The 118,020-nt window shown below is 35.5% G+C and overlaps 15 protein-coding genes across 27 annotated transcripts; 7 read left to right on the top strand and 8 right to left on the bottom strand.

Moving 5' to 3' along the window:
- Positions 1-229: 229 nt before the first annotated feature.
- Positions 230-3,106, bottom strand: LOC143305301 (ubiquitin-conjugating enzyme E2 N). Its single transcript, XM_076688259.1, has 3 exons — positions 2,771-3,106; positions 1,542-1,802; positions 230-1,385 (listed from the first exon to the last, which is right to left on the bottom strand). Exons 2-3 carry the CDS (start codon positions 1,784-1,786, stop codon positions 1,175-1,177), a joined length of 456 nt encoding a protein of 151 aa, XP_076544374.1. The 5' UTR covers positions 1,787-1,802; positions 2,771-3,106; the 3' UTR covers positions 230-1,174.
- A 665-nt stretch (positions 3,107-3,771) lies between these two features.
- Positions 3,772-8,115, top strand: LOC117607863 (MAP kinase kinase 4). Its single transcript, XM_076688258.1, has 10 exons — positions 3,772-3,999; positions 4,100-4,281; positions 4,520-4,591; positions 4,676-4,790; positions 4,871-4,960; positions 5,170-5,347; positions 5,412-5,531; positions 5,594-5,893; positions 5,971-6,197; positions 6,270-8,115. Exons 2-10 carry the CDS (start codon positions 4,239-4,241, stop codon positions 6,433-6,435), a joined length of 1,311 nt encoding a protein of 436 aa, XP_076544373.1. The 5' UTR covers positions 3,772-3,999; positions 4,100-4,238; the 3' UTR covers positions 6,436-8,115.
- Positions 8,116-12,150: 4,035 nt separating this feature from the next.
- LOC117607835 (forkhead box protein J1-B) lies at positions 12,151-13,211 on the top strand. The gene is made up of 3 exons (XM_034331998.2): positions 12,151-12,388; positions 12,536-12,714; positions 12,789-13,211. Exons 1-3 carry the CDS (start codon positions 12,151-12,153, stop codon positions 13,209-13,211), a joined length of 840 nt encoding a protein of 279 aa, XP_034187889.1.
- wun (wunen) lies at positions 13,144-37,266 on the bottom strand. Of its 5 annotated transcripts, none has more exons than XM_034331994.2 (8): positions 36,912-37,266; positions 28,951-29,102; positions 24,372-24,476; positions 23,978-24,177; positions 21,404-21,461; positions 19,598-19,774; positions 19,317-19,412; positions 13,144-13,276 (listed from the first exon to the last, which is right to left on the bottom strand). In XM_034331994.2, exons 1-8 carry the CDS (start codon positions 36,973-36,975, stop codon positions 13,208-13,210), a joined length of 921 nt encoding a protein of 306 aa, XP_034187885.2. In that variant the 5' UTR covers positions 36,976-37,266; the 3' UTR covers positions 13,144-13,207. The 5 variants fall into 5 exon arrangements, with proteins under 5 accessions (XP_034187885.2, XP_034187884.1, XP_034187888.1 ...); XM_034331993.2 differs by lacking the exon at positions 13,144-13,276 and adding an exon at positions 14,782-14,938; XM_034331997.2 differs by lacking the exon at positions 13,144-13,276 and adding an exon at positions 15,283-16,368.
- A 1,889-nt stretch (positions 37,267-39,155) lies between these two features.
- Setx (probable helicase senataxin) lies at positions 39,156-45,232 on the top strand. Of its 3 annotated transcripts, XM_034332162.2 has the most exons (8): positions 39,157-39,436; positions 39,516-39,752; positions 39,914-40,027; positions 40,110-40,256; positions 40,335-40,536; positions 40,622-44,741; positions 44,814-45,024; positions 45,101-45,232. In XM_034332162.2, exons 2-8 carry the CDS (start codon positions 39,669-39,671, stop codon positions 45,224-45,226), a joined length of 5,004 nt encoding a protein of 1,667 aa, XP_034188053.2. In that variant the 5' UTR covers positions 39,157-39,436; positions 39,516-39,668; the 3' UTR covers positions 45,227-45,232. The 3 variants fall into 3 exon arrangements, with proteins under 3 accessions (XP_034188054.2, XP_034188053.2, XP_076544486.1); XM_034332163.2 differs by lacking the exon at positions 45,101-45,232 and having other exon boundaries at positions 39,156-39,436; positions 44,795-44,887; XM_076688371.1 differs by lacking the exon at positions 39,157-39,436 and having other exon boundaries at positions 39,443-39,752.
- A 485-nt stretch (positions 45,233-45,717) lies between these two features.
- Positions 45,718-46,694, top strand: agt (O-6-alkylguanine-DNA alkyltransferase). The gene is made up of 2 exons (XM_034332168.2): positions 45,718-45,857; positions 45,924-46,694. The coding sequence occupies exon 2, from the start codon at positions 45,960-45,962 to the stop codon at positions 46,521-46,523; it is 564 nt and encodes a 187-aa protein (XP_034188059.1). The 5' UTR covers positions 45,718-45,857; positions 45,924-45,959; the 3' UTR covers positions 46,524-46,694.
- Positions 46,695-47,204: 510 nt separating this feature from the next.
- LOC117607914 (uncharacterized) lies at positions 47,205-71,019 on the bottom strand. 2 transcript variants are annotated; one of them, XM_034332165.2, is made up of 15 exons: positions 70,762-71,019; positions 70,399-70,690; positions 69,034-70,013; positions 50,979-51,213; positions 50,446-50,600; positions 50,169-50,363; positions 49,980-50,092; positions 49,747-49,913; positions 49,522-49,677; positions 49,371-49,438; positions 49,202-49,282; positions 48,967-49,128; positions 48,687-48,884; positions 48,512-48,616; positions 47,205-48,436 (listed from the first exon to the last, which is right to left on the bottom strand). In XM_034332165.2, exons 3-15 carry the CDS (start codon positions 69,089-69,091, stop codon positions 48,312-48,314), a joined length of 1,818 nt encoding a protein of 605 aa, XP_034188056.2. In that variant the 5' UTR covers positions 69,092-70,013; positions 70,399-70,690; positions 70,762-71,019; the 3' UTR covers positions 47,205-48,311. The 2 variants fall into 2 exon arrangements, with proteins under 2 accessions (XP_034188056.2, XP_076544487.1); XM_076688372.1 differs by having other exon boundaries at positions 70,787-71,019.
- A 1,800-nt stretch (positions 71,020-72,819) lies between these two features.
- Positions 72,820-74,993, bottom strand: LOC117607916 (uncharacterized). The gene is made up of 4 exons (XM_034332167.2): positions 74,884-74,993; positions 74,540-74,737; positions 73,767-74,092; positions 72,820-73,070 (listed from the first exon to the last, which is right to left on the bottom strand). Exons 1-4 carry the CDS (start codon positions 74,910-74,912, stop codon positions 73,030-73,032), a joined length of 594 nt encoding a protein of 197 aa, XP_034188058.2. The 5' UTR covers positions 74,913-74,993; the 3' UTR covers positions 72,820-73,029.
- Positions 74,994-75,556: 563 nt separating this feature from the next.
- Positions 75,557-92,874, top strand: HUWE1 (HECT, UBA and WWE domain containing E3 ubiquitin protein ligase 1). Of its 2 annotated transcripts, none has more exons than XM_076688370.1 (20): positions 75,557-76,391; positions 77,650-77,730; positions 77,816-78,034; positions 78,121-78,914; positions 78,991-79,267; positions 79,353-81,763; positions 82,230-85,484; positions 85,597-88,248; positions 88,327-88,503; positions 88,578-89,545; positions 89,618-89,677; positions 89,758-89,879; positions 89,956-90,193; positions 90,273-90,548; positions 90,976-91,164; positions 91,249-91,436; positions 91,515-91,648; positions 91,720-91,885; positions 91,977-92,167; positions 92,250-92,874. In XM_076688370.1, exons 2-20 carry the CDS (start codon positions 77,686-77,688, stop codon positions 92,350-92,352), a joined length of 12,465 nt encoding a protein of 4,154 aa, XP_076544485.1. In that variant the 5' UTR covers positions 75,557-76,391; positions 77,650-77,685; the 3' UTR covers positions 92,353-92,874. The 2 variants fall into 2 exon arrangements, with proteins under 2 accessions (XP_076544485.1, XP_034188052.2); XM_034332161.2 differs by having other exon boundaries at positions 85,582-88,248.
- Positions 92,875-94,227: 1,353 nt separating this feature from the next.
- Positions 94,228-96,309, bottom strand: Rae1 (ribonucleic acid export 1). The gene is made up of 6 exons (XM_034332166.2): positions 95,721-96,309; positions 95,462-95,635; positions 95,318-95,389; positions 94,962-95,243; positions 94,677-94,871; positions 94,228-94,444 (listed from the first exon to the last, which is right to left on the bottom strand). The coding sequence occupies exons 1-6, from the start codon at positions 95,976-95,978 to the stop codon at positions 94,358-94,360; spliced, it is 1,068 nt and encodes a 355-aa protein (XP_034188057.1). The 5' UTR covers positions 95,979-96,309; the 3' UTR covers positions 94,228-94,357.
- A 596-nt stretch (positions 96,310-96,905) lies between these two features.
- Positions 96,906-98,489, bottom strand: LOC117607839 (uncharacterized). The gene is made up of 3 exons (XM_076688250.1): positions 98,348-98,489; positions 98,070-98,209; positions 96,906-98,012 (listed from the first exon to the last, which is right to left on the bottom strand). Exons 2-3 carry the CDS (start codon positions 98,110-98,112, stop codon positions 97,522-97,524), a joined length of 534 nt encoding a protein of 177 aa, XP_076544365.1. The 5' UTR covers positions 98,113-98,209; positions 98,348-98,489; the 3' UTR covers positions 96,906-97,521.
- A 3,409-nt stretch (positions 98,490-101,898) lies between these two features.
- On the top strand, positions 101,899-103,893 carry LOC117607838 (uncharacterized). The gene is made up of 3 exons (XM_034332005.2): positions 101,899-101,984; positions 102,443-102,497; positions 102,692-103,893. The coding sequence occupies exons 1-3, from the start codon at positions 101,964-101,966 to the stop codon at positions 103,891-103,893; spliced, it is 1,278 nt and encodes a 425-aa protein (XP_034187896.1). The 5' UTR covers positions 101,899-101,963.
- Positions 103,894-103,973: 80 nt separating this feature from the next.
- On the bottom strand, positions 103,974-108,847 carry LOC117607836 (lisH domain-containing protein ARMC9). Of its 5 annotated transcripts, none has more exons than XM_034332003.2 (18): positions 108,709-108,847; positions 108,435-108,598; positions 108,246-108,375; positions 108,116-108,177; positions 107,750-107,980; positions 107,473-107,681; positions 107,072-107,402; positions 106,820-106,993; positions 106,506-106,754; positions 106,085-106,396; positions 105,876-106,003; positions 105,720-105,804; positions 105,391-105,659; positions 105,126-105,243; positions 104,830-105,056; positions 104,697-104,764; positions 104,363-104,393; positions 103,974-104,180 (listed from the first exon to the last, which is right to left on the bottom strand). In XM_034332003.2, the coding sequence occupies exons 2-18, from the start codon at positions 108,564-108,566 to the stop codon at positions 104,063-104,065; spliced, it is 2,874 nt and encodes a 957-aa protein (XP_034187894.2). In that variant the 5' UTR covers positions 108,567-108,598; positions 108,709-108,847; the 3' UTR covers positions 103,974-104,062. The 5 variants fall into 5 exon arrangements, with proteins under 5 accessions (XP_034187894.2, XP_034187891.2, XP_034187892.2 ...); XM_034332000.2 differs by having other exon boundaries at positions 108,435-108,608; positions 108,709-108,845; XM_034332001.2 differs by having other exon boundaries at positions 105,126-105,240; positions 108,435-108,608; positions 108,709-108,845.
- A 388-nt stretch (positions 108,848-109,235) lies between these two features.
- On the top strand, positions 109,236-110,334 carry LOC117607840 (putative RNA/DNA demethylase ALKBH6). Its single transcript, XM_034332010.2, has 5 exons — positions 109,236-109,375; positions 109,461-109,637; positions 109,722-109,829; positions 109,908-110,006; positions 110,077-110,334. Exons 1-5 carry the CDS (start codon positions 109,331-109,333, stop codon positions 110,332-110,334), a joined length of 687 nt encoding a protein of 228 aa, XP_034187901.1. The 5' UTR covers positions 109,236-109,330.
- A 95-nt stretch (positions 110,335-110,429) lies between these two features.
- thoc7 (THO complex subunit 7) lies at positions 110,430-111,371 on the bottom strand. The gene is made up of 3 exons (XM_034332011.2): positions 111,230-111,371; positions 110,698-111,122; positions 110,430-110,612 (listed from the first exon to the last, which is right to left on the bottom strand). Exons 1-3 carry the CDS (start codon positions 111,237-111,239, stop codon positions 110,430-110,432), a joined length of 618 nt encoding a protein of 205 aa, XP_034187902.1. The 5' UTR covers positions 111,240-111,371.
- Between the last annotated feature and the right edge of the window lie 6,649 nt (positions 111,372-118,020).

The following is a 118,020-nucleotide window of genomic DNA, read 5'->3' as shown; positions in this document are numbered from 1 at the left end:
AACAACAATTAAAAAGAAATATTTAAATATAAAAAATATTTAAATATATATGTCATTACGAAACATATATTTATTTGTGATTTAAAATCTGTTTTCTTTTTCAAAATATATAAGTACATGCTCGAGAATTTTGCAGTTTTATCCTACAGATATTACTACAAATTACGCGAAAAGCAGGAATACTTTAAATTTTCGCTTTTCATATTCCGGAAGCAATTTTATATTAGAGAAAAAAAAAAAGAAAAAAAATGGAAGCAGTAGATAGGAAACTTTTTCTCTCAATTGTATGTATTTACACAGTAAAAATGTAAATAAACATAATCATGAGTAAAATGAGTTTTGTTGTGATGAGAAACAATTGAAATTTTCTGTAAATGAGAAAAATCTTTTGTCTTACAACAATATACTAATAAATAAATTCCAGCGATATTATAAATGGTATTACATTAACTATACACCTTAAAAAATGGAACATTGCATTTGCGAATGGTATCGATACTTTTTATACGCAGGATCAAGTATAAATAAATGCCATCGCGAATTGAAATACCATTATTTCATCAAACTCGCGTAAATCATAAATACATAAAGATTATCAGACAACCAGTTAGTAGACATTATGAAATACAGAAAATATAATTATATTAGTATAATATTATAATGAACGACCCGGTACTGTTTCTGTCTTTAGGGATACATTAAAGGTACCGAAATAAAGGCTATAAGTTACTGATTGCACAAGCCATTCTGTAATCATATATAAAAAAAAAAAAAGAAAAACGTTTACGCAATATACTACATTCACTTACTTTTACTACAAAGGTAATGTTTTGTTTTTTTGTTTTTTTTTTTTTTAAGTAAAAACTAGTAATTCATTAAAATTATACCTTCTTGCTGAAATGCAAATCTTCATACAATTGATAATTTTCTCAATTTCAGAAGATTCTTTACAAATCTGCTTGATAAATCGTTGAAGAAATCTAAACACGACATCTTTGTATTCCCCGCAATATAGAAAATACAGTTTCATTCTGTTTTACTCTTACAAAACTTTTATTATTTTTATAGCAAAATTGTGGACACAGGTGCAGGGTACGCAGCTGGTGCGGGTAAAGTGATCGGTAAACTCGGAAAGATAGGGGTAACGTCACTTTTCATCATGGATGATCTGAGATCAGTTGTCCATAGCATATCTTCGAGTCCACTCTTTGGCATTACGTATTGCTTCACTTTCATTTACTTTCCAAAGTTCGGCTACATCATTTGCCAGAGGATCATCTGGATTTGGCGCACTTAATAATGCTTGTATTGACAATAAAACTGTTCTGATTTGAAGAGCAGGACTCCATTTATCTTTGAGTATATCCAAGCAAATCCTGCCCAATCTATGTAACAAACAATTAATATCATGCAAATAAAGTACATGTTTCATGCATTGCTTAAACTTAAATTTTGCATATAATATCGCATTAAAATGTAAGAATATAAGCACAAAGTATTTATCTTATTATAAATAACGTATGTATAGATTTGTATATCACCTGTCTATATTTGGATGATAAATTTTTGTAATGAATCTAACTTTAGGAGCAGACATTGGATAATCTTCGGGTAGGAACAATTCGAGTTTAAAAAGTCCACCTTCAAATGGTGAATCTTCAGGTCCAGTTACAATTACATGAAAATACCTAGCATTTGTATCATCTGGCACAGCACTTATACCAGGAACTGGTTCTTGCATTAATCTTTGTGTTTCTTTGATAATCCTCCGTGGTAGAGCAGCCATACTTGCTGAAGCACCCCTAAAAAAAATTATCCATGCACCTTCTGTTCTCAATTTAAAAATCATAATGATACAATGAACGAAACACACATAATAAAATATACAAATATTGTACCAAACTGATTACATTTGCAAACTATTTTTATTTTAACAAGTAACTACAAGCGTTTTACCTTAATTTCTTAAATATCATGCTAAATGTTTATCACTTATGAATATATACCTTTTTAAAACTAATGGCAAATAATGTAAACTCATAATAATCAACTTTATCACCTTTCATCTAAGTAAATATGTATACTAAATAACAGAATAAAACTTCTTATTTCTTACATATCTTTTACGCAGATACATTAATACATTGAACATGTACCTACTACTAAAGTTCTAACAAAATCAGATGACAAACATAAAAGTATAAAATCAAATAAACATGTTACTCTTAATAATTCTATCATAAAATATCAATTGCATACAAAGATACATACAACACAGTACAATTTAGAAATAACCAACAAAAGAAAATTTAGGTTATCAAAGAATGCTTTCTTTTATTTTTTTATAGGCATAATGTACGCTGTACAAATTTGCAAAATATTGAGATTACAAAGATTCTTCGTAGTTTTAATAGTTAAAGCCGATTCACCGCTAAATGACAGTTTATCACGCTATGTGTATTGAAGTGAAATAAATATTTCTACTATCATACACAACCAACAAAAGGTTTGATAGAAATTTTTACAACGCTTCTTATCAACAATGATACTAAACAAATCGTCGAGAGAACAAATGGTACGGTAATATTCCAATCTTTTTCCTCAACATCTCCGCCAACCTCCAAAGCTGTTGGAAACTTCTGCATACGCGTAAACAAAGAATGCGTGCACCAGGTCACGTAATGTACAAAAACTAAACCTTACAGAATGTCTTGATCGTGTAAGAACGTCTGAAATATGAGTGGTTCGTGTATAACCGTAATATACGTACGATTATCTGAAAATATCCCCGCGTCGGCCCGGAAAGTCTGGCAGATCGTCCGCCTCTCGGATGGCCTTTTCTTCTAGAAACCTCGAAATTGATTTTTAATTTTATTTTCGTAGCACTTCTGCGTCTCGTGACTATCGGCTTCACAGCCGATTTCAAAAATCTGTCTGGGATCTATGGTGCAACCCCAAAGCGATACTTCGGCGAAGTGTTAATTAAATTTCCACACATAAATGTGTATTACAGCCCTCACAACCGCTTCTCACGATTCATCTTATCACGCGTTGATGGCGCTGCACACAAATCCACTGCGTAAACCAATTTAACAATTTCTCAGAGAAATGTTAGTTCCCGTTGTTACCTGAAATATATGACGATTTGTTAATTTAATTACTTTATATATAATCCTTAAATCGATGCATTCTTATATCTATATACAATAGACTGTTGAGACCACAGTTTTTCATCTTAATATCTTTTACTTATATAGCCAATGAACGAATGATTTGCGAATTTTAAAAATAAAAACAATTTGCTGTTGCTATAACGTACATTTTTTGAATTATAAAAATTTGTTTCAACCTTAACATTTTTATGAATTGAATACATTAATAATTGCATGCTTTATTTTTAAAATGTTTTGAAAAAACTCTATATGAACGTTTGGAGATTGTAAAAGCATATGAAGGATTTATAATTATTAAATTCATTAATGTGATTTAGTAATAAAAAATGAAATGACTCATTGTGTAAACAATTGTAATCCAAAAAGGATAACTGTTAATAAAGTCAGAGACGTCGTATAAAATAGAACCTACCATGCAATGTAAATTTCTCGTTCATACCCCATACCATTTTCGTGCCACATCCTACTATATCAACTGCATGCGATCACTAAAATCCGCAAGATATTCACAAAAATTGAAAGGCAGTCACTGCTAATACTGGCTACTAGCGCCTTCAGCGATTAAAGCAAAGAACCATCATAGTTCGTAGATTTCATCATAGAGTTCCCAATGTTCAGGAACCATGTATATAAAACGAAAATAAATGAATAACCAGAAGTAATTCAACACAGAAGTTTTTTACCTAAATTGTTAAAGTTCTGGTAGAGATTAATGTAAACTTACAATTATCATCTTCGCTTTTTATTTACGTATACATATAATAGTGAGTGGTATGTATATCATAGCAGTTACGTTCGTCAAATAAGTGATCGTAATAAGCTTATGGTAAGATGTAGTTTTGTATGAAAAATTGAAATTGCAATTAAAATCGAGTATTTGAGAAAGGATAATTGAAATAAAATTGTCTATCTGCTCATTTATAAAGGAACAAAACCGCACAAATGGTGCGTTCGCTGGAGAATACGTATGCTAGATTGTTAAAATCTTGCGGAAAGGTCTCCTAAAAGGAGTGCCTTTAACAAGGGGTTTTTTGTTGTACTGATCAGATATCGAGAATCTTAAAAATGACGGAAAATCGGGGAAATTTTTCAGCTTCAACCAATCAAAGTAAGTCCCACGTGTTTGGAAGTTTACTAATAAATGTAACAATATTGTTTCAGCTACATAACCTAGGTGCTGTTATCTCTGTTGATAGAAATTCATAATTTAATTGTATACATGCATACACCTACGCGTATATGGAATACATATAAGTGTGTGTGTGCATGCGTGTTTATACATAAATATATATAAACATGGATTATAATAAATCCATATGTTAAATAATTATATCCTGAATGTTTAGGTTCTAGCAGATCATTCAGTTTTCAGCATATGGATTTTGGACCTATTAATGATGTTCAGAATGAAATTTCAGGTATTGTGTGTACATCTATGCATGTATACGTATCACATTAACATTTACTAGAAACTTATAATAATTACACTCATTTTGTAACAGAAAAAAGAAGACAATTCAAACTTAACTTTCAAACACAAGGAAGTAACATGTCATTTAGTAATTCAACTAATTCATCTCATTCTAATTCAAGTGGAACTGCAGCATGCGTGCCAGTGTAAGAAGAGTACGAAAGTAGTTTAATTATAGTTTTCATAGAATATCTATTAATGTAGTTGTATTTGTATTTAATAACAGATCCTCTCGTCCAAATTTACCTTTATCTTTGCCCAAACTACCAGCAAGAGCATGTACTAAGGTTACGCAAGAACTCCCTGACAAAACAAGGTATTCAAAATGAATTACATTAAACTCTTGTTATATTGTCGGTTATTGTGCTATAAAAGCAAAAAATTCCTGAAATTGGCAATATAGAAAGAGTTCCTTCCATGCAGTATCTGACTTTCGAACTCGCGTAACCGGCAATGTAGCGGGAGTTTACTATACGATAGTAATATTCAATAATATTGTTTGCGTTACAACGAATTCTTTTCTAGAGATAAATTGCGAATGTGTCAGTCAATGCAAAGTACTGGAAAATTACAGTTACCACCGGATGGAGTATATGATTTTACAAGCGAAGATCTTCAAGATTTAGGAGAAATAGGGAGAGGAGGATTTGGCACTGTAAATAAGATGATTCATAGGCTAAGTAATACTGTTATGGCTGTGAAGGTACATGATTTAATATTATTATTTAAATCATTTGAAATGTTCATAACGCTACGTTTAATTATAGAGAATTCGTTCTACAGTGGATGAAAGGGAGCAAAAGCAACTATTAATGGATTTAGAGGTTGTAATGAAGTCTAATGAATGTCCGTGTATTGTGCAATTTTATGGAGCTTTATTTAAGGAAGTAAGTCTCGAAAATACGTTTGAAGATTCAGATGTTTTAATTATCTTCCGTATTTCGGTTAGGGTGACTGTTGGATTTGCATGGAGCTCATGGACACCTCATTAGATATATTTTATAAGTTTATTCATGAGGTATTAAAGGAAAGAATACCGGAACGTATTTTAGGAAAAATTACTGTCGCCACAGTAAAGGCATTGAATTACCTCAAGGAAAAATTAAGAATAATTCATAGAGATGTAAAACCTAGTAATATCTTATTAGATCGACATGGTAATATAAAACTTTGCGATTTTGGTATATCAGGGCAGTTGGTAGATTCAATTGCCCGAACTCGGGATGCCGGATGCAGACCGTACATGGCTGTATGTAAAACACTAAATAAAATGATAGCATAATTTTATAGATGAATTAAAGTGCTTCATTTATCATAATCTTTCAGCCAGAAAGGATAGACCCTCAGCGTGCAAAGGGTTATGATGTCAGAAGTGATGTATGGTCACTAGGGATTACATTAATGGAAATTGCAACAGGATATTTTCCATATCCAAAATGGAATTCAGTTTTTGAACAGCTTTATCAAGTGGTTCAAGGTGATCCACCGCGATTGTCTCCTAACGAAAATGGAAATCATTTTACCATGGATTTCGTGAATTTTGTGAATACATGGTAAATTAATTTTGATAATAACTTTGAAATTGTTTTATTTGTTTAATAATGTTTATACCGTTGTCTTTGCAGTTTAATCAAAGAAGAGACTCAGAGGCCGAAGTATAACAAATTGTTAGAACATCCTTTTATTAGAAAAGCGGAAGAAGATACGGTCGATGTTTCGACGTACATAAGCGGCGTTCTTGACAACATGACTCTCAGGGGATTAACGCCTTTTACTACTAATCGGCATTAAACCGAAAATATAAAAATAATACACATTTGTACCTTAATTTCTATAATTTTTCAAATCTTAAGATTGATTATTGTAAATGAGTAGGTTATTTGCACAATTTAGTGTAGATAGTGAAATCAATCAACATCGATCATTGTCGATAATAAACCATTTTGTGTAGAATCATATTATCGTGGTACAGAGTTCTTATATACATAGCAATTAGAAGTGTTCTAATGACAAGTTGACATTTATTAAATAGTATGTAGAATGAAAGAAATTCTAAATCAGCTTTCTTATTGAAATAATTATACGATTTCAATGAAACACATTTATAAAATTATACAACAATTAGATGTTTCACGTTTATGATTTATTTACACGTTACATTATTGGTTGATTCCTATCATTTGTGACGATAATTTGTAGTAATAAAATCGCGGTATCTTTTCAATAGTTAAATGGTTTAATTATATGTATTGATGATGAATGTTACACATGGTCAGGTTAGATACTGTGTTTCAACTTTTTGCAATTTTATGAATCGTATATCTATTGTGTATTAATTTAATCTATTTTGTATAAGTGAGGAAGAAGGAAAAAACTATGATTATTATTCTCGTTGAATTAAGCAAAATGGGATATAAATTAAAACTTTAGTATTGTCATGATATGCTTCCTTGTTGCCGAAAACATGTTTAGTAACAAGAAAATTACATGCGATTGAATTACAATATGAATACTACATTATCCTTTAATTGTTCTTATTTCTTTATGTCAAGACCTTTTACGACATGAAATAATAAATTCCTTTTTTTTTATTTACACGTTGATATTAGAAAAATCAAGTCTTTAATTATATTTGGCATTTTCTTTTTATTTTAATAAAAATATTTATAGAGGCCCCAAAATATACGCAATATATAATGTATAGAACAAATAACGTATAATTAATGCTTGTAAATACGTATATATAATTTATATGCATTCTGTATAGAACGTTATATACACAGGACGCTAAAATTAATGTTTAACCTTTGCAAATGTTGCAAAAAGAATTTAAGAAAAGATACAAGAGGCGTTTAAAAAATTTGACACTTTATAAGGGAACAAAACAAGTTACAAAGGATGATAAGTACTAGCACAGATGAATTATGAATTATGAATGAATGAAAATAATAATGTATAAGTTAATTTAATATTTTTTTCATAGAAAATAATAATACCTTTACACATACTTTTAGGATTTTTTGAGGTATTGAAATACTAAAAAAGGAATGTAAAAGTATGATAGTATTAATTCCAGAAAAATTTGAAAATTACATAAAGAGACTAATGTTTTATAGTTTTTTAATATTAACAAAGACATCTGTTTCGTTTCGAATAAATTATCATCCCTAAACTATTTGCTTAGTAAACATACATGGTTGAAAATAAATTTTCATTATAATTGACCATTTTTACAAGCCCATTTGTATTATCAATGTTTATGTATTTATGTTGTATATCTGTGATAGTGATGATATCATTCATACGAGTAAGAAGATGGCGGTAGAATGGTGTCAATGGTGGTTGGTGGCTGTAATGGCAGTTTCAAACTAGCATTGGATCTTAATTTAAATTACTTGCCAAATCTTTTTTAATTCGTTGCTAAATAACATGTATCTGATGTAAAAGATTAAAGACAATGAGTAATCATTAATTACGTACATTTCTGTGAATATCAATATAATATAGTGTATAATAATATTTAAATTATCAAAATTTGTTTAAAAGAGAGTCCAAGTAGAAAAATAATAAATCTACTGATTCTTTTTTTATTTTACTAATCTCAAATTGAATATAAAAATTTTAAAAAATCTCGTTTTTGGTGAATTAGTGTGTGATATGATTTAAGTAAGTATTATACTTATTGTGGTTACATTGAATATTAAAATTCATTATAGTTTTATTAATTTTCAGTGAGTCCGTATGTATAATAGTTTCTTTCTTTGTTCAGATTTTTAATTATCATCGCCTTAGAATCGTTACTATAGCCGGCGATGGTTGTCGTCGGGATCAATTTCTTTGAATATTTGATGAGATCTCCATCATTCTCTCGAAATCTATACTCACATTCGTGTCTATATTCGTAACTTCTCGGGGTGGTATCTGGTCTTTTAAGTTAACCATTGAAATACGTCCACATCATGTTTCGTGCGATGACCTATAAACATTTCTTAAGGGGATGCATTTAAACCCTATTATCGATCTCTCATCGATCAGCACTTTTCAAGGAAACATTAAATTTTTCTTAGTACAGGTTTGCTGTAAGTTCTTCAATATACTTCTGACATTCTTACTTTTCAACTGAAATATTCTAAAGGTTGTAATAATCTAAAGAAAATACTTGAAATGTTGGTCCATAACTCTAATATGATTATTGCAGGGTTGAAATCATGGGTTTTGATTATTTCGTTTGATTTAAAGAACGTGGTACTAATAATAAAGGTAGTAAACCTCATACGAAATTACAAACCTACTTTTTTAAAAGAAAAGTCAAGAATTGTGTTATTCTCAAGCATATCATTGTGGGCTCTACCCTTCTCATATTCCTACCACCTGCTCAATGCATAAAGGATATTTTCAACCTAATAATATTTATTCTTTTATTTGTTACCCTTAAAAATCTTTTTTTCTATTTGAAGTTCATGAAATATAAGCATTTAGAAGGTGAAAATGAAAGGGGTAAAGAACCCAGAGAAACTGAGAATAAATCATGAGAGTTTGTTTTCTACGATCAAATAAAATAATAGAATAACAGTTATGAAGGTATTGTTGTGGCGATTGGCAATGGTGGATGGTGGTAAGGCGGAAAATAGTCATGAGTCACAACCTGACACGGTATAGGGAGGGTAGCAGGTGCTGCTACCGTTGGTGCTGGTGCTGCTGGTGCTGCTGGTGCTACCATTATCATTACTGCAGGGGTGACCAGCTGGATAGGCTAGCAGGGGAACGGATGTTCCCAGGAGATTATTGATCGGGCTCGTAGATACTTCCACTATGCACATGACACGGAACTTTGCTGGAACGTATTGAATCCGTATTTTTTCTCGGAAATTCCCTGAAAAACGAAATCTAACGTCGACACGTTGGTGTATCTGTACCTTACAAGGGGCATTACTCAATGGTAATGGAATTCTGAAAATTTATGGTATTCTATCCGGGGACCAGGGTGGTTCCCCAAAAATGTGGACTAACTTCCGTATCATTCTAGGATTCTAAGCTTCTAAGATTTCAAAATTTCCAAAAAATTAAGATTCTAATCTCCTAAAATTTAAAATCTCTAAGATTCTAAGCTCTTAAAATTCTATGATTCTAAGCTTCTAAAATTCTAAGATTCTAAGCTCCTAAAATTCTAATGTTCTAAGATTGTAGGCTCTTAAAATTCTAAAATTTTACGATTCTAAGCTCCTAAAATTCTAAAATTCTAAGGTCCTAAGATTGTATAGATATTCTTTAAAATTATCAATAGGATTTTTGTTTAGAGTGGGCCAAGTCCGGATAACAATTTTTTTTATTTATTCCAATAAACTCTGTTCGGAGGGTCATTTCGTCCAGCTCTCTACCCAATTATGCAGACTAATAATATATAAAATTAAGGGTAAAACTCGAGAATTCCATTAGGATCTAATGATCAGGTGGACAGAAGCTTTGGTCCTAATAACGCCCACACGTCCGCGCTTCAGGTGAATTTGTCAGGTAAATTTTCTCCTAACGATCTCAACGGACGTTAGCCAATAATATGCGGGCTTCGGAAATCTAACGCGCCATTCTGTACGCGGTCGAATAGCAGCGCTTCTTTCCCCTCCCTTTCGCGACTGGGATATCGTAAGTGACGGTCACTGCCTTCCTGATTCGATCAATGAAAGTGCCTGTACCAGAACGTCTAGGTTACGCGACCACCCCCATTTTGGCCTATGACCAACTAAATGATCTCCGGCCGCTATTTTTTTTCTAATTCTTCGCACCTAAAGGGTTCGCACCTATAAATGTACCAAAACGTGTCAGTTTGAAATCGATAACAGAGAAGACACCGATTAAAAAGGAAAGAAACGAGGGGTTTTTCATTAATTTTTCATTTAAGGAATATTAGAATCAATCGATTACAATACCATGCCTCCATTATCGATCAGACTGTCGCCACTGTTCACCTATAAATGGCGAGGCAGGGTCTATTAGACCCCAGATATTTTTATATCTTTCTATGACTTGTTTTTAAAGAAACCTTTTTTAGTTTCTTCATTTCTGAATATTTCTTTAGGGTTTTGTGCGAATAAATAAAATTAAAGATATTTGATTCGTGCGGAAAATGTACCGAAAGAATGTAAATGTTGATGACATAAATAGAAATGTGAATGATTCATAAACGATAAATAAAGTAAAATGCGCATCAGAATCGTTATTCTATTCGTTCGTTTTACGTCGATAACAATGAGTAATATCTATTCAAAGAATAATACGTCATATTATTCTACTTCCGAGAACTTTACGTTTATTTTATTACAGCCTCGAGATAAATATCTTGTCAGTTATATATGACAAGTTACTCAAAAATTTCAAAATATTCCAATTATGGAACAATATGTGTAGAAGCATAAGCTGTAAAGAGCAGGTGCCAGATAAGCAGGCAAACGTTGCATTATAATGCAGAAAATATTGTCTAACTGTAACTGTAAACCTTCAGAGAACTCTTCCTTGTAATATTGATTAAGCTTTTATTTTTACCACATTATTTGAAAGATCACATTTATATTTTGTCTACGCAACAGGGTTACTTAAAATAAAAATGACGATTTAAAAGGGGGAATGTCGAGAATTTCTATTTATATTTAGTAGTATCCAAACCAGGATAACATAATGTACAATAAATTAAAGAGAAAAATTGAAATATTTCATATTACATAGTAATTGAAAGAATACCTCCTTTCTTTATAAGAACATTGCGAAAATGAATGCAACAAGGATTGTTCGACATAAAAATAGAAATTTCATGGCAAAAATGATTTCGCTGTCATAGGAATGAAGAGAAAAGGAAAAAGGTTTTGCACGCAGGTTCGAATGGAAGGTAGGTGGGTACACATGGTCCACCTGCAGAGGAGAGCCAACACCTGTCACGCACACTAGCCAGGGCGAATGCTTTACGGCGAACAAGTAGATTCAAAGTGGGGGTCTATCAGGCTTTTCACTACCCCTTAGTACTAGTTTCATTCGAACGATCATGCGGTTTAGATGTTTTTATTCCACATGTCAGTGAATATGATTAAACGTGATGTAAATAAATCGCAATAGTGTTAATCATCCGATGCTTTTATCAAATTTTCAAAGGTGTGTTTGAACGATTTCGTGTAAGGTAACGATATCAATTCAAATTTCCTCCTTATTTCTATTTCTACCGAGCATCACTGTGAATTAAAGTGACTTTGTAATTAATTTTTGCAAAAATAGTCAAAATTTGAGTTATAGTTATTAGATAATATCAATATCAGCAGAACTAAGCAAAGAATTGAAATACACTCCTTTGTTTTAAATAATTAAATTAATTTATATTATTAAGTTTTGGAATTTACCTGGGAGACGATCTCCTCGATTGAAAAATATAAATATGAAATGATATAATAGGAGAATATATGAATTTGCGTTTTTCATATTTCTATGCAGGTTCTTGGCACGCGGTCGATATTTATGCGATGAAACATGGTCAAAATGAAAGCGGAAACGATCGACAGTGATACACAAATTGATTGTGATAGCAAAGAGAATATGCATAGTGAGGATTACGGTGTCGAAGCGGAATTAACGAGCCTTACGTGGTTACAATCGCTCGACATTACAAGTGCCTCTAGTTTGCCAACGCCACCCTGTTCTCCATCTCCTCCGCCAGTTACGCGACAACCGAAAAAGAAGCTTTCACCGTTAATCAAAGCTGAATTAGGTAAAAGAAATTAGCGTAAGAATTATTTTCGAATTATCGTAAACTAAGGGAGCAGTGCCTGAAAAGGGCACCCTATTCCCCAAACTCCCCTAATTATAATACTAATCTTACTAAATTAAAACGTTCTCTATATTCTACTTTAAACAGATCTCGCTGCGAATGCTGAAAAGTACCGAACCGACCCCGATGCAAAACCACCCTTCTCCTACGCCACGATTATCTGTTTAGCAATGCGAGCAAATAACAATAAAGTGTCCCTTTCGAACATATACGCGTGGATCCGAGAGAATTTCTTATTTTACAAGTACGCCGATCCAGCCTGGCAGGTATTAAACCACCCTCGCCCTTCTTTTTATCTACCCTTCCTACCTGGTATTAAATCACCATTGATGTTCTACAGAATTCCATTCGGCACAATTTGTCATTGAACAAATGTTTCGTGAAATTACCACGATCGAAGGACGAGCCAGGCAAGGGTGGCTTCTGGAAGCTGGACCTGGAGAGGATGGAAGAGGGCAGGAAGTCGAAACGTCGCGCAACGATGTCCCAGCGGATCCGTGGCTCCAAGAACTTCGCTCCAGCTAAAACAACGGTAACGAATAGTACGCAAAGCAATGGTGCATCCTCGGTCAACAATTTGTCAACATTGTACGAGACACCTCCGAGTAGCGTGTCCCCTCCGATTCCGGACTGTCTCTCGGAGATACCGGAGTCCACCCAAGTCAGTTTGAGCGAAGATGATTTAACTGGTTTATTAATAGCCACCGCGGGGTGGGACGAGAATCAATTAGATCTCTTAGATTCCCTTCTGGATACTCTTTAAAATGAATGTTTTTTCTTTCTTCTTAACACGTTGAATGCACTGGTGGTCCTTTTGCATTTGAATACCTGAAATAAAAAAATATCCTTGTTAGTTTAGAAGAAAATTGTTCATTTTATTTGTTTACCATTTTGAGGCCTTCAGGTTGGTTCAAATTGTTCCAATGAATATTGAATTTTAAATACTTTCAATAATTTTAAATAATTATTTTCACCGTGACACTCAACGTGTTAATTTTCCTTAAGCTTTCATTGTTTTTTGAAAAGTGAAGCAAATCTTAATTTGATATTAAAAGTTGAGAAATGAAAGAACCATTTGAAGTTTGATCAAGAAGCGTGTATGTACATAAGATGTTAATTTGAAATTAATTTATGTTTATTTAATCAGTATTGTTGATAGTATTTGTTAATATAAAGACATGATTCTCGCTTATTATTCGACTGAACGAATTAGATTCATTTCGCAATAAATTTGCTAATCGATAAGATATAATTATGATACTTGTGAAACAATAATTTACAGTGTGCCTTTGAATGATTAAATAGATATTTACAGTTAACAAAATTAATGTTTGCCAAGTCGATTAATTCGTAAAGAGTACCATTTATATTTCAGCTATGACACAAAGTGCCTTATTAAATTGTCATCAGCAAATATTTATACTTTGATCATTCAACATTTCAGTACGATAGTCTTTAATCGTTCCAAGGTCAGAAATTATAATTCCTAAATGAAGTAAAAAAAGATTAATTGTAATGGCGAATAAGGATAATTGTGTAATGATAAATAAATTGAAAAAAAAAACGAGAATTGTTTAATCTAATAATTGTGCAAAATTATACGTATATTATTACTGTATTATCGAAAGATTTCTTTTTTTCGTTTTTGCAAAATAAAATATTTTTATGCGCACTGTATATTCTTCTGTTCTTCGTATTTTTACAAACGTTCTTTTTTGTTCTGTTAATTATTGTACCAGCAATTAGTACTATAACCCAGCAACTCTGCACCACGTTAGATATAAGTTCGTAAGGGTTAAGGATTATTACTTTGTATGAAATCATAGAAATAAATACACCATAGAATTGCAAATACTATACATAAGGAATATTTCGTAAAAAATGAAGTTAATTATTGAGAAAGCTTAGTTCAGTTGCAGTAACATTTCATTCCTTTCATTTTAAGCAATTTCTACAGGGTGTTTTGGATCTGGTACCATCAGATCTGGTAAAGAGGATAAATCTACATAAAAAATGTAGAGTGACATTTTCTCATAAGAGGCTTCATTTTTAAATAAATTAATGTTGAATATTCATCGAAATTATTCTATTTCAAAAAACCTTCTAGAAACAAGTATCGCCATCTACGGTTTGGTGTTAAAAATGAGCTTTTTAGTTTTGTCGATAAGGAGAGCAAAAAATATTCCTATCTATAGTTCTATTTTTTAATACCAGATGGCGCTACTGTAGAAAAGCCCCTTCGCTAGGGAACCCGCTGTTTTTAAAGAAAGAGAATATGAACAGACGAAGGGGCTGATGGAATTCTTTTCTTTATAAGTTTTCTACGAAAGGAAACCTTATTTTCCACTACACAAAATTGAATTCATTTTTATTAAAAAAGAATGATTTCACATATTTTGTAACTACTATCAGTCTTTCTTAAATGACGTTTTCATTTCTTTCAATTCCATTGTAAGATGTTACTGCACTTCGAAGTCCTGTTAATTCGTTCTGAAACGTAAACAAGATTTTTTACATTAAGATAAATTTTTGCTTATAATTATTGTAAGTGGTTAGATAAAATTTGGTTAGATAAAATAATGATAAGGAAATACGAGCAACATTTAAGCAAGAAATTAAAGCTATCAAGCTTACAAATAAGCTTGAGAATGAGTACAGAATTCTATTGAGTTTGATTAAACTAGAATACGGTATAATATTCACTTACCGAATTTACAGTACGTGTACAGAAATTTTATTTCAAGATTTCATACAGAAAACAATTTTATAGTAAATATACATAAGATTAACTTCTCAGTTTTATATAATTATAAATTAAATACCACCATGTAATTCATGGTATTTTTATTTGTATAAGATAATAGGTAATTCGTTATTTATAAGAATAAGTTTTATCTACAATATTTTATTAACTGGAAGTTTAGAAGTATTAAAGAAATTATACAAAGTTAACTTAATTATATTCTTTTCCTTAACACGGAAGACACCATTCCCGGACCTCAAACCATAATACCCCCATAAGTAGATCATATATTTATTTTTAAAACACCCTGTACTGTCGAAAGGAAGAAGTTTCGAAAAGTGTTTTTTTATTATTGTTAAATCGTCTCATAGGTATACATTAATATCTATCGAGAATTTTATAAATATACGTATACAGTTTATTGCTAACTACTACTTTCAATTTAAAATATAGTCAAAAGACATTTTTCTAGTTTATCAATCTAGCCTACACCTAATTCGACTTTCATTTAATTAACAATTCAAGTACTTTTCAAACTTCTGCAATGACCTTTTACTCTAAATAGAAACAATTTTAATTTACTCAACAATTCCAAATATAATTCTAAGATACTCATTTATTACTATTATTATTGAAAAATTACATTTTAATAATACAAGGTATATAGGAAATTTAAAATTATCAGTACCTTTATATCACAATAATTAATTCCTTTATAGGCTATCAGCAATAATTTGAAAAATACTGATTCACAATAATAATTATTTAAACATAAGGTGTACCAGTCACCATTTCAAATTCTTACAAAACTGAAAAATCAAATTTAATAAAGTTATAGTGGTTTCAACAGTTCAAACTTTGCCTATGGTTTGAGCTGTAGGTCTGACAGACCTACATTGTGGCATTCTGTACATTATGATGGATAATTGAGCAAGGACTTGCGAGAAAGTAGCTGTTACGGGTGATCCCTCAGATGACAAGTATAGAAAATACTGCCATAGTACAGTCGACATTTTTCTAAGTAATACTTGGCCGTTTATTTATGTTACTTTTTCATAAATTGTAAGAAAAGTAGTACCTAGGTACATAGGTTTTCCAATGCCTTCAAGAAGTGCTTCAATGAAGAATACTAACAGGAAATGCCATATAATTGGGCCAAGCTCTAAATTGAACAAAGCTAAAAAAAAATGTCATTAGGAAAAACTGAATTGTGTTAAATGGAACATAGTGGGATGCATCAGCTTTTGAAGTAGAAGCGCTGCAAAGATTTCAAGGCCAACTTAATTTGTTTTAATTGAATTGTGTACTTTGTCATACGTCAATCGAAGCGTATTTTTATTCTCTGTTAAAAATTATTATGGCACTTGGGTCGAAAATTGAATAGTTAAAAAGATATCTTAGGGAGAGACTGGGAGAGGTTGGCGGTCTCTCCCTGGGATAACTTTTTAATTAATGAATTTTTGACCCAAGTACTTTAGTACTTTTTTGTAAAAAATAACGAGACGGAAAATTTGACATCAAGAAAAGTATAAAATTCCAAAAAAATTTGCACCTTGTCACCTTGTTAAAGCTATTATATAAAAATAGCAATTAATATTATTCGCAGAGTAAATTTGCAAAATTTAGTAGCCAATGAAATCAAGCAGATTTACTTATTGTTAAACAAAAGTAAGTAGAAGATTGCATTAAAGATTAACATGATTTTTATGATTATTATTGAAAGAAACGAGAAAATCGTTGACTGGTCGTTTTCAAACATCTACGAGTCGAATCTTTGAAAAATAAATAAGGATCTTTATCTTAACATATATAAACGTACACAGTTTCGTCTATTAACAGTGTACAGGTACACAATACTTCCACTTAATAATACAGCACTGCCGTATTTCAGAACATTTTTGTTCTACGTGTAAAACCATACGAGCACCATACATACGTACTTAAGTATGTATACAGAACGTCTCAAAATTGTAGGACCAATAGAAATATGCAAGTCTATCGGGACACATAAATGAAAGAAAAAAAATCTTTACAAATTCTTTAATTTCTGCTGCGATAAACTTGCATAGGTCTTACAATTTTGAAGCACTAAATATCCTATCATATAGGTATATTCACACTGCCTCAAAAATTTGGAATTACTGTACAAAAAAAAAGAAGAAAAACAATGAACTAAAATTTGTTTATGGATTATTGAAAAAAAAATTGACAAGTGATTCCAAAATTTCAGCTGGCAATGTGTACTATCGAATGTGCTATCAGAATTATGTAAAAAGTTTAATAGAAAAGAAAAAAAAAAAAGAAGAATCAATTACAGAAGAATAATCCTGTGTTCTAGATATTAGAATCTATACCCCCGTAATCTAAAAGTGTATACACTTCAAAATGGTATTATAATATAGCATTACATTGTTTCGCAATGTTCACTAATTACTTTTTATCCCTTAATAAAAGTCGATATTATTAATACTTTAAATTATACGTCCTTTCGGACTATCAAGTGATTATTGCATATAGGCTTGTTATTAATTGCGTTCCATTGCTCGATGAGATGAGATTGAATTAATTAGAAATTTCGAACATTCTTTTAAGTGCTAACAAAATCGTGGATCTAAACATACGTACACTTGAATTATATTCGTTCTGTACGTATAATGTAAGAAGCAATCAATACTGAAAATTTTGCTACAATTGCCAAAGAACAATTGTACTTTTTAAATTCAACAAAACAAAAAGAGTTTCATTTCTTATGTAATAGTTCATAACTCTAAATAACATTAGCACAACGTTCTCCAAAGCACCAAATACGAGCAAGGTAATTTATCATAACAATAAGTAATTTACTAAAAACATAGTGTAGCTGTGCCAAGAAAGAATGAAGTTCTAAATGCTTATTCTTAAATTTTATCTTAGTTCTTCTTCTAAACCCTGAACTTCTAATTGTAAGCTCTAAATTATCCCTTTGACACATTATGCTTGGGAGGATTTTTCAAAGTATACCATGGGTGACAGAGGCTTTAAGGTCGAAGATCTACGCTGTCAAAACCTATGTCTCTTCTCATAGATCTAAGGTCATAACGTTTTAAGTATAATATTAGTTTCTAAAGATATGGAGATCTCCAAGCCTAAGCAGAGCCTAACTAGAACCTCGTGAGTCAAAACCTCGATTAATCATCATATTTTTACTTCTGCTAACGACTTTTGTCCCTATCTACCCCATCAATCCTGCCCTGCTTCCAACCTCCACTCTCACTTGGCAGAACTAAACTAAGAATAAAATTGAATAGCAATATTCTCTAGCAAGGGCAACGAAAGATACTTGCTCGTTGCTTTCTACCTATAAATAAATAACGCTCAACAAGAAATAAATACATCTTCGTTAATGTTACAAACATATCTCTCACCTATCCGTTTCTTTAAAATAATTCATCTCTATACGATACCTATCGTACGATTAACTAAATATGTTTTCATAAAAACATTAATAAAATAAGCGTAGATCCGGCGTGGATCTATCGAAATGATAATTTGGACGAAATAAAAGAATACCAAGATATTGTTTACAGAAACTGTCCATCGATGCAACGTAAAAGCTAAGGACAACGACATCACAATTTTCGCTCTTCAACGTGTAACGTATCTTTCCACAAAATATATTGGACAAACTTGAAAACTGACCACTCAAGGCTCGAAATTCATGGACAATCGATGACAGTCTCGTTTTGAACGATCACGAAAAGGATTAACGATAAGACCTTTTTCTCGCAAAGCTTTTTTACAAAAAGAGTGGGAGAATTTTGATGAATGAAACCACTCGATGATGATGATGATGATGATGATGATGCTAAGGATGGTGGATCAGCAACGTATATAGAAGGCTCGTTGAAGAAGGTGGTACGTGATGAGCGGTCCCAGCGTAAGGCAGTTGCTGTTGGATTGAAAAGGTACGCGAGCGCGTTGATGGTAGGCCGTGATGTTCGATATCCAGGCACCCATAGTATTGTTCCCTGAGACCCGATTAGCTTCCCAGAGATAGCTAGAAGACAGTCACGGCCTTGTTGTGGTCAGCAAACGAAGAGCTAGCTCGTTAAATCAACAGTTGTGATTACTAGTGCCATTATTCACCTGTGTACCGCCTTCTGTTTCGTAATCAGCCGCGCGGTGCTTCTCTTCTGTCAGAAAACGTCTTCGTTCCTTGAACAGATCCGCTACACAGTTAGCCTGAAAGAAACGATTACGAGTCATTTATGTTCTGTTCAAAATTATTCAATTTTTCAAGCTACGATTTATAATGTAAATATTTGAAATATAATGGCAATTATTAACTTCAGCATACCCTACTCTTTGCATCTAATACACCTTATTATAGCACAATGGAATAGTTAAGAATGATTAATTAAGCTCACCACAACTAGAGCCACGATGGTACCAATGATCGAACCGGCCAGAACGTCGCTCCAGTGATGTTTGTAGTCGGAAATTCGTGACATTGCAGTGAACCAGGCCATTAGCAGGCACCCAATTTGAAAGAAATGTTTTAATAATTTGCTACCTTTCCACGTCATCCTTAATTGCAAGTACAACTACAAAAGAAATATTATAGCGATACAATTGGAGGACAGTTCTTCATATGTAGTACAACTAGGGGGACCTCGTGTAAATGGACCAAGTTATAATTCTAAAATGGTAGAAGATAGAGAAGAATGTCATTAGGAAAAATTAAATTACGTCGAATGGAATATTATATGATGTATATATCTGCCTTGGAAGTGGAGGCGTTTCAAAGATTTCAAAGTCAATCTTATTTTTCTAAATGGATATCAGGGAGACTTTTCGAATTTGGAAATTTTTTTGGAATTCTGTACTTTGCTTAATGCCAAATTCTGCGTCTCGTTATTCTTTATAACAAATTATTAAAGTACTTCGGTCGAAAATTAATTATTTCAAAAGTTATCGCAGGGAGAGACTTAGGATTTTCGAATTTGGAAATTTTTTTGGAATTCTGTACTTTGCTTGATGCCAAATTCTGCGTCTCGTTATTCTTTATAACAAATTACTAAAGTACTTCGGTCGAAAATTAATTATTTCAAAAGTTATCGCAGGGAGAGACAGGATTTTCGAATTTGGAAATTTTTTTTTGGAATTCTATACTTTCCTTGGAGTCAAATTCTGAGTTTTGTTATTCTTTACAAAAAATTGCTAAGGTACTTGGTTCGAAAATTGATTATTTCAGAAGATATCTTAGGGAGAGACTGGAAGAGCCAAGTGGTCTCTCCCTAAGATATCTTTTGAAATAATCAATTTTCGAACTAAGTACCTTAATACTTTTTTATAGAGAATAAAAAGACACGGCAAACAACGTTGGAAGAAGTACAAAATTCCAAAAAAAAGTTTCAAATTGAAAGAGCTTAAGTCTCTCCCTAAAATATCTTCTCAACCAATCAATTTTCAACCGAAGTACCTTGATGCTTTTTATAGAATATAAAAACACGCTTTGATTGATATATAACATGGTACACAATTCCAATAATATTTTGTTTACGCGAAATTGCATTAACCAATTTTAACTGATGACGTGATAATGAGGAAGAGATGACAGTTTCCTGATTAATTTTCGTTTCCTCTATTTGAACATCGGGATTATTTTCGTAACAAATGAAGGCGATACATATTGATACAGAGCGGTATATCTTTCATGACATATGACGTTCGTCGTATTTTGCTGTCTGTAAGAAGCAGCACGTGGTCCATGTTTTTTTATTGGAACGATCCCAGAGATGTAAATCAGCTGTTCATAACAAACGATCGGTCCAGGCAATAAAATAACAACCCCATCTTACCATCGAATTCTTCAGCTGTAAATATTACCATTTAAAAAATAATCTTTTTATTTCAATGAAATTTCAACTCCAACTTGATTTAATTAATCAGCTACGAACCAGCTACTGTTTTAATTGCCTGTTTGTACACTCTGTTTATAAAAGACACTTGTATTACGCGTTCCTATCAGGGTATCTTGTTTACTGGTCTAAAACTGGTGCTTTTTAATGGGAGGTGAAACCCCCATAAAGATCCAGGAGCTCGAAATGGTGTTAACTTTCTGGATAAGCACTCTTGGTGGGTTAAAATAAAAGAGATGAGAAGGTGATTAGAAAATTGAAGTTAAGTAAGCGTAGAATCATAAATTGACGTGGAGAAAAACGGGGACTTACCGCAAGATAGATCATGGTGTAGGCCGAGAACGACGAGTGTCCCGAGGGAAAGGATAATCTGAAATGATCAACGTTATAAATTGTACGGTGTCAAATAAATCTCGTTCAACGACCGTTCATACAAAAATTCTTTTCTTCTACCGTGTACCAAGCTCGCACCGTCCTCATCTCTTGCACACATGTCCCATAATGGGACCCTATTAATTTTATCACGATTAATTCCAGGGGCGTGTTCCTGCCGATTACAATCGACGGATGCATGCCCCGAAGCGTGGATCGTAAAGATTCGGCGGGAAGATTCTTCGACAAGGAAAAAATAAAAGACTGGTCGAGTGGGCTAAGCTTCCATCTCGGAGAGTAATTGACCATCGAAAGAAAAAGACTACACCTTTGATCAAACATTATCTCCTCCCCCCCCTTTCCTTTATTTAATCACGGAACAATGTTTCAACATTTTCTTTCTCTCGTTTCGATGCATTTGGTAAAGCTGTGATTAATCATCGAACAGGGGTGCCTGGGTCAATTGTGACCCAAAGAATATTAATTTAAAGTTAGATGAATAATTCTTGAACAAGAGTTTCATATATCTACTGGAGGAATAATTAGAAGACTGAATTAAAATTGCGACTCTCTCCATGGTCCGCCATCCAAGAGTTACCAGGTTGATTGATAATTATTAAATTTTTAATTTCAAACTTTCTATCAGCTATCTTGCATTTTTAGTAGAATAATAATAAATCATTATTTTCTTTTAATTATTCCAGTATATGTAATTTGCGGTGCTGATGATCGATCACTACCCAGTAATTAACGTGTTACAAAGTTTATTGAGAATTTCTGGAAGCTCCGATGGATGAACAGTAGATAAACATAACTGGACAGTATTTAGAGCACGATTACCGAAAATCACTGGCTGAACTAATTTCGAAATAACCGGTTCACGGAACAGACAATTAGCAGCTAGCAAGAATGAGATACAGAAGATTGGGAAACGCTGCTCTATAGGCTTCTTTTTAACGAACCAGAGAAATCAGAGGGTGAAGAACGTATGAATGAATTCTCTGTCAGCTTTTATCGCTAATTCTTCAAATCTTTCTATACATAAAACTGTCCCTGCTCGTACGAAGGGCGGCCGACCTGTGGAGATACGCCCGAGCGCGTGTACACTATGGTTCATAAATATCAGGACACTTTCTTAGCCAGGAAGAAACCTCATTCTTATCGTAGACGTTTCATTCTGTACTACTTTTAGTGTTCGTTTATCTATAAAAATTAGTTGTAATTTTAGAAATTTTTCAGAGGTGTAAGTAGAAATAGGTAGGGTGGTTTTGCCCCCATAACAAAGGGTGGAGTGGACTTTTACCATTTTTTTCAATTCTAGAGTTATAAAATTCCAAGATTCTAAGATTCCTAGATTCAAAAATTCTAAGATTTCAAAATTCCAAAATTCCAAGATTCCAAAATTCTAAAATTCCAAGATTCCTAAATTCTAAGGTTTCAAAATTCCAAGATTCTAAGATTTTAAAATTCTAAGATTCCAAAATTCTTAAGATTCTAAAATTCCAAAATTCCAAAAATCTAAGATTTCTCTTAAGCAAAATTTCTCTTAAACAATTAACACCGTTACTGAAGCTAAGGGAGCTAATCCACCCCTATCCAAAAATCCTAATCACGCCAATATTTAAAGGGGGTTAATATCAGAAAATTCTAAAGAAGAGATTCACAATTTTAATCCAGCCCTGCGATACCGTTTCCGTTATTGAACCAAGCAAGTTGGGATTCGAATCCAGTTCATGCGAATAGCAGGGCTGCACAAAGCCTCTCATCATTGTCATTTGCTGCTACCGGCGTTCCCTTCTTTTTTTGTTGCTCGTATCCGTTGGAACCGGCCCCAGGGTACTGGCACGGCAAAAAATCGACGAAATTCCGTTGCGAATAAGGCACGGGTGCATGGTAAATAATGCCTTGCTGATCGACTGGACCGTGGATCAAAGTGATTATTTCAGGCCACACTGGACCTCGAGCAAATAATAGGGAACGACTTTTCGAAAGGGGTTCTTTAGCGAAATACCCTGCGGTAATAATAGCGTAATATTTTTGTACGAATAGGAAAATGGTAACTTGTAACTTGTTCACCGATTTGTAGGTCATTTTTCTTGATTCGAATGGTAATTTACATATTTTTCAATTTTACAAAATTAAAATTACACCTTAAGCAACACTTGTGAAATTTATGGAATTGATTCTGAAGGATTTATTATTATTATTTTCCAGCTATTTGGATCAGTGACGCGAAAAGAAAAAAATTGTGAAAGCGATCGTTCCTCTTCATCAACTTTAATTCTACCGTTCATTCTCATGGTTCTACAACGATGCTCACAATTGTTACCGTCACGCGATTCAACGATTTGCGATCTCATTGCCAGATATCAAAAGGGTATTGCTCTGAACCTTCAAGACCCTTGAAACTGGAAATTTCAATGGCTCTGCCTTGGAAATTTTATTTATAAAAAAAGTTCGCAAAATTATATCTCTTTTCAATCATTGAATAAAAGAATATTTAAAAATGTTTACCTGATTTCTTTCAATAGGCTCCTCGTGAGGTTGTTGGTACAGGTAAAATTCTCAATATATTTATGCTGATTTTCAATTAGGCTGCAATTCACGTTAGGCATGCACAGAGTAATAAAATGGGGTCTCAATCGGCCTATTGTATATTTGGCCACGTCGGTGATTAAAACGTTTGTGGCTGCACCGAAACCGAAAATCCCAATCTGAAACATTCCGATTATAGATTGTAAGAAATCTTAAGTATACTGTTAACAATCAATTCTTAATACATGTATAGGACAATAAAATAAAGGGAAGAGATTCTGTCTATAAGCTTACACGATTTTCTACTTCCACGATATTTTTTTAGGACCATGATTCGAATCATAAAGGAATGGAAATATTCTTGAACACCTACCTTTTCGTAGGCACTCCAGGCCCATGGAGGTATATTGTAGCCAAAAAATATCTTTGAAGAATCCATCTTGCAGTTCCTTGTGTATAGATATTCACTTATTAACATCTGTAACAGAATTTTTTAATATTTAAAGAAATATGTTTAAAGTCTCTTATATCTGTTTCACTCTCGAATGGCGGACCATGAAGAGAGCCCCAATTTTATTCTTTTAGTTTTACACTGTTCCTCTAGTAATTATTTTTCTAATATAATATGAAACTCTTATCAAATTAATTTTATAAGTTCCTTATATTAGTTAGTTTAACCCTCGAATGGCGGACCATGGAGAGAGCCCCAATTTTATTCTTTTAATTTTACACTGTTCCTCTAATAATTATTTTTCTAATCTAATATGAAACTCTTAACAAACGAATTTTATTATCAAAGGTAATACTCTTTTTATTTTGTATTTTATCAAATTCTTTTTTACTGGTCTTAAATCTGACCAGGGAGTATCTGGCGAAGGTTATTAGCCTGATAGCCGGGGTTTTAATGAAACGCCGTCTCCTTTGAGATTAATCAAAGATAAATGTTTAGTGGACAAAGGCCAGCGAGAGGAAAGGCAACGACTCCAAAATTCTCAAGAGGCTCAAAGCCAGTAATCTCTCCTTCAGGTTTTACCGATCTGTCACGGCTTCAACAAAAGTGGGTTAACCGGCCAGATTCCAGATAAAGGTCGCCAGGTGATACAAGCGAGTGGTACGAATGAATGAAATACAACAGCAGGTTCAGACGTTTTTACCTGCTTCGACATTCTTTTCTTCTACCCCGATGGAAACGAAGAATATATCATGGCCACGAGAAAGGGACGAGTCCTGTATCTTTGAACGATTCATTTATTTACGATCCCCTTAGTTCCATTACGATAGCTTGATATATAGTGGGTAGAAAAAGTATTGGTATACAGGCTGATTAATTTAAATGAAAATTTTTTAAGGTAGAAAGTAGGAAGTTAAAATCGAAAAATTTATGTTTAACAAATTCTGAAATAATTTTTAATAATGTACAGAGTGTTTCAAAACAGGTGGCACAGATGTGAAAGGATTGATTCTACGTAGAAAAAGAAATATAAGTTATAGTGTGAACTGGTATGGTTTTTGTTTTATAGGTAGCTCCTTTTTCGAGGAAAACGACTTTGAAGATCGTGTAATACATCTCCACACTTGCTTACGATGACAGAGTTAATTCGAACATCGTGTGGCTGAGGGATAAGAGAAAAGAAAAGCAGAATAGGAAGTGACGTTTGAAGAGCCTGCTCGCAGGGCTTGATTTGAAACCAGAAATTCATTTGGTTTTATACATTCCAGTTTCCATACATTATTCAGAAAAGGATTTGAATTTCAAAAGTTTGCTTTTTCAAACCATCTATTACAATTAGATGAATTTAAAAAAATAAATAATTCAAATAAATTATGATACATGTGAAGTTTGAAATTTGTCAAAGAATTTTAATACTTATTGTTTGAAAATTAGAGTGGCCAAAGGGTTCAAATGTTTCAAATTTTATATTTATAGGGTAACGTATACAATTATTGGCCCCTATGCCATGATTAAACCTTATAAAATTAAGAAATATAATATATTTATTAACACATGGAGGGCGGATCATAGAGAAAGCCCCAAGAGGGCGGACCTTGGAGAGAGCCACAATTCTAATTTTCTAAATTTGACACTGTCCCCTTAAGAATTCTTCTTCTAATTTTTATTATTCTTTATTTTCTTTCAAATTGAATTATAGAAAATAGAAAAATAGACACGTTATCCTATCTATTTATTTGTAAATTGCAAAAGATTATTAAAAAATCGTGTGTATTTAATTTGAAACAGCCTATATAGAAGTACAATTCTCCTTCAGCGGCTGACAACCCTTTGATCCGAGCCTGAGCTGCGTGCAGTTTCCAAGGATGCAAATAGAGGATGTGGTCTCTTCTGCCTTCACGCTCGGCAAAAATACTTTGGCGTACACGTGCACCGCTTCCAGATACTGTAAATCGATTCCCACGACCACCGAAAGTTAACGAATGCTCTTTTTTCCCCTTTGCATCCCATATGTGCATACATCCATCCATAACCTATACAGCCCTTCCAAGCCAAGCAGATCCAAATCAATCCAAATTTCCACTTAATGAAGATTTATGCGAACCACCTTCCATAAAATAATTTTTCGAGAAACGATACCAGTCCAATATTTCATAATTATGGGATCATGTACATGTACAGGGTGCCCCGAGCTATAGCCCTAAGACAACATGAAAATTGATGATACTCAAAAAAATAAATAGCAAAGAAATTAATTAGCTGAAATTTGAAAAATTCGAAAAGGAGACCTAATCACTTTGGGCCATGAATGGGTCAGTTGCGTTGAATTTTAGGTAACAAAAATACTATTCTGTACATATACAGGGTGTCCCAAACTATAGCCCCAAAATAATATAAATATTAATTAATCTTCCAAAAAAATATAGTAAAGAAACTAATTAGATAAAATTTAAGAAAATTAAAAAAATCGACTTGATTACTTTGGCCCATGAATAAGTCAGTAGTGTTGAATTTTAGATAAAAAAAAAAACTATTCTGTATATATAGGGTGTCCCAAATTAGAATCCTTAAATTTTATGAAAATGAATTAATCCCTCAAAAAATAAAAAGTACATAAATTAATTAGATAAAATTTGAAAAAATTAAAAAAGCCAACTTAATCACTTTAGCCCATGAATGAGTCACTTGTATTGAATGTTAAGTAAAAAAACTATTACTCTGTATGTATTGGGTGTCCCAAACAATAGTCCTTAAATTTTATGAAAATGAATTAATCCCTCAAAAAATAAAAAGTACATAAATTAATTAGATAAAATTTGAAAAAATTAAAAAAGCCAACTTAATCACTTTAGCCCATGAATGAGTCACTTGTATTGAATGTTAAGTAAAAAAAATACTACTCTGTATGTATTAGGTGTCCCAAACAATAGTCCTTAAATTTTATGAAAATGAATTAATCCCTCAAAAAATAAAAAGTACATAAATTAATTAGATAAAATTTGAAAAAATTAAAAAAGCCAACTTAATCACTTTAGCCCATGAATGAGTCACTTGTATTGAATGTTAAGTAAAAAAGATACTACTCTGTATGTATTAGGTGTCCCAAACAATAGTCCTTAAATTTTATGAAAATGAATTAATCCCTCAAAAAATAAAAAGTACATAAATTAATTAGATAAAATTTGAAAAAATTAAAAAAGCCAACTTAATCACTTTAGCCCATGAATGAGTCAGTTGTGTTGAATCTTAGGTAAATAGTATACTACCCTGTGTAATTTAGAAAGAAGAGTGATTTAAATGGGCTTTACGTGAAATAAAAGAGTACTGCTTCATTTCTATGGCATGTGTTAACATCGCGAGGTCATATTTCACGTGGCATCAGCTAATATCAACAGCGTGAAAACGGGGATTCTTCATTCGGGACGGGAGCCCCGTTTCGAAGGGACCGGCTTAAAAATACCTAGCATTATACACGTTGGATCGGTTGCGAGGATTCTATCTACTCGAGCAAGCAAAAAGTAGATAAAGAACAGCTGCGCACCGTGTCGTCAGAAATTAGATAAAACATGAAAGGTATTTTTTTTATCACCCAGCCACTTGTCAACGTTACAACAGTCGACTCTGTACTAAGTTCGATGAGTCATTACAAATTAAACAGTTATAATTTGCATTTATATGGAAATGAAGCAATCGTGTTGTGTAACGCAGGTCATTGTATATCAAATGTCGGATATCGATATGTCTGACACAATTTAATCACACTTGTGGCATATCAATACGAATGATAAAATTTGATAATGATGACTACGTAAATGATTCATTAGTATTCTAAAGAGGAAATAACTGGTTGTCAGTTAGAGTGATCGATGATCGATTACAAAATCTATCATGATTAGATGGTATGAAAGTATTGCAAAATTGCGCTTATGTCATATCGATTTAAAGCTTAAATTTTAATAAAAATGACTATTGAATATTTTTAATACAAATTAAGTGATTCTCAGAATATTTCTTACGAGAATGTGGAACGTGACATCATACGACCCACGCTTTTAACGAAGCTTAGTCATACACAGTTATTAGATCAAATCACGCTAAAAAAGGATATTAACTAAATTAAACTTGTTACGTTATGTATAAGCAAACTTTTGAAGATCACAATGTAAATTTTGTAAATTTTTTTCAACAAAAAATCGAAGTTTCTTCCATCAGTGAGCTAAGTTGTACTAACACTTGAACAGTAGAATCTGGGTCAATAAAGACCCAAATTTACAAGACATATATAAAGATAATAATCTAAAGTAAAATATATAATTTTTAAACGAAAAAGTTTCGTAGAAAATTAAAATAATATGAAATAGAAAATTAAATTAAAATTGGGCCTCTCTCCATGGTCCGCCGTCCAAAATTTGGATTAATTACTAATTACGTTAGATTTGTTTATACGTTGCGAGTCAAATTTAATCTGATAAATGTTTTCCGTCATGCAAAGATAACTCACCGTACATATAGGAAGGAAAAGTCCAATTATGTAAAGCATCGCACTAGTCACCGTAGATGGGAGAAATGGGTGAGTCAACGATTCATCGTTGCAAAAGAATCCACGTTTGTACGGTTTCCCGTAAAGGAAAAATAGTAGCACAGCGATGCTCACTGAAACAATAGAAATATCAGAAATTATTAGTTAATGATCCAATGTAGGTGCCTCTTAATTAAGGGGAAGGAGAAAGGGAGGAAAACACTTTCGAATCCTCGAAGTTTTAAATTCTTCTAATCCTAGAAATTTAGAATTGAAAAATTCTTCGAATCCTAGAATTTTAGAATTAAAAATCTTTCGAATCCTAGAATTTAAAAATTGAAAAGACCTTCGAATCCTAGAATTTTAGAATTGAAAATACCTTCTAATCCTAGAATTGAAAACGCCTTCAAGCCCCAGAATTTTCGAATTAAATAAACCTTCGAATTCAATAATTAAAAAATTGAAAACACCTTCAAATCCTAGAATTAAAAAATTTAAAAAACCTTCAAATTATAGAATTTTAGAATAGAAAACACTTTCGAATTCTAGGATTTTAGAATTGAGAACCCTTTCAAATTCTAAAATTTTGAAATTATAAAATTCTGGAGTGTGGAAATTTCAGAACCTTGAAACTTTGAAAGTTTTTAATCTTTTAGACAACAATAACAAGTGATAAATTACAGAATTACAAAGTTACTGACAACGAAAGTGGTAATTGAATTAATCCAGTGACGTTGATACAATAATAGCTGAAATTTATACGTTCAATGTTTGTTGTAAGAAGTGATATATTGTTGATACACGATACGAATATCGTGGTAGGTAACATATCAAATGGGATAACTGTACGATGGTAAACAAACTTGTCACTTGTATCCACGTAACAGTGGCATGATTTATAAGGATAGGTGTTCCTCGCATAGCAACATCATGACAAACTATAAAATAAACAGGTACCTCATATAGAATATACATCATCGGTCTAATTCTAGCCATTACCCAGATATCTATAAAGAAAGATGAAAACCCGAGATATCCCGATTTTACCTGGCGAAGCTTGATTTATTTAACAATTAATTAAAAATAAGTCTAAATTGGAAGATAATTGGACGAACCAATTAAACTGTACCACCTTGTAGAAACGCTAGTACATTACGTTATATCATTTCTCAGCGTGATTACAGCGTGTCAACTATTTTTTTCGTCCGCCAGTTTCGCCATAAACCTGCGATAATTTGAAAATTGAATACCACTTTATTATCAGCCATGAGCGAACCGTTATCATAACAAGTTTCCGTAACTCCCTAACCATCGACCGTCGAGGTTTCACGAGTTTACCGGCAAGAGTAACTAAAACAGAGAATAGCCGGAGGTGAAAAAGTTAGCAAATAACAGAGGAAAATTATGGCCGTACCGTGGAACGCGTTGCATACGTATCCCTCGAGTTTGCTATGAAAACCCTTGCCTCGGTTACGTAGAAATCGTTCGAGCGAGTCAGCTATTAAGATAATTGTGACTTTGCTTTTGAGTGAAACGAGCCAATACGGTGAACAGGTTGGTAACAACTCGTGAGATCACAGATGATTATACCAGGCATTATTTATGTAGCTGACCACGGTTGATTTTACTACCTTGCATACAGAGTGCACCGAAATTTCTTGGGCAAACATATATTAGCATAAGTAATCAAAGATAGGCAGAAACTTTATAAGATGATATTAAATATTGTGGAATGGTTCCATGTGTTTGTTTCACAAGTGGAGGTGTTTGAAAAGCTATCGATAATCAATAGATTATTTTAATAATTAAAATTGCTGGAGGTGTATAATAATTATAGAGTTGTCCCACAATTATTAGATTTATTAGAATTTTATTAGAAAATTTATTAGAAAATTTATTAGAAAATTAAGAAATGAATCTAACAATGTTAAACGCACGATTGTTTATTGTTAATTGCACGTTTGAAGAGCTAAAAATTGAATAATTATAAAGTTGTCCCACAATTATAAATCTATAAATAGATTTATTAGAAAATTTATTAGAAAATTAAGAAATGAATCTAACAATGTTAAACGCACGATTGTTTATTGTTAATTGCACGTTTGAAGAGCTAAGAATTGAAATACAAGTTTTACCATTTCAGTCAATAATACATCTCGTGTATCGACACGTTTCTCTCCTATCTCCCAACTAATAAACGCAATCGATCCATACGCGAAAACAATTTACTGTAACAGTGTCCGTGTTACTAATCTACTTGGGGTAATCATTACGTTCGAATGCATTTAGCGAACGCGTGTTATGCAAGGACTGATAACGAATACAATATGTGTGTACTGTTTGTGAATACGAGCAAAGTCTCGGGTTTGTACAGTTTAACCAGGAGAAGTATAATCGAGCTTATGCATAGACCAGTCAGCATTGAAATATGTAACAAAGTTTTTAATCGAATTTTCTACTTCTCTCAATATCAATCACTGCGTTTTATTATATTCTACAAAAAATTACTGCGATTCTTGGGTCGAAAATTGATTAGTTCAATAGATTTCTTATGGAGAGACTTTAGTTTTTCCAATCTGGAAGAATTTTTTTGCAATTTTTTATTTCCCTTGACGTCAAATTCTAAGTCTTGATATTCTGTACTTAAAATTACTAAGGTATTGGGTCGAAAATTGATTAGCTCAAAAATTATCTTAGGGAGAGACTTAAGCTCTTCAAATTTGGAAAATTTTTTTCGGAATTTTCGACTTCGCTTAATGCCAAATTCTGCGTCTTGATATTCTCTACAAAATATTACTAAGGTACCTGGGTCAAAAATTGATTAGATCAAAAGTTATCGCAGGGAGAGACAGGTTCTTCAAATTTGGAAAATTTTTTTCCGAATTTTGTACTTCCCCTGACGTCAAATTCTGCGTATTGTTATTCTATATAAAAAATTACTAAGAAAATTGATTAGTTCAAAAAATATCCCAGGGAGAGACCACTAATCTTTTTCGGTCTCTCCCTGAGATATCTTTCAAACTAATCAATTTCTGGCTTAAGTACCTTAATACTTTTTATTGAGAATAACAAGGCGTAGCAAATAGCATTAGAAGAAGTATAAAATTCCGAAAAAAATTTTTTAAATTAAAAAAGCCTGTCTCTCCCTAAGATATCTTCTGAATTAATCAATTTTCGACTCAAGTACCTTAATACTCTTTTATAGAGAATAAAAATACGCTTCGATTGATGTATAACACAGTACACAATTCTATTTTTTTTTTTTTAATTTTATTAAAATCGCGTTCTGATATCCTATTCAAAATAAATTAGATTTTTGCTAATTCATCAACAAATAAATGCTGCAGAAGATTATATCATAGATAGATTAAAATGAGATTTTAATTAATATCAAATGAATATTACTCATTCGATCCTATTTGTTTTTTCCAACGCCCTAACATGCCACTAGATATTATCATCGATCAAATATCGATCTATTGAAAGCACGATAACAGGAGATAGATATCGAACAGGTAATGAGTCAGGTTTTTAATCCAACGGAACTCAACTGATTTATATAATAATATTTCTCTGCTAACATGCCTATTCACGCTTATTCTAATCAACCAACTGACAGATATGCAGTTTATGCAAGACTTCGTGATGAAAGATTTCTAACCAGAAGAAATCCAGATAGTGTGGGTTAAATCTGGGTTATTCGCCAGCGTTTACGAGAACACGGTTCATTGAAACTGAACACGAACGCTGATGGAGAATTGAGAATATAACTTTAACAGAATCGATAGGAGAACTATGAAATATAGAGAAAACATTTATCTTGCGATTTTTTATCATTTTCTTCCTTTATCTTCCAAATTATTCCAATTGAATTAGATTACTGACAAAACCAAATTGCTTCATCAATGTTTTCCATAAACATCCCTAGTCCAGTTACATCATAGAAAAGGGAAGAAAAGAATCGAACGTCTGTCGAAAGAGCAAGTGGGCGAATACTTCTGGCAAACCACTGCACATATTCATCCTAACGGGTTTCGATGCAGCGAGCTTCACATTGCATCGCATTATTCTGCGAACCGTAACCCTTTCGCTTCAACATTTCACCATTTGCACGCTAACGCTTCTTATTACTCAACGCTCATCCTTTTGTCCCGCCTTGGCGTTCATGCATCACTGCCAATAAGGTGTGTCACATGCAAATAACCTGCGCATACGTGATCGAAAGTGATCGGACCATGTTTATCAATCCTTCTCTATGTTACATTTCTTCCGGTGAAAATAAACGATTTCGAGATATTTTGGACAGTCATAGAAACGATTAATTTCAAAAACGATAAAGTACGATACGAATTAATGAGAAAGTAGGACTTATTGATTGGTTAAGCGTTAAATTAATTGAATTAAATTAATAAAAGTTAACAGAATAAATAATTTAATTTAATTTAATTCAATTAATTGAATTAAATAATTAATTAATTAATTTCGAAACGTTAAAGTATCGTAAAATAACGCTTATTCTGTATCTATTTGAAAGTTAAAGTGAAAGTTAAATGAATCGCCGAAAATAGGGATAATGTGATTGAGAAAGTGTAAAATCATTTGTCAAACACGCGTTTAACAACGCATTCCTTTCGAGGAAAATCGATGAAATTATGGAAGAATATCGTAAATACTTTCTCTGCTAATTATTCTCTAAAACATCTTTCATTAAATCAAACGATTTTCTAATGATACACTTGTCATTTTTAACTGCGAGTAATAGATACTATTGTTTCAACAAGAGTATTGTCAAATAACGGTACACGCATTTCTCTTATTCAAATGTGAACCTGATTTTAAATTATAATAGAGCTCCATTCCTTTGAATGTTTCGAAGGCAACAGGAAACATTTTTTCCAACTGGTTGGAGTAGTATCAAGAAATTAATATCAATCATATGAAATTCCACATTTATTATTCAACCAGTCAAATGGCAAATAATTTTCTTTTATTTTATATAAATATTAATTGCCTGCTATTCATTTTTATAATAAATTTTATAGCAAATAATGCAAAATAATGATTTTTTAAGTATTTAGATATCATCTTCGAATGACGGACCATGGAGAGAGCTCCAATTTTAATTTAATATCCTTCTATAAGTATTATAAATTTAGCTCACGATTGACCCAATGATATTTCATTTATCAATAATGATATTTTAAGTTTTTTAAGTATTAACCCTCGGACGGCGGACCATGGAGAGAGCCCCAATTTTAATTTAATATCCTTGCAATATGTATTGTAAATTCGGCTAACGATTGATCCAGGCTCCTCTGTTCAAGGGTTAAAACATTTATTCATTAACGATGGTATTTCGAAAAACTTTCCATATATAGAAATGACCCGTCAATTGGTACAATTATCCATTGTAAGGTCTAGTGTAACAGGTTCCGACGAAATTCGCCGCAATGCTATACACTGAATTGAACCTATTTGTGTGGCGTAACGAAGTTTGAAAGGGTCCGGTTATTAGGGAGAATGGTGAAGGGCATGTTTCACACCATTTACTAACTGAAAGAGCAAATAATAGTAGGCTAAATGAACAACCAGCCGTCGAAAGGCACCGACTAAGTAATTGAATGCCAGAAGGGAAAAAGAATTATTTTCATTCTATGATTATTTATTCGAGTAATTATTAACTCTGAACCCATTTAAGTTGTAGTTATATAATGTATAAATACTTATTTATACACTTAATACTGTCAGTTGGTCGATAGGCTAATAATAAATCAATTGAATGAACTATAATTAATAAACTACGATATTAAAATTTTTAACACTTTTATAATCTTTCCTAACTTATACACTTATTATTATTATTAGACATTAGATAATCAATATATTAATAATAAATCAATTAACTGGTCTATAATTAATAAACTACGATATTAAAATTTTTGCAATTTCAAACTTTTTATATCTAACAAGAATTATTAACAGAAAATTATTTTTGAGGGTTTCATTCAGTATGCAAATTGCAATTTGCATTTAACAGAGTTGATAGAAATAAAACGAAGAATAGTAGTGTAAAAAGTTGAATATTAAAATCACAAATATTTGACAGTGGTCATTAAAGTGTTAATATCGAAACTTTTTTTTGTTTTAATGAATACTACACACATTTGAACATTGAATTCTAGTCTTTAATAAATACTGAAAGATAACGAGAGGTATAGGTGTCCTTTTGGAATATTTCTGACGTAATAATTAAACATCGACGCGCCTTCTATGATAATCATTTAAATTAAAACAGTAGTCATGGTTCATTAACTGTGAAGCATAGAATCAATTATTTTCTATTAACTAATTTGTCTATTCAACTCTGCTTAATTAAAATATATTATCTATTATTTTTCACTGGATTTTTTTTTTTGATATTCTCCTTTATTCATTTAATAAACAAATTAATGAGTAATATAACATTTTAAAATTGAAAGAACTGGCTTGACAATATTATAAACGAAATCAGCCATTAAATGAAATAATCTAAATAACTTCATGCTTGAAAGGCAAATGTTGTCGCGTTTCAGCGATAAACATATGTACTATATAAGAAAAGCTACAAATGGATAATCCAGTTCGTGCGTTGAACTTGAAAATAAACGTGACAAAGATTGACCAGGAATAAATAGACACATTTGCGAGCAACTTTTGACGTAATCATACGTCCTCGACCTACTTTACGGTATGTACGAATAACACTGATTCTTGCGTTATCTGTTCCTCATCTACGTTTACAGTGTACCATTCTCTTTAGAAACGTTTCTCTTTTAGCATTTATACCGTCAGAAATTATATTGAGAATTGGCCTGATAATGAAAATAAATGCAATAACTAATTTTTTTCTAATTAATTGTTTTTCTAAATATTTTGATCATTTGTTTTGGTCCTTTTCAAGTGTAACAAATATTATAAATATAACGTGTAAAATAATTATTAAATTAATTACAAAAATATTAAATTAATTATAAAAATAGCTTACCATGAAAAATGTATAAAAAGATAAATATAATTTTATGAATAAATTAATGCTAATTGATTTTCATAATTTACATTTTATTGCGCGTTGTCGCTCATTTGCAATGAAAGCAAATTTACAGTTCATTAAGTGATTAAAAATTAACTCATAAACGACCTATCAATCAATTAACGTTAATTGATAAAAACTAATCTTTATTTATCACCAGAATGATTTTACTGCTTCCTTTAATGTCGATCTGATTATTTCGTCATACGTAATTTCATTAAGTAACATTTATTCATGAAATAGGAAGAGTATCGAATAACTGCAACGCACCAGATGGCCCGTTAAACGAAACTATGTCACCACTGCTCATTGTCCGAATTAATCGATCGAGCCAAAGGGTGTTTTATTATCAAACATCGCGATAGCCGAACGCTAATTCAATGAATTCAATGAATCTTTAGTCATTTCAAATAAAAAGAATCGATTTTACAAGCGCAAGGTTTGAATCGAAGGTTCGATCGATAATCTCGATTCTCGAATGGGTATCGATAAAGACTCACCTAGCTATGCATAGGTATGAGTAACGCATCGATGACAGGGAATCTATTTTACGGTTAAACGAAATATTTGTTTAACCGAATTAATTACAGGAATACACAAGTGTACATGCGCAATAACAGAGCACCAAGGCGTTATGTTATCCTGTACGAACCAAGCGGTTGCTAATTTAAAGGTTAGTTCGCTTAAACATCAAACGTACCGCGTGCGGCGCCTCGACTGTCAATCTGACAGCCGCTCGATATAACATAATCATCGTTCATCGTACCCTTCTACCGTGAATACAAAGGAATATCTCGAGCCATTCCTATATACCACTTGCTGCAAATCACGGGTAAATCATGGACTATTGGTGATACAAGTATCGTTCACTTACCGATAAACAAACACGTGAAATCTATGATGATCTTTCGTAGAATTATTTTCGTCGACCGATCCATGGCGATTCGAATCACACTGCTTTTTCTCAATCTGTCTATTTATCTATCTCTCCCCCTTCGTCGAACTTGCGTTAAACAGAGGAACGATCGACGATACGCGAAAGCACATGAACGGAGGTACACAGTAAAGATGCGTAAACGTCGTTGTCATGTAGAATAACCAGGACAAAGGCTGTCCTAACCACTAGTTCGAAATAGATCGAACGAGGTAGAACCGATGCTCGCGAATCTATAAAAGCGGTACGCAACCAACTCGCTCGAGATCCGAGCGACGACTGCGGCTGCGCCTCGTTCCGTTGCCCCATCCACGCACACGACGCACGTGCCTTGACCGGCCTGAATCACAGTCCGTAGTTTAATAATGGGTGCTCATTCTAACGTGAAATAAACATGAAATCATGTCTCCTGTATTCACTATCCATCAATGAACCTTCATTCCTTCGATTACGTTGTATTACACTTGATGATGAAAACACTATTTATATAAACTCCTCAGACCTGACCTTGGTACATTACCGACACAAATTTTTCTGATTCACAGGCACCGATTTAGAAAATTATCTTGATTTTTATCGTATGGGATATAAAAAAATATTGTAAATATCTTGAAATGGAATATGTTGTATTTAATAAAATTTTTATTGGACATGGGGACCATAGGGTTAAGAGGTTATATACTGATGAACGTAAACTATATTTCTATTTTATACACTTATTGGTTAATTCTGAATACCGTTTCATCAAAATTGGCGCAGGATAGAGAATTTCAAATGTCACGAAATAAGGTCATTACCCTAAGCTATTCTTATCTGACAACACTGTGCACTAATGCGTGTAACAGGTCATGGAAATAGTCGGGATGCGAGGTGAAAAAAAGATAAGATTACGAAAGAAAAAAAAATATAGAAGTAAGGGTAAATATTGTTTAAAGGGCGCGCGCACGTATTATAGCTTTCCTTTAGTGCCAACGTAAAGTAAACTGCAGATACCTGAGTGCACCTTTCAAATATTTGCACGGGGAAACCCGTCTGATCATCGTTCAGAATTGCACAATGCCAATTAATAGAACGCACTTTGATTGCAGCCCAAGGAAATTAAAAAAATAAAAAATAATTGAGAAATGAAAACATTTTTTATTTACACATAACTATTTCTACTATTTCACTTATGTCGATATGTCGATGATTAAAATACCAATAATGAACTAATGACAGCTATAATAGATTAAATCATAATTTGCACCTTACTAGTCAGTAGATATCGTTAGATACCATTATTAGAAACAACATCACTTCATGGAGTTCACCACTGACACCACAAGTTTAATATGATCGAATATTCAATAAAAGGAAAGAATTTATGAGTAACATTATCTCCTTATTATATCTGCATCACGTCCCCCAGGTGTTACTACGTTCAGTGACTACAGACCCACTGTTACGTTTTACAAGTCAATAACATGAAGCACGTGTCTCACATGTAGCCCCCCAAATAATGTAATTTAAATTGATCGTAGATTTTAGTTGATCTTATATTTTTGTAATAATTTAAGTTGCAATAAAATTTTAATTGAAAAAGGAAAGTTTGAACTTTTTTCTTTAAAGGAAACAATAGAACTGTGCCAAGTGAGAGTGAAGCTCCATATGCGCATGCACTACCAGAACAAGAGAAACAAAAAAGGAACTTCATCCTACTTTATCCCCTGGGAGTTATTCGAATGAATTTTTATTCAAAAAGTCTGTTTGTTATATTATTAGTGGTGTATAAACGTTAATTACAATGTAATTGCAAAATTAAATTCCACTAAAAAGGAGTTTTTAAAATTCGACCGTAGCGCCATCTATACAAAAAGGGCTGAAACTACTCAACGACTTACCGGTGGCGGCCGGCGTCGAAGTCGGTAAAGAAGAAAATGTTTGGTAAAGGCGGCGTTAAGAATTTCTCCTGAATGAACATTTTCTTCTTTATGGACTTCGACGCTAGCCGCCACATACTAAACGAATGAACTACGCCCTAAAGAAAAAATGAGGAACTAAATTTGTGGTCTATTTTACCTTTTCGACGTCTTTTTACCGACCGAAAGATCGGTCGATAAGTCGGTAAGTTATTGAGTAGTTTCAGCCGCTATTGTATAGATGGCGCTGCGGTCTAATTTAAAATTACTCTACAGGCGACATAATTTTACAATTAAATTGTAATTATCGTTTTATCATACAATGTAAAAATAAACGATCGCTTCTTCGATATTCAAAGACAGACTGACACCCCATAGCGGAAAACAGATAATTATATCAATGATAAAGCCTTAGGCGGACGCGATTTAGTACGAGGAATTCCCTCATGGTGTGTAAAAGTCGTATTAGTTTGCACACGTTCGTAATGTTGAGTAATAATTCATTATGAAGCCTTGATCTGGCAATGGTGATACGTAATTACAATCAATTTTCAATCTTGTATGGCGGTAAATGTCAATGCATGTGTTTGATTCGATACAAAAATAAATGTTTTCATATGAAACATATAGAAATTGTTTATTTCAGAATAATATCGTTTAAAGATATGTTGATTAATTTCTGTAAAATTTACGGGTACCAGAACTTGATGAAAGCAATTTCGGCGAAATGTTTTTGGCCTAACGAACCGGTTAACAAAAAACGCGGTTACCTACAAACAGAGTAATTATTTTTAAAAAGATGGAGTCAGATAATATCTCTCACTTCATATTAAAACGAATTAATGTTCCGGGTATAATTGTTCTTGATAAACCAGAACATTCAGTATGTACCTAACACTTATTATCATTTTTATGTAATTAGTAAAATTAAATTTTTAATAATAAAAGAGTACTTTAAATTAATACTCTTAGATATCGATAAATCAAAAGTAATTAATGTGGAATTAATTATGAATACATGTAACTCTATTTACTTTGTTTTAGTATACTTGTGGCAGAGCCAAAGATAATCAAATAGTATGTCTTGGTTTAACAGTATCTCGTCGTCATTGCATATTTTTTCGTAAAAAAGATGAATTATACGTTACAGATTTAAAGGTATGTCCATATCAGAAGCTGTAATAAAAATTTAATGTGTAACAGCAATATTTTTGTATTGCTAACACCTTATTATTTTTAGAGTGTTAACGGTTTATTCCTAAATGGAGTCGCTCAACCACCATATCAGATGACTAAATTACAACCAAATGACATTATTGGCATAGGTTGTCCTGATCATGATGTTACAGATAACACTATGTTTGCATATAGATTACATATAGTTACGGTAAGGTGTTATATCAATATTATTTCAGCATCTATAATTTAATACTCATTAAGTCTTTACCTGTTGTACCAATTTTAGACGTCAGATATCTTGGAAAACAATCACAATCCTACCGTTGTTTTAGAAACTATATCAAATTTTAAAAATACGGCTACCAGTAAGCCTGACACTTTAATTAAGCGTAAAAGAGAGGAACAAAAACATGATATAAAAATTTTGCCAAATAAAATTCCGAAACTGGAGATTAAAAATTGTCTTGTAGATAAAAATTCTTTCGAAGGTTGTGTAATTTTTATTCATATTGTTTGACCAACTAGAAACATAATAATTTCACTCATTAAATATAAATGTTGCTCAAATTTCAGACAAATGTAAAAGAAACGATGAAAATGATATTGAAGTAATTCATATTTCATTGAATAACAGTACACTTAACGAAAGTAAAAATGATCATAGTTTAATAAATGACATTCAATCAAATGTAAATAAACAGAATACAAAACAGTCTGAGTCATCGTTACGCTCTACGATGGAGAATAGAATTCAGGAAAAAGAAAATTCTGTCACTATGTTTAAAGATCAGGAACAATCAAGTAAAAGTGTACAGAATGCTAAAAATAATCATGTTATTCCTAATACAGAGTCTAAAAGTATCGAGGAAAAATATAATAATATAGATTCTAATATAAAAGAGAATAAGCAAAATAATATAAATGAAAGTGAAGCATTAAGTACGAGTGACATTATAAAGACCGAAGATAATGTCTGCAAGAGTTCAGCAGCACCAATTCCAAATTTTATAACTAATGGAAATACCGTAATAAAACTAGAAGATGAATTACAGTTAACGGACACTGACGAAGACGTTTACAAGTCTTTGCAGAAAAATATTCCAGTTGTATCACCGATAAAATTGAAGAAGGTACAACAAGAACCAAAAACACAATTCTCCGAAGTCGATGTTGTAAATTTAAGCGACAGCGAGGATGATATATTTCCATGTTCCCAGTTGTTTGATATTAACTTTGGTATGGATACTACGATTAAAGATGAAATTAAAGAAGAACCTACAGAAATAGAGAACGAAAGATTTAGTATGCTTGATGATACAGAGTTAATCTTACTATCGGATAGTGAAGATGAGGACAATAATTGGTTGCATAAATTATCTAGGAGTCAGTTGCTCAGTGAAGACGATGATATTGATGGAAAAATGAAAGATCTAAATATGAAAACAGAGGATGCAAGAGGTGTTGATACTTCAAATGACATTGCAACAAACGCAATAACAGAACAAAATAAAGAACTGGAGAAAAGTATCGATGAAGAAAAATTGCAAGATACAAGTAATACAACTGAAAGAATGAATCTTGATTTCGAAGATTATGATAAAGAATTAGTCAAATCTCCTAGTAATACTACAAACAATAGTAGTAAGAAAGTTCCTGAATCTTCAAGCAATCAGAGTTCGCATTTAAAACAGAATAAAACAGAAGGTCTTACAGAGACCACAAGTGCTACCACATCAAAGATGAAATCCAAAAAAAGGATGATATCACTTGAAAGGAAAGTGCCTCAAATTGAACCACCTCATTTAGCCACGAATAGACGTCGCAATAGTTCCAATACAGTACAAGAAAGTGAGAAATCTACGAAACAAAAATTGACTGCTAAAGAGAAGAAAGAGCAGCAAGAAAAATTAAAAATAGACGAATATTTGCGTAAGAAAGAGCAAAAGAATCGCAAAGTGATTCACAAATGGGCTGATTGTCTACCTCATAGTAAAAACATAGTAAGCTCATTTACCAAAGAGGAGAAGAAAGATTTAGCGGATCGTAGAAAAATTATGCTGCAAAAGATTGCAATGGAGAAAAAACAAGCGTCTCTAGAGAGCAACGAAGACAAGAGACGTGTTGTTTCAAAACCAAAAGCTAAAGTAACTATGAAAACGCGAACTGATTTTCTGGTTGAAGAAACAATTTCTGCATCTAAATCGGTAGATACAATAAAAAAACCTAAGGCTTCGTCTAGTCGTTCCTCCTCGGGAAGCTCAAAAACGAACAGGTCTCCAAAAGGTAAAGATGTTGCAAAAGACATAACAGTATGTCTTCAACGTTCATTGACGCTCAGTGATATTCCTAATATAGGTAGAATACCAAAGAAAAAGACAACTAAAGCAAAATCATTGCAAGCAGCACAGAAAAAAGATTCATTGGAAAACAATGTGGAAAAGGTAAAAGATGTTAATAGAAAAGAAATTGAGATAGGAGAGAAATCAAAGACAGAGTTATCTGCTCAAGTTCCTAAATCTTGTATAAGAATGTCATCTCGGAAACAGAAGAAATGTGTATCTTTTTCTACAAACATTAAAACTGTATGCGAATATCAGATAGATGAATCAAATATTTTGAAAAAATTAATAGGAAAAGATGCACCCATACCCTCTGAAAAAGTTCCGACAAAGAAGCCTGTAAACGTAATGGAATTTAATGCGAAATTAAATGAATTTTTAGCCCGCATCTTTTCGTGGAATCCAATTTGGCTGGAGGAACAGCAGTATTTAAATATCTCTGCACCAGTTGTAAGAAAAGATGAGATTCACCCAATGGTAACACATTACAAATCATACGATGATTACTATAGAATTATTTCACCCCTTCTGTTACTTGAAACTTGGTACTCGATAACTAAAGAATTTCAAAATATCGAGCAAAGCTCCAAACGACCAACATTAATGTGCTCTATAGTTGAAAACTCCATTCAAAGGAGTGCAGTTTCAACGAATGTAGTTTTAACTACTTTGATGCTAGAAGTTTTGGCCACGAAAGAAGATATACATAGACAAACCTGTCCGCTTTTCGGAGATCTAGTATTCTTTGAATACGTTAAGAATCATGAAAAAGGGCAGAAAACGTTTCATAAAATATTTGCCTACGTTACAAATATACATGAAACAATATTAACGCCCCAGACTCGTTATAATAAGGATCTAGGTATTTATGTAAAAAATCCTCATTCACTGTTAACATACACGATGAAAACAAAACCGCTAGATAACAATATTCCAGTGAATCGCGTTCAACGATTAAGAACCGTGACTTATTTACGTCCTAGTTTAAGACTGGTGCAAGCTTTACAGTATCTCCCTTATTCGCCGTTACTAAAATTAATATTAAATCCAAAAATTGAACTGTATCAGCTACCAGCCTTATCTGGACTGGAGACATTGATCACTGAAGATCAATTAAATAAAAAGCAACTGGAAGCTGTTCACAAAGTAACTGAGGCTGTGGTACAAAAAAACGCGAAATTGTGCTTTATTCAAGGACCACCGGGTACTGGAAAATCAAAAGTTATTGTAAATATTGTTACTCAGGTACTGTATGGTAATAATAGATATGTAAATAACAAAAGTTCATTGAAAATCTTAGTTTGCGCACCGTCCAATGCTGCAATCGACGAGATCGTCCTAAGATTATTAGAAATTAGATCCAACATCAAGCATAAAGCAAAAATAAAACCGTTTAAAATGGTTCGTATTGGTCGTGCAGAGACAATGAATGCAACTGTAAAAGATATTTCTGTAACCGAACTCGCGAGGCGAGACATTGAGAAACAAATGGCTAGTTCAAACAATATTACACCTGACAGTGTTGAGAACGAAAAGTTACATCTGGAATCTAAAATGAATGCTCTGAAAAGCCAACTTACAACCTCTCGTAACATGGATCAAACTCACAGGGAGTATATTAAAATGAAATTGGGGGATATGGCCGCAAAGTATGAATTACTGAAAAATTGTAGACCATTGAATAACAGAAATGAAAGAGAATACATAAGGTTACAGCGTGCAGCGGAAAATAGAATTCTTGAACACGCGGACATAATAACATGTACTCTTTCATCGTGTTATACTAATCAAATGGAATCTATTTTTGGTGGTAATAAAAAAAAGATATCAGTATGTATAGTTGACGAAGCTACTCAAAGTTGTGAAGCAGAGACTCTGATACCATTAATGCTAGGTATAAATGTATTGGTTCTAGTTGGCGATCCAAATCAATTACCAGCTACTGTATTAAGTCCAGAAGCAAAGAAATATGGTTTAGACCAGTCTCTATTTTCACGAGTTCAGAATGCATTTGATTTACTTCCAGATAATCCAATAATAATGTTAGATACTCAATATAGAATGCAGCACAGTATTTCCTATTGGCCAAATAAATTTTTTTATGGTGGACTATTACAAACCGCAGTCAAATGGCACCCCGAATTTCCATTCTATCCGTATCGAATTTTAAATCTCAATACTAATCAAAACAACGATAATTTTTCAAATAACGATGAAGCAGAATTTGTTGCCAATGTAATTTATTGTATGATAACATCTTCTAATTTAAACACCTGGGAATCATGTATTTCATATGGTATTCTTACACCGTATAATAATCAGAAATCTGTGATATTGGCAAAAATTAATGAAAAGTAAGTTAGAATATTTTACACAAGCATCATTATATAATTGTTTATTTTAAAAGTTCATTTTAATGATTGTAGAATAGGTCCACTGTCAGAGAATGTTAAAAGAAAAATGAAGTTTGATGTAAATACTGTTGATGGTTTTCAAGGACAAGAACGTGATGTAATTATCATGTCCTGTGTACGAAGTCATAGGATTGGTTTTTTGTCAGATAAACAACGACTTTGTGTTGCTCTTACAAGGGCAAAACACACATTGATAATATGTGGTAATTTTAATATCTTTATGGTAAGTTATAATAATGAAATAGAAAAATAACAATACAGATAATAAGAAACACTGATGTATAAAAATTGAATTACAGAGGGATTTAATGTGGAATTCGTTATTATCAGATGCCAAAGCACGCAAGGTATATTTTAATGTTAATGCTGATGCGAGACCTGATAAAATAAAACCATATATTATCAATGGCAAAGCATTAAAGTGATTGTCTATATGATGATTTCATTGTTAATATCATTCTTGTATATTTGTAAATCGTACATTATCATCGTCGTTTTTCATAACGTGCAGATACATACAATGTATTGTAGATTTTTAGTTATTTTTTTATAATATTCGTTTTATAAATAATAAATTTTTTACAATAATGATATTGTGGGTAGGAAACAATAAAGAGTATCCCTACTTCAAGCTTATGTAATGTATGTACTATTTTGACCATGATTTGGAATTTAAGTTTTATATACATTACTAATGTATCTTATGGCTATTTGTACTCTTTGTTTCATTTAATTTAGAATTGCAGTTGTAACTTTTTTTTCTTTTAAATTGAGTATGAGACTGAATCCATAAATACCAACCCCTTAAGAATGGTTCACATTTTAACTTAACCTTTCACATAGGGTTGAATCAATTGCATATATATGTATGTACCCTATACAAAAGCAAGGTCACGCAAGGTTTGAAAAATGGTTTCGTCTATTACGCGTTGATATATTATTACGTTAAGTTAGGTTTCAAAAGCACAGAAGTTAAACGTATTATTAAATTCAGACGTCTTTACAGCAGTTTAAGTAGAAACTTCACGTTTGAAGTTGGAAGAACGTACAAGAACAGTAAGAATAATAAATAATATTTAAACATAATTTTTCTTTATAATTTTACTTATCTTATTTCCGCAGTACTAAAAATATATCGAGAAAGATTTCATTATCACTATGGTGCGTTATCGAACTATGACACCACAGGAATATAAGGAAAATTCTAATAAATTCAAAATAAATTATGGCATCCAATCGACACCCTTTGGAAATTGTTTAATCGGTATAACTAATACCGATAAAGCTATAGTATACTTAGGGTTTGTCGATAAAAGTACTGAAGAATCATTATTGGGCTTACAAAACACCTGGAATTTTTCTGAATTAATAGAAGACAATGAAAATGAAACAGAAGAAATCGTACAAAAGATCTTCAATCAACGCGTGTTTAATGATGATTCCATCGTGGTTGTGTTAAAGGGAACGGAGTTTCAAATCAAAGTCTGGGAGGCCTTGCTAAAAATTCCAGAGGGTACAATAATTACGTATGAACAAATTGCGAAAAATATAGGGAAACCAACAGCTAGTCGCGCAGTTGGAAATGCCGTGATGAAAAACAGTATTGCATATTTGGTGCCATGTCATAGAGTAGTAGGAAAATCCGGCAGTAACAAATATACATGGGGAACAAATCGTAAAGAAAGTATTTTAATGCATGAGCGAAAATTTTTGAATACTTAAGTTTGTTACTGCGGTATTATGCATCAAGTATATAATTTTTTGTTTTATTTAAATGTAAGCAATGGTATTAATGTTAAGCAGAGTGAAATATTATGTATAATTATGATTTATACAGTATTTTTTTGTTACCTTAAGTACTTACACAAATTAAAGTACCTACTACAGATGTTTAATTATGCAACATATATTTTTGTAAGATTTTATGAAAAGGAAAATATATTTTTATAAATTAGGATAAATTGTTTTATTTAAAATACCTAATTCGCTTCATTTAAGTTTTGCATATTACAACAGGAATACTATGATACACATTATGGTGAACTTCAACACTTCTGTTATAAATGTTATAAGATGGAAATATAAATTACATATATATAAAATAACATATTTTTGTATTGACCTTCACATAATGTTTAATGTAACAAGTTAATTTTATATTTCATCACATATTTTTATAATAAAACAGTCAAATTGGAAAACTAACACAAGCGAAGTTTGGCATCTGAGCAATCTGTAATAATTTTATTCACAGTATAACTCAAAAATCTATCTACATTACAAATATCACTATGTAATTGATATTATACATTACTAAATAAGAATAGGAAGGTATAAATACATATGTATATACATTTACATATAAATATAAAAACAAGTTACAAAAGTATTTTATAAAAGTTTCATTTCACACAATACTTTATAAAAATCCTACTGTTGACATTAAATTTAACCACTTGTTACACAAATATTTGCTTCTTTAAATAAATTTTGTGCTTACTGCAAAAACTGCCTATGGTAAAATAAATTATTTTCATAATTTATCCTGTGTTTACTTTTTACTTTAAAATCTATTATTAAGTATTAATATGTACTTCAGTAGAAAATGGAACTTCTTTTCTTAAGTACAATTTAAAAGTGATCTTAGATGCTTACGTTAATTAATTTGAGGCATATATTTCTTTAGAAGTAACTTGACACAGTCATTAATAGATTACCGAAAACAAAACATTATTACCTACTTTGCTATTAAAAAAGTGATTTTTACATTTTTAAAATGTTTCTAACAGCAGAAGAGATAACCAAATATTTTATTAATAGTCGGCCACTTTGTATGATGTATTTTATTCAATCAGTCTCATTAGTCAATTAATAATATTAATTATATCTATTTAATTTACTCAATTTTGTCATTTTCATTGATTAAATCCGTTTAAAATAGGAAATTTAAACTGAACACGAATTCGGTTGCACGTTATAAAATTGCTACTGTTATTATTAGTGTTACATCGGTAATTACATTGCAGATATATTATTAATAATTTAATATAAAATTGAAAAAAGTAGAAAAAGATGTATTTAAAATTAAAAAATATTGGATACTGGTTTCTTTGGATTCTCCTAGCAAAATGCAGTTTCCAGTTTACTATTACTTGTATCTTACAAGGCAGTGTTTGGTGATAGTATAAAAAATACTAAAAATTTATGTATCTACAAAAATATTGACTGTAAATATATTTAAAATATAAAGTAGATCATAATACTCTTTGTTAATAGAGATATAATTAAAAAATATTCATATTGCTCTGACAGTCACTTTCTAAATAGATTTCCTGTATAAAATTTAGTTTCTTATTAGTTTTAAATATATTTTGATATGATTTAAAATCAATTTTTTAAGACCTCTCCTACAGAAGTCTATTCTGCTTCATATTGTATCATAATAATGGTACTTTGTCAGTTCTATAGAAATATTCATTCACTAGTTCATTATTCGTTGTTAATTGCTATTCAAACGTACTCATAAATATTTCTGAGATAAGTAATTACCGTCACAAATATTACCAAACCATAGGATGCAGTTGCTGCGTTTAAGGCAAAGGATGGAATGTTATTTCCCGATATACTGGTAGTACCTGTTATAAAACAAAAAATGTACAATGAATATTATGATACAATGCTAATAACAATGCTAATTATTTAATTGTTACCAGATATCCTAGACCGTGGCGTGGTTGTAATTCTCATTATTGGATTATGATGAATTGGTTTCATTGGAGTTGGTGCAGGACTTGGAGAATTTCCATAACACTGACCTTGAATTACGTTAATTTGTTACATATTAAATCTTCAATGTGAATGTTATTTTATGACTTAAACAGTTACCTTTTTTATAAAGACGCATTCCTTCCTGTTTGGGATCAATATTTCTCATGCAGTGGTCTCCAGCTTCTTTGATATATATTTCTTCATCATTCACGATTAAACCGACAAAACATTCGTTAGTACTAGTATCGTTTCTCATAGTATACGTATACATTACACCCTTCTCTTCCCATTGTCCCAGACATAAGTATGTTCGTTCTAAGATATCACAAATGATTGTTGAATTTAAAAGAACAATCCACAAGGATAATAATTCAAAATGGTGAATTCAACACTCTACCTTCGTAAAGTTCACCGGACTCACAGTCGGTAACTTTAAAATACATTATTTCACGAGTATTACAATTGCTACTCAATTCAGCACACATTCCTGATAAGTCAGTTATCATTCCCATATACTGACCAGTAATTGGACAGGGAGATTCAACTACACGTTCCACTCCTAATTTTAAAAATATCATACATGTAATCCACTTTTTCTTTTTAAATAACATGAACAGTGACAATTAACTTACGCGCTTGTGTCATCCAAACTGGTTTATCTAAATTGGGATCATCACACAAATAAGATTGATAAACTGGACTTAATACCATTCCTGTAAAAATGTGTCATTTTACTAAGTACTTTGTACATTATTTCATAAACTAATGAATCATTTACTTATTAAGACAAAGGGTGAATACCTATTCTGAACTCTAATACATTTTCACTTCGTTGTCTCATCATTAAACACACATAGGCAGCTTGTTCACTGAAAAATGTACAAACATAATTAAAGGTAACAGATATAAGAAGCTATTTATTTCAACTTTATTAATTGAAATGTCATCCTACCATTGATCTTTAGAATAAACAATGTATCGACCCGTTTCTTCATTTGAATCTACAGTAATAAAGGTGTAACTGTTATATCCATTGAGATCAGTGAATGTCATAGTTCCATTGACTATGAGAGACTCTTCCCACAAACCTTGTGCCCATTTTGGGAATCTAAATTAATCATTCATTTTAACTAAATTGGGATAAATAATTAATTAATGAATGAAAAGATATACTAACGTTGCCACGTGGGTTTTTACATAATTTGGCATTTTCTTTTGAGTCGGAATTTTACTAAGGACCAGCGTTTCATATCCACTGGTTGAATTATCTAAATCTTGTGTGCAACTTGAATCACTGCTGAGTGCCATGTACGTTTTTCCTTTCTTGTTATCCACATGGAACAGCTGAAAAGATACTGCATTAAATAAAAATTGTATTTCTTTTTTTGTAATATATTTTTTTAAACTTACCCCGCATCTGTATTGTGGTCTACCTTCACTAATTGCATTATTATCCAAAAGGGCGAAATAGGTGGACCCATTTGGACCAGGCCAATTGCCCAAGCAGTTAAACGTTAAATTTGCTGAAATATTAATAACAATAAGTACTCTGATTTTTCCACATATGAAAAGAATTTATCATATTGAAAGAAACATTACTGTGAGACTCAAAGGTACAGCGATTAAAATGCAGCCTCAAAACAGAACCATCAGGGCAATTGTTAAAGGAAGATGAGAAGCTGTTGCATTCAATGGTTCTTTCAGATCCATTGTTAAGACTGTACTTGAAATGATACTGTCCACTTATAGGACAATATTCGTTGCTAATAGAAACACTCCCAATTTCTTTAGTACCTGTTCAAACAATGAAGTAATTAAATATATTACAAAAATTAATTAAAGCCATGGTATATAGAATAAGGAAACTTTCTCTTACGGTATAAAATGGACGTGGAATTTAATTTATCACAGGAAGACAGGGCGGTGGATTCAGATGTGTAACACCTGTTCAGATTTTCTGAAAACACTTCTATAACGTTGCGTGATCTTCTCGTTAAACGGAAACATCGGATACAGTCGCCGTCGCCGTATCTAAAATGAAACAAAATTTCAAATTAATTATATGGTAAAAATTCATTTTCCAGTGGTACATTAATGATCTACAAAAAGGGGCCTTGAAATTGAAAATAATTCAGTCCCTTATACATGGTTAGCCACGAAATGCAGAAATTATATCCGGCACCGTCTGGAGTCTGGTCTATTTTCATCCCAGACGCACTGCAGACGTCGGGGCATCCCCTGAGGATGCGCTGAGTAAGCGAACTCGATCAGTACATTTACCTCGTCCAGTAATCAATATTCTTAATAATTATTATGAATTATTTCTCAATACTCTTTTTCTGGAAATTATTGCTGCAATTTTAAATTACAATATATGAATTATTTCTGATTTTAGCCGGGCCAATTTACCTGTCCATTAGCAACACGTTATCACCGACCCTCCTGTGACAGTATCCCCACACAGGTATGGCGTTAAACGTGATGTTGATGGTGGAATATTGAATTGGCTCGTTACTCGTGTCACCGGCTTCCTTTCCGCTCACCTGTGTCACGAATTCACCCTGAAATTCCGCGGGAAAGTAACATCCGACCATGAACTGGGGGTCGTACCCTTGAAGGCCGTCGCTGGTGATCACAGTCGCATCTGTAAATCAAATAACGTCCTCCGTCAATCTTATGTCATTTCTTCTACTACATAACAGATTTTAGGCAATTAAAATGGTCAATTAGACCAATTATTATGTTCTATATTCTTTTATAACGTGCTGGCTTTGGACCCAAAGTTTCTGCAGCCTCTGCTAAGATAAGGGGGGCTTTTAAGTTTAAGCAATTTTTCCTCTGTTGCAAAATGTTTATATCTGTAAAACTAATGGATAAATGAACAGGGAAGCTTGTTATCTTTAATCTGAAGATCGCGTTAGATATAACTGTGCCTGGGAAAGTGTTAACATCAAGAATTTTCGATGGTATGCGAATCTACTTTCACGAGATTGATTGTTTCCGCGAGAAAATCAATACACCGAATAAAATGAATTCTCATGAACGAGCCCGGGGGTCATGCGAACGACCTTAAGCATCCTTTGTGTTTGATGAAAGCCTCGATTAATTTGTATAACGTCGATGCACTTCCCGGTTGAAAGAAGCAGATCGCAGCGTGGAGGTTCATCGATAGAAAGAAATGCATGGTTCTTTTATTTATAAGTTCCATTCCTGGTTATCTTCAGCAGGAATGGACATCGGTAACATTAGCATGGAAAATAAATCGCATTCCAGCTTGCTGCCCACATGTCGTGCGCCCAACGATCCATGAATGGTCATTAACGTTAGCATTAAGCGGTTACGAAGGCAGGTGCTACGACGACAGGTGGACCACCAGGAAACTTTGCTATGAAACATAATACTATCGCTTCTTTGTGACGCGCTGGTACCGCTTGTTATCCATTCACGTGGCGTCAATCACGTAATTCATTTCCCTAAACTGATCTTAAACTGAGTTAAAGGCTATTATGCTATTAGGCGGAGGACCTTGGGTACCTATTCGCAGAATTGGAATCCCTGAATTTTAGAAGCTTGGAATATTAGAATAATGGAAACTTTGAATTTTGGAATTTTGGAACTTGGGAGCTTAGGAATTTGGAAACTTGAAAGTTTGGAAGCTTGAGAGCTTGGAGGCTTGGGAACTTGAAAACTTGGGAGCTTAGGGATTTGGGGGCTTAGAAACTTGAAAGCTTGGGATCTTAGAGGCTTGAGTACTTGAAAACTTGAGAACCTGAAAACTTGGGAGCCTGAAAGCTTGGGAACTTAGGAGTCAGAAGGCCTGGGAGCTTAGGAACTTGGAAACTTGGGAGTTTGGTAACTTAGGAGCTTGGAAACTTGGGATCTTGGAGGCTTGAGTACCTGAAAACTTGGGAACTTGGGAGTCAGAAGGCCTGGGAGCTTAGGAATTTGGAAACTTAGAAGCTAGAAAACTTGGGAGCTTGGGAACTTGAAGCTTGGGATCTTGGAGGCTTGGGTACTTGAAAACTTGGGAACTTGGGAACCTGAAAACTTGGGAGCTTGGAAGCTTGGAAACTTGGAAATTCTAGAATTTTTAAATGGCTAGGGAGCCAATGCACATTTGTGAAGAAGGACCTGACCTCAAGCACCTGCTAATTACCAAAGCTGAGATTCGCCCTAATTACTTTCCCCACACCTAAATCACCCTTTCACCAAATGCCAAGGCACTCAAAGTGTCAACACTTGTACGATAAAAGGGTGAACCATTTATCCTGTAAGGAACTCTCAGACAGTACCATTGAAGGTAACAGAATCCAGGAATGCTATGGCAGTGATCGCGTAACTCAACACCGTGACGCAAGCACGAAAGAGCAGCTTAGTTCTCTCTGTCGAATATAATAAAAAGGAATCGTTGAATGACGACGGTCACGTTGGACTCTCTATTTAACTTGGCGAGCTTGTAGAAGAAGGCGCGGCATGGGATCGACGGCGTTATGAGTTTGGTTCTCAGGAACCTGAGACCACCGAGTTTAGTCCGTATATAATGCACGAAGGAGAACGCGACAAGCACCGCGAGAAGGAATGCGAAGAACAAGCTGCTTTGCTAAGGCATTACGCCCTTTCTCCGCGTACACACACGCACGCACACATACACAGGTGTATTGTCTCTTTTCTTTTTTTTCCATTTACCGACAATTCATCTCTTTCCTCTTCGTTACTGGATACATATTTCTTTTTGTTTGCTTTACTTCCCATTGATCAGCTGTACACACGTTTCGTTTCTACGGGGTCCCGTTTGTCTTTGGAAAGGAACAGAGTATTTTCGGGGTCCATGTTAAAGAAGGAGCATTGGTTTTATTTTGGCAACGTTACACACAGAGGACAGGATGCGTTTCACAAGACTGGAAAGATTCTTTTTTTGGATTCTTTTAATTGGACTCCAACTCCTCTGGAGAAGAATAAGGATATTTAATTTAGTTACTCGAGGGTATTGAGAAACGAATGTCAAGGAAGATAGAAAAAGAGAATAAAAAGTACCAGTTTAATCAATTTGAAAGGTACGTAACGAATGCGAGGGAACGTTTAATGGTGAAAAGTATCTCGCGTGTTCTTCGACGTACTTGCCCCTAAGTAACCATGAATTATAAATCTTCGATCTCTCCCCTTCGCGAGGAATTTATTTTAGATGCTTGTTCGATGCAGTTCGCGTGACGCAACACGCAGATGCTACCTTCTGCCGTATAAACGGCTCTTCGAGGGCGATAATGAGGGCAACAAGTGCAGCTGGAAAGTACCGCGTGCACCATGAATTATATCTTACTTACCTCTTGACTTTCTGATTAGATCGACCCTGCTGATTCTTTTTCTCTTCTGTATTCAACATTATTCCTTGGTATTTTGTACTTTATACGAGGTATTCGGTACTTGATTGGATATTTCATACGTGGTGCTCTGTATTCGGTACTTAATAGTAGGATACCCAGTAGTTAGCATTATAAATTTAATACCAATACTGGGTACTCAACAGTAGGCATTTGGTACTCTAAATATAATACCAGTACTCGACGCTGAACGCTGGGTGCCTAGCACTCTAATTTTAATACCGGTACTCGGCACTCAACACCGGGTACTCAGTATTCTGAATTTAATACCAGTACTCGGCACTAAATGCTGGGTACTCAGTACTCTAAATTTGATACCGGTATTCGGCGCTCAACACTAGGTACTTAGTACTCTAAATTTAGCACCAGTAGTTGATGCTCGACAGTGGGCACTCAGTATTCTAAATTTAATACCGGTACTTGGCACTCAACACTAGGTACTCATTATTCTGAATTTAATACCAGTACTCGTTGCTCAACCCTAAGTACTCAGTGCTGTAAATATAGTATCAGTACTCGGTGCTCAACAGTAGATACTCGGTACTCTAATTTAATACCAGTACTCAGTACCTAACAGTAGGCACACGGTACTCTGAATTTAACATCAATATTCCGTATTCTAAATTCAATACCCGTACCTAAATACCGGTACTCAGTATGCGATATCCAATATTCCATAAAAATCGAAGCTATCAAGTTGCCAATTAACCGTAACTTCGTTTAAAATCCCTAGAATTGGAGTATCTTAAGTTTGATCTTGATTGGGGCTTGCCTTTTACCTTTCAGGTAGGTATGTACCTACGTAACATCGTTGCCACGCAGCTTACCATCGTAAACCGGAAACACGCTATTAGTCGGGACTCTTGTTTTACCATGATCACGTGTTCCTTTATAATTGCCTTGATGCTTTTTCTGTTCATCAGCCTTTTTTCCGCAAGTCGTGCATGTGTTCAAACGAAAAGTACTGCGTTAAAGAATAACGCAGTATAACGTGACGGAATCCTCCGAAACAGGTTGTTTAATTGCATCAGCTAATGTGTAACTTTGCCATTTCCGTTTGAACTTCTTTTCGCAACCGTTGCCTCAGAATAATTATCTGATGTCTCCATTCGTACAAACAGTGAATTTCAATGAAATTCTTTTCGCAAATTCGGGGGAATGAAAGATACCATCGCTACCAAAGTTTCTGCTGAAATATAAGCTTTCTTTCTTACAAAATAACCGAGCATTCTTCGCCATCATCTATTGAATAACTAGACGATTGATTGCAACGAGGCATAACGCACGGCTTCACGCTTTCTGAAGCCGGTCTACGAGGTGAAAATCACGAAGAAGAACGGGGTCTCTCGTTTCCTTTCGAGCAGCGATTCTCCAAACTGTACCGTTACATTTTTTCACAAACTAAATTCCAACAAACGTTTCCTTTTATTTTAATTATACACTGACTTTCCTTTCTTTTAATATCACTCTTAATGCATCGAATACTTTTCGCAGGAAGAATCATCTGCGATATTTAAAGCTTTCAACGAAGAGGATCTCGAAAGGTTCGACGTTGAAAGATTTTAATAAACCGTTCCATAGCAAGAAAATGCTCGATGATCCACATCCGGTGGTCCATCCTTTTCTCATCGAGGTCGATGCGCTTGCAAAAAGCGACCTTGCACGATCCTGACGAGAATCCTCTTCAGGATCCTCGTTTGCGCAACATATGGTCCGAGGATGATTATAGTTGCTTCATCATCCTCGATATGAAACCTTGATCGATACCTAATTCAACGCGATGCTTTTCCTTTATTCTCCTATCTTCATTTTCTTTTTATTCGCAAAAGGTATACAAGGACGACGGGATTGAACGATGAAGAACCGTTTGAAAAGAGAGGAAGAGGCTGCTTTGCAATGCCGATTCTCCGCAAACGCGGCCAGAATTGTTATTCCACGTTCAGTCAAGTCTTTTTCTAAATATAATCGCTCGGCTTCCGGTCGTACACCAGCCAGAGAAGAAGACGAAAACTATAAATACGTGTCCAAGTGGTAACACGGGGAATCGTGCAGGAAACCGTGCTCGTACAGTCAGGAATGTCTTGTCTTTCATGAATAAACAATTGTCCCAACAAAACAATATCTCGTTACTAACTCTCCATTGATAAAAAGAGTATTTCTTTTACACTTTCCAAGGGAAGGGCATTCAAAAAATTTGCCAATATTTTGGGACCAAAGTCCTCTACCTTGGTGAAATTAAAAAGAAATTATTTTGAGGATTGAAAGGTCAGAATATTAAGAACGGAGGCAGTTAGTTTTTAGGGGAGATGTAAGGAAACAAGGTTTATTACCAGCGAGATTCTCATGGGAATGCAAACAGAGGCGCGAACTTTAACGCTTCTTTCTCTTCCGATCAAAGGGAGTACCAGCATGTGAATAAGAACAGAAGCTGGCGTAAAGACAGACAGAGGAGAAGAGAAATGTCTAAATATAAACTTGGCGAATGGTGATGAAGGGTTCGTTGAACGTCGAAAAAAGTACATAGAGAGCAGCATATGGTTTGCCGATCTCCATTTTGGGATATTTCAAAGGTTAAATAATTAGAAAATAAAATCAGGGCTTTCTCCCTGGTCCGCTATCTTAGGACTCTCCCTATGGTCCGCCGTTCGAGAATTAAGAAACTTTTAAGAAAATGGTCAATCATTGTATCAGAATCTTCAACTTTTACCCAATTTTCAATCAGTTCCATGTTGTAAATCAAACCATGAATGAAAAATGGAAAAAGAAAATGGCACCAAGTAATAATCAATTTTGATAATAATCACTTATATTTAAAGAACGAAAGATTACGAAATAGTTAAATAATTTTCTGAATGTAAGATTTTGAGACATCCTGTACCGTTCGCGCGGAAAACGAGAAAGTGCAGGAAGCGTACTGGCAGCAGCCAACGTCATCCATCTGTCCCGGTCCCAAAATGACGTGACACGTGGTCGCACCTGCCCGTCTTAGGAACAGTTTGCGCCATGCGAGCGATTCCGAACCACAACTAACAGAAAAGACCGCGAGAAGCCCGCGTTGGCGAAGAGGAAGGAAGCTTCGAAAATGCGGGAGCAGGACGCGAAAGAGTATCCGGTCCTTCCGCGCGTGACATATGTTCGGGCACGTTCCACCTATCAAAAGTCCGGCGGTGTCAGCTGGATCCCGATGATGACTGAAACTCGTCTCGCTTTCTCCGAATATCCAGAACCATGGACGTGTATCGTGGAATCGTATCCATGGTTTTAAATTAAATACAAATTTTTCATTTCTTTTCACGACCGCTGGTAATCATCTTCGAAAGTGTCAGTAAAACGAGAAGAAGATTCTCCTTATGGAATATGTATCCCGGCGGATTCTCGTAGGCGTCGCATTCTATTGTATCGAAACGATATTCCTTTGTGCACGGACGATTATTCACGAGGGAACACGACAGCACACCGAAAAAGAAGAGAACGCGATAGAAGATGTTCGCGTTAGTTCAGAAAGCGCCGGGTATACTTGGTTTGTGGGTGGAAGCGCTTGGGAATTCGAGGATAGATGAGACGTAGGTGTGTCCAGGGTGGTCAAATCCCCTTTTATGCTTAAATTTCGAGGAACTATTCTACGCATAGGAAGTATATCCTTTTTGGTTCATTTGTTATCATAAAATTTCTATCTAGCAAAGCCTTGGAAATAGTATAACAATTCTGACTCGATTTTATAACATAAAAGTATTTCGAAATTATACTTATGATATATCAATTTAAAGCTTAAAGTTTAATCAAAATAACTATATAAACGCCTTATTAATATTCTGAATAAAGATCATTAAAAAAAATTATGAATCACTCAATGTACAATTTGAGATTGTCTATTAAATTTGCAATCAGCAACCATTTTATAATACAAAAATTGGTAAATTATTTATGTAGTTATTTTTGTCAAAGTTTCAACTTTAAATTGATATACCATAAGTGTTATTTTATGACACTTTTATGTGATGAATTCATGTATTTGGTATGCAACAGTCTATAATGCAATTATAGAATTTTTGTATAAGAAATTATGCAAATTTGCAAGAATTTTCTTATGTCCCTTCTCACGTACGCGAACTCATAAGATTCTACTTAGAAAATCGTTTACGCTCGGTATGAGTTTGTCGTTGAAGGAACGCGAGTCTATAAATGAGATTCGACTAATTGGCAGTGTGTGTAATGGTAACGTAATTGCGACACGATACGCATTAAATAAGAAAGATCGCTCTGGAATGTTAATGGATATATGCACGTTGTTTCCTGCTTGTCAGCGAAGACCTTCCAAAGCGTTCTCTAGCCGAGTTCTTTAAGTACGCGCTTTTAACGATGCAGTTCACGGCTACGATTACTCAACCGGTGTTAGTTATATTTAAAGCCGTTAATTGGCACCGTGAATCACGATGGACAGGAACGTGGGATTATTTTTGGGTCGGAAAAGTTCGAACTTAGGTGAAACGGTAAGACCTTGTACAACAGGTCATTAAACTCTTCTTTATCTTCTTACACCTTGCAAAGGAAGTGAAAGAGCGCTATTATTAATTTTTTAATTTTAGAACTTGGGAATTTGGAACTTGGAAACTATGGAAACTTAGAAGTTTAGGAACTTGAAAACTTAAAAACTTGGGAGCTTGGAAGATTGGGAACTTTGGAACTTGAAAACTTGGGAGTTTGCGAACTTTGGAACTTGGAAACTTGGAATTTTGGAAACTTAGGAGCTTGGGAATTTAGAACTTGGAACTTTGGAAACTTGGGAGCTTGGAAAATTGGAAATTTTGGCATTTGGAGACTTAGAAACTTTGAAATTTGAGAACTTGGAAACTTAGAAACTTTGAAATTTGAGAACTTGGAAACTTAGAAACTTGGGATCTTGGAAGAATGGCAGCTTGGGAACTTGGAAACTTTGAAATTTGAGAGCTTGGGAACTTGAGAACTTCAAAACTTGGTAGCTTGGGAACTTAGAAGCTTGAAAACTTTGGAGCTTGGGTGCTTTGGAATTTGGGAGCTTTCGAACTTTCGAACTTGGAAGTTTGAGAACAATAAAATTTTAGAATTTTAAAATGATAAAGGGTCCAATCCCCATTTTTTAGGACACCCATCCTGGTCCCTACCTAGTTACTCCTTCAAATTGATAAAATTTCCATCCAGAATATGATAAAAGAAGAAAGATCCTCTACTCTAACACGATGCAACACAATCTACATCGAAATGTACACCGTCCTGACTTTCTTCTGTTTCGCCCATAGAAGTGACTAGTCGCATCTGCACGCATACGAACCTTTTGTATCCACGTCTAACTGTACGAAAGGGCTGTGAACCACGTTTATGTAGTACATAACCAGGGTGGATACCTGTTCCATCCAGCGCACACGAGGTATCTGCACCGAGAGGATCCGTACTCGACGACATAACATTACTTTACCATTTTATACAATATGAACAACGATTCCCCATCAATATTGTCATACATGTAGCTATCAACTTGCATCATTATACTTTTGAAAGTGTCGTTGATAATTTCCATGGTAATTAATCCGATAAGTCTTTGTACCGAGGCATGCATTACAGAACAATTATTCGTCGTTCGATTTGACTTCGTTATCTAATCAGTCCAGACTGACTTCTTGGAACGTTAAGAAAACTTTTCGTACACTTTGTCTCGCAATGACGTAATTTTTAAATGCCTTCTGAAGAAAGTGTCGTATGACTTGACGTCACCGTTTGAACGGGATATAACGAATCCGATCATTAAAAGAAGGATCTCCCGGTTGAAAGCAATAGGTGGAATAATAATTAAACAGGTATCGAATGTGTAATTTCAATCGGTTCAGATCGAACGCAAAGGAAAGTGATCCATGGTGGAAGAGGAAAAGAGCAAAGACACGCAGGTGCCGCGCCCTCGTTGGGTGAACTCCTTGGAGCGAGGTTCTCAGTCGATTACTCAAGACGTTTAAAAAAAAAAAAAACTTAACCGACGTGGCCTCGTTCCGAGGGAATTACGTTTTAGAACGTAATCGCGAAGCGAGGAAGAGGTGTCTGAAGGAATGGATCGAGGTTGTCAGGTCGTCACACTCGCTGGCAATGCAACAATGACCATTGGAATGAACGGAGAACGAAGGAGTCAACCGGAAGTTTCTTATAATCCGCGGATGCCTACCTAGGTTACGTGCGTGTCTTCGCTTTACCCAGAGATAATGTATACACGTACAACAATTGTCGAGGTTCTAAGGTCTAGAATATTCGTTAGAAATAGAAATGAGTACATCAGTTTTTCTTTCAGGCGAATTATATTTTTAAATTAGTATGATATCATAATTAAGGTATTTAGTATTACACCATCTTAATTTCTATTTTTAATTTCATATTTTTCCACGCTTTTGTGTATTTAAAAAAATGGAGTTACTGTGATTTTTTTAAAATAAATCTTCTATTAAAAAAAGAAAAGGCATAGAACTTGAGTTTTCTAATTTAATTAATGAATCTCTTACAATTTAGACCTTCCAAAAATTACTATTTTTAATTTGAATATTTTTCAGCCCTTCTGTGTATTTAAAAAATGAATTTTTAAAAATAAATTTTCAATTAAAAAACTAAGTTTTCTAATTATTTCTATAATTTAATTAATGGACCTCCTGCAATTTGAAACTTCGAAAAATCTGAATAACTAATTTCCTAATCGTCGACAATCTTTTACTGAAAATTTTACTGAGAAATTGCTAATACTTTTTATTCGCAACGAGCAAACGTATAATTTCTAACAAAATTGCAGTCAGCTGGAACATCTGGCATTTTGGAAGGATCGACGGAGGATCGCGTGTGAGGTCTGGTCCAGGTTGTTCGTCTTCAAATTCCTTGGAGCGTAATCGTTGTCTCGGCCGCGCCCTAACGGAAGTTCTAAGCTGAATTTGTCATTCGAACGGACAACTCGCGTGACCAAAAAAAGGTATCTCTTTTGTTAAATTCTAGAGCTTCCTTCTAGGATGTATTTTGTCGGGCGACCTATCATCAGCGACCATTTTCGAATTCTTTCCACTGATAATCACACGAATTTTCGTCCTCTGTTGCTAGCTAAAGAATGGATTCTCTATGGTTCCATTATTCTTTACGAATAACGTTTAATTTGAACGTCTAGCGTGAATAATTTCGAAGCTTCAATTGTATTGGTATTCCTTTTTATTTCTAAAAGTGTAAAGTGGCCTTCTCAACACTCTGAGATTTTTACACTCTAAAATTTTAGAATTTCAGAGTTTGAAAATTTTCAGATTCTAAAATTGTAAAGTTCTGAAGGTCTAAAGCTCCCAAGTCTTCAAGTTCTAAAGCTCCCAAGTTCCCAAGTTTTCAAGCTCCCAATTTTCCAAGTTCCCAAACTTTTGAATTCCCAAGTTCCCAAGCTCCAAAGTTCCTAAATTCTAAGGTTCCTAAGCTTTAAAGTTCCTAAGTTCTAAAGCTCCCAAATTCCCAAGTTTTCATGCTCCCAATTTTCCAACTTCTCAAACTTTCGAATTCCCAAGTTCCCAAGCTCCAAATCTCCAAAGTTCCTAAATTCTAAGGTTCCTAAGCTTTAAAGTTCCTAAGTTCTAAAACTCTCAAATTCCCAAGTTTTCAAGCTCCCAATTTTCCAAGTTCACAAACTTTCGAATTCCCAAGTTCCCAAGCTCCAAAGCTCCAAAGTTCCTAAATTCTAAGGTTCCTAAGCTTTAAAGTTCCTAAGTTCTAAAACTCTCAAATTCCCAAGTTTTCAAGCTCCCAATTTTCCAAGTTCCCAAACTTTCGAATTCCCAAGTTCCCAAGCTCCAAAGTTGTTAAGTTCTAAGTTTCCTAAGTTCTAAAACTCTTAAATTCCCAAGTTTCAAAGTTTCCAATCTTCTAAGTTCTAAAATTCTAATAGACCCAGGCTATTCCCCAAGAAATCCTAATCACCCGAAAAGGGTTCGCCGAAAATTCGAATAATTTAAACAGGGGACTTTGCACCTGTTTCTCAATTAGCGACTTTCGTCACGAGATCGAGCTCATTAATCACCCTCTCGGAATGCATCGCAAGACCGGAAAAAACAGGGAGTCCCATCGTTTCTGAATCGGTCTGCCTTTACCTGCGGTGCTCGTTTGCGAGGGAAGTCATTAATCATTGCTTTGGCGACAGCCAAAGCTATCAAAACCATCGCGCTTTTCGTCTCTGTTTCTTTACAATGAAATCGAGAACAAAGTGCGCAGGGGAAGATCCATTAGGATAATATTTGAAAAAGCATTAGACGTATTTGAATTTGATTTTTTTAAGGAATTCCATATTTCTGACGGATGGAAAACGATATTTAGTTCTTCTATAAAGCGAAGGTGTCGAACACGTGTAAATTTCCTTTCAAAGGCAAAGGAATCACAGCCATTTCCGGAAACGTCATCTCCGCCTCGGTACACGCGATTATCCGTGGGCTCGGCTTTCTTCATTCACCTCTGTCGTGGCGAAAGTGGCATCGTAGATAACGATCTACCTGTTGTTTCGAGAGTAGACTGCCAGGAAAGGCAGATGTGCCACGAGCGCATTATTCACTCCAATGATTCATAATTACACGAACGTGATACGTTAATACCCCAATTATCATTCTTGAATAAAGAAAATAAATCGCACTAAACTGTGATACCATGAAACCATGGTTGAAATAGAGAATCTTAGAGCAAGATTTAGATGAGCTTAGATCTTGGAAATCAAACTTTTGAACGATAGTGTACGTTAATCGGGTCGATTACGCCCATACACGTGTGTAATAACATTTACGTAACGTCATTTTGTTGTGTAACATCAATGTAAATCGAGTAAGATAATAAATGAAGGAAATTAACTTCTTAATCGATACAAAAAAATATTGAATTTAGAAACATCGTGGGAGGCCGGATTATGATTCCCTTCCCTTTAACGATCCTTCTAGGGAGGGTTCCAGATCGTATCACGAATCTTTCTCAAACAGATGGCCCTTGAAATCCCGAAGAATACCTCGTGCGTGAGGTCTTCCCGATCGCGATTCATAATACACCTCGTATCACTGGCGAATAATTTTCAGCTCAATAAAATTTAAAAAGAAAAATCCCTACGAAACGCATTAATTTTCATAAATTTTATTATTTCTAATAATTCTATCGAATGGACCAAATAAACCCTAAATCAAAAGCGTCGAGTCGATGACTTATCGAGTCTCCTCAAAATAAAATAAAATTTTTCCACAAGGAAAATGAGGAATCTCGTGTAACATAACACGTTATATTTCATAACAACGAAACGCAGTGGGTGGATGTCAGAGGGATAATATTCGTACGGGATTGCCCGTGGAATATCGAAGCATGATGTTGGCCAGCGCGTAGGCAGCGAATAATTGATATGCAAATGTGTCTTTCAAAGCTAGATACCATTGACGATGTAACGTTACGAGCTAGAGAAGAAGTTTCATTTCTAAATATCTTTTACAACACTGTGTCAAATTAACGTGTTGACACCTTCGTATTTAAAGCTGACGACGCACCTGGTGTGTCAATCAATCTCTGCTTCAAACAATTAACGACACACCTGATGTGTCAGCCAATCTTTATTGAAAACAAAAGGCGACGCACCTGCTGCGTCTCCTAATTTCTATTCAAAGCAAATGACGACGCACCCGGTGCGTCAGTCAATTTCTATTAAAAACAAGTGACGACGCACCTGATGCGTCAGCCAATCTTTATTGAAAACAAAAGGCGACGCACCTGCTGCGTCTCCTAATTTCTATTGAAAGCAAATGACCACGCACCCGGTGCGTCAGTTAATTTCTATTGAAAACAAATGATGACGCACCCGGTGCATTAATCAGTCTCTGTTAAAGACAAATGACGACACACCCGGTGCGTCAGTCAATCTCTGTTAAAAACAAACACCGACGCACCTGCTGCGTCTTCTAATTTCTATTGAAAGCAAATGACGACGCACCCGGTGCGTCATAAATATTTTAATATTACAATATCCTGTTAATTTTCATTATAATTCCTGATAAGTTTGATAGAGGATAATAGGCGAGTTCCGATACCGGTGTGTCAGCAAAACCGCCTCTCGATTTCCAAAGATCGGCTCATTGTTTCGTTCCGTCCTGTGTGCGGCCTAGGTTTCTTTGTCTCTTCGGCGATTCAATGGCTTCGGCATTTCGCGTCGTGCGATGAAAACGATGAACGTGAAGCCTGTCCGTAGCGTTTCCCACAGTTTGTACGGTTCGCCCCGTTCCGTTTGCCGCGCAAATGTTCGATCGGTCGGAAAATAATAAGCGGACACAGAACACAGTTCACGTTCTCTGGGGCGTTCCTTGAAAACCGCAAAAGATGCTCGCGGTACCCGTGGCTTATCTTCTCTTTTTTATTATATGCCTCTTCTTTGCCGTGAAATCGATTTGGGCGTACAAGAAGGGAACGAGAGATTCCAGGCGGTAAGAAAAGATTGCTTCTTGTTTCCTCTTCCGGCTGGAAAGTGGTTCGAATTTCGTGGATCGACCCGCGATTAAACGTTCCTTCGTTTTTTTCTAATCGATAAAACTGAAAACATCGTTTCTTCTCCCTTAGTTTCGACTTCGTAAAAGTATGCCGGAATAATTTATTGATCAAGAGAGACGCGAAGGGTACAGCACGAAGGGTGGCCACCATCCAAGACATTTATTTTCGAGGGACCAGTTGAATCTTTGAACATGTTGAATTTCATTCGGGTCCCCTGAATAGAGCCAGCAACCTCTAATGCCTTGGATTCGTACCATGGGGTCCTGTAAATCACCTCGTTGAAGTGGAGAGCACCCTCCAGCAATCGATAGAAACCTTGCTTAAAAATGAAACTGTACACGTCTATGGTGTTTCTATTGTAAATGAACCAATTCCAATCGCCTATAATAGCGATAGGGTTAAAAATATCGATCGTCCATTTACATAGCTATTTTTCTTAATCTTGAATCTCCAAATTGATGGGTCATAAGTGTTATTTATTTAAACTTTTCTGTCATGAAATCGTGTTAGACTCTCCAACTACCAAAACATTACTTCTCATCCAAAGATATTGTAATAACTCTGCAAATTTCAATGCAAAATTATTTTCATTTCAAAGACCCAAAGGTGATACCCTTCAACCCACCAACCAATGGTTAGCTGAACCGGCCAGGTGCCTTCTGCGTCTCGTGTCACGCGCCTTTGCTATCCCTTTCCTCTTTCAACGACCAAAAGGATTGAATATCCATGGTGTGCACGGGACACGGAAGCGAAGAGGAGAGCAAGCGAAAGGGGAAAGAAAAGAGACGCGGAGTCGGAAGTAGGTGGTATGCTGACCCTATGGCAGATGTTCCATCAAGAGTATCGCAGAATTCCTTTGCTTCTTTCTTGATATCGTACACGCGCCCTTATTGTTGTACAAGAGGTCAGACAGTTCCCTCCTTCCTCTCTTGTAATTCGTGTTCGAGAAACAGCTTGCCCCGTTTCTATTGTGCAACCCTTTTTGGACACTTTTTACGTCCCCGTTTGTACGCAAGCTGCTAAGCATCTCTTTCATTTATTAATGAATTTTTCAATTCAATTCAAACAATTTTTCTTTTCATTTCTATAGAAACACTTTACAAATAATTATTTCCATTGAAGAATCATGGTTTATTACTGTCGCTTGATCGTTCGAAAATTGTCCTCCTCGTACGGAAACGTCCCATCATCTCGTGCACCCGTTTATCCCTTATTTCTTGTTTAATGATACGTATATATCACGCAAATGAACGCTGAAAGTTCGGCACGAGCTACGAGCAGAGACTGGTTTTTCATGGCTTGCGATTCTGGACAATGCCGTAAGTATATACACATGCGAACTTACGCACGGAATGTATTGTGAACGTAAGTGGCCAGGTACTCGCAATCTTCCTTTGGGAACCTTTCAATGCACCAGCCATTATACTTGCAACATTCGGCCAAGTTTCTCTCTTAAATACCTTACAGGTGTAAATCCAGTTTCTTCGAATAACTAGACGATCGTTGGGGTAATTTCTATTTGTATTTGAATCACGGTGTTTCCTTTTTTCGTTGGTATTCTACTTTGCATAGGGACACGTAACGAACTAGCTGTTACGGTAAGGTGACTCCACGTGAAACCTTAATAACCACGCGAGACCCCCAGCAGACCAAAACCGTGACCCGTAACCGGATAGAATATTATAATAAATGATACACTGAGTAAAGTTTCGACTTCTAAAGGTCTTCCTTCTGTTTGGAAGAAGATACCTGGAGATTCGGATTCGCCTATGTCCTTTCTGGAGCAGCTCGTTGCCACGAGGCGAACGATGCTTGGAGGCAAATTATAAGCGCGTTTCACTTATCCGAGATCAGAGTTCGGTATTCCGTTCAGAACAGTTTCTCCTTGATGTAATTACCAGCTTCCAAGAGGATCGTGTTCACGTTGGTCCTTTCGTTTTTCCCCGGTTCACACAGCCCATCATCGACTGCCACCAAAAGGACGAGTCTCTCTCCGACTCTTGTCCGCTCCGACATGCTTCATCTTTCCGCGGTACATTTCGAGATTAGAGGAGACGGAAATAAGCTGAGAGAGAGACCTACTGCTCGGTCCTGCGGTAAGAAACATTTTTGTCGGTCCACCCTAATGGTTCCTTGAGAGCCCTTTTTCATTTTCTTTCTTCATTTGTTTTTTTTTTTATCCCACCCGGGCAAAGGTGTAAATTAACTGCCACGCAGGAGCTCCACCTTGTTTCCGGTGGATCGAAAGAACCTTGAAATGACTACCGACTGGAGCTTTTTTTTGCCAATATTCTGGGCCATGTTATGATTCAGAGATTTATGGTAAAGTGGATTTAAAGTAGAATAGTATTTAATTATGGAAAAGTGGATGGGTAACGGATCATGCGCGGATGGATTGCGGATCAGATGCGAGATACTAATTACTCTATTAAGTAATTAAAACGATTTACAGTACATCTGCTAGGTTATCACTAATTAGATTAATTATTACAGAAAACAAGTTGAAATTGTGGGAATTTTTCCAAGTCATTTCAATTCTTTCATATTTTTATGATCCTTAGAGATACGCGTATAACAATATTTAATTGAACAAATTATTCTAGAATTACTAAATAACCCTATACGTACACTCGCGATCAAATCAGACTCCCCGGGAAAAATGGTGACGTCCCAGGTTCTCACCCTTCCCCTTAGGCATTCCGGGGGAAAATGCTACCGTAGGAGCGTGGGTCCCATATATATAGGCCCGAGGCCTTCCCCCACTACTCTCGTGTAAGCGCATGCGCGGGAAAATTTGAATTGATATTTACCTGTTATTCGTATTTCTCAGTTATATACTTAATTTTATAACGTTTAATAACTAAAAATTATACTATTTTCTTTTCTAAATTACTTTTAACATTAATATCGTCAAAATTAAGATTCTGAGAACTCCTGTTAACTCTATGTAATCATTTTTCCTGAGAAAACCCGATCATCGAAATTTTCGTCGAGCATTCACTAAATCTGCTGAAAGAAATCTCAAAGAAGAATCGTAAACACTGTTCCCTTCCACAAAGAGCATTCTTCTAATGATACAATACGTAAGAAAAACCGAGCAGAAGGAAGGAAAATGAGCCGAAAGGACTCAGAGTGGATCATCCGTAAACGTCTAAAGCATGTTTCTCGCGTTTCGAAGGGGTTGCTTCAGGTAAATAGAGAGTTTCTTGGCTGCCGTGAATCCTAACAGGCGGAGTGACGGGTCAAAGGGGGAAAAAAAGAGAGGAGACGTATTTTGGACAGCTTTGCAGTTGAGTTTACTATCGGTAATCTCGAAAACCGATCTCCAGCAATGCTGGGAACCACAGAGCTTCGCTGAAGGACGATTCATTAGGATCGCTTACCAGTGAAATTACCACTCGTTCGCTCATTTATAGCAACGAGAAACCGAGCAGAGATCTATATCCACGATCGGAAGCCTATTAATGATCATAGTCCTTCTAAATCCGAAACAGAGTAAATAGAAGGAATTCGTAAGACATAGCGGAAATCGAAAACGTTCGTGGAAGTCCGCTCATTTCGATGATAACGAAGCAGGGAATTTCCGAATGAAACATTCGTAGAAGGCCGTCGATCACCTTTCGAATGACTAAGAATAAAAAAAATCCTGATCCGGGAAATGAAGCTCGAATTCCGTTCAGATTGATACATGATAAAAAAGTGATCTAATCTGACCAATTAACACTTTCGCATTTAATTTGAAAGCTTTCCTAAAATCAGAAGTCGTGGATAATAAATTAAAATTCATAGCCGCATGCCGCGCGATTGTAGTATTAAAGAAATAAAGAAACAGAGGAAAAGTTTAAACAGTACAATGACACTGTCGTCTGTACTGTGAATAAAAAGTGTTTGATCAATGGGCAGAAACGCAACCGTACCGTGAAACTAAAACGAAAAAGTATTTCGGTACGAAATTCGAACGGCTCTTTCGCTTACAGTTTAATGTGAAACCCATTGAACCGATTCGAGATTAAACCTGCTCCATTATAAAGTAAGTAATGGTGGTTTTCAGTAATTTAAAATAAATAAAGGGCTCTAATTAAGAGTCCAAACCCTTACATTTTAATTTTCTTCTACTTTGCTATTGAAGAGGCCATCTCCTCCCCAATTTATTATATTAATAATTCAGAGAAGAGGACAAGTTTTATATAGAAAATATAAATGATTAATGTTCAGTGATTTCAAATAAATAAAAGGCTCTAATTAAGAGTCCAAACCTTAGTACATTTAAATTATCTTATCATTTTCTACTACTTTGTCTAAAAAGACGTTCTCTTTCCTGAATTATTAATATAATAAATTGGGGAGTTTTACATGGAAAATATAAATAATCATTTTTCAGTAATTTAAAATAAATAAAGAACTCTAATTAAGAGTCCAAACCCTTACATCTTAATTTTGTTCATTTATTTTCTACTACTTTGCCCGAAGAGGCCATCCCTTCCCCAATTTATTATATTAATAATTCAGGGAAAAGAACAAGGTTTACATAGAAAATATAAATGATTAATACTCACTTTGACTGTAGACAACACTGGCAATGACCAACAACACGAGCGTTCCTCTCAGCCTCATGTTCAAGACGCGTCCGGCTTCCTTCAACTTCAATCCGTTCCGGCGCCTTTTGAACTCGCTCACTATTGCTGCTCGATGTATCAGTTCAAACCGCGACGTATCGACTATCGTTCAAAACAAAACTGTCCGCGCAATGTTCATCGAGTTACCGGCACGCGTCGAGCGACGTTCGCGTTAATTACTCGTGAACCGATGCCATCCCATTCAACGTTGCGCAGAGGGGAAAGAAAAAATATATGAATCGGTGCGGAGTGCGTCAACGAAGAGCGTAAATGCTCGGTCGTGTGCACGCCTTTCTTCGGCAAACGTGACTCTTCTCTTTCTTCCTCCCTTTTTTTTTTCCCTCTCACTTGTTCCGTCCCTCTGAATGGTGTACCCGTGAACCGGAGCGTACAGCACTTTCCACGAGTTTAGCCGTGAAGGAACGCGATAGAAATACCGTTTGATATACTGTTCTTTGGTAGATTAAAAGTGTATAGCTGGACAGTTCGCGAATCGGCACCAGAAAGTTTCAGAGAAATTTTGTCAGGCTCTGTTCCTCGATGTTTATCGATTCTCGAAAAATGTCTCGTCGATCGTGGATGATTCAATATTCTATGTCACTTCATCGGTGCTGTGTCAAGGGTTGAGACGTAGTGACATCCGAGGGGTTGAAGTAATCGGATAGAAGCACGATATGACCGCGAGCCGCACCGTGTTGCGGTCCGCAAACGAATGCCACTGAAGTTGCCGCTCTTCCGAATTCCGTCGGCGCATAGGTGTGCGTGCGCCTATCCCCACTCCAACCGCGATTTACCCCCACCACTGGCTTCTCAGTTGCGCGCACCATCTTCCTTCCCCGTTGCTACGAATGCAGGAGATGTGCAGCATTCGATTAGCAATGGGGCCGATCTAATTTCAAGCTTCTTAAATTTATGATCCCCTGAAAATAAAAAACGATACTTTCTTGCCGATCGAACCTTCCAAAGATAAACGTAAAATAGTCACTTTCAATGCTTCAAATGCGTGTTACTATTGCATGCATTTATAATTGTAGACTATTCGTTAAAGTTCCAGTCTTGGGGATCTGAACTGAAAATCCTGTTACAAATTAATTCAGTGCCTTTAGTATTACGCCTTCTTAATTAATATTTTTAATTTGAAAAGTGACAAGACGACATAACAAAAATAAAGATTATTTCAATAATTGGAATTATTATAGCTCTTTAAAAATAAATCTTTAATTAAAATGAAGAAAAGGCACTGAATTAATTTGTACACCTAATATTTTATGAATTATAAAATGATTACTTTAAAAATGATCTTACTATTGATTTCATGTATACGTATTGTTCCACACACGAGGCTAGTTTCATTCTTTCTCTACTTTCCGCCGGCCTCGAATCCGGTATATCCGCACTTCCTTTATCCCCACTATATCTAGCCAAACGCGTGTGCGGTCAATGCGTCAATTACATCTGAATCCGAAGGCGACGCATCGTGGGGATTATATAAAAATAAAATCTGCTGGCCGTTTTATCAATGAAATCAAGTTATGAGGGGAGTGTTTGGAATCCTTGATAATGTTTAATAAACGTGTTCTGATGCAACTTCTCGAGCCTGAAAAATGAAACAAGTATTACAACTCGTATTACTGATAATTTTCATTAAACATTTTCAAGCAGAACTACCGTATTATTGAAACGATCTACGCACATCCTGTACGTTACTTTTGCTTTGATTCCAAGGAACAACATTGCAAACTATTATTTCTCACGCTCGTGACGTGGTCACGTAACTTTTCCCGTTTAATCCGTGGAATAAGGCAATGATGTAACTTGGAACGTTTCGCACAGTTCGCTGGTCGCTTTTATCATTAGCCGGGAGGAACAAGCGTAGGACTCCGGGATTTATGAATGATTCGGACGAGTGAATGAACGAGGTTGACGCATGCGCGCTGCCTGTTCAGATTCCATTCCCATTCCGATCCCGCTTCTATTCTCATTGCTTTATCCTTTGCCGCGTAGGTACACACCATGAACGGGCACAACAGCTGTAGAATTCATAAAAAGAATCTACTCCGAGTGGGATCCTTATCGAGGAATGAACGTCGCTACGAAACGCGTCTTTCTTTGGTCGTTAAAAAATATTTGCACAACACCGTGGCGCGTCGGTACCGTCACTAAATTAGCCTGTTAGTTTGTATAATTCCTGGCTTGCCGCAAGTCTCTTTTCCCTCTAGTCAGATAAGAAGGCTATTACCTTTCCCACATACCGTTTCGGTCCTAAACAATCAAACTTCTACGGTGTCTGAAATAATGCAGATATTTTTATATTAGGATTGTTTGTAACGAGAGATAAAAAGAAACATCTACGTTTTACCATTACGTATTTTCAGGGCCGGCCAGGAGATTTCGGGGGTGAGCCTCTTCACATAAAGTACCTGAAATAAAATTTATAAAATTAGCATTAAAGCTTGTATAACTAATTTAGATTAATATTCAAGTAAACATTACTCTTCTTGCATTCTTAGACACAAAATCGTCTCATGGGGGCCTTAGGCGGCCCCAGGGGGCCGGCCCTGCGTATTTTTGAAATTATAAAATCAAAAGCGTACACAGATTATCATTACTCACGTAGAAGATGAAGTATACACAGATCTGTTTTTTAATGCTGTTCAGGTTCCATGAACCGGTAGTAGCGAGAGCTGCATCTTTACGTGGATTGTTAAGATACGATCGCTTTTGAAAAGTCCAGCTTTGGGAGATCAGTATCTCTTCAACGGAGTCTCCGCACAATTTCCCCGAAATGGCTTTCAGAGTGTTGGTATTCAAACAGGAATTACTCTCAATCTAATAATTTCATCTCTTGTTCGACAAGCAGCGTTGGTAACAAGTTTTCCATTATCCTATTCCAATACAATAACAAAACAATTTTATAATTCTTAAGATTGTACTCGTTGCTCCGGTTCGGTCGTCCAAATTAATTGTAAATGTATGTAGATTTTATATTTAAGATTCAAGAGGCGTGTCGCACGGTATCGACGTTCGATATTGAATCTTTCCAAGCTGAAGGGAGACGAAACGAGAAGAGGACACTTGTAATGTGTATAACGGTCACAATAGCAGGTTACAACTTGTCGGTACAAGCCGTGAACGGTGGGCTCCCTTTTTAAAATTCGCAGCTGACAGTCAAAAGGCGACAATGCCACTGAATATTGAAGGCATAGCTCCTTTGAAACATCATTCCTCGTAGTTGACCAACACGACAATTGTTGCGTTACGCTCTGACTTATTTATGAAGATATTTCTCGTGTAAAACAATATCATTTTCATCTTCCTTGGATGCGTTTCATTGAAATTTCTCCAGAAACCAGTAACAGAGTGTGATTTAATGAAAGTGCATACAGGCAGTTTCAAGATTCAAATGGAATCCTCTTTGAAAAGTCGATTTAAAGGATGCGTGAAATACGTGAGCATTCGTCGGAAGTCCAGATTTTACGGATTTCTTTGCGAGTCTTTGTGTGCGAGAAGGGTTTCCAATATTGTTCCCTGAAAAAGAGATGGAATCTTTAATTCTTTTCATCCATTTTTACATTTTCAAAATTGACAATAATTTAAATGATCCTTAACTCGCACCAGAATGTCTGGAATAATCTGTATATTAATTAAATTAATTACTACAATGATTGTTATAGGAAAAACATGTGGATCTATTGTGACGTGAGGATAATCCGAGAAAAATGTACCATGACCGCACACACCTGCCAGCTTAATTCATCCGCTTCTTTCCCCTTCTTTTTACACCCTCGCTTCTTAGCTTCCATTAAACGTGGTTCTGCCTCTGCGAGGCGGAATGAAAGGGCAAGTGTTTGCCGAACAATCTTCCCCCGGTGGATAATGGTTAACCCAGAAACCCGTAATTTCGTCGATCGAATACTTCTTTCGCTTTCGAATAGTTCAAATATTTCCTTCCTCCTCTCCTTCCTCTTCTTCTGAAACTAGCAGCAAAATAGAATGATCTAAGAATAATTATAACAGCATTACTTTTTTACAATTTTTTTACAAAAAATTATTTATGCAGCCGTCTGCTCTCTTCTGTCCATAGAGCATTTATCAGGCGTACTTAATTACAAAGCCCGTAACACAATAAATAGAGGGGTCTTTGTGGAACGCTCTGAAATTATCGAACATCTGTTGCATTCGACCTTATCTAAATTGTTTTAACGCCCCTTCGGAACTTATTACGCTCGCCGCGTCAGAGACTCAACGAGTTTCCGAGGGAAAAAAATTCGCCAAACGAGATTGTTGAACTTTTACCGAAAATTTGAATGTCAGACATTCGGTCGCATTAATTAAGCTAATATGTGTCTTAATGAGGAAGAGGTCACGGTGAAGAACGCACCGTGACACAACTGTTCATTAAGGAACTCGACGGCCCGCGTTAATTGAAATGTTACTGACGAATTTGTTACCATCAGCATAAAATAACCTTTAGGCATTCTAATTAACCGGGCTCCCACGATAATTAAGCGAAATATGTTTGGGAACCTTGTTGGGTTACATTGAACGTACGTGATTTTATTCGTGCATTTCAATTATACCAAAGTGACGAGAAAATGAATCTTCTTGTAAATGTAATAGCAATTTAATACGATTTTAATTATTTTCAACAAACGACCCAATTTGCTATTCACCGTGTTTACATATTTTATGCTCTAGACAGACGTCGTAACAGCACTTCTCCCATTCGTGGCAATCCTCATCCTCGTCGCAAGAAATTGGCGGCATGTACCAATTGTAGCTTCGTGGACAATGGGTTCTCAATGGTGGACAATGCTTCTTGGTCTCTATTTCTTTTTCGATGTACACTTCTCGCCAGGGTAAGTGGAACGAAGGGGATTCCTCAGCGTTGGTCCACAGCAAAGGGTATAAAAAGCTGTACCAGACATATTCCATCCAACTCTCGCTTTTTCCCGATGGACAACAATAATATCGATCGTCCATGGTTTTGCACCAATATCTGCAAGATTTTCCATGGCTTTTAGTGTATCCTTCTATGGAACAAACGCAGGTGACGAAAAGTAACGTCAGGAACAAATGGCGCATCCTGGAACACTATAATATTTATAATTATTATTCTAGAATTTTTTCAGATTTTTTGCATAATGTTAAATAGGAGAAATAGGACAAAAACGGTAATTTCTATCCTTCCCTACAACAACCCTCCCGGTTGAGGTACAGGGCAACTTTTCCAATTTTTCTTTCCCTAAAAACCTTATTCGGACTATTACGAACATTTAAAAAAAAACTAGCCAAATCGGTCCAGCCGTTCTCAAGTGATGCGCTTACCAACGAACAGCATTTAATTTTTATTCGTATAGATAGAAGATAGTAATTGGTACACAAATTATTTTCTATTTAATAAATGTAATATTGATACAGTAATTAAGCATTGTTTTGTACTCACCCGCCTCTTAGCTTCTGTCTACAACTGGTACCGCGACGGACATTCTTATAAGACGCGGCAAAACTGTCCTTACTTAAAATCCCGTCACGGGACGGTTGTAAATTATTCCTCTTCTCGGGAGAATTAATTGTTTTTCTCGCTTCACAACGCGAAACAGCTAGAAATCCCATTTTCGGCGAACCGTCTAGGTGACAACTGCTGTGAATTAAGTGAAAAGAAAATTTAGTGATGTTTTGAGAAAGCCACTTTCTATTAAGAATGCTACTGTGCACGAGTCGTGATATATTATTCTACCTACAAGGTTGTGTATTAAGTCCTGAGTAAATCAATTTGTACGAACTTACTTGGTTATTGTTCCTTTTCCTTTTTCCATCGATGCATCTCAGATTTCTAGAATTTTAAATCGATAAAATTGATAAAACAAGTTGAAAATGAGTGCAGTTTAAACCGACATAATGCCAATTGTTACTGAAAAGTTACTAGAACTTAAAATCTAGTTACTAAATTCTGTATTTGTTTTTAAATCGTGGTTATGTCATTATTTTTATCATATAAATATTCTATTACACATGAAAATGTTGTTTAATATAAAAATATGATATTTATAAATGCATAATGAATAAGTTTAATTACTACAGTTTCGAATATCTTAACTATAATGTTCAGACATTGATGCTTCGAAAATGTTTAAATAAATATTTCTGAGAAATTGTTAAGGATTACCAATATCTACATATGAATTAGAGAATACAGTTGTCATTTTTTACATAATTTAACAAGTTTCCTTACCACAGTATCAATATTTCTTGGAATAAAAATTAAATGAAAACAACTTGCACAGGAACAAAAAAAGTTGAAGGCTTTGTAAATTTGACCAAGGAGAGCGCTGTATAACGGAAAGGTGTGTTGCAATTGGTTAAAATAAGAGAAACACTAGTTCGGTCAGTACCTTAAGTCACATCCACATGTAACTATTTCACAATGCACGACCGAGTTTCTCAACGCGTTTCTAAACGCATGTTCAGCGACGACACATAATGAAGAACAGTTACGGATGGTTACGAAGCGTCCTATCACACGTAGAGTTTCTTGACAACGAACGAATCAGAAATATCGGTGAATATTAGGACGCATTTGCCACATAATTCCCGTATTGCGCAGTGAATAGAATGCAAGCGTACGGTATTCAGAAATTTCTCGATAAAAGATGCAGAGCGGTGGTTAGCTAGTGTTGCATTGTTAAGCCTTCTCTATAGTGTTATTACATGAGTATGCGTACACAAGGAAATAGTGCAGTGCACTGAGGAGCGCGATTAAAATCGTGTTCGTCGTCGAATCATCGAATCGTGGTATAGTGTTTGTGGAGTGTCGTACGAAGGTCGTGAACTTTTGTAAGATTGTTCGAGAAGCTTGCGTACGGAAGCACACGTTACGAAAAGGTTAAAAGGAAAGGTGGACGATTCTCCGTGAAAAGCCTCGGTTAAAATGGCGGTGATCGGTACTCCGATTGGCGCTAAGCGATAGAAGAGGATCGCGCTCTATTCACGCTCGCCAAGTTTTGTTTTGATCTCGTTCGATAGTTAGCCTCACGGGAACCGGTCGATTCTCGTTCCCTCAAATTCGTTCGGGTTTTATTTTTTTTTTCCTCCCTCCCCATTTAGTACCGTGTGAAATTCTAATAAGCGTCTTGCTGGCGAAATATATCAAATCGAATCGAAGACGATTAAGGTGGTAAGAACCACCGACGGAACGGTTTCCGACGGCCGTGATGCCGCATCGTTCCGACCTCGAATTTATCGAAAGGCCGTACGACGAGGACGACTTTATCAAATCCTTGTCGGCTTATCTATAGGTAAGTTTTGCCACGAGTACCAATTTTTTTCTGCTTTCACCACCTTTATACATCGTACGATACGAATTTTTTAATTGATCCTCAATCCAACTTGTCATTTCACAGCTATATTCATTATCTCGAAATTCTTTATGCGCATATCGCCCCTTTGTTGTTGCTTCACACTCATCGAGCAAGCCTAGTTAGGTTAGGCCTTAGAAACCGATGACTCTGCATCTTGACGAGAATCCAGGTTGTTTTCGTTTCTATCATCTTTCTAACGGTGCAATCTTCTAGAACATCGATGCATTCGTTGCATTTTTCTTTTTTTTAACACTTTTTCACAAATTATTCTTTGTTTATTTTCTTTTCTTCGTAATCGTTCGTGTATTTCTTTATTTAGGTATTTTTTTTTTCTTAAATTACTATTTATGACGTAGATTGTACGTTTTGTTACGATTTGTCATGTTTTTGATCATTGTCGCGAGCTTTGTAACGTCATTGTTACTCCTTTTATGAATATTGTGTCTAAGATTACTGCATCTGTACCCTGATTTTTGAAATCAATACAAATTTCTTTGTTACGATATGTCGTTTCGTTAATAAATTATTATTTCAATATCTTTTTCGTTAAAATTATCGATGCCCAAGGATTTATTTATTAATAAGCATAATTCTATTTTTATCTCCAGAAAACCATATGGACATTTTTTGTAACTGATTTTTATGTAAAAAAATGTTTTTATTTTTATACACTAATTTACTATTACATTGTAATTGTTTTGTTTAATATTGTCTATGATGTACGAAATTTGTATGTTTAAAAAAAAAACCGTTAAATATATACACCTACCAAAATATTATTTAAGAATATAATCAGAAATTTTGTACTATTGTGTAGAATTAGTATTGAATTGTTATCAATTAATAATCTTGTTGCTTTTGTTGAAAATAATTGCATTAATATTGTGTAAATTTATTTCACATTTGTTTCATCATATCTTGACATACATAAAAGAAAACTGATAATTTTGTGTGAATGAATGGTAAAAAATATTTATCATCAATTATATGTTAACAGTTATGCAATCATTTTTACTTTAATGATTTGTTTAATTTAGGAAGATTTAATAAAATAAGATCAAATGTTAATAATATATATGTATATAGCGATTAAGGAAACATGATTTCATTTAATATTAGTAAAAAAATTATTGTGATATCCTTACATCCATGAAGTTTCCTAACAACACAAATTATATGTAAAATAATGTTTCAGATTTTAAATTTACAAAGGAATCCTTAACCTGCCAAAATGAAAATTGATAGAAATAAATTGAGGAAGTACACTTCTGTACCCGTAAGTAATACTTGTTTAAGGGTGAAGAAAATAGTGTTAACTAAAAATAAAAGATACAAAATGTTACAAATGAATAAATTTTCAGCCCGCGGAATGCCAGGCTCTTATAAGCAAGTTGCGCTCTTGCTCCCACGCAGAGCTGCTGGAAGAGCTGAAACAAATAGATGCTTGGACTTTTGGTAAATGCGAATTGTTTCATTGGATCGATGTGTTAGATCTAAGCGATAGTATTTTGGAGGAAGCCGCAACAAAAAGTCCAGACAATCCATGGGAGCTAGCCTGCGATCTCCCTCAGAATAGAGAGGTACAATTATTCTATAATTTTTATTGTTACATAACTTTAATTAAAAGCAAGGAATGATGATATAATATTTATACAACCGTTTACAGGCGAAAGAGCTTCTTCTATGGGTTCTCCATCTCACAACATTGGTCATTGAGCATTCGTACTCTCGGCATTTGTACAACAGTATGGAGCATCTTGTAACATTGTTATCAAGCTGCGACATGCACGTTGTACTTGGCGTACTAAACATCCTCTATATGTTTAGTAAACGTAGCAATTTCATTGCACGTTTGAACAATGACAAAAGGCAAGCGCTGTTAAGTAGACTCAATCTTCTTGCGGAGAGTTGGGGTGGTAAGGAGAACGGATTTGGTTTAGCTGAATGTTGTAAAGAATATCCGGACAAACCGCTTCCGGCGAGTGCCACGACGCTGCATTTCGAATTTTATGCGGAAAATCCAACGACAGATGCGTCGAATACCACTTCGAGTAGCGGTACTAAGAAATCTGGGCAAACGAATCTCGTAACGTGCATACACATAGAGAACGTAGACAAACTTGGTAAAACACCGGCACAGATAATGAATGATTTATTAAAAGTCTATAACGTACCCCAAGATCGACAGATCGCGCTGTTCACACACATAAGGCTGGCGCACAGCTTTTCTGATTACCGTAGACGCTTGCAGTGTGTACACGCCCGGTTGCAAGCATTATCGGTACTTGTATATAATAGCGAACTGGAGGAGAATGCACGTTGTTTACTGCATCCTGGATTATTAGAAGAGTTAGTTGAATTGTTGGAACTTCCACACGCACATCTCGTTGAAATTCGTGCAGCAGCACTGCGAACTCTTACTAGTATTATACATTTAGATCGTAACCCACATTTTCCAAAGTAAGCAAAGATTTTATAATTAGATAATAGAAATCATTAATTTCATCGGTGCTAAATTTATTTATTTATTTTTCAGAAAACCTGGCTCGAGGTTAAACATGATCATAGACGTCACTGGAGCTAGCTCCTATCACGGATTTCTTCCTGTATTAATTCGCACTTGCATTACGTCGTTAATTTCACCGCAATCCGATGGTCAACCTTTTCCTTTGTCTCTCGTAACAGCGTTATTCAGCTTTCTTTATCATCTAGCAAGTTACGAAGCCGGAGGCGAGTCTCTCGTCAGCTGTGGAATGATGGAAAGCTTATTAAAAATCATAAACTGGCCTGGAAGCGAGCTGGAACACATAACGGTAAGATTTCACCAGCCTTTTGTTATTATATCGCACATAAATTTCTATAATAATCGTGTTACATATTCGATCAATTCAATTCCAGTTTGTAACAAGAGCAGTTCGTGTGATAGATTTAATAACGAACATAGATATGCAAGGATTTCAAGCACACGGTGGCCTACAAAGCTTCATTAATCGACTCGATATGGAGGTGAACATTTGCAGAAAGGAGCAACCGTTTGAAATAGAACCGTCGCATTACCAGGACAGCCCGCAGATTGCTCGCGAACGATCTATAGATCGCGAGGAGAATCCTGCGACCTCCCGTCGCATGAACGAAGCGTTCGACGAACGCGAGGAATCCTCTAATCCTCCTATGGAGTTTTCCGAAGACGAAAATATGAGCTCTAAAGCGGACGAGAAAAACGAACAGATACCAGATTATTCGGCGTTGAAGACTGGAAAGACCTGTCTGCCTCAACGTGCTGCGGTTTTAAAATCAATGTTAAATTTTACAAAGAAAATTATTCAAGACCCAGCTTTTTCCGACAGCATCAGACACGTTATGGAAGGCACTTTACCTTCCTCTTTGAAACATATTATTAGCAATTCAGAGTATTACGGGCCTTCTCTGTTCCTTCTCGCGACGGACGTCGTAACCGTATACGTCTTTCAAGAGCCTTCTTTGTTGTCGTCTCTTCAAGACAACGGATTGACCGACGTTGTGTTACACGCTTTGCTCATTAAAGAGATTCCAGCCAGTAGGGAAGTTCTGGGATCGTTGCCTAACGTGTTCAGTGCCCTGTGCTTAAATCAACGAGGTCTGGAGTCATTCGTGAAGCGACGCCCGTTCGAGCGCTTATTCAAAGTACTGTTATCACCGATGTATCTTCCCGCGATGAAACGACGTCGGAGCACGGATCCTTTGGGCGACACGGCTTCGAACCTGGGCAACGCGATGGACGAATTGATGAGACATCAGCCGAGCTTGAAAGTCGACGCGATCGCCGCGGTTATAAAGCTGTTGGAAGAGCTCTGCGTGATGGGCTGCGATCCACGTTACATCTGCTTGCAAGCCGAGGATAAATTCGACAGTTCGCAGTCGAATTCGAATTCCGGGAGTCGCCAATCCTCTGGACAGTCCGTTGGAGTTGGTGTGGGAGATTCGGGTGGAGGAGGAGGCGGCGGAGGTGGAAGTAGCAGCGACGAGGAGGAAGACGACGAAGAGGAAGCCAGTACGAGCTCTCACACCCAACGCGAAGAACAGTCTTCTTCGTCCTCCGCCCAATCCGGTCCACCACCTCAACCTAGGGAAAAAACACCGATAGCTTTGATGGAATATATACAGAATGTTACAAAGTTCGTTGATGCTATTCTCAGCAATAATTCAACGGACGATCACTGCAGAGAATTCGTTGCCCAAAAGGGCCTCGTACCCCTATTGTCAATTCTTGGACTGCCTAATCTTCCAGTGGATTATTCAGTCGCCCAGACAGCTCAGGCTGTGGCTTCAGTTTGTAAAAGTATCTTGAATCTTGCCCGCGAACCGCTGGTCTTGAAAACTGGCCTGTCTCAATTAAACGAGGTTTTAAATTTATTGAAACCATTGTACAATTACATGGAAGCTCCAGGAGGATCTGTTCTATTGCACGAACTCGTTTCTGCTCCGAATTTGGAGACAGCTTTTACCAGCGACACAGCGACACCTTTGCTTCACGCTATGAACGCCGCTTATGGCTACATAATAATGTTCGCTCAGGTGTGCCGCACCAGTCAAAGCGAGATCAGAAATTTAGCCATGAACCACTGGGGATCAGAGCTGGGTCTCACGGTTTTGAAAGGTCTCTCAGAGTTGTATACAGCTCTGATTTGGGAGAGCACAGCGTTGTTGGCGCTCACGACAGAAGATTTTATCCCATCTGGATGTGATTTTGGAAAGGAAGATATGGATAAACTGGTGCCACCTGAATCGAAGACCGAGGGAGAGAGTTCTGGTTGGTCCGGCGCTGCATCCTCAGATATGGGAAGCAACGGAATGACGACAGCTATGGAAGCTCTGAGCACAGATCCACCGCCAGTCCCTATGGAGGTGGACGAGAAACCAAATCCTACTACAACTGGAAGGGCATCTCCGAGTTCTCATCGATTCGCGTATCCTAAACACTTGTTGGGACTCACGTCTAAAATGGGCAGAGCATTGGCTGAACTGTTCGCTATTCTCGTAAAGCTTTGCATGGGTTCCCCGCTCAGGCAACGCAGGGGACAACAGATGTCTTTGATACCGGCTCTTCCTTCGCAAGCAGCGAGGAGTGTAGCGACTGCGTTGAATTACGTACTGATTCGTGGATTATCATGGGACAAGTTACCACCGTCAACAGTGCCGAAACTTCAAGTGACCTTCTTGATGTGCACCCTCAGCTTTGTACCCCCTGCGTTGTTCGATGAGAAAGGTTATCCATTTCACCTGATGCTCCAGAAATTTGTTAAATTAGGCGGACAAAATGCGTTCTTTGCGTAAGTTTTCAATACTAATTCGACAAATACAGGGCAAAAGTAAGTAGACACTATTCAAAATAGAATACCTCGGTTAAAATTGGACTAAATAGCTTGGGGTTTTTTGAGAAGCTATACAAATTAATTTACTAAAATATGTATTTTCATTATTTTAAAAAATTACAATTTGTTGAAATCGTGAAAGAAAATAGTTTTTATGTAAGTCTATACTGAAAATTTAAAACATTAGATGAAAAGTTATCATTCACTATTTTTTTCACGATTTCAATAAATTATAATTTTTTGAAATGATGAAAATACATATTTTAGTGAATTAATTTTTATAGCTTCTCAAAAAACCTCAAGTTATTTAGTCGAATTTTAACCGAGATATTCTATTTTGAACAATGTCTACTTACTTTTCTCTTTCACTGTATACTGTTTAATTAATTTTTACATAATCTAATTATGAGTTATTTATTTTCAGTGCTTTCCATTGGGTACTATCAGGAGGAGGGCAGTTTCCCTTAGCCGAAGGATTGGAACATCCAAACTTACCTGATTGCACTGGAGAATTCTTAGACGGTTGGCTGATGATCTTAGAGAAAATGGTGAATCCCAAAACTTTGCTAGATTCACCTTACGTTGTTTCTCTAAAATGCACCGGAATATATAAAGTGTACGAAACATTCGACCCGATCAAATATCTTACCGAAATACACAAAGAGGCTTTCGAAGCAGTGATGCTAATGTGGGGAAAGAAACCATTGAAAAGCTATGGTGCCCACATGACAGAATTAATCCTATCCATTTTACGGCACATTTTAAGAAGCGAACAGATCATCAAGGAACACGCTCAGAAAGAAGAAAATACCGAAGCAGCGATCTCTGGTAGCACCAGTGGAACCAGTGGAATTGCAAGAGCTGGAACGATATCCGACAGAGAGGAACTGGAACCGGACGTGAATCCAGAACATCTTAGACAACTGATGGATATGGGCTTCAGCAGGGCTCATTGCATTGAAGCATTGCTTCATACCTTAACCGTTGAACAAGCCACAGATTACCTTCTGACTAATCCTGCCACCTTACGCAGATCGGATGTCCCAGCAGGCGATGCGAGCGGACAAGACCTGATAATGGACCTGGAATTGGTAGACGACGATCAGATAATGCACGCTATAGCGATGTCTCTTGGAGAAACGGAAACGAAGAAAGTATTCGGTTCGGAAGAACCAACTCGCGAGACTACCATAACGGAAAGCATAGACGAATTCACTCGCAGTGCTTTGACTCAGTGTTTGAACCTATTGGACCTCATGCCTGATACTGTATACAGAATCTGCGACCTACTAGTCGCCATTGCTAAGAGAAACGGTGACGAATGGCGCGATAATATGCTGCGACAACTGATGAAGGAAATAGGCAGTCTGATAGATTATCTGATTGGGATCGCTGAGAGTCAAGATCCAAGTGCTGGCGCGCGACTGGTAGAATGCGAGGAGGCTAACAAAGTTACTGGACGCATCTATCTGTACACCATGTTCTTCGAGGGAACGTTCCAAGAGATGCGAGTACCGTGCGCTCAGATTGTAGAGGAATATGCCATCTTGAACAAACTAGTGCGTTTGTTGGTGTTGAGCGAGGGTCCACTGACGGCGAATAAAAATAGAATCATCAAAGAGGGTAACAAAGACACACCTGCTGCGAAGACACCTAAATGGCTGGCACCTTTGTTGCTGCTCATCGAACGTCTGGAGAAAGTAGCGATATTAAAGAAACGAAAGGAGTTCATGTATAAAATAACAAACAGAATGTGGAAGTGGTTCGATCTGAGTACAGGAAGGTGGACATGGTATTCATCTGTGAACAATAGGATCATCAATGATGCATACTGGGCTGGAGAATCCAGTACCAGAGTAACGTGCAACAAACGAAGATACGTGATCAACTTTTCTTCCATGACTCAAGTGAACGAGGAAAGCGACAACAGGAGACCCATAACCATGGGCTTTAAATTACACATGGGTAACGAAGATGGTGGTTCTGGGTCCGACACCAACATGGACACCGATGAAAATCGAATAGACGATAAAAGGAATACTGTTCTCCAAGGATTGGATCCCAGCATGGCTCCAGGCATAATACGCGCCTGTGTCAAATTAATGGCCATTCCTGTCGACCGAGATGCCTTGCACGCCTCTATGAAAGTGTGTCTGCGGTTCACCAGGGATTACGAGAACGCGGAGATATTCGTTCGCGAGGGCGGTGTGAAGCTTCTGTTAGAGATGGCTGAATCGAGTAGCTTCGCTGGTTGCATCAATCTATGCACCCTTCTGATACGCCACGCTTTGGAGGAGCCGAGGACCCTTCGCCAGACCATGGAGAAGGTGATCCGCAGTCGCACCCAGGGTAACATACCACCGGCGTGCAAGGAGATCCTCTTCATGACTCGCCAGATCAACAGCGCTGTCTGTCGCAACCCGGAGGTTTACAGAGAGGTCTGTGCCAACATTCTAAGAGTCGACATTAGCTTGTTGAGGAAAGAGGATGGTGATAACAGGTTGATAGTAAAGGCTCTTCCACCCAGCCATACATTAGCCTTGCCCATGGTGGAAGAAGCCTCCATATCCGTGGTCAAGGATCTCCTGAACGCTCTTATAAAACCAACGCCGGTCACCTCCGACGATAAATCCTCCACGCCCACCAGAAGCCCGGAGAAGAAGGCGTCTTACTTAAATTCCACGGTGGAAACCTCTCGACGAGATGTCCTGAGGAACAATGCTACTACAACGAATGACACTCTCGACGAGGACGATCAAGTCTCTCAGATAATCCCTATGAAGATCTACCCAGAAACCAGCGGTGTCGCTAAAGCCGAGCCAGAGGAGGCAAAGAAACCTCTGCTGGCGAAGTCTGCTATTCTGAAGATACTTGCCGAGGCTGTTCGTTCGTACAGCGCGGTGGCGGGTTTGATTACAGAGCACGTGTACAGAGCAGGGCAAAGTGAAATGGTTACAGAGGACACCACAGCTCTTGCCTTTCTCCTGGACAAACTTTTACCAATGTTGCCAGAGAATTCCAACGATAAACAGTACAACATGGCGAGGATGCTGATAGCTGCGATCGCCTCTTGCAATCATTCTCCGGATGCTCAAACAATTCTGGTCACCGAGGTGAAGGCAGCCTTGACGAGAACCTTGGCTCTTCCTGAGAGCTCTGAGAAACATGCCCAGCTGCAATTATTGATCGGTTTGATCTCCACCATGATTGATAGCTGTCCACCGACTCCCCATAATCCATTGAGAGCTTCCTTAAAGGTGCAGCAGTGCAACAATGTCAATTACATTGTCAGAATCATGTTGAGGAAGGGGATAATAACTGATCTGGCAAAGATCCCTCATAGTCTTGACTTATCCAGTCCTAACATGGCTGGTACCATTAATGCTGCATTGAAACCGCTCGAGACGCTTTCTCGAATCATAAACCAACCAATGCCTGGTGCTGTTAACAATAAATACTCAAAACCGAAAAGCAGGACCGTTCAAGAAGAGCCTATTGGCGAACAGACAGGAACCACTACGTCGGAGGCGACGCATGCGGTCGGCGAGGAGACAAACGAGGACGCTGAAAACACGGAACACGATATATCCGTCACTGCTGAGAGCCTCGAGCCTACGTCCGAGAGCCAGGTGCACGAGGAGGCTGTTCTCGAGGACATCATGGATCAGCTTCTCGAAAGGTACTGATAAATAACGTGAATAGAATAGAAAATGAATAATGTAAATAAATATTAGCATTCTAGGTTCATGTAAGCTGCTGTACTTATAATCAAGCAGTGTACTGTTTTCCAGGGACGGATCTGGCGTGGCGGAGGACCAGTCCTCGCGGCCTCACAGACCCATGGACATCGACGACGAAAGTCTCGCGATACGGGACGGGGAGGCCGATTTCGACCCGACGCGGGACGCAACGATAAGAGAGGATCTTCTGAGCTCCGATTCGGACTCGGACAGCAATCCATCCGACGACAACGAGGACGAGGTACAGGACGACGAGGACGAGGAGGAGGAGGAGGAGGACGACGGCGAAGAGAACGAGGAGGAAGAGGAAGAGGAGGAGGAGGAATCGTCGAATTACGAGGAGGATGGGATCGAATTTTACGAGGATGTCGGCGAAAGCGGTGTATTCCGTATGTTCCCGTCGACCGAGCGTGAGGGTAGCAATGTCGTGATGATTCGGCACAATATTGATAATCAGGACAATGTAAATACATCCGCTACGGTAACACCGCGATCTAGCCTTCCGTGGAATACAACGTTTCCTTTACCTTTGGGCCTGTTCGAGGACCCCCCCTCGGTATCCGAGAGCAGCGGTATTAATTCCCATCCACTGTTAACACCACAGGGCGGTTTGGACGCCGGCGGTACGAGGGCTCAGAGGGCTCTGCGGCCGCGTAGGTATCAGTACCTTCAGATACCGAATTCGCGGAACCCGAATCCACCGGTAATACTGCAGAGACTTCTAGGACCAGCTGCCCAAGCGCTTCCTTTATCCGCCAGCCAGGTTCTGGCATCCAGTTTCCGGGACACCCGCGTCGTCCTGATGGACAACGGTCTTGGAATATTAACGAACCAAGAAGAGGAACAAATAGACCTTGTGGATCAGTCTGGTTATCTCCTGGGACCCAGCCTAGCAGCCACCTTAAACAGTACCCCGACCGCTTTACATTGGTGGATAGAGGAGAGCAAATTACTGGATGGAGATTCTCAGACGGACTGCTGCATGGGCGTTGTGTACAAACTGATCCCCGGATTGGAGAAGTATAGGAATGCTGAACTAGCTGAACGAAGGGAGAGACGTAAGAAGCAGCACGCTTCTGAGAAGAAGAACGAGAAGGATGGGAAGGAGGGGAAGGATCATTTGAATAACACAGAGTCTGGCTCGTCCACCGTGATACCCATGGAAGAACAGATATCAACCGCATCGACGTCCCAAAGAGAGGACATAACCGACTTCGTTCCCAGATTCGAAACTTGCGTCGAAACGACTCGACCTGAACGCACACCGGACGAGGATATAATCGACGTAACCGGAGAGATGGACGCGACTGTTCAAGAGGACGAGGAGCGATCGCCTCCCCCGCCCCCCGAGGAACAGCCCTCAGAACCTAGAGACCCTCGAATAACTAACAGAAACCCAACTTTGGAACTTGCCGAAAGTATAGTCGATTCTGTGCTTGGACCGTGCGCTTCTGTAGCGAGTAGACTGAGACAGTCCGAACGCATCGTTGAAGGATCCAACACGAACGATACGTCCAATCGTTCCAACACCTCCATAGTGGTAGATTTCAGTCAAGAGGCTAACGAGGATTTGTTGAGAGAAATCGATTGCTCCGAATGGATCCGAATTTTCACCGACGACAGTCAGTCGAACGTAGAACGAAACGCTAACGTGGTGAATCAAGATCCCACCACTTCCACGTCGGGCACTGTTAACGCAGAGGCGTCGGAACAACCGCAGCAGTCCCAGGAGCAAGCTCAACAGCAACCGGAACAAGCACAGCAGTCGCAGGAACAACCACCGCCGCAGCAACAACAGCAACAGCAACAGGTCCAGCAACCGTCTCAAGAACAGCAATTGCCGGATGGAGTGGATCCATCGTTCCTAGCTGCGTTGCCAGAAGACATGAGGGACGAAGTTATAGCTGAACAGCTGAGACTTCAACGAATCAGGCAACGGGCGCAGGCGACAGTAGTTGAAGAATTAACAGGACCCGTGGAAGTGAATCCCGAATTTCTTGCCGCTTTACCTCCGGCCATTCAAGAGGAGGTTCTCGCCCAGCAACGCTTGGAGCAACAACGACACGCGGCTGCGAGCGCGAACCCTGAGGATCCGGTCGACGCGGCCGCGTTCTTCCAGAATCTACAGCCTGCTCTTCGACAGGCGATTCTGACCGACATGGAGGAATCGCAGATATCGGTCCTTCCGCCGGATCTAGCTCAGGAGGCTCAGAATCTTCGCAGGGAATGGGAGGCGAGGAACAGGCACATAATGCAGGAAAGATTCCTTAATCATGTTAGCCAAGGGAACACCACCTTGTCCAGTATATTGAGGACCTCCGGTAGGCGTACAGGGGGTGGTACTCGTTTCGCGATTCACACGGTAGCGCAGAGAGGGCAGTGGGAGCCGTGGAACACCCGTTTCGATTCTGGTATAACGCATCAAGGAGCCAGTCTGAGACTCAGAGGCAGGCAGTTGTTGGATCACGAATCCATGGCCTGTGTGTTGGTGTTGTTGTTTGTCGATGAACCGAAAATTAACACTCTCAGGCTCCATAGGGTTATCAGGAATCTTTGCTATCATGGCAGCACTAGGGAGTGGGTGGTCAGAGCATTGCTGAGTATCATGGAAAGAAGTAACGATGAGAACAAAGACATAGCCATGGACTTTGGTGGGAAATTTAGAAGGAAAAGCTTGGTACCTATGATGCACCACGATTATTGGTAAGGACCTTCCTTTATTTATTTTTAATTTAATTCAAGTTGAATGATTAATCATTTGTTCCTTCTCTTTTCTTTCAGTGCTCCTAAAATTTTTGACCAAAGAAGTAATGCACAATCATGGTTGAACATTAGCATTGATGCTGCATTAGGATGCAGAGCAAATGTTTTCCACATTGTAAGACACGGTGGTAAGAAATCAGAGAGACAAGGTAGTAGTATTGCCATTCATCCTCAGGCAGCGCCCACAGTATGCAGGTAAATTAATTAATATTTTCATCAATTGAAAATTCATGTGTTATCTTGAGATACAATTATCTGTATTTTTACAGACATACATTGGAGCTGCTGATATCGTTGGCTAAAGGCTTTCCCGGTTATTTTGTGCCAATCAAATCTAAGGAATCAGACGAGAAAGAAAGTAACAAGGACAAAGACTCGTGTAACAAAGAGGAGGCTGGTTCGAAGAGTAAATCCACGTCCAAACCAGGGAAAAGCGATCAGCCAGATTTCTGGGACATGCTGTTGAAACTAGACTCGTGTGCCTCGAAGAAAGGAAAGTCTGTCGCTAGATCGCATTCGAATACGAATTTAGGAAACGATTCCGAGCACAGTATGACTACCTTCGAATCGTCCGCATTCGGTCAATTAATATCCATGTTGAATTGGTCCGTTATTAAACGCAGCAGTCAATTAACGGATAAACTTTTGAGACTGCTATCACTGATCTCCATTGGACTGACAGAAGTGAATCCTTACTGTAGACAGGAAGGAAATAAGAACAAGAGGATGGAGATGAACAAAGAACAGAGCATCGCTGCTCCTGAGGAACATCTCAGATTGGCTGTTCAAGTTTTAACCAGCAAGAGTTGTTCAGAGGAAGGGTTGGAGGATGCAACTGCTTTGTTGCTCAATTTGTCTTACTGTCCTGATCCTACTAAACAATTAATACTGAAATTATTATTGGAAGGCGCTATGGAATTGGCCAATGTCGTTTGCGAGCATATAAAGGATCTAATGATGGAGTTGAAGGTCTTGAATCGTGAACTTAGACGAAATTCTATGGAGGAACAACCTTCGACCAGCAGCGGTGGTTCCCGAGGAATTCTTTTAGATAGGTTTACAAACGAGAGCGTAGTGGTCACTGCTCCGAGTAAAGTTAAAGCTGGAAGTGATCTTCAGTTACCATCCATGGCTGCCCTTGTTAGCAAAACTTCTAGTCAGGCATTCTTCTTAAGAATACTTAAAGTGATCGTACAAATAAGGGAAGCTGTGCGCTTAGCGAATAATAAAAAGACAGGTACATCTGCAAACAATTTTATCGTTAGCATTATCCTTTAAAGAAATAACTAATTAAAATTTAATCTTATAGCTAACCAAACTTCAGAAAGTTCTGTAGATACTGGAAACACTAATCAATCTTCAGAAGGAGGTAACTGTTGTGAAATTTTTGTAATTCAATCATCCATAAATTAAGAAAATAATATATAATGTGGAATTCTTTTTTAATAGGCGAAGAAAAGCTTCCATTATTAAGTGAAAGTTTAGTACTGGATCATTTGTGGGAGACACTTAGCGCCTGTTTATTGGAATTGGAATACACTCCAGATCATCATGCAGTTCTAGTTCTGCAGGTAAGATGATTAATTACAAATTTTTTAATCTTCACTCTTGGGATTATCTAATCGTATATTTTATTATATTTTACAGCCCGCGGTAGAAGCATTTTTCTTGGTTCATTCATCATCGAGTATTTCTCGTGATCGTCAGATAAATACAAATGCAGACAACAGGGAGGTTATTCCCGATCTAGCACCAGTTTCACCTATATACTCAGACAACGAAGGTACATCCCAATCTGAGGCTACTATTAACACTTCATGGGATATGACACCTCCGCCACAGAAGACTCTTCCACCGGACCAGCTTAAGTTCCTCAAATTTGCCGGTATAACATAGTCCTTAAATTTCCTTAATATAAAAATTAATAAGCATAGAAAAATTAATCTCATATATTTTCATTACAGAAACGCACAGAACTGTCCTAAACCAAATCCTTCGCCAAACCACCACGCATTTAGCGGATGGACCATTCTCTGTGTTAGTGGATCACACCAGAGTTCTCGACTTCGACGTAAAGAGACGATACTTCCGTACAGAGTTGGAACGAATGGATGAAGGCATTCGTAGGGAGGAATTAGCAGTGCATGTTCGTAGGAGTCATGTGTTCGAAGATTCATTCCGGCAACTTCATAGGCGAAATGCTGACGAGTGGAAGAATCGGTTCTACATCGTCTTTGAAGGTAAATTAAATCTGTAACAAATAGTATTACATGTTAGGATTGTTCTTTGACGTGTATTTAATAAGGATGTACCCGATATTACGAACTCGACCGGGTGCCTGACTATTTCGGGTCAGTTCAGATAAATTCGGGCAGATTCGGACGAGCTCCCGCGATCCAACTCTCGTATACTTGTTAGTGCTTGCAATAAGCATGTTCAAAATCTATTTTGAATGAAATTCATTTCAAATAAATTCACTTTCAAGTATTATTTTTCCACATAAAACAGATTTTGCACATACTTATTGCAATAAGAATTAGGACGCGGCCCGCGGGAACTCGGCCTAATCTGCCCGACTTTATCCGACCGAGCCCGCCCGATGTTTCCCGAACCAACCCGAATAGTTCAAAACTCAACTATTTAAAAATTAATGATGCTTCATTGTAGGTGAGGAAGGTCAAGACGCTGGAGGATTACTCAGAGAATGGTACGTCATCATTTCCAGAGAAATTTTCAACCCTATGTATGCTCTGTTCACTGTGAGCCCCGGCGATCGTGTAACATATATGATAAACTCTTCTTCGCACTGCAACCCTAACCACTTATGTTACTACAAATTTGTCGGTCGAGTTATTGGTAAGTTTTTTCTTTCCTGCTATATTAGAAAAATGTTTATATTATATCCCGTTTTGTAACTAATATTGATAATTATTCCTACAGCTAAAGCTATCTACGACAACAAACTTCTAGAATGTTACTTTACGCGTAGTTTTTATAAACATATTCTGGGAATATTGGTAAAACATACCGATATGGAAAGCGAAGACTATAGCTTTTACAAAGGTCTTGTATATCTCACTGAGCACAACATCGCTGATCTTGGATACGAATTAACGTTTTCCACGGAGGTACATTTTAATATTTCTTTAATTTATTTATTACTACGTTGACGAGTAATTATTTTACAATCTGTATAACATTTTTAGGTTAATGAATTTGGTGTTAATGATGTACGAGATTTAATACCAAACGGACGTAACATCGTCGTCACCGAAGAAACGAAACTAGAATACATTCGGCTCGTTTGTCAAATGAAAATGACCGGAGCTATTCGTAAACAGTAAGTAAAATAAATTAGAGATAGATAAAGTGATTATTACAAGATGTAATATTTTCTGTTTCTGTTTATAGGTTAAACGCGTTCCTAGAAGGTTTTTACGATATTATTCCGAAACGACTGATCTCTATATTCAATGAACAAGAACTTGAGTTGTTAATTAGTGGGTTACCTAATGTAGATATCGAAGATCTTAAGGCCAATACTGAATATCATAAGTATAGCGCAAACTCTCTACAAGTATGTATTCCAATCATTCAAACATATTCATAATATTGATTTAAATTGATAAATCAATAATGTTATATCAAACATTATTTTTTTAACTTAGATCCAGTGGTTCTGGCGGGCATTACGTGGTTTTGATCAGGCAGACAGAGCTAAATTTTTACAATTCGTTACCGGAACTTCAAAAGTACCGCTGCAAGGTTTCGCTGCTTTAGAAGGAATGAATGGTATACAGAAATTCCAAATTCACCGTGAAGATAGATCTACAGACAGACTTCCCTCGGCACACACATGGTAGATATTGCATATACAATTTATTTTTTACTTAAAAAATTTCCTTAACAAATATTTCACGACACATATCTTTTCTCCCTAGTTTCAATCAACTGGATCTACCCGTTTACGAAACGTACGACAAGCTTCGCACGAATTTGTTAAAAGCGATCCACGAATGTAGCGAAGGATTTGGTTTCGCCTAAATTTCTGCAAAGTTGAGCAGTTTGCATAATTTTGCATGAAAAATCTAAGAGCGAAGGGAAAAACAGAGGGAATCATGAAGAACACAGAGGAAAGAATTAAAATCCAGAGAAATGATTGTAAAAGTGTCGATAAGAATAATGTTTTTGATCTTCGCTCAAGATCTAGTATATAAATGTTTACTCCGCTATATACATATTAAAACTAAAAGCGTATGTATATACGTAAAATTAACGATGTAATTACCGATTACCGTCGCTAGAGTTTATTTTGTTGAACGATCATAAAAAAAAAAGAGGAAGACGCAGAGCTTAACGATAATTTCCGATGAAAGGAAAAGAAAACTTAATCGGACACTTTAGTTAAGGTCCCTAAATGGTTAAGAAAAATAACATATAAAGATTCAATGTAATTCATCCTTAAGAGAACGCAGCGGGCTGAAATAAAACATGTAATATAATTGCGACTCGAAGCTGCTCTCCTCTTTGAACAGATTCGAAAAGAGAAAAAAAAAAAGAAACAAATTATTGCCGAGACGGAAAAGCAGATGGAAGTGTGCCTGTTATTTCCGAGTATGTGTTTATTTCCTTATATTATGCGTGGCAGGAAAAAAGAAAAGATAAAACAGCAAGCAACCTAGAATACGTGAAGAAACCTTGTGTAAACGTGTTGAAATGTATTGTATGGAAGCGCGAATACGTGTTGTATGTATATGTACGAATGATAGAGAAAGTAATATTATTCAAGAACCGATTAGACACGAGCCTAAATACGAGAAAAAAAAACATTTCACAATGTTATATCCTTAACGCCCGCAAGAAAAAGAAAAAATAACGTATGGTTGTACACTATTAGTATTAATATATTATCTAATTCTTAACCGATAGTAATAATCATTAATTAATATCTTTTTAATATTAATCATTTAAGAAATGTGATGTTAAAAAGGAAGTCATGTAACATTTTTCCTTTTTTTCTTTTTTTCCTACAGATATAGGATAGCGCAAAGTCACGTCCAAACTCATCGGCCCGATATCCCTGAACTTCCTTTAATAAATTTCAATCTACTTTTGTTCCGGAAATGAAATTCTTAATCGAACGGATGTTAATTTTGTAAACACATCGAATGGGACAATATACGTTGACAAAAAAGCATAGATCTATCATTTTTTTCTTTTTTTTTTCGCGGTATTGTTAGAAATTCGCAGAATAAACTAATGTTGTATTTCTTATAGAAGAATTTCCGTCTTTTGTGGTTTTTAATTATACGAAGAGCAGCTTCTGTTCGAGATGAATTACTGAATGACTGTAGGAAAACGAAGATTTTAATTATAATCGAAATTCTTTTAAAGTATTTGTTGTTTAAACATTTCCTCATCTGTAACGAAATAATTGATATACATACAATACAAATGTAACTTTTACATCCGTTTTCCGTTTACAAATATTACAAATTTGATGAACGAATCTATTAATTTTGAGGAAATAATTTGTATTTTGATCATTTTCAAATTACGACAACATAGTAATTTATACAAATGTTTTTGTTTGATTAATTAACACAACACAATGGTATTGATTTGTTAAATGAAATTGGACTTATATTTATTTCGAAAAACAGGTAGATAAAACATAGTTTCTGTATTAGTTTTGAGATGTAAAAGAATTTTTTACCGAAATTATTTTTTTACATTTTTACACGGACAAAAAAAAGGAAATAAGACTTTTCTTGCATGTATATACTACTTTGTACAATAAGCTTGTGTGAAAAAGTGAAATATATACATAATGAAAATGTAAACTACAATTGTATTGTATATCAAAGCTATTTACAATTTATTAATAATGGTATAATGGCAGAAAACGTCTCACGTAGCTGAAAGATATAGGAAAGTTATAATTTATTAATAAGAACAGTATAACCTGTAATTGTAATTATAAAACCTAGTATCTTAAAAACGCATCACAGAATTCAGAAACTTGTTAATTAGATGGTGCTCCTCTGGTTTACGGTGAGGCTTTAGGCTTTAGTTCTTCAAAACATGGTCTAAGGAATATGGAGTTTTTCTTTGCCGGATTATAATATTCATGACCCTGTAATATAAACGTATTAGTATTAATCATTTTTCTTAGAGATGTTAAATTTAATTAGTATTATTTCAAACGAACATTCATCTCAGACATTATGTATAGAGATTAAAATAACTAAAACTTGAAAAGTATTATTAATATTTATAATTTTCAATCCCCTTTGGTCCTCTACATGATATAAAATATAACTCCATATTAAAATAATGCACTTAACAACCATATACAAGAAACATACTTTTGACCAATCATAAGATACTGCATATGCAAATATTTGCCCATTATGATTAAAGCAACAACGTGTAATTGGTTGTTCCATAGGTTCAGAAGACTTTAGTTTAGTTCTTGCATCTTTATCCCAAAATCCAAATGTGCCATCTCCTCCAACAGTAGCAACAGTACCATGAACAGGGTGAAATGCAATATCATTCACCTAAACATTAGAATTCAAGAAATTCAAACAAATTTTGAATACAGAAATTTGACCTTTAAAAAATTCATCGCGAGATTTAATTAAACCAACCGCATAAATATCTTGATATCCATTGGGAGTTCCATTTGTCCTATGACATTTGAAAGTGAAATTTTCTTTAGAGCTTAAATTCAAATGATGTATTGCCACACGACCCTCCGTACTACCGATTGCAAAACCAGTAGGAACCTTTTTCTTATCCCTAAAGATAGCAACGCATCTATACTGATATTTCAGACTTAATTCTACTGTTTTATATTCCCTAGGACTGCCTTCTAATTGGTAAACTATCAATCCACGTCCTGCAGTTCCTACTACAGCCATTGGATAGTCCTATAACAATTCAAAGCAGTTAACAATAGTTGAGACAATAGTTATGACTTAAAATGACTGTTACATGTACTTACAACATCTGCACAATAGCATCTTTCAATTAAATTTATAGTCATTGCTGGCTTAGGACATCTTAAATCCCAAAACTGCAAAGTTTAATTATGCATTATTATCTCTGCATTATAAAGAAATATTACATACAAGAAATGGCAACATACTCTTAGCGTTTTGTCCCAGGAACCTGTCATAAGGCATGAATATGTGCTTGCTTTGATCCAGTGGCAAGTTTTAATTGGTGCATCGTGTTGTGCAACTTGAATGCTCTGATTCGAAGCTAAGTCCCAGCACTTTGCTGTTTTATCGCAAGATGCCATAAACACTTTTGTTCCATCCTATTTTAAGCAGAAGTATACATTTGAAATACTGTTTCAATGAAATTATTCTTAGCAAGGTTTACTATAAAGTAAATAAACTTACATCGCTCCAACAAACATCTAGCACAGGAGCTGCCATAGATTGCATCGACTTGGGAACTGTTTTTCCAGATTGTTCGACCTCCCAACAGCGGACATTGCAATCCCACGAGCCAGCAACGAGAAAATTTTGTGGAATCGAGGCAGGACTAAATGCAAGACTGGAGACGGAATCGTCTGGAGGTGAAACAACCTCAAAATCTTGCATTGGATTTGATGATGTTGTAGTGCCGCTTCTTAATCCTCCGGTTTGATTGAACATCTTTGGATCACCTTCTTCTGAGAAAGCTTCGTTTCACACGTAAGGACGATGCCCTCAGCTCCGTGATTGAATTGTTTAATTCGTGTATAACAAATACTCAACACTCGCACGTGCGGTGTATTTGCGTGTTGTTGCGTGTCAAACAATACAAAATAGCGCTACCGTCTAGAAAACTGTAGAATGAATACTTCGTCTAAATTTTGGGATGGTAAGTTCATTCGTAGAAACGACGTAAGCAGATGGCGAAGCGGTCAACTCTATAATGCCTTTGTTCTCGAAGGGTCCTGAATTTGTGCCTCGAGAATGCTCGAGAACGAGCAAAATTTGCTTTATCCTAATATAAAAATATGAAACACTTTGCGCTGCAACAGTCTAATGCAAGTTGACGGTCATAGCAAATTGCTTCGTTATATTATATTGATACCTGATGAAGAATTTATGCCTTAATTGCAAAATTAAAGCGCAATTGGAAACATAATCTTTACTTCCTTTGTTTCTATTCTTTAGAAATCAATCAAACTCAGTATAAGATCGAAAAATTATTAAAATAATTGTTTGACAAATTTGTGTTTTAAAAAGACCGCCATGAATTAAATATTTTTAAATTCGATCCTAGCGCCATCTATACGAAAACGGCTCAAACTACTCAACGAGTTACCGATCGATTTTTTCGAAACAGGGAACACCCGCGCCATCTATCCGGAAAGGGTGGAAACTACTTACCGACTAGTTTCAGCCGCCTTCGTATAGATGGCGCTAGGATCGAATTTAAAAATATTTATGGCAGTCTTTTTAAAACAAGTTTTGTGCTAATTTCTAAAGAAAAATAGAATCAAAGGGAATAAAAATGGTGTCTTTTCAGTTGTAAGTGCGGACTGTGATAGAAGAGCCATCATAACTAATATAACAAAAGATTATTATTTATTTTCAGATTAAATGGGAGAATGTCCCAATTCAATGATCCACATTTAGCTTATAAAGTCATTCGCTTAGCGTCAGTCTGTTTTTCAACTTTATAATACTTAAATTAACAAAATGTCTAAAATTTGTATTATTTATTAACACTTATATCGTTGAGTACGGCTAGAAAAAAGTGGTAAGATACGGGCATGGATACAAAAGTATATGAAATTCTGGAAATAAGGTCAACAAGCGGTTTATAAATAAATCTTTTGTAAAAACATTCGTATTTCGGAATCCAAAAATATACTGACGACACAGTAATAATATCACGTGCATAATCTCGTCTAAAACGCTGATTTTCCTCACTAATTACCATTGTTTTGGCCGATGCCGTTTTCTAAAATCATCGGTTTAAGCGTGAAGACGAGCTTTTGGAGCGCTCATGGAACACAAACTTCTCTAAAATGATTGGCCTGTCTTACACCTCGTCTGTGATATAACTGTAATACCAGTATAATACTATTCATGACTTTTTTTAAATGTACACGTTATTTTTACTAATTAGTTTAAAGATATGCGACATAAAAAAATATTTTGCATTTTGTATGAAAAATAAATATTTCCTCTTGGGAGGAATGCTCTATCTCCCAATATATTCAGCGATATAATAATCGCAAATAACCAAAGTTTCATAGTCTACGACCGGTTCTTCTTGACCATTAACAGCTATATAACATGCTTGATGGTTTGGTTGTATTTTTCCTATATGATATACACCTTCGTGTAAGACACGGCCAATGAAAAGGGCATATCCGTCTTCGCTTTCACCAGCAGGAAGTGCATGTAATGGAACGCTACCTTCCCATGACTTTACCCAATTTATATCTTTACAACATAATACTTGAAATTCTTTTTTATCGTGGGCTGATCCGCCCCACGCAATTGTGCATAAGTTATTCCTAATACTTCCGGGTGTAACCGAGTCTCTATGACGAGCACGACCTATGTACAAACCATCTTCAGAAGCCATTATAGCATTTGGTGGAAGACCATATGATTCGTTATAATCTATCCAAAAATGAGATGTATCCATCAACTGTTGTCTGATAACTGTAGATGTACAAACTGATTCTGAAAGAGATAGACAGATAAATGAAGTTTCGTGCACGATAACATTTCAAAACATACCTTCTACTAAGAATTCACCGGTAGCTCCCCATGCTGTGCTCATTCCTATGTAATTTATGACAAATGGGTTTCTGTCTTTGTATGACAGAAAAACTTCCCCATCTCTACGGCCAACATTTAACAGTCCATCGCACGACCACCTGTTCAATATTCAATTATTAATATATAATTAATTAAAATCAAATTATATAGTTTCCTAACACATATTGCAATATGTGATGCAATATGTTTTAATATATGATTTCTAGTTAATTATATCAGATAAATAAATTTATTGCCTTTATTGATATTATATTATTGCTTCAAATTATATAGATTGCTTCAATTTCTTACTGTATCCAGAAATTGCACATATGTTGAGCATTTAATATGTTCCTTGTTTCAGCCTCTGCAACATCAGGTTCTTCGTTATTCCTTTTTATCGCTGACATTGTGTTTCCCCATCCTCCAATAACAATCTATAATAATAAAATATGTGTACTTCATATACCAAAGTTAAAAAGATTTCAAATAATTTAAGATTTTAAACTATACCTCGTACACATTAGAATCTCCACCCAAATGGGTACGTAAAGAAATTCTTGCATCATGAGCAGCTTGTACGCTTAAATTAAAACGGGACTTTGTGATGGGAAAATAACGATATTCCATACTGTCCGGAGTAATGATCCTAACTTAAAATATAATTATTATTGCATTTTAATGAAATTTAGTATTATTCATACATACTAAATATGAGAACATTGCAGCAACGATTAAATTTAATTTATTAATACAATCTATTGAATTCTTCTCTATAATATTGAGAGAAATATGCTTTTCTATATATGCAGTTGAATATTGATCAGGTTATTCTGATTATAACTGTTATCAAAGAATAGACATGATAGAACTCATATGTTGATATTTAATGTACTTACTGAAAGACATGGTTGATGGTTCTATTGGTATATACGTATTTTACAAGAAACAATAATAATCAACTGTAAAAGAGTGAAAAGCCACGACGAGATTTAAATCTCTTAATTTGTAACTGTGGTTATATTTTCTACATGATCTCATCGTATGGTAGATTGTCACATCCTGATACGATTGAACTTGCATACAGACGTAATATTCCAATCCATAGAATCGAACGTTTCTTTAATTGGCGGACTACCAGAATATAATACGCATGCGTTGCACACAGAACAATTATTGGCATGGATTCAAATTTTAAAACTGCGTAAACGAGAAAACGCAATTTTTATTTTAGTCAATTCTCTCCGCTTACCGCGTCGTTGAATACGACCGCATTTAAAAACAGTTTCAAAAGTCATCTGTCAGCAGGTCAGAGGATAGCGAAGTTATTTGTATCGCATCAACTGGTATTACCACATACCTTTTCCACTTTCGCGCCAGAAATCTATCTCGCCTTGAAAGTGTAATGTTAATGCATCTGGTAGCGTATCTTATTAGCCCTTCTTTACACAAACATGCTGCATTCTTTTCACAAGCTTTATTATTCATCGTCGGACTGAAAATAAGATGTAAAATAAAAATTAAGCAAAAACAATTAAATTCAAGTTATTCATTTGAATAATGATACGAATTATTAATATCTAATTTCTTTAATACATAAAATACTTCTAATCCTTTTTATCGTTAGCTTAGAATTTCTAACATGAACTGACATTGGCAGAGAAGTAACTATTAATGATGCAGAACGTCGCACGTATGTTTAGCGTACTTCACAGAATGCAAAATGTTTGATATGCAACATCAAAGAAGCGTCTACTTAGGATTAGTATAGCGTCCACTTTCCATTTTCATTTTACTTTCTTCGTGGTATACTAATGCTTTGCATTGTTACGGGCATACAACTTTTACCATTCGACAACTACTTAATGATGTATTAGAGAAGCACGGTTCGCATTTTAATATAGAACAAAATAAATAATGTTCTATTAAAAGTATCCTAGATCTTTATCATTTACGTATAGGAATTCAGCCGATTCAACTGCACTACCAACACACGTTTCAATGAGTACGTGTGCGCACGGAAAGTAGAAAGCATTGCAGAAGATAATGACAAGGATGCAGCGGTGTCATTCCGGTTTTCGTGTCAGAACACAGCGTGCGATCGTCCCTACACGTTCGTTATCCACATATGATGTATCTAATAACATCTGGATCATTGTATTTTGAAATAAATTAACTTATGAAGTTATACTTCTACAATTTCATTGATGGATGCAATTTACAGAGAACAATTTGGATATCTTTTGTAAACCTAAGGAAAAAGGAAAATATTAAATCTGTTTAAATAATAGTGGAATTCAATTTTACCCAAAAGATCCGTCGAAGTGCTTAAGGGAGCCTCGAGAAACTTTCTTTCGAAGGAAAGCAATTGGTATTCAAGAAACCCATGCGTTTTATGCGGGATGTAAACCGACCAAGGTACTCGTACCGATGTTTAAGAATTTCGATCCCTGTATAGAGATATTCCCGGGCATTTTCTACATCCATGCTTTAAAATAGAAGCACGTCCATCCTCGAGCAGTTTCTCAGGACTCCTTTGATCAAAATGAGAAGATCGCGTGCTTGCACCGTACAGTTAAAAGGCCCTGAAACAATGACTTTATGTAATGATTATTTAACTCCATAAACGTGTCTATTAAACGGGATTAAGAGCGCTAGTTATTAAAGCAATGTTTTATTCATGTTGCTAATGTACTTACATCATGTGAACATATATTGTTCAAGTATTGTAATTAACATATTCAACGCGACGCATATTTTCCATCAGTTTGTATGAATTAGCCTGTGACTCATCAATCAGTCGGTTCAAGTTTAACGCGTTGATTAAATTTCTTAAAAATTCTTAAGATACTTGTTTCATTCTTACTCCAAGAAAATCCTGAAAAAGGTGAAAGTTCAATGAACAAAAATACGAAATAAACAGTGATTTTGTATGATAATGAGCAGACATACTCGATTTATCGTTCTTCAAGATTATTATTATATTCTGAATCTGGACGCAAACGTAACATTGCTCTTCCTCCTCTCTCGAGCCTCGCCAAAGGAAAGTTATTCATCCACCGTAACAAATATATGTTAACCTTGGCAATGGTAATGCATAGAAATCGGGACAGCATTTTTACGAAAGCCTGCGTCGTACTGAGTACAGTGGAATCCTTCGAGCGAGCTAATTAAAATAAAAGAAGTCTTAACTGAGAGTTCACTCGTGTATGAAACGGATGGTTTATAAATAACATACAATTGCGAAAATATATGCTACAGTTTTTATAATAACACATATTAGAGTCAGGGAGACTATTGTCATTAAATTACAATCTTTATGGCTTTTTGTAACAAGAAACCCAATGTATTTTTAAAGCTACTGTAACATTTATTATTACCAAAAATATAAGTTAAATTTAAATTAAACTTTGTTTAGTATTTATTACAATTTTCTTCTGTTTCTTTGATTACATGGAAGACTTTGTACACGTAATAACAATGCCAGTATTACGTTCCAAGCAGCCATTTAAAGGTACCGTGAAAGGGATACTTTTCTACATGGATTAAAAAGTCTAATTACGCTAGGTAGGTCATGCTACTTATAGTTCACTGAATAGTCAGTCACACTGACCCATTGCTTTCCCCGTAAAAGTGAAGAGTTAAATCAGGTTGACTCTTTCTCCCTGCTCTGTATGGTCGGGTACCAACCAATGTCCTATCAGTATGTGCACATCAAGATCGCTTTTACCTTTTTGTGAGCGAGGAGGGATTCCTAGGAGTATAAAACAGTAAGGAGCCGATTCACGTGCCAGTATGTGTGTAGTTTCAATTTGATTGAGAAGACATTGGGGTCGTTAAATATAATCCAATTGAAATCGGCCCACCCTTATCATGGGGAGAATCATTTCACTCGTGAGTAATCATCAACATTCGCTCTTTTTAAAACACATTTCATACATTTCTGATAATTCTTATCATTCATTTGTCATAAGTTTAAATATCCTTCATTGAAGAGGGTGTTTTTCACTTCCATTCTATTCACTGCAATAAAACATAGTAAAGATTAAATACATTAATTTTTTCTTCAGAAAAATAGTAAAATTAATAGCATTATAATAAAATACCGAATTTAATTTGGATCACAAAGGATCTTGAGAAAAATCTTGAGTGAAATCAAGGTCTAATTACTACCAAGTATTTGTAGAAGAAACGTCGGTTCTCAGAGCATTAAATCCTTATTATTAACGCTTTGTAGTGTCACAGTTCAGTTAACTCTTAATTAGCGTGATAATGTTTCGTGATTTAACTGGATAGATTATCTTCCATCGCATCGTGATTATTCATTTATGGTGAAACTGTTCTACTTATAGAGCGCGGTAATCCTCTGCTGCGTCCTACTAGCACGAGCGGAACCTCCAGTTACCAGTACGTATAGTAATTGCATTTCTTCTGTAAAAGTTGTTAGAAAATAATTGTGTGTTTTTATGAAGTCTAATACTTCCTTCCCTGCTTTAATAAATTATTTTTTATAATTCTTTTATCTTATAATCAAACAAAATAATTATTGGTCCATTGTTAAAATAATGTATGTCCATTGTTCTTCATTCAATTCATTGTAGGCTACTCCATTACCGGGGATAACAATGGATACGAATATAATAGCAACATCATCAATGGGGCCTATATAGCAGGCAAAGAAGGTCACAGAGAAACTGCAGACTTTTACAGTGGAGGGAATAATGGACACTCATTGACCACCAGCAGGAACCAAGGAAATCTCGAAGAAAGTTTAAGAAGCAACTCTTACGCGTTTTCTCCAACTTCCCATAATACTGGCTACTCAGAGTACTCTGGTAGCACTCGAGACAATCTTGCTAGCAGCCCCTATCTCGTTAGCAATCCAGCTCAGTCCAATTACGAGACATACACCAGCAGCAGCGTTAATGGTGATTCAAATTTTGAGAGTTATACTCAGGGCACCGATCAGGCGAGTTCGGATTTCAATCAATTCTCCAGCAAGCCAAAGACTTCTGCCTTCATGAGATTTGCTGATAGTCTTCCTGGTGCTTCTAGTACAGTTGGTTACTCTGAATTAGGTTCTGAGGGTTCCTCCTTCAAAGAGTACTCTGGTGATTCCTTTAGAGGTCACACTTCACAGAGAGGATACATGGATGGTGATCAAGTCTTCCATAGAGAGCCTTCGAGCTCTTTCAATAGCCCTAGTCATGATTATTCCTATAGCCAACAAAAGGATGGTATGTTTGGAATGGGCGGAGGTAGTAAATACGTGAATGACATATATCCATTCCACTCTGACACACGTTATGTAAGAGGAAATCATGGAGCCATGGGATCACCTGTATATGTATCAAGCTCTGCGCACAGCCCCTTCAGTGGTATGAGAGGAAGCTCTGGTCCTTACGGTTCAGGAAAATATAGTAAATATAACAAGTACATGGGTGAATATACTCCTGGTGGAGGTTTGAATTATCTTTCCAAAGATCAAGATGTTGATTACTTGTTCAGCCATTATGGTAAAGGCAGTGGAAAACTGGTACCGTTCAAAGAAACCAGACCAAGCAGTTATGGTAGCCAAGCTTATGTTGCAGGACCATCTTATATTAATAAAATCATTGGAATTCATAAAAGCAAACCGAGTTATATGAGCTATTCCAATGGCTCTCCTGTTGGCTATTCTTCAATGTCTAATTTACATGGTAGTTTCAGTGGTAACAGCTATAGTGATAATCCTTTGTTAAGAAGGTACCGAAGTAGTAATTATGTACCTGGACATCCTAGCATATATTCTGGTTATTATTGATGGTTTACGTGCGATGAGTGTGATGATGACGTATTATGTTCTGTATATATTTATTGTATGAGATATTTAAACTTAATTAAAAACATGATTGTTATGCGTTATTTAAAATAAAATTATTAAAAAATTTATAAAAGGTATTCGTCTTCTTTATCATTCTTCAAGGCTTGAATCAAGGTGGGGTCCGTGGAAGTTTTGGCCTAGATAAGAACGCTTCTTCCGTGTCAAGTTCTGTTTCTCGTCTCCATGTATCATTATGATTTACAGTTTCATTCCCACTACTACTGTTCCTGTAAAAAGAATGTCTAACTCTAAGTAATAATAAATGTATCTTGAAAGTAAAATAAAATATATAATTTATTTGAAAGTTCACAGTGTACAAAAAGATTTAAATTTTAATATAAAATGGTCAATAGTGCATAACTATGTACAAAATCACAAAGTGCAATTGAACATTAACATCTTGACTCACAGTGATGCAATACTGCTCAGCTTCTCCATGACTGAAAAAAAGTAATAATTTTTTAAAGATACTGATAATACATTTTATTAATTAATAGCGGTATTGAATGTCGTTCAAGGGTTTATCACTTTCATTTACTTGATCTAATTTTCCCAAGATCACGACCTAACATACGTTTAGGAGAAAGTTACGAGGCTTTCACTATCTAGTACTTGAATTATATCTTACTTGTCAAACGTGCTTAGATATCTGGATTTAGAACCGTTCGAACTAGTAATTAATTATCGGATACCTGTTTTGCTGAAATGGAAGTAACATAGAAATCTATATGGATGATTCTCACCTGAAGAATCAGCTTTACTTCCAACTGCTAGGAACACAGAAGATGTTACAGTCACTTTACTGTTTTGCCTGGAAAAAGACTTTGCGTTAACTCAATGATATTAAATTTGATTCTTTGTAAAACAATAACGAACTTCGAACATTGATTTTCGAGCAAATATATAGCACTTTCATTAAACAATTCATTTACAGAATTTTTATGATCTTTTATTATTCTTAATTGCGAGTCTTCTGAATCTTTATTTCGTTTATGAGGTTTTTGTAATTTCATTTCAACTTCTGAGTCAATTTCCTCGGAATTTTCAATTGAAGATTTAGAACGATTCCGGTTTTTATTCGTAAACTGTTTAGAAATGCGCTCCTTGAAAAAATGGTAATTTAAATGATGGTACGTTCCCATAATAACGCCCTGTTATTTCTCATTAAATACCTTAGACGAGGAAGAAATTAACTTAGTTACACGCGACTGTGATTTTGGATATAAGATTGTTTTTTCAGTGAAATCTTGTATGACCATAATGTTATGTTTGTCTTTCATATGTTTTCTTCTTGAAAGATAATGTATCATTGGATGGTTAAAATATATGAAAAATATAAAATTTTATTATTCTCCCAATATATGAAGTATATATGCAAACGCGTTTAAATGGATTTGGGAAGAAATAAATTTCAATAGGAGTACTACATAGTAATACCTTGGAAAATTATCCTCCTGTAATACTGCTTCATGTTCAGAACATAAATTTTTAACTTGACTCGTTTGTAAACTGTGGTTAATCGTATCTGTTTTAACATAATCTGTTTGGGCGATAGATGATACTTCGGTATTCATTTCTTTTCGTTGAATTACTTTCCGTAAAATCGTATAACACGATGCAAGTAATGCTTCTCCACATAATTCTCCATAGTTACTTTTTACCGGATCATTTTCTTCTAATTGACTTTCTACTACATCAAACTCCTCCTGAAGAAATAACAATTTTCTATTGATAGGGAACAAAATATGCTATGAATTATTACTCACATTATCGTTATCTGCCATTTCTTCATCTTCCGTTTTAATAGTAATTTCACCTTTATGGATTTTTAAAATGTGATCCAAATGTTTTCTATTAAACATGTCATTTTTAATTTTGGGAAATAATATAATTTTTGTGTAACACATCAGAAACTATTTTACCTTATCTCTCCAGTTTTATATTTACTGTACTGTTCTAGCATGGATGAAAATTTCATTTTTTTGGCTTCTTCATTAATTTTATAATTTGTCAAAAAGTTGTTTAATGCCCCATTAACATACGGCAATGCCTAATATAAATGTGGATTTCAATTAAACTTTATATTATTACAGTTATATTTATAAAACACACAGGAAGAAAATTATTATACCGATGCATGATCCATTAAAAGCAAAGTAATTAACGTTGAAATAAGTAAGGATGCCATTGCAGATGCTCTTTTTTGAGCTACATGATGTAATGATAAGTTCATCAAAAGAGCTGTAGCATATTCTAGTCGGTAAGAATCCATAATGCGACACTGGTCATGCAAATGATGAATTAACCATTCTACTAATCCATTTTCAATCATATACAGTCTTTGCTGTTTTCGTAATGATAATTTCTGCAGCATTGCAATCATCATGTTACAGGTCACTGTATCTATATTATTATCACAGATATTACTAAGGCATTTATATACCTAAAATATTCATTCTATTAATTGTATTATTTTATTTCAAAGAATTAGAATAAAACTTGCAACATAACTAAATTAAAATATATAAGGATTAATAAAACTATGTTAGTACCATATCAACAACAGTAGAATCAAATGACAAATAATCTCGTCCACATCTGAATGATGCTAAAGTATTTAATAATCTCGTGACTGACTGCTGCAAAGGATGCGGTATAATAAAGTTTTCTGGAGTTAATAAGTGTGGCAAAATCGATTTGCCTTTATAACTAGCAATTTGACTGTGAAGGCCAAGTAAATCTTTACTTATATACTCGTGTAGTGTCTCATCCCTTTCCCCAGGTTGACCAAAAGTTATTTTCTGAAAACCATTTATATTTTAATTTTAAAATTTTATAGATCATCCATAAGAGTGTACTGACTTACCCTTCTCAATGCTTGCAAGAGGAACAATTTGACTTTAATACTTCCATTAATTAGGTGTAATTTAATCTTTTTGAAATCCAGTAATTTTGGAGGAACAGATATACTGTATGACATAGAATGTTTAACAATATTCATATCAGAACGGGATTTGTCTGACAGTGCTTCTGAGGAACACTGTATACATATATGAAAAGTAACATAACATTATCATTCAAAATATATGTATATGTATATAGAAAATCTACTGCTTACATGTGAACTATCTCGTATATTTTGATTAAACAAATCTGGAAAAATTTTTATACAAGTTTCTAACATAGCTTGGAAATCAATTGATTGCCCTTTTACTGAGTTTTCTAAAGCAGTTGTTAATACTCTTGCAATGCTCATCAATTTATGATAATCAGCATGCAATTTATGAAATCTCAGCTTCAGTTTTTCATAATTAGAACGAACAGTACATAAATTGGTTTGTGTTAGCGCTAATTCTTGAGTACACTGCAATAATTTTTTATGGCCTCTGCCAGAATATGATGAAGGTATTTCTTCTGCAGATGAGTTTATTGATACAGTTTGTATACTTCTGTAAAAAAAAATAATCACCATTAAAGTTTATTTAATTTAAGAAACACAGTACTGACAGTATTTCTCACTTTGTCTTTTGATTGTAATTTGTATCACTGCATAAGCTATATTGTTCTCCAGTTTCTCCATCTTCTAAAAATATTGGAATGTTTCTATCATTTGGTACAATCGGTATATTGTCTCTAGTTAATTTTTCTGCGACTATATCTTTTTTCAATTCTTCTGATTGAAATTCTTGATTTGAAGAAAATTTGTTGAAACCATCATCGCTAAAATTCTTAAAAATTACATAAACTTTTATGAATTATTTTACATATACATTTTTAGTTACCTTGTTTTACTTACTGGTTTGTATTCATTAAGAAATAGCTGTACATTGTCTCTCAATTCATCTATCCAACTCTGTTCAAATATTTTAGATAGAAATGGTTCTGCATATGGATCTTCAATAAAGGGTAATGCAAAAAACGGCCGCAGTTCAATATCATTTTCTAATTCTTTACCTTCTGTATTTAAAAATACACATAATTGCTCCATATTCTCATTCATGTTTTTCTCTATTTCAGTTTTAACATGCTGTGTGTTATTAATGTTAAATCAGTTACAGCTGTTTCTTTTCCAATTATTATTAAATCAAAATTTATCAGATAAATAAAAAATAACTCAGGTGAAGTAATTGCTAAAAATCAAATTTAACATCATTGAAATTACCTCATCTTGCTCAAAATCTTGTTGATTTATGGATATCATAGAATCACTTGGATTAGTTTTATCTAAACAAAGCAAAAAGTATAAATTATGAATATTTCTATATTATTTAGAGTATACTCTATTGTTTTACCTTTCTCTTTACAACAATGCGAAAGTAACATACGTTTAGGTAACATTGTAAAATATACATGTAGATTCAACATCAGAATTTTATAAGCTCTTGTTTGTTTAGCATCATCAGGTACCAACAAATTCCATAACTAAAAACAAGAAATATCTTAGAAATTATAATAATAATTAAGTTAACAGATATTTTTACTTTGAAAAATGTTCTCCAATCTCCTGTCTTGTAACTTAACATCATGTTCTCATAATTAGCTGCATAGGTCACATTTTGAATTTCCAAATTTTCATCAAGATTTTTATGGCCCTTTATTGCAGCTTCTATCATTAATGCATCAGCAGTATTTTCAAAGTTGTTATCTATAAGAAACTATATACATTCTCTTTAAATAATTACAATATTAATTATTCTATAGTAATGTAGAATACAATAATTGCAATAATTTCACAGTACAATTTTCAAAATATACCTGATGAATTTTAAGAAGTTCTAATTCCTTGTTATCCATTTGATTTATTGCTTTACTCTCATCCATTTTCGTTCTTTATTTATTTAAATAATGATACGATGTTACAAACATCTAATATTGTTTTTCAGTGATTTGGTATTTAAATATTTGCGTAATTCGTGTAGTTGCGCCAAGGATGTTTTCTTCCATAAAATGATTGATTTTATGTAAGCACATCACTAACCCATTCGAATTGTTTGTATTTTCATGTTTGATAAGAAAACACTCTCTAATGTTATATGAAAAATGACGGAATACTACTGTATGCAAAATATAATTACTAATTTATTGTTGTCCAACAAAAAGTTTATAAGAGAAAATCAATTTAAGTCTTTGAAAACCTATGATTACCATAAAATGAAATGGTATTAGGCATAGGCGCTTACATCGAATATGTAACAGTAAAACAAAAGTTAACATAAATTTTTAATATTAAAAATGTATGACATTTATAGGTATACATGCCAGTAATAAACATGGACAAAATCAGTGTATTGAAATATCTGTTATTTTATACATAATATATCATTGATTGAATGCATTATTACTAGCTTTGTTATTTCTTCATTGCATTTATCTCAAAATGGAAGAATACAATTGTGTATTTCCCAAAAATGTGATTTCAGAGGTTTATTGTTGATATCATTACTACTTTTATCAAAGGTTATGTTTAATTTTTATATTGAAAAACTATTATATTCTATCTCTTATAGGTGCCCAAGTTGGCCATGTATATACCAAATTTTGTTACATCAGAGGAAGAAGAAGAAATAATCAAATATGTCAATAATGCTCCTTTGCCAAAGTGGACACAATTAAGTCATAGAAGGTTACAAAATTGGGGTGGTATTCCACACCCTAAAGGTATGATAGCAGAAGAAATACCAAGTGTAAGTATTTAACAATAATGTACAGAATTGTTTTAAGAAAGTAACATTAATATTAGATAACACAAATATGTTTTTCATTTTCAGTGGTTAACAAAATATGTTGACAAAGTTTCATCCTGTAATGTGTTTGAGAAGGGAAAGTTACCTAATCATGTCTTGATTAATGAATATTTACCAGGCCAGGGAATAATGGTATATGTTTAATCACATATAATTATAAAATACTGGGAAGCAATTAGAACAAAATGTAACATGTCTCATGTTTATCAGGCACATTCAGATGGTCCACTTTTCCATCCTATTGTAACAACCATTAGTTGTGGATCTCATACGCTTCTTGAGTTTTATAAACGACTTGACAGTACACAGGTTGTAGCAGTTATAATTGTTAAATTGCCATAATTAAGCATCATAAATTACTAATGATTTTCTTTTGCAGCAACATGAACAAAATCTAGAATTTAGTTTTCTATTGGAACCTAGAAGTTTGCTTATTCTGCAAGGAGATCTATATCATAATTATTTACATTCAATTGCAGAGAAAGATACTGATGTTGTTTCAAAATTAACTATGAAAAATTTGAGCATATGCGGAGAAGAATTTTCGGAAGGGCAGTTATTAAAAAGAGGTGTTAGGTTGTCTTTGACAATCAGACATGTTCCTAAGACTAGTAAATTAAAATTAAAATTTGGATAATATACTTTTATAAGAAAAACTTAAAAATTACGAAGTGCATTTATAAAATTTGAGCTTGTTCAAGCAACTTATAAATATGTATTTATAATTTTGTTTCAAGATGCTTCACTTTTAACTGGTACTGGAGTGTCTGGATCTTCATAATTTTCTAAACTCACATCCATTATTTCTTCATCACACTCATCTAACATTCCTTGTAAAGAATGTATAGAGGATATTAAGACATGAAATTGTTTCCTTCTCATTTCCAATTTGTGTTCTAATTGCTCAGACTTTTCCTGTACATTCAAATATTTAAATTACTTTTCTGAGTTGCAGAAACAACCTGCAGTTTCTTAATCATAATAATGCAAACTACTTTACCTTTAACTTGCCTAATTCTTCGCGTAGTGTAGTAAGTTTCAAATTAGTTTCTACTCTGTCCGGTTGTTCATTTATGACTTTTGCCAATACATCATATTCAATTCTGTTCTTTCTTACACGTTTTGCTTCCTGTAGTTCTGCTTTTGTTTTTTCTATATCCTTTTTAGCCTCTTCAATTTGAACTTCAATTTCCTTGGACAATTTCTCATAACTTTTTAGTTCTTCTTGACTCATATTTGAGACTAATCTAGATTTCCTTTGTGCAAATTCACATTGAGCCAGTTGTGATAACATTCTTTCATGTAATGTATTGTCTACATCCGAGGAATTTGCCCATTTAATAAATGATTTCAAAAGCATATTTATTCTACGGTCATCTCCAGTACCATCTCCATCTATGAGCAATCTCCGACGTATTACCTCCTCTGAAAATGAAATGAAATGAATATATTAAGAGTAAATAAGTTTACAATTACGGGTGCTGTAAATATTTAGAATAGGTTATATTTATGTACTGATATGAATGACTCACCGTCACACATTTTTATACAAATTTTATAACTTAATATGATATGAAGTTTTATTGTGGAATTTATATTATTTATACATGTATTATTAATGTATATTAATTAGTACAGCATTGTTTTGAATCCGGCTACATATATATACCGCAGTTCACCAGAGTCCATAACTGCGACGCGCAGGTTGGAAGATGGTGGGGGAACGCAGCGAGCTCTCTGCTAATCGCTTTCCACTTCGTTTGGAAGTATCGCCAATCAGGGCGAAGATGCGCACTGGAGAAGCGCGAAGAACGAAAACTGGTCTTTTCGTAGTTATGGACTGTTATGGACTCTGGTGAACTGCGGTATACATACATTGCGCTTTCAAGTGCCTTCAAGCTGATGTTTAGCGACATCTAGTACATAACCCTAGAAGTAAGAGAGGTCACGAGAGGAGAAGCCCCATTTTAGCGTGAAATTTGAATAAGAATTAGAGCACACGGTATACATACGTATACAACTATGTACAAATTTAAATAATTTATAATTAATGCAACAAGTATAACATTAGAAACATTGGCTTCTTATAAATATACAGTGGACGTAAATATTTAAAAAACACAAAGATTGAAATGCAATAAATGCAACATTAAAGTTAATAATATCATACTGATATTTGTAACGATGCTAGAAGTTTTAACAACTAATAAGTAATTGAAATTGAAGTTAGATTAATTCATTGCCTTAAAAGTTTTAAATTAAGTAGGCAAAGACAGAAGTAATAACCTTGATAAAAAGTTATTAGGTTCTGAAGATAGCGAATACTATGTGCTCTCATTGCAATATTAAAATGATCCGCCATTACTTTAATAAACCTGTCTTCTTTGTTCCCTCCGTTCAGGCACCTTCCTACGTTTCTCAAAGACTTTCGGGCGCAGCAGTCGCAGATGTCACTGTACCCCTAATGAGCGCGCTATTTTTCACCAGTATTTTTATCCCGTTTATTGGCTGCCCGTTTCACAAACTGTCAGCCGGATATTAATCATCCCGCTGTTACGACTCTGCCTTTATTTCTTCTAAGGATAAAGAATGTAAGGGCCAAAGAAGGAGGGGTTCAGAGGGAAGGAAAACCTGTGTTCCTTCATTAGTAGCATTAAAACGGCACTAATGCAACGCATTTTGTTGCACGCTTACTTATTTGAAATTGATACAATGTTTATAAAATTATTTGCAATGATTTATCAATTACATTTAGGTAAAAATGATTGATAAATAACAATATGTAAATGTAGAGCATAGGGTACTTGTATCTGCTAATATTTCAATCAAATAATGTATAATAGTTTTTTTCTTTTTTTTGCAGAATGTGATATTAACGATCTAGAGAATTAGTTATCTGCTGGGATACAGGCAACTAAAACTGGTGTACCGACAAAGACAAAATTGATTTTAGCTTTATTATAAACACATTATTATTTATATTATTTATCGCGTTACTTACTTTTTTAAACATAAAAATTTATCTCCGTAAAACGTACATAATAATGCTCCATTTCCATCTCGATTTATGCTCCAATATATCATTTTTATAATTTAAATATTCTAAATTCCTGGACTCTTCTTCAGTAATACAGGAAAATATAATTGTTTAGCAAGGAGTCATTTGTATTGTAAATTTATGATTGTATCGTATTGTTCGTGGCGGAATTTATTTCTTTTATTTCCTATTGAATATGATTGACGATCGTTCAATTGATGTATTCACGGATTTATGATAGTTTTTATACCGTGGAAAAAATGTCATGATGAAATTTATATCAGAATACGCTAAACGTAGCAGGCAAATTTGTTAACGTCATACAGTAATAAACTTCATTTTCAGCTGAAAAAAAACATCATGTTTTAATGTAAATCGAGTGCAGGCAGTAATTTATATCATTGTTATAATAATGGCGCTCGCACTACTGTTGCAGTTCACTGAGTAGTCATAATACCTTCCTTTTCAAAATGCATCTCTATAAAAAAATATGGAGAAATCAGAGAGTTTAATATATCACGATTTATTCTCTGATAGATCCTCCGTAAGATACTCCCAATGAAACGGCGCGTCGAGTTACATTGTACGTTTCTTTCGCTCCCGTCGATCCCATAAAAGTCCCAATAATAATTTCTGATGTTTTCCGATGCAACATGTTTGATTTAGTGTCGGACATTTTGTGATCGCATATCTGCCTCGTAAATCTCTCCGCGGTGGCGCCACTGCATAAAAATATCAAACGTCGATGTGTCCGCGTTCAACCCCAATCCCACGTAAAATATTGCCCGTGATTCCGTGCGACGGAAATAGCCTTTCATTCCCGGCTGCCTGATAATTCCAGAATTTCGCGATTTATACTCCAAAAGGTTATAAAAGATACGGCCGCGATTGCGTGTTATTATTAATTGCTGTGCGCCGCCGATAAAGTGAAACGTTTAGTTTAAAAAAAAAAAAAAAAAATACAAATGCCCTCAAACGAATATCGGAGGACCGCTCGAAATATACGGTAAGATTATTCGACCAGATTAATCGGCATTCAAATTGAAAACGCTTCGAGGAGGAAACGGAAAATAAAACTTCCCCGGCCATCAACGTCTCTATCGCGTATACTAATTACGCGGTCTCATCGATTTTAGTATTTGCTTTGCTGTCGTTTCTATGATTGATGGGACCAAACATTTCGATGGTAAATCTTCCGAATGTTTCTGTTTTTCGAAAGTTTATTATTAACTTAACAATTTCAAATATTCGCGGTCGATCCAAAGCTCTCGCGATCGAAACGAATCGATATTCGAACCTATTGCGAGATACTTTCGCAACGTGGCGCTGATCAAAAAGAAAAGCGCGCCAATGTCATTAGTCATTAGCCGAGGTGTTCGAGGTTAACCATTAAACAAAGCTTGTCGCGGGTCCACTGTTAGGATGCATTTATCTCAGTGACGTCATCGTGATGCACGAGTGGTTGAAATGATAAGTAATGATGTTAATAAATAGTGGAGTCTGCATCGGTGCAAATAGGGAATTGCAGAGTAAAGCCCCCTCACTTCGTTGAATCAGGGGTCGCGCGTGAAAACGGCTGCGCGTGTACTAATCGTGGCGGAAAGGGTGCCGTGAGTTATGAGTGCTCTATGATATCAATGCATCAATTTGACTAAACGAAGGATTAATTTAATAACAAGTCAGCAGATGAGTAGTCGGATGATAAATAGGGAAGGGAAGAACGGTAAACGATGTTCGAAAAGTAGAAGAAGTGGGTGGAAAGGGGAGAGGTAACTCTATGACATTTCTTTTTTTTCAGTTTTGATTTAATTATTTATTTAAATGTATTTTCATTGTTCAATAAAAGCAAGGTGCTGAGGTATAATCGTAGCCCCCAAATTATCGATACATTTATTCAATCGATAAGTATCGAAATCGAGAGTAGGTGTCGCAACCGGAAGTATGATACGAAAGATCGAATAAAGTATCGGTCAAACTTCGTTTTAGGAGACCAAAAATTTTTGGTTAAAAAATATCAAATCGTATAGTTTTCGATCTGAAACATTGTTTAAAAAATACTATTATGTGAAAAAAGTGTATTCAGCGTAGGTTAGTACGACGCCATATTGTTTCTACTGATTAGTTTCGATATCGAATGAAGTATCGAATAAAGTATCGAATATTTAGTCACAGAACAATAAGTGCTATGGCGTGGTTATTTGACGATTATTATAATAAAAAAGCAGGTAATATCTTTTTACATATGTTAATTTATAGTTTACTAGCAGCATTAGTAATATTTGACTTAATTTATGTATAGATTTTGATCTGAGCAGGGGATTATTGAAAATCCATGTTCCGATATTGTATTCATGCAATAAGACAACGTGGAGGGAAGGAACAGTTGAAGATAGAATGGAAATATAGCCGGAATTCTTCAATTTGCGAAACTAATGCAGTAAGTTAAGGGTGGTTAGGGTGTCCGAGGATAAGGGGGAAAATCCCCTAGTTATATACGGTAACAAAGTCAGCCGTTGCTTCAATATTGTCGTAATCGCCGTTATTATTGTACTGTCGATCATGCGTTATTCCGTGAGAGAGGAGGAATATGATCGTCACAAATTATTCGAACGATTTGCTTCAAATAATTTGTGAACAGAAGTATAATAACCATCAGGGCCGGTCCTGGGCCTAGGCAGACTAGGTGGCCTAGGGTCCCCCAAGGTCCAGGGCCCTCTGGGACGATTTTGCGTCTAAGAATATAAGAAGAGTAATGTTTACTTGAATATTAATCGATGTAAATGCAAATTTAAATTAGTTATACAAGCTTTAATGTTAATTTTATAAATTTTATTTGAGCTACTTTTATTTATGTCATATATGTGAAGGGGTTCTTTTTCGAACCCCTGAAATCTTAGGACCAGCCCTGATAACCATAGCATAGTAATTGTATCATGATTTAATGCTCGAGGACAATTTCTGGTGCTATCTAACTCAAAATTCTTTTTCTTTGTTTTACAGATATTCAATTCCTGGAGGAACATAGCGTTGTTTAACGATCTCCGCGCGTCTTCAATGGCAAATAAAACGAAAGGAAACGATACAACTTGGTAGCTCATTTGCGCAGACGTTAACCGTTAGCTACGTGGATTTCCTCGTCTTCGTAGCGGCAGCACGGATGTCGTTCACGGCCCCCGGTTCCCTTGTTTCGCTTCTCGCCGATTTAATCCCGGATTCAGCACTCGATTTGATACGTTACACAGCGGTTTGTATGCCCTAACTCGCCTTACTCAACACGGTATAACCCTGTTCGTATTACTGCTCCTACGACCCGCCCATACTAGATCGCTTCATTTTGTTTCACCCTCGCTTCTCTCATTATCTCGTGCAACCACTTCCATGCCACCCCGAATGTCTTCTTCCCTTTTCGCACCGCGAGCCTTTCCTCTTCTTTCCGCTTCGCTCGGATTCGGAACATCCACCCTCTCGGATCCCCATTTTTCTCTTTGTCTCGTTCCTTGGCCGTCGCGGCGTTCGCTATCGCGCTTAATGTTCCTAGTTCCTCCTCCTCTCTCTCTCTTTCTTCCTTACCCCGTGTAGCATCGGTTACACCGCAAGGGTGTTCGCCTACATCCCCTGCTGTCTAACCGATGGCCCGTTGCTCTTCCTCTCTCCACCGGGTGAAAAGTGGAAGCGAGACAAAGCCGGTTTTCCCTCTGGCAGGTTCGCATTTAAATTAGATTAGATAAGTTAATCAATGCGGTATTCGAAGTAAAACCTGGGATTCCCTGTCAGCCGGTTACCGAAGAGAAATTATTGCCGGCTGGAATCGCGATCGGGGTCGATCTCGTTCGAAATCGAGTCCAGGCCCATCGCGCGCGCGGATAGGGCGATAGCTTTCATCTGCGCCGCGTGCCGTGTTCTTGAAAATCCTCGTGTAACCGATCGTCATCCCTTAATTCCGACATTTCCAACTCTTCGTTGCTAATCGATCGAGCAGGATCGTTTCACCGTGATTACACGGGGTTAATCTCGATGACTGGCGAAGTGTCCTTCGTCCCTTTCCGATATTTTCTTGCCCATTTGTAACATTAATCTTAACGTTAATTTTAACATAGCCATCCCTTAATTAACTTGTACCACTTAATTTTGTGTAGATTTAATTTGGAACTTGAAGAGAACAGGAGATGACTCGAGAGGACAGTTTCATCTTCATTAGGAGCATCTATCAAAATAATAGACCTAAACCTTTCCCAACCTAAACCCAAGGTACATCCAACACACCCTTAATCCTAATTTTAGAATATATTCAAACCGAATAATTAAAAGGTGTACAGTGAGAGGCAAAAGTAAGTAGACACTGTTCAAAATAGAATACCTCGGTTAAAATTGGACTAAATAACTCGAGGTTTTTTCAGAAGCTATAAAAATTAATTCATTAAAATATGTATTTTCATCGTTTTAAAAAATTACAATTTGTTGAAATCGTGAGAAAAAATAGTGAACGGTGAAAATTTCAACAACATAAAAGTTATAACTAATTAAACTTATTTTTTCCTCTCACTTAATCTGAATAAAATTCATTTGTTAAGAAACAGAGACAGTCTAATTACTCGAGGAACAAAGCACGTATACCGTAGGAAATTCGAAATCAATTAAATCCAGCCAATTAGGCGACAACGTATACGCATACGTTGCCGCGACGATACGATATCCACGAGATGTTAATGGATCTTGGCGAATTAATGGGTCGTGACAGAGGGTGGTCGGGGTGGGTGCGTTGGCAGAACGTTACTCCGTGCTTCGATTCAGGAAATTAGTAAACTTGCTTTGTAGTTAGAGGAATCGTGACGTTTGGACGGAATCTATAGGGTCAATACAGGCAGAGTCGGCGGAGCGCGAATGGTCCCGAGTCGAAAACTTTTTGCCATTTTTCTTTGGCCCGGCAACTCGTTAAGACAATTTATATTCTATTCTGTAACGGTGGCAGACAGGCCACCTTACCGTAGTTCCGTGCCACCCCTCGCCGCTCTATTGGCATCGGCAAACAGCACCCTCTGTCACACGGCAACGGGCGCGGACCGTGTGCCAACTTTTTTCATATTCCAATTAGAATATTTTCTCATTGATTTAAAGCCGTGCGAGAGCAAATATTAACGGCTTAACACCGCGATAAATTTACACTGCCAATGGACCCGGTACGAAGGTTTTCAACTGTTCTCCGACCGATCGAGGGCGGAGAGGCGTAAAAGACCCGGACTCTCTCTCTAACACCTCTCTCTACGAATGCTAACTTTATGACTCACG

Source organism: Osmia lignaria, chromosome 5 (assembly GCF_051020975.1).
Source record: "Osmia lignaria lignaria isolate PbOS001 chromosome 5, iyOsmLign1, whole genome shotgun sequence".
Lineage (NCBI taxonomy): Eukaryota > Metazoa > Arthropoda > Insecta > Hymenoptera > Megachilidae > Osmia > Osmia lignaria.
This window is presented reverse-complemented; position numbering and strand designations above follow the sequence as displayed.

Coding starts and splice junctions, on each gene's coding strand:
- LOC143305301 (XM_076688259.1), bottom strand. CDS start 1,786: ATGGCTGCTCTACCACGGAGGATTATCAAAGAAACACAAAGATTAATG. Junction 1,386..1,541: donor TATCATCCAAATATAGACAG/GTGATATACAAA, acceptor TTTGTTACATAG/ATTGGGCAGGATTTGCTTGG.
- LOC117607863 (XM_076688258.1), top strand. CDS start 4,239: ATGACGGAAAATCGGGGAAATTTTTCAGCTTCAACCAATCAAA. Junction 5,894..5,970: donor GATGCAGACCGTACATGGCT/GTATGTAAAACA, acceptor ATAATCTTTCAG/CCAGAAAGGATAGACCCTCA. Junction 6,198..6,269: donor GTGAATTTTGTGAATACATG/GTAAATTAATTT, acceptor TTGTCTTTGCAG/TTTAATCAAAGAAGAGACTC.
- LOC117607835 (XM_034331998.2), top strand. CDS start 12,151: ATGGTCAAAATGAAAGCGGAAACGATCGACAGTGATACACAAATTGAT. Junction 12,389..12,535: donor GTTAATCAAAGCTGAATTAG/GTAAAAGAAATT, acceptor TACTTTAAACAG/ATCTCGCTGCGAATGCTGAA. Junction 12,715..12,788: donor ACGCCGATCCAGCCTGGCAG/GTATTAAACCAC, acceptor GATGTTCTACAG/AATTCCATTCGGCACAATTT.
- wun (XM_034331993.2), bottom strand. CDS start 36,975: ATGGATCGGTCGACGAAAATAATTCTACGAAAGATCATCATAGATTTC. Junction 21,462..23,977: donor AGCCTATTGAAAGAAATCAG/GTAAACATTTTT, acceptor TGATCATTTCAG/ATTATCCTTTCCCTCGGGAC. Junction 14,939..19,316: donor AAACAGAAGGCGGTACACAG/GTGAATAATGGC, acceptor TTTACGTTTCAG/AACGAATTAACAGGACTTCG.
- Setx (XM_034332162.2), top strand. CDS start 39,669: ATGGAGTCAGATAATATCTCTCACTTCATATTAAAACGAATTAATGTT. Junction 40,028..40,109: donor TATACGTTACAGATTTAAAG/GTATGTCCATAT, acceptor TATTATTTTTAG/AGTGTTAACGGTTTATTCCT. Junction 45,025..45,100: donor GTAATTTTAATATCTTTATG/GTAAGTTATAAT, acceptor ATTGAATTACAG/AGGGATTTAATGTGGAATTC.
- agt (XM_034332168.2), top strand. CDS start 45,960: ATGGTGCGTTATCGAACTATGACACCACAGGAATATAAGGAAAATTCT.
- LOC117607914 (XM_034332165.2), bottom strand. CDS start 69,091: ATGAGGCTGAGAGGAACGCTCGTGTTGTTGGTCATTGCCAGTGTTGTC. Junction 50,364..50,445: donor TTCCACGTCCATTTTATACC/GTAAGAGAAAGT, acceptor TTGTTTGAACAG/GTACTAAAGAAATTGGGAGT. Junction 49,439..49,521: donor GTTTATTCTAAAGATCAATG/GTAGGATGACAT, acceptor TACATTTTTCAG/TGAACAAGCTGCCTATGTGT.
- LOC117607916 (XM_034332167.2), bottom strand. CDS start 74,912: ATGGAAAAAGGAAAAGGAACAATAACCAA. Junction 74,093..74,539: donor AGACAGAAGCTAAGAGGCGG/GTGAGTACAAAA, acceptor AAAATCTTGCAG/ATATTGGTGCAAAACCATGG. Junction 73,071..73,766: donor GCATAAAATATGTAAACACG/GTGAATAGCAAA, acceptor TTTTGCTGCTAG/TTTCAGAAGAAGAGGAAGGA.
- HUWE1 (XM_034332161.2), top strand. CDS start 77,686: ATGAAAATTGATAGAAATAAATTGAGGAAGTACACTTCTGTACCC. Junction 78,915..78,990: donor CGTAACCCACATTTTCCAAA/GTAAGCAAAGAT, acceptor TTTATTTTTCAG/AAAACCTGGCTCGAGGTTAA. Junction 89,880..89,955: donor ATGCAGTTCTAGTTCTGCAG/GTAAGATGATTA, acceptor TATATTTTACAG/CCCGCGGTAGAAGCATTTTT.
- Rae1 (XM_034332166.2), bottom strand. CDS start 95,978: ATGTTCAATCAAACCGGAGGATTAAGAAGCGGCACTACAACATCATCA. Junction 95,390..95,461: donor CCTGGGACAAAACGCTAAGA/GTATGTTGCCAT, acceptor TAAACTTTGCAG/TTTTGGGATTTAAGATGTCC. Junction 94,445..94,676: donor TATCTTATGATTGGTCAAAA/GTATGTTTCTTG, acceptor TTTATATTACAG/GGTCATGAATATTATAATCC.
- LOC117607839 (XM_076688250.1), bottom strand. CDS start 98,112: ATGAGCACAGCATGGGGAGCTACCGGTGAATTCTTAGTAGAAG. Junction 98,013..98,069: donor CGGTGAATTCTTAGTAGAAG/GTATGTTTTGAA, acceptor TATCTCTTTCAG/AATCAGTTTGTACATCTACA.
- LOC117607838 (XM_034332005.2), top strand. CDS start 101,964: ATGGGGAGAATCATTTCACTC. Junction 101,985..102,442: donor TGGGGAGAATCATTTCACTC/GTGAGTAATCAT, acceptor TTCTACTTATAG/AGCGCGGTAATCCTCTGCTG. Junction 102,498..102,691: donor AGCGGAACCTCCAGTTACCA/GTACGTATAGTA, acceptor AATTCATTGTAG/GCTACTCCATTACCGGGGAT.
- LOC117607836 (XM_034332000.2), bottom strand. CDS start 108,774: ATGGATGAGAGTAAAGCAATAAATCAAATGGATAACAAGGAATTAGAA. Junction 107,981..108,115: donor AAGATTTTGAGCAAGATGAG/GTAATTTCAATG, acceptor AATAACACACAG/CATGTTAAAACTGAAATAGA. Junction 104,765..104,829: donor CTCGAAAATCAATGTTCGAA/GTTCGTTATTGT, acceptor GTCTTTTTCCAG/GCAAAACAGTAAAGTGACTG.
- LOC117607840 (XM_034332010.2), top strand. CDS start 109,331: ATGGAAGAATACAATTGTGTATTTCCCAAAAATGTGATTTCAGAG. Junction 109,638..109,721: donor TAGCAGAAGAAATACCAAGT/GTAAGTATTTAA, acceptor TTTCATTTTCAG/TGGTTAACAAAATATGTTGA. Junction 110,007..110,076: donor AACGACTTGACAGTACACAG/GTTGTAGCAGTT, acceptor TTTCTTTTGCAG/CAACATGAACAAAATCTAGA.
- thoc7 (XM_034332011.2), bottom strand. Junction 110,613..110,697: donor AAGAATTAGGCAAGTTAAAG/GTAAAGTAGTTT, acceptor TTGAATGTACAG/GAAAAGTCTGAGCAATTAGA.